General features: G+C 45.0%; 13 protein-coding genes across 16 annotated transcripts; 7 read left to right on the top strand and 6 right to left on the bottom strand.

The window, feature by feature from the left end:
• Window positions 1-10,642: 10,642 nt before the first annotated feature.
• src (v-src avian sarcoma (Schmidt-Ruppin A-2) viral oncogene homolog) lies at window positions 10,643-21,841 on the top strand. Of its 2 annotated transcripts, XM_053424955.1 has the most exons (11): window positions 10,643-10,898; window positions 10,977-11,076; window positions 13,871-13,969; window positions 14,937-15,040; window positions 17,025-17,174; window positions 17,283-17,438; window positions 18,349-18,528; window positions 18,731-18,807; window positions 18,935-19,088; window positions 19,430-19,561; window positions 19,673-21,841. In XM_053424955.1, the coding sequence occupies exons 1-11, from the start codon at window positions 10,646-10,648 to the stop codon at window positions 19,879-19,881; spliced, it is 1,614 nt and encodes a 537-aa protein (XP_053280930.1). In that variant the 5' UTR covers window positions 10,643-10,645; the 3' UTR covers window positions 19,882-21,841. The 2 variants fall into 2 exon arrangements, with proteins under 2 accessions (XP_053280930.1, XP_053280929.1); XM_053424954.1 differs by having other exon boundaries at window positions 17,025-17,438.
• Window positions 21,842-22,754: 913 nt separating this feature from the next.
• mical1 (microtubule associated monooxygenase, calponin and LIM domain containing 1) lies at window positions 22,755-42,493 on the top strand. Of its 2 annotated transcripts, none has more exons than XM_053424856.1 (24): window positions 22,755-22,938; window positions 26,598-26,888; window positions 27,815-28,022; window positions 28,464-28,571; window positions 28,706-28,801; window positions 29,697-29,852; window positions 30,352-30,452; window positions 30,610-30,867; window positions 32,007-32,122; window positions 33,341-33,467; window positions 33,909-33,987; window positions 34,074-34,221; window positions 34,957-35,159; window positions 36,455-36,561; window positions 36,799-36,861; window positions 36,988-37,273; window positions 37,729-37,790; window positions 38,255-39,032; window positions 39,109-39,224; window positions 39,317-39,424; window positions 39,553-39,646; window positions 39,953-40,046; window positions 40,310-40,383; window positions 41,323-42,493. In XM_053424856.1, the coding sequence occupies exons 2-24, from the start codon at window positions 26,631-26,633 to the stop codon at window positions 41,517-41,519; spliced, it is 3,837 nt and encodes a 1,278-aa protein (XP_053280831.1). In that variant the 5' UTR covers window positions 22,755-22,938; window positions 26,598-26,630; the 3' UTR covers window positions 41,520-42,493. The 2 variants fall into 2 exon arrangements, with proteins under 2 accessions (XP_053280831.1, XP_053280830.1); XM_053424855.1 differs by having other exon boundaries at window positions 38,252-39,032.
• Window positions 42,494-45,176: 2,683 nt separating this feature from the next.
• Window positions 45,177-54,790, top strand: camk1gb (calcium/calmodulin-dependent protein kinase IGb). Its single transcript, XM_053424900.1, has 12 exons — window positions 45,177-45,306; window positions 46,695-46,800; window positions 50,295-50,420; window positions 50,499-50,573; window positions 50,660-50,798; window positions 52,219-52,342; window positions 52,430-52,505; window positions 52,997-53,109; window positions 53,212-53,290; window positions 53,955-54,042; window positions 54,306-54,643; window positions 54,733-54,790. The coding sequence occupies exons 1-12, from the start codon at window positions 45,177-45,179 to the stop codon at window positions 54,788-54,790; spliced, it is 1,452 nt and encodes a 483-aa protein (XP_053280875.1).
• Window positions 54,791-58,053: 3,263 nt separating this feature from the next.
• Window positions 58,054-58,790, top strand: g0s2 (G0/G1 switch 2). The gene is made up of 2 exons (XM_053424943.1): window positions 58,054-58,229; window positions 58,351-58,790. Exon 2 carries the CDS (start codon window positions 58,371-58,373, stop codon window positions 58,722-58,724), a length of 354 nt encoding a protein of 117 aa, XP_053280918.1. The 5' UTR covers window positions 58,054-58,229; window positions 58,351-58,370; the 3' UTR covers window positions 58,725-58,790.
• Window positions 58,791-59,921: 1,131 nt separating this feature from the next.
• On the top strand, window positions 59,922-63,610 carry taf8 (TAF8 RNA polymerase II, TATA box binding protein (TBP)-associated factor). Its single transcript, XM_053424928.1, has 8 exons — window positions 59,922-60,101; window positions 60,899-61,061; window positions 61,758-61,856; window positions 61,944-62,006; window positions 62,126-62,250; window positions 62,363-62,510; window positions 62,594-62,736; window positions 63,171-63,610. Exons 1-8 carry the CDS (start codon window positions 60,054-60,056, stop codon window positions 63,309-63,311), a joined length of 930 nt encoding a protein of 309 aa, XP_053280903.1. The 5' UTR covers window positions 59,922-60,053; the 3' UTR covers window positions 63,312-63,610.
• On the bottom strand, window positions 63,556-65,585 carry LOC128442482 (protein pitchfork). Its single transcript, XM_053424953.1, has 5 exons — window positions 65,334-65,585; window positions 64,551-64,649; window positions 64,196-64,329; window positions 64,011-64,128; window positions 63,556-63,781 (listed from the first exon to the last, which is right to left on the bottom strand). Exons 1-5 carry the CDS (start codon window positions 65,484-65,486, stop codon window positions 63,716-63,718), a joined length of 570 nt encoding a protein of 189 aa, XP_053280928.1. The 5' UTR covers window positions 65,487-65,585; the 3' UTR covers window positions 63,556-63,715.
• A 122-nt stretch (window positions 65,586-65,707) lies between these two features.
• LOC128442440 (V-type proton ATPase subunit S1) lies at window positions 65,708-70,901 on the bottom strand. Its single transcript, XM_053424899.1, has 10 exons — window positions 70,761-70,901; window positions 69,938-70,058; window positions 69,135-69,209; window positions 68,859-69,052; window positions 68,713-68,750; window positions 68,528-68,613; window positions 68,217-68,443; window positions 68,070-68,105; window positions 67,092-67,329; window positions 65,708-66,826 (listed from the first exon to the last, which is right to left on the bottom strand). Exons 1-10 carry the CDS (start codon window positions 70,880-70,882, stop codon window positions 66,614-66,616), a joined length of 1,350 nt encoding a protein of 449 aa, XP_053280874.1. The 5' UTR covers window positions 70,883-70,901; the 3' UTR covers window positions 65,708-66,613.
• A 1,814-nt stretch (window positions 70,902-72,715) lies between these two features.
• gdi1 (GDP dissociation inhibitor 1) lies at window positions 72,716-81,873 on the top strand. 2 transcript variants are annotated; one of them, XM_053424886.1, is made up of 11 exons: window positions 72,720-73,179; window positions 75,754-75,861; window positions 76,027-76,126; window positions 76,639-76,773; window positions 76,894-77,092; window positions 77,226-77,357; window positions 77,764-77,863; window positions 77,981-78,152; window positions 78,322-78,466; window positions 78,581-78,635; window positions 79,482-81,873. In XM_053424886.1, the coding sequence occupies exons 1-11, from the start codon at window positions 73,135-73,137 to the stop codon at window positions 79,632-79,634; spliced, it is 1,344 nt and encodes a 447-aa protein (XP_053280861.1). In that variant the 5' UTR covers window positions 72,720-73,134; the 3' UTR covers window positions 79,635-81,873. The 2 variants fall into 2 exon arrangements, with proteins under 2 accessions (XP_053280860.1, XP_053280861.1); XM_053424885.1 differs by having other exon boundaries at window positions 72,716-73,179; window positions 78,322-78,635.
• On the bottom strand, window positions 81,631-93,722 carry itih6 (inter-alpha-trypsin inhibitor heavy chain family member 6). The gene is made up of 17 exons (XM_053424857.1): window positions 93,507-93,722; window positions 92,798-92,833; window positions 91,136-91,290; window positions 88,921-89,031; window positions 88,580-88,827; window positions 87,776-87,948; window positions 87,572-87,688; window positions 87,293-87,464; window positions 85,607-87,187; window positions 85,468-85,500; window positions 85,077-85,094; window positions 84,719-84,766; window positions 84,582-84,611; window positions 84,389-84,433; window positions 84,178-84,291; window positions 83,356-83,730; window positions 81,631-82,534 (listed from the first exon to the last, which is right to left on the bottom strand). Exons 1-17 carry the CDS (start codon window positions 93,618-93,620, stop codon window positions 82,296-82,298), a joined length of 3,609 nt encoding a protein of 1,202 aa, XP_053280832.1. The 5' UTR covers window positions 93,621-93,722; the 3' UTR covers window positions 81,631-82,295.
• A 1,890-nt stretch (window positions 93,723-95,612) lies between these two features.
• Window positions 95,613-104,221, bottom strand: pfkfb1 (6-phosphofructo-2-kinase/fructose-2,6-biphosphatase 1). The gene is made up of 14 exons (XM_053424909.1): window positions 104,170-104,221; window positions 99,986-100,111; window positions 99,801-99,897; window positions 99,628-99,694; window positions 98,976-99,050; window positions 98,762-98,818; window positions 98,537-98,658; window positions 98,246-98,453; window positions 98,016-98,162; window positions 96,575-96,679; window positions 96,367-96,496; window positions 96,218-96,280; window positions 96,069-96,133; window positions 95,613-95,672 (listed from the first exon to the last, which is right to left on the bottom strand). The coding sequence occupies exons 1-14, from the start codon at window positions 104,219-104,221 to the stop codon at window positions 95,613-95,615; spliced, it is 1,374 nt and encodes a 457-aa protein (XP_053280884.1).
• Window positions 104,222-105,687: 1,466 nt separating this feature from the next.
• Window positions 105,688-109,854, top strand: LOC128442427 (UDP-glucuronosyltransferase 2C1). Its single transcript, XM_053424883.1, has 2 exons — window positions 105,688-106,069; window positions 107,624-109,854. Exon 2 carries the CDS (start codon window positions 107,626-107,628, stop codon window positions 109,234-109,236), a length of 1,611 nt encoding a protein of 536 aa, XP_053280858.1. The 5' UTR covers window positions 105,688-106,069; window positions 107,624-107,625; the 3' UTR covers window positions 109,237-109,854.
• Window positions 109,855-111,268: 1,414 nt separating this feature from the next.
• Window positions 111,269-112,458, bottom strand: LOC128442459 (P2Y purinoceptor 1-like). The gene has a single exon (XM_053424923.1). The coding sequence runs from the start codon at window positions 112,338-112,340 to the stop codon at window positions 111,393-111,395; it is 948 nt and encodes a 315-aa protein (XP_053280898.1). The 5' UTR covers window positions 112,341-112,458; the 3' UTR covers window positions 111,269-111,392.
• Window positions 112,459-112,967: 509 nt separating this feature from the next.
• On the bottom strand, window positions 112,968-114,973 carry LOC128442461 (P2Y purinoceptor 1-like). The gene has a single exon (XM_053424925.1). It carries the CDS (start codon window positions 114,858-114,860, stop codon window positions 113,913-113,915), a length of 948 nt encoding a protein of 315 aa, XP_053280900.1. The 5' UTR covers window positions 114,861-114,973; the 3' UTR covers window positions 112,968-113,912.
• Between the last annotated feature and the right edge of the window lie 1,431 nt (window positions 114,974-116,404).

Genomic DNA, 116,404 nt, shown 5'->3' with positions numbered 1-116,404 from the left:
CCAATCTGTTATGGAAATGTCCTGGCAGGGAGCTGTTATGTTTTTTGATGATGAAGCGTGACACATTTTGATCTGTTAAAATTTAATACCTAACTCTGCTGGTGCCTCTATCTGCTGCTCTTATTTGTCTATCTGGGAGGAAGCCGGAGCCCGACACCGATGTGGAATCTGCACATGGAGGCCACGCTCTTCCTCTTTGAGTGAGGATGTAAGATTTTCCTTGACACACTTTCTTATTGTGTTAAATCCTCTGTTGTTGTTTGAGGGACATCTGATAATCAGCTGCAGCATATGACGCTCAGTGTGCATTTCACTTTGCGTTGACGATAAACACAATCTGTTCCAGAGCCTTTTCAAGAGCACGAGCTGCCACAGTGTGTTGTGTGTTTGTGTGTGTGTGTGTGTTTGTGCGACCTTGACTTGGTTTTCTTGTTCTTACATCGTGTGGCTACTTTGAGGCTGCGTTCCCTTTCTGGTGGGAATGTGTCGGGCTGTGTCTCGAGGCACCTGAACGTCCCGGGCCGACGGTGTCTCTACCTGCTCCCTGCACATTCCTGCTCAGGGCTGTGTGAGCAGGAGAGGAGTTGGAACTCGCCTTAACCTCCACTCTGCATTCCTCAGCCATGACTCGGCTCAGTCGCACTGTTGCAACAAAAACCTGGGAATGCCACAATACACACTCACACACACACACACACACACGCACGCACACCTGGTTCCCTTTCTCACATTGGAACATGTTGTATGTTCAGTGTCGCGCTGCTCAACTGCTTCACGTGGCCTCAGGTTCTCCAGTTTCTTTAGAAATGAATTCTCTGTTTACTCTGAACTTACAGCAAAAGAACAAATAAGCCAGAACCTGTTGGTTTGCATGTCTCTCTCTGTGGGCCGCAGTCCAAACACAGGCAGCCTAGGTTAATTGGAGACTGTAAATTTATGTGAATTGTGTCTACACGACGGCCTGAGGAGCTGCTGACCTGTCCAGGCCCTGCCTCTTGCACAACCCCTCGTGGGGGAACTATAAGCAGTACAGATCACTGCTGGTTAACAACTGGATATTTGAAAAGCAAAAGAACTCAAGGAATCTCTTTGCTGCAGCCGAACACACTTGAGTTCTCTCAGGAAAGTTTAACACTCTTCAAACCAAAGCTCGTTGGAACTCAAGTTTGAGTCGTTCTTTTCATCTGATGTTATTTATTTAGATTTTTGCATGAGCTTCTGAACAACTCTTCCTTTTTTGTCTTTTCTTACCAAAATATTAGAACTATGCAGTACTACTTCCCGTGGTGCAGTATTGCCCCGAGTATTCTCCAGAGTTTACTGCGCTGCCTTTGTACAGATAAGTACAGTACACAGTGTGTGTGACACCTGCAGGAACAGCTTGCATCAACTGTCAGGGATTTCATTTACTGCACCGCTGCAGATTAAACCACCACTCGCTCCCTGAACATTGTGTTATTCTGAAATTAATTCCTTTGAACTGCTTTATTTATTTATAAAGCAGAGGGTGGGCTGCAACGTTTGACCTATCAAGTGTCTCTGTTTTATTTAATTTGCAGAACTGCTCCTCCGTTCATTAGATACTGAACACATACTGTGTATATGTTCCCTGTGGGTCAGGCCTCAGATGTCAGAGCTGCATGGATTTCTCCCGCTGCCTGGCTCTGCTCTGCTGATGAGGAGGTAAACGGTGAAAGCCCTGAAGGCCACTGAGGCACGAGGCCCATGGGAATCTGTGTGGGCTCGTGCAGATCAGGGTCTATGAAACGTGATGAGAAGAGGTGAACTGACGGGTCGGCCATCACGCCACTACGGAAGCAATAAAACGTGGGTCTTTTGTTTGGTAGCGTTACCGATCAAATATTCCTCGTGTCGGATGCTCCTCACAGAAGAGAGGGAGACGACCGGCTTGGAAACGATCCTCCTCCTCCTCCTCCTCCTCCTCACGTGACCCCGTGGCTGACACATCAGAGGAAGTGAAATCCTCTATTTCCACCGTTTCCCCTCTGGAAATCTCCTGAAAGGATTGGAGGAAGGAATGGGGGATAGAGGGGAGGATAGAGGGGAGGATAGAGCGAGTGTGGGGGGGTAAGACTTGGAGGGAATGGAGACTGGGGGGGGGGGGGGGGGGGGGTAGCCCAAGCTCTTGAGGATTATCTTTTTTCTTCTGCCTTCTCCCTCCATCTCTCGCCCCGCTCTCCCTCTTTCCCATTTCTTATTTGAACACATGACCACAGCTCATCAGTCCCAGTTGAACATAATGACCATATTTAGATGAGAGCAGCCGAGCCGGGGTTCAGAGAGCGAGAGAGAGAAGGATGTGAGGCTGGCGTCGCGGTGAAGCCCAGAAGCAACACAACATAAGTCAGTGGAGCAGACCCCCCCCCCCCCCCCCCCCCAACACAGTAGAAAACCATTCTGTCTATTCTTGGTACTTAAGGCAGCACAGAGGAACAACACGTGGATTCTCACACTATCCTCACGATCCGGTGAACACCAGTGGGTCCCTGTGCCGCAGCCACAGCACTGTGCATTCCTCAGATGCCTCAAATCTCCGTCCTACAGGAGGAGACATAGCTGCTGCTGCTGCTGCTGCTGCTGCTGCTGCTGCTGCTTGACGTGTGTCTGTGTCCGTCTCAGGGACAAGGAACAGCTGGGAGACTCTGGGACCATAAAACAGAGCATGTGTTCCAACACAAGGTTCGTTTCATCACCATCGGTTGATGCAGCGTTTGACATCACGCTCTCTCTCTCCTCCTTTTTAACATAAATCGGTAAAAAAGTTTAATTATGCAACAGTGAGGTTAGTGTCCCCGATCCAGGAAGGCTACTCGAAGGTCCCAGTTAAACACGGTTGTTTTCCACTTCTACATCACAGCCTGTACGTAAACATGGACGACGTGTCTCCACTTGCTCCCACTATCCAGAAGTGAAACCAAAATATCCCGTATACAACCGCTGGCCCCTTGAGTCACTGACACGGTTAGACTCTGACCTGGGTGCAGTGTGGCAGTCGGGGGATGGAGCCTCGTGGTGAGGTGTCACACCGACACACGTGCTAAACCAATCACATCGTGACGTTAGGGGAAGATTAAGATCTGAACCAGCATCAGTGTGATGAGACCTAACACTGAAGAAACAACCTTTGGAAATGATTTAAAGTGTATTTGGACTTTATTAGTTTGGTCCATGTCCTATCTGCTAACATGGAGGAGGCAGGTTTATGACCTGTGCTTCATGTCATGTCCACGTCCACTTTCATATACAATCCATATTCTACAAGAACATAGATTCTATAAAGGTATAAAGAAATTATAAATTCTAGGCCGACTAGATAGTCCCAATTCGAAGGCTCTTACGAATGTGTCCTTCCCCCCCCGGGCAATGGAGCCCCCCCCCGGATGGATCAATCCCAGCCCAACATATCCCATGATTCATTGTGCTTGTGTGACTAACTGTTTGTCCTCGGCTGTTGGAGGATTCAGTGGACGTCTGTCCTCCATCAAGACACAGCTCTTAACTCCTCGTGTTGAAGAAGGTGAAAAGATAAATCTGGGATCTTCTAGTTTCTCTGGATCTGCTCCACATGTCCTGGGTTCTGAGCTCCAGGCTCCTTCGTGGGAAAGGCTTCAGTCGTTTCTGAGTAATCCTGCTGACTAACACACACCAATGAAAACCTCCCTGATGGAGGCAATGATTGTGTGACTCAGTCACCGACACACAACTCACACACAACTACAGGTTCAGTCTTGCAGTCCGTGCTCTGACTTGGTTTCCACAGATATTTAGTTTGACAGGTCTGAGCTGTGTCAGTGTGGACGTGGGTATGACATGATGAGTTCCACAGAGACGTTGCTCCTACTGTTTAATCCCAGTTTAATCCCAGTGCTGCCGCTGGGCTCCAGTGTTTCCTTGTGGTTCTCTGAGGTAATGTTGGGGGGTGGAGCGGGTGGAGCTGGTTCCAGACCAGTGGAAGGTGGAGAGAAGATTCAGCTGCTGGAGATGAATCAAAATCACCTTCTCCAGATCTTTACGAGAGCTAGACGAGAAGATGGACACCAGTGTGTTGTCCTTCCTTTTAATAAACGGCTCCAGACAGCAGGTTATTGGTCGTTTCCCTAGTTTGTTCATCAGTCTTCTCTCACTCTAAAGAAAAACCTCTGATCTAAGAGTTTGTAGGACTCGAGCTTCCCGAGGTGACTCATCTGTTACGTGGCCACAGATCACTTCATCTCAAAAGGCCCAGATATGTTCTTGCTGAGCCTCAATCCCAAAATAATGTCATGTGTGTCCCTCTCAGATTAGGAACAGGGGATAACAGAAAATCCATGAACCTGCGCTCGGTGCCAGCCGTGTTTGTTGTTTGGAAGTGGACACGCACAAAAAAAAAAAAAAAAATCAAATTCCTCTCTAAGCGCCGGGTTTAAGACGGAGCGGCCAGCTGCTCAGCGCCGGGAGCCCGGAGAGAAGTGACATGATTCTACAGTCGGGTTGTAACACTGAGGCGCTGCTGGCAAACAAAAGGTGCTGTGAACACACTGCAGGTCGCTTTTTATAGCAGAAACACACACACAGACACACACACAGACACACACACACAGTGAAAGGGCTCATAGCCTCTGATCCTATTATAGACGCTGAAGCAGTGCAGGCTCCTGAGAGACGAGAGAACATGATGTTTTTTTGTGGGAGTCGTCCTGCAGGAGAACCGAAAAACATCATCATGGAAGGAATGTTTTTCCATTTCAGGTGATCTCACCTTCTCCCTCTCACCCCACCCCCCCCCCCCCCCCCCACCCTCCCCCGTCTCACATGTTTTCAGGAAGTGACAGACACAGAGCGGCCGAGGCCTCTGCTAATCTGGCCTTTTCCTTCATAAGATAGGCATCCAGAGTTTTGGCCAAGAACGTGTGTGTGTGTGTGTTCGTGTGTGTGTTCGTGTTCGTGTGTGTGTGTGTGTGTGTGCGACTATCTGTGCAGTTTGTTGGTTTGTGGAATGCTCGGAATCGGCTCCATGGCAACAGCCGGGCGCCGTGTATGTGTGTGTGTGTTTGAGTGTGTATGTATGTGCGGGTGTGTGTGTGTGCGGGTGTGTATGTGTGTGTGTGTTTGTGTGTGTGTGTGTGTGCAGAGTGGTAAATATTGACTTCAACACCTCCCCATCCCTGTGTCTGTCCACGACAGGAGCTCTGGAGAGTGTGGGGGGGGGGGGGGGACCGGTACACACGCTTTATCCAGGCCTCAGCAGAGTCCTGCCATCGGGGGGGCGTCTGTTTACCTTCATGGCTCCGAACACAGAGCAGCTCTCTGGGGTCGCAGCCCATCCACTGGAAACTGCTTCTACTCTGCTAGAGATCCAGATCCAGAGCTGCTAGAATGGAGAGGATGAAACGGGGGGGGGGGGGGGGTTGAGTTTGAAAACACACTATGACATGACCTCTCTGGAAGAAAACAACCTGCGTTAGCCTCGAGCATAACAACACAACACAGACAATCAGCTGCTGACCCTGTTGTCTTTGCTAACAGCTGTTGGGCTGTTGAACTGAACGATGTTACAATGCGACACGTGCACGCCCAGTGCTCGTGAGAGGTTGTGTGTTGTGTGTTTTCAGGTGTGTTAACATGAACAGGGGTTCAAACTGATACAGGGCCGAATCGCAGTGTCAGACCTGGATGCAACTTGACTCTTGAGTATTTTAATTTAAGGTGCTCTACGTAGAGGAAGTGCCAGCAGCTCTATGACGTCATCCCTGCTGTGTAACTTCTTCTCAGCTCGTTGTAATGATCAACCGACTGGTTAGAGGAAGAGGAAGTGGGGATGGAACCCTGAGCAGGCGCCAGTGACCTGTCTGTCGAAGAGGACTCGATAGAAGACGTCACTGACTTCATGAGGCCGAGTATCGAGTTACCTAATCAAACTGTGGGACTTAACGGTGAAATGTTCCCTGTGCTCTCGGTGGAGAGTACTTGTCCCACAGCAGAGGGATTTGTTGAGACAGGATTCAGACACGCGCAGCAGCAGCAGTGGTCCGACCGGTCGGCCCGGCCTCGTCACCGCAGCACCGGCTGGTTCTCAGGCCCCAGATGGGATGTCATCGCAGCGCAGGGAGAATACGATTAGAGAATAAACGATGATAATCTGGACAGAACAAGAGCAGCTGGATTATACTGCGACTGGCAGCCCCCCCCCCCCCCTCCCTGCAGTAATTACATAGAGAGCATTAACATGAAGGGATACATGCACCGGGCTCACGTCGGGATCACAAGCACTCACTCACACAGGCAGAGACACGTGCATGCATTGTAAACACACACACACACACATACACAAACACGCACACACACACACACTAACTTTCTGCTGTGCGACCTGAGCTAAATCAGTTGCTGTTGATTGTGAAACGCTGTTGGAACATTTGCACTATTCTGATTTTGACTACAAGCACAGCCCGTCCATTTATCCACAGACACACACAGACACACACACTCACACACACACACACACACACACACACACATGCCATTTTGAACATTTGTTGCCTGTTTACGTGAGAGCAATAAAAGCCGGATGTTATCTCCACCTGTTGGTCCCTCAGCTGAATGAAAGAGGGTTTGCAGACCTTTTGGGACTAAAGCCCTACTGTAACACTCAATATAGAATGTACTGTATATTCTGTTCAGTACACATTAATAAAGAAGCTGCAGATGACAATACATTGACAGAATATATTAACTAATATAAAAATGTATATAAAGCCGCTATTTTTGGTGTATAAGATGTATTTAGCCGTCTCTGATTGAATTTCTTATTTGGATCTGCACCAAATTACACACCGTCCACAAGTTTTCCGATTATTTTAAGAGAAATCAACTAAATTCAAAAGTGATGACAAATTTTCTGGATCCATCCCACTGATCTGGATCCGTACCCAAAAAAATGCAATGGCCCATAACTCATCTTTCCACTAAGTTTCCTGGTAATCCATCCAGTAGATCAAATGTAATTCTGCAAATAAAAACTCTTAATAACCAGGGATTAGAGCTTCTTGATGGAGTTGTGTGTCTCAGGAATCAGGTCAAATCTGGGCTGAACTGGTACAACGTGTTTCCAGCTCATCTCCTCAGGTGGCGTCCCAGAAATCATCCTCCAGACTAATCCCACGTCTCCTGCACTGTGATTATTCAACATTCATCTCATGTGCGTTGACAGAGAGGAAAACTCTGTCGTTGTGTTATCACACCTCGCTCATGTGACGCAAACACACAAGTGTTAACACAACGGCCTCATTGTTTTTAGCGATGATTGCATTACAGCCACAGCTTAATTGTGACCTTTAATCTGCAGCCTGAGGCGTTCACAGACCCCGGGTCAGAGTGACGGTGGAGTGTCAGGACGTGTGTGTTGTTGGACTACAGGCCCACAGCAGCGAGCGGGGGGGGGGGGGGGCATGCGAGTCGTAACTCGCCCGCTCACACAGCAGAGGTTCACCGGCTCCCTCACTGTTACTGTGGGTTTTAGCTTCAGCCTCGTTCTGGGGAATCTCTGATTAACCCGGCACACAGGAACATCTGAGGCCGGCTGGTTCCGGTTTGATGTTCAGCGCCCGTTTGATCCTTGAGCCCAAAAGACGAGAAGAGATTATAATATATTATATTTCTTTAAATGAGCCGCAGCACAGAAGAGTTCATTACCAAGCCGGTGGAAATGGAGCTGTGACGTGATCCCGGCTCCTTTCTGTTGTTTCTCTTCAGGGGTTGTGATCGTTTTCTTTTCCACGTTAAACGCACAAAGCAGAGCACACAGGGACGAGCAGCTTCCTGTGGGGCGAGGACACAACACCGGCTGCAAAGTTAAAAGACTATTCCCATTTACCAAAGGCCCAGGAGACTTATAGGATTTGGAATTCATTGCTAGATCTTATGCATAATTAAGCAGACCCCCCCACCCAACCCCCCACCCACCTACCCAGCCACACCCCCGCCTCGCTGAGGGATTTCCAGGCAGCTCGTTACAGTACCTCAGTGCTACTGGGCCAGAATCATGCTCTCATTATCACTAGCCTCTGCAGATGATACACAAACACACACACACAGACACACACAGGCAGGATTCCACTTTCACTCCTGCATTGCATGACAGTGTTTTTTGGCTTCTTGACTTGATTTCCATATTTCCTACTGGCTGTTGGAGCTGAAGCACGCGAGGAGCTGGCAGCCGGCGGAGCCACAGGCCACTGGTTTGTCTGGTTGGTTCCCGCCTGCTGGGAGCCGACACAAGATGTCTTTGTTGGAAAGTGAGTGTGAAGGAAAAAGAACAGAGTCTGTTTCATGTTCGCTCGGCTCTGTCTCTGCTCTCCTCCTCTCCGGGACTTTTCAGAGTAAAGTATCAGGACCAATCCAGATGTGAGACACCACCCGGCCCTCTCGTGGCCCACATCTGGCAAACAGGAGCACACACATGACAGGGAGACTGTCCGGGACAAATCTGGGACAAAACAATATCGCTATGTTTGGAATTCAAACGTGTAAAATGGTGAATCATGTCTCACACAAACAGCTTCTGTGTGTTCTGTCCTCCTCATGCATTATTTAATCTGTTATCTCACTGAGGCCTCCTCCCTTTAAGTGAGAGCATTATCTGTGTGGATTACGGGGGGAGCAGCTTTGAGAGAGAGAGAGAGAGAGAGAGAGTGTGCGGAGGACGAGCCATCCATCATCTTTGTGTGTGTGTGTTAACCTGCACTGGTGCACTTACTGGGATGCGACCCCCTTTTAAGCAGACGTGCCCCGAGGGGAGATATGGACTGTGTGCGTGCGTCCCCATTGACCCCTCTTCACTTCCTCCCCCTCCTCCCCCTCCCCCCCACACTCACTCGCTCATGATGCCAACCATGTGAACCCTCGTGTCACTTCCCCCCCCACTTGATCCCTCGCTGCTTTGAACATCGGTGAAGAACTGAGGCTTTATCCCCAAAAAATGTCAAGAACCAGTGACAGCGCCCGGTGCGTTCTTTCCGAAGTGTGCTCCACCTTGTGCCGCACATTCTCCACCACATGTCACCTCACTGCACCAGCTGTGATCCCGCCTGTGTGTTGTAGCTCGTCTCTTATTGAGGATCTTTGACTCTTGTGATTGACACGGGGCCTCCAGGCGCCGCCCCGACCGGACAGTTTTCAGTAAATTAGCATTTCCAGCGGACTCCCTGTGGCTCGATCTCACCCCGATGATAGCACCGGGCCGGACTCCCTAAAGGATCCTCGGCTTAGTGTAATGATTCTGCTGCACTAAGCCGTGATTAGAGCTACTTCTCGAGCCTGAGCAGGTTGGGAAGCTGCAGAAATCAAGAGGCCACAACAATCCGAAGCTGCCCTCTTCACCTCGGCCTGTTCTCATCAGGCCTGGTGGTTGATCGCTCCACGAGGATCATGGGAGTGGAGCAGCAGATGCCAGATAGAGCCGCAATTAACGATTCATTATCAGTTCATCCACTGGTTGTTTCTGACCGATGAAGTCTCTGGGTTTTGGAATTATCCCCCGACTGCTGCTCTGTGGAGCTTTCACCATCTTGCCTTGTTTAGATTTTGAAGTTGAAGGTTTTCGTTCTCTCTCTCGTGTTTCTATGCGTTGCTCAAGAGGTTATGTTTTTTTTTATTGGTTATTAAACAGGTTTAACTACTTGACGGAGTACAATGAAACTTGGGAGAAGGATGCAGTTTCTGAATTTTTTTAATATTTTTATATGAGTCTGTAGCAGGAAGCTGATCCAAGAATGATGTGTTCTTTTCATTTATGTGTATTTCTTATGGGTCCTGCTGAGGCGTGTTCAAGAGACTGATATTAATGAGTGTGTGATATTTATGAGATTCCAGGATCAATTAATGCATCGAGGATAATCAGCGCCCCCTGGGGGGAGGTGCTTGTTCTCCGAGTGCCTTTGTAGTTCAGCAAACGTTTCCTAATGCGTTCAACACAACAACCTGCTCCCTCGCCCCCATGTGGTCAAAGCAAGCAATCAAAGCAGCTTTAATAGATTATTGTTTATTTTATTAAAGGTTGCATCTCCACAGATTTGTTATTATTTTCCAAATGTCATATTTTGAGAAGTTTGGCTAAATGACAGTGTTCAGTTCCTGACTAGAGACTGAAGGGATGCTGGTTGTGAACTGGGTTTGGTTCGAAGCTTCACGGCACTTAACCCATCTTTAAATGAGCGATGTGAATAAAGACAGAAGAACGACTGACACCACAGAATGCTTAGACATTTCATTTCTCTGCCTGTGCATCTGTGTCTGACATGTGTGTGTCTGTGTGTGTGTCTGTGTGTGTGTGTGTGTGCGCTCTGCTGGTGGCAGCGTGGTGAAGCTGATCTCATGTTTGTGTTGAAACCAAAGAGCGGCAGCTGCTCCGGGTCTTTGGGCTCGTTTGGCTTCATGTGGTCGACTCTGTGTCTCCGTGGATTTGGAGCCTCGGTCTCCAGCCCGTCTCTGGTTTCTGCATCTGGCATGTGGCAGCCGGGGGAATCTTTCCAGAGAGTGTATTCTAATAAAATGACATAAGTAAAACAAGTCTATTTGATGTCAATGAGGTCATTTATTGATTATGTCTTCTTTTCTGTCTCTGTCCTCGATTCCACAGGCCTTGGCCATGGGGGGATCCAAGAGTAAGCCCAAGTCTTCAGGCCTTCGGCCCCACAGCCTCGATGGCAACCTCAACTGTGGAGGAGGGGCCGGTGGCCACCACTCCAGCTCCAATCAGCCGTCCCTGGCACCAAACCGTGGCCCCGCGATGGACGGAGGTCTCAGCGGCAATCCGTCTCTGGTCAACCCGGCAGAGATGGCCCTGTTCGGTGGAGTGGACAACAACAGCTCAACGGCTCCCAACAGAATCACACTGGCAGGTTCGCTTGGTTTGTTGTTAGAACTCATTGCTCAGCACGTGTGGTCGGCAGGTCTCTGATTCCCTCTTCCTCCTCCAGGGGGCGTGACGACCTTCGTGGCGTTGTACGACTACGAGTCTCGGACGGCCTCGGATCTGTCGTTCAAGAAGGGCGAGCGTCTCCAGATCGTCAACAACACGTAAGGAACTGAAACCATCTCACATTCCCTCCGGATGACTCCCCCGCCGTTTGTCTCACACTCATGGAAACACAAACAAATTAGCTCAATATCACTTTTTCCTACACACACACACACACACACACACATATACACTGTGTGAATGACAGAGAGTTACTACCAGTGGTGGAGTAAGTACTAAAAGTAAGTAGTTGTAAGTACTTGCTGAGTGTATCCTATTCCCTAATGTAACACTCAGATGTAGTATTAAGTGTTTCCACTGTATATTCTTTTTAGTATAAGTGTAGTTCAGACTCTTTCAGTCTCAGTGGTTCCTCTTTCTAATCCAGTTTAGATGTTTCTTTACTTTTAGAAAACACACTGCATTGTAGAAATGTACTGGAGTAAAAGTAAAAAAGTACCTGAAAATAAATCTACTTAAGTGAAGTACAAATACATGAAATATGTACTTAAGTACAGTTACCAAGTAAAGGAACTTTTCAGGTCACTACACAAAGTTAAAGAACAAATAAATAGACATTTGGCTTTTATGATTGAGCATAAGTACTTGTTTTAACATATACTTGGAAGTATTTAAAATAAAAGTACTTGCTGAGTTCATTACCTGTGGTACCACTGCTGCCGGGGGCGGAGTCTACTGTTACCTGCTCGCTCTGATTGGATCAGTGGATCAATTCCCCTCTTGTCACTGATTACTTTAAACAATATATAAAACATGTAACATGTACGTGTGTCTCAATGCTTTTCAAAAGATGTAAAGTAAGATAGGAAAGTACAGATATCTGCAAATATGTGTAGTGGAGTGAAAGGGGAAAGTACCTGGGAAGTAAAACGAGTTCAGTAAAGTACAGTTGAATAATAAAAGTACATGATTACAGTAGAGGTGATGTGTTCCACTCCACCACAGACGACCTCACTCTCTGTCTGTCCTGCTGTCTGAACCACTGCTGCCTGAACACGGCTCAGCTCAGCTTCTCTCTGTTTCCTGCTTCATTCACAAAACGCTTCCCTGAGACAGTTCACGTCTCGCTGCTCCGTCTCCCCTCAGCAGGTCCAGTTCACCGCGGCACCACCGGCCCTCCACAAACAAACCAAACCCAGTTCTGCTTGTTTAGCTCAGTGAATCGATGGCGGTGCAGTGGAGCGTGTGATGTGGTGCTGCACCCTGAGAGCCGCCCGCCCACTAACAAACTACTGACCTAGAAGGCAGCGGAGAACAATAGTGGATTATCACTGCATCTGGCCCCTCGGGCCCCTCAGGCCCAAGACCTGGATCCTTATTGGGTCACGTGAACCTAGAGTCCAGGAACAGCTCTGATTAGTTAGCAGGTTGTCACAGTTCTGATTGGTCCAGTTGAATGTAGGAATAAAGCCGTGCGCAGTGACCTGATTGGCTTTTGTTATGATAATATCGTGTCTCCAGCTATTTACCTCATTACACTCCCTCCCCTGTAGAGCCCGAGCAATGTAGAGTGTGGGGGCCGGAACCGAGAGGGAGTAGAAATATTTCTGATACCGTCAATATCTGCTAATGTATTTTGTAATATATTAAAAACAAATCAAGATATATACTTTTTAATTGAGAAGCAAAAATCTCTAAAAGCGCCATCTAGTGTCCAATCGTACACGGTGGGATTATACCACATTAAAATAAACTAACAAATTTCAGATTCCCGAAATATCAGCTGATATATAGTTTGATATATTAAAAACGATTTTCAATTAGTCTTAAGATGCCACTATTATTATATTATTGTCAAGACAAATAAATTTGATTCAGGCTTGAGATCAAGTTTAACCATAAACTTCATTACAAACAACTATAATTTACAAGAAAACACAAATACAACAAAACATAGAACCTGAATTAAGAAAATACATTTTAGTATAAGGAAGACATTTGTCAAAGGATGATAAATGTCGCGAGGCCATTATCACTAATAAAAAAAAGTTTCCACTGCGATCAGAGTTAAAACATTGAAATGCATACATCAGGATTGTGTGACTCTGTGTGCTGTTGTGTGACTGCTCACAACTTGCTCTCTGTATTAACCACCTTCTCTTTCACCACTTCCCCCTCATCTTCTTCCTCTTTTTCCATTTCTCCGTCACAAACCGTTAATTTCAGGAGGAAGGTGAACTGCAGGTTTGTGAAGCTCCTCTTTGTGAATGTGCTGCTTGTGTGTGTGTGTGTGTGTCTGTGTGTGTGTGTCTGTGCTGTGTCACCTGAAGCATTTACCTGTGCACTGTAATACCACTTCACTAGAGAGAGAGGCACACATCCACTGTAACTCTGCCCCCGGCCCCATTATCCAGTAGTGCAGTGGGGGGGGGGCTGGTTGGGAGCCCTGCAGCGCTGCAATCGATTCAGGTCGACTCCCCTTAAAACAAATAACAAACTTTACTCTCAGAAGAAAACTCTCAGTGCTGCACAGCTGCATCAGCCCCCCCCCCCCCGGTCTCATACCCACATGAATGTGTGTCTGTGTATAATTACAAAATCTGTTTTCCAACACTTGGGCTCATATTTATCAAGCTTCTCCGGGAGCCGCGACTCCAGTTGAGTTATTGTACTGGTTTCGCTCACAAACACAAAGTGGCTGTTTACTGGTTTGCGTCACTCACTGGGAGACTCTTGATAAACACCGGCCCTGAGAAACTGGTGAGCACCGTGTTAATTTGTGTTTGAGGCGCGTGTATATGTGTATATGTGTGTGTGTGTGTGTGTGTGTGTGTGTGTGTCTGTGTGTGACGAGCCTCGCTGAAGCTGTGTGTTGTCGTCTCATGGTTGCAGGGAAGGCGACTGGTGGCTGGCGCGCTCCCTGACCACGGGAGAGAGCGGCTACATCCCCAGCAATTACGTGGCTCCGTCCGACTCCATCCAGGCAGAAGAGTAAAGCCCTTCATTTACTTTCTCCCTGACTCTGTCACTTTCATCTGTTTTTCACCGAGTGCATGAGGGAATTAACGCTGCTGGATTCTGGGGAATTTTTCCTTTTGTCTCTATGTGAATTTGAAATGAACTCTTTGAAGGAACACTTATGTCCTGATTGCTTTCTTGCTGAGAGTTAGAACACACCCATACTGTTTTACTTTTATCTCCTGTCTAATAACACGCCTGATAACATGCATCATGTATCAGAAGAACATTAAATATAGATCTTTAGCCACAGGGCCGTTGAAACTCCCTAATAAAAACATTCTAACATATATTTGTTTTAATCAACACAAAACCTGAAGTAAAAAAATGACAATTTGAGGTTTAGCAATCGAATACCCTATATATTATAATAATAATAGTTATATTAATGCAATTAAAGACTAATAACATTAAAAAAATCATAGTCTTGAAATTACCAATGTCCTCACAGCGCCCCCTAGTGTCCGGTCATACATGTACATGCCAGACTAAGATATCAACCTCCTGCCTTGTAGCATCAAGTTTCACTGTCTGAGTTTCAGCAAGAAAGCAAAGTACTGCACAGTATTTTTCTCAAAAGCTGAAGTATTCCCTGTCATGTTCTGTACTGCTGTGTACTTCTCTCTGCTTGTGGAGCTCTGATCTCTACACAGTCGCCTGCTTTCAAACTCACAGACTAACTGTTTTTATGACTCGTGTCCGTTTCTCACTGTTTCCTGCTGCTGCCGCAGTCACCTCAGACTCACTCTCGAGTCCAGGTAAGCAGCTGCCGATCTGCAGGCCTATGATCTGCACGTGAATTGGCTTCAGACTGAATTTCACCGGCTCACCACCTCTCTTCTTCACTTCCTCTCTGTCACCTCCTCCTCCTGCCCTCGTCTTCATCTTCACTCCTTCACCATCCCGCTTCCCGCGTGTGTCCCATGTTTTTTTTTACCAGGTGGTACTTTGGCAAAATCACCCGCCGCGACTCGGAGCGCCTGCTGCTGAGTCTGGAGAACCGGAGAGGGACCTTCCTGGTGAGAGAGAGCGAGACCACCAAAGGTGAGAGAGGAGACCCTGAGACCAAGTTCTGAACAAACTCTGTGTTGGTCCTCGAAGGCACTGGTTTGAATCGCTGCTTCACATCTGGATTCTGTCTGTGTGGGGTTTGCATATTCCCCATGTCCAGATGTTCTGGTTTCATCCAACATCCAGAGACACTTTGTATTTCACATATGAAGAACACAGCAGGAGAAGTCAGACGCATTCACGACAACAGGAAAATGTCTGAGGAGTTCAGATTAATTGTAGAGCAGCAGGAGGCAGACGATGAAGTTTCAATTCCAATCACTTGTTTTTGTTTTCATTACATCAACGCCGGTGTCAGGCTAAATCACAGAAAGCTCTAAAATCGTAACATCTTCATCAGCTCATTCTACATGTACGACTCCTCTTCCTCATCCTGGGATATTTGAATTCTTTAAGTTTTTTAGTTTGTGTCTGTGGTGAATTTTCAAGACCTTATCCAGAGTTTTAACGAAGGAACCTGCAGGAAAAGTCTCTTCAAAATTTCGTTCATTATGTGAATGTTTGCCAGAAATTCTGACTTTATAAAAAGATTTTTTCTTCTAAATAATTTAAATATTGCAACAAAACTCAGGAATCATATTGCAGAATCTATATTTTAACAGGATGTGAGGAGTGTTATGACTTTTGACATTTTCTCTCAATAACTCATGAGGGTTCTTTTAAAAAATGCTCTTTGAAAATTCTGTTTGTCTTTAAAACATAAAAATGTGTTTGTCATGGTGAAACCTCTCCGGACCTGGAGGAGCTGAGATTCACTCTGATCCACTCAAGAACATTTTGTCCTGGAAACGTGTAACAAAAGAAAAAATACACTTTATTTAAACAGCTCCTGCTCCCAATGTTTTTTTTTAGATATTATATATTAAATATTGAGATCTCAACATGAAGCACAGTTTGAATTCCCTGACACGTCTCAGTAAAGATTCACCGAGGAGAAGACCCCTGCTGTTCAGTGTCGGTCCCACTGAGTCGTGAAGAAACAGGAAGGTTGGATGTTCTGCTCCTGAGAATACTGCGGAAAAAACACAGTCCACGTGGGATTCACTGGCTCTGTGTGTGTGTGTCTGTGTGTGTGTCTGTGTGTGTGTGTGATGTACGTCCAAGTGCACGTTACATGACTCCGAGGAGATGTTGTGTTTAACCTCTGCACGGACCCACACAAAGGGACAAGGTGCAGCCTGATGCAGGGAAACGCAGGAGGTGGGTGAGGAGGTGGGTGAGGAGGAGAGGTGCTGGCAGGGTGAGGCAGACAGAATTAGGTCAGTGTGGATCTGAGGCTGAACAACCACAGGCCAAATCACCCAGTTCAAACATTAAGAGGGGGGGGGGGGGGGTTGACTCCACTTGACTGACGCCTCCCCCTGGTGGCGTGACGGGCAAATCGTCCTGAAGACATTCTCTCTCTGTATCCAGGCCACTGGTTTTTTAACATGATTTCATTTCCCTCTGTGATGGAAACCAGTGGATCTCGAGCTTCTGCACGTCACAGACCCTGGAACTGATTCATTTAAACCCTGGACCCTCGTCTAACCAGATGTTAACTGTAGGTTGTTTTATTTTTCCATTGTTAGGAGCAAAAGACTCAAACATTCTGTCTAATGGAGGAAACTAATGGTATAATAAATGATTCCTCTTCTCCCAGGGTCCCTCTCTGGGACAGGTGGGGGTCCCTGGTCTCCACTTTGAGGGTTTTAGAAGGTGGGGGGGCCACCGTAATAAAACAACCTTTTACTCTCACATTCTCAAACCTACAATCAATTAAGAGTCTTCAATTAACCTGCATGTTGTTGGACTGTGGGAGGAAGCTGGACAAAAAACAACACAAACATGGGAAGAACATGCAAACTCCACACAACTGAATCGAGATTTGAACAAAGAACACGATTTTTCTTTTGTGACACTAAAACCATAACTTTCATCCAGGCCACATGATAACTCTGCTGTGACCCCCCCCCAGGCGCCTTCTGTCTGTCTGTGCTGGACTATGATAACACCAAAGGGCTGAACGTGAAGCACTACAAGATCCGGAAGCTGGACAGCGGCGGCTACTACATCACGTCCCGCACGCAGTTCAGCAACCTGCAGCAGCTCGTCAACCACTACCGCAGTGAGTCCCCCACACGCGTGTCCCTCCGGCTGTCAGAGGACATCTTCTCATGTTGTCGTGTTCCTGTTATCTTAACCGTCCCCCCCGTCCTCTTCTCGTGTCCCCCAGAGCACGCTGACGGGCTGTGTCACAGTCTGTCGGACATCTGTCCCGTGCTGAAGCCTCAGACTCAGGGACTGGCCAAGGACGCCTGGGAGATCCCCAGGGACTCGCTCCGTCTCGACCTGAAGCTGGGACAGGGCTGCTTCGGAGAGGTGTGGATGGGTGAGTGTCTTTCTGTCTCCAGCTGGACGAGGGACCTGTTCCTCCTCCTGAGGCTCAAAACACAAGATGTGCTCTTTAAAAGTATTACTGTTTAAAGTGAAGAGGTTTTTTTTTTTATTATTCTTTGCCAAACTGTTAAATTCCTCAATTCTTCACTATAGTAATCTATAGAATATTAACATGGAGCCAATGTGTTATTAATTTAGTTTTGCGTGCATTACTTTATGTTAAAGGTTAATTAACTCAGTCAGGGAGGTTTTGTATTCGTCTGTGTTTGTTTGTTTGTTTGTTTGTTTGATTACACAAAAACAATAGATTCGGTTTTAATGATATTTTGTTTGTGGTGGAACTTGACTCATGGAAAAGCCCATTGCATCACTGTCGAGGCCCAGAACGATTTGCTTTTAACAAATTTATAAAACACCAAAGAGGGAAGGAAACAGCTTCTGAACAGTTTCATATAAAACTCTGAAATATTTCATCACAATAAAATGTGAAGGTTATTTTTTGTACCTCTGTCAAGGAGGTTGTGTATATTGCATTTCCATGAAACTCTTTGGAAGGGTGGAAAATGAGTCGAGGAACAAGTTGGTGCAGATCCTGGATCAGGGGATGGATCCAGGAGTTTTCCTTTCACTTTCCTTCACGTTGATTGCAGACACAGCAGAAACACACTGTGACTCTGAAAGATATCAGATAAGAGAGAACAAATTAATTACCACTGGTGTTTCCTGTAAGAGCCTGCTCTATAATTTAGTGCTGGGGATCTTCTCCACTTTCTTTAACCACACAGCGAGATGTGGGCGTTGACCTCGGTGAAGGAATGCCCCCCCGCTGATCCCTCCTCTATTGTCTGAAGTGTCACACTCATCACTGAAGACTCTGTTTTTGTTTTTCTTGTTCTCCTCAGGGACGTGGAACGGCACGACGCGTGTGGCCATCAAGACCCTGAAGACCGGCACCATGTCCCCGGAGGCGTTCCTGGAGGAGGCTCAGGTCATGAAGAAGCTGAGGCACGAGAAGCTGGTGCAGCTCTACGCCGTCGTGTCGGAGGAGCCCATCTACATCGTCACCGAGTACATGGTGCAAGGTGAGCGTCGGCCAAACCTCCGTGGTGGAGAAGTGAGAGGAAGACGACACGTGCAGAGATCAACCTGCTCCGTGGAGGTTTACCAGAGATACTGAGAAACCTGAACGACTGGAATGATTTGTCTGTGTCACTCAGGCCGAGCTGTTCAATGCCTGGAAAGATATTTGAGAAATGTACCAACACATGAAACCTTTGATTACAGGCAGCTTACTGGATTTCCTGAAGGGCGACATGGGTAAGATGCTCCGCCTCCCCCAGCTGGTGGACATGGCCTCACAGGTCAGTAGCAGAAATATAAAAATGCACCACAGCATAACGTGAATCCGCTATAAACATGTGTCGTCATTAAAGTCCTCCTCTTCCTCCTCCTTCTCCTCCTCCTCCTCCTCCTCCTCCTCCTCCTCAGATCGCTTCGGGGATGGCGTACGTGGAGAGGATGAACTACGTGCACAGAGACCTCCGAGCTGCCAACATCCTGGTGGGAGATAACCTGGTTTGCAAAGTGGCCGACTTCGGTCTGGCTCGCCTCATTGAAGACAATGAGTACACCGCCAGGCAAGGTAAGACCACAAGGGGGCGCTATGGAGCTTATAGAGTTTGTTTTAGTTACACATAAATGCAGCACAGTGGTTTGTGGCCATTTGTCGAATTAAGAATTAAGTGTGTGAGTTTGTGTGTGTGTAGTCCAGGTATAACTCGTGTTGTTGAGGGATAGATATTCATGATATTGGAATAAATATATGTAATTTTGTGTAACAGAAGCAAATATGCTAATCTCCACTGGAGCAGCTTGTTTATTGACCTCAGGAAACTTTATGATTAATCCGGTAAAGTTGACGTTTTGTTTGTCTCGGCTTCAATGATTGAATCTTAACCTGCTGGTGAACTCGTCCTCTCTCAGGCGCCAAGTTTCCCATCAAGTGGACGGCCCCGGAGGCGGCGCTCTACGGCCGCTTCACCATCAAATCTGACGTCTGGTCGTTTGGCGTCCTGCTGACAGAGCTGGCCACCAAAGGCCGAGTGCCCTACCCAGGCAAGGAGAACTTCTCTTCTCTCTCAGGCTGTCAGAGGAATCATTCTATATAAACAATCACACGGTTCCCACTGTGACTGAGTGTTTCCCTCTGCCCCCCCCCCCCCTCAGGGATGGTGAACCGGGAGGTGCTGGACCAGGTGGAGCGTGGCTACCGGATGCCGTGCCCGGCCGAGTGCCCCGAGTCCATGCACGAGCTGATGCTGACCTGCTGGAGGAAAGAGGCGGAGGAGCGGCCCACCTTCGAGTACCTGCAGGGCTTCCTGGAGGATTACTTCACCTCCACGGAGCCGCAGTACCAGCCGGGGGAGAACCTGTAGCCGGGCCCAACACGGATGCGTGCATGTGTTATGCATGTGCAAGACCGAGCATGTGCATCTGCTTTGGAGTGCATGGACAAGTACTGTATGTGTGTGTGTGTGTGTGTCTGCGTGTGCGTGTGTGTGCGTGTGTGTGTGTGTGTGCAGAAAGCCGACAGACGTCAGGGAACAATCTATCAAACAATCAGCATCGTTCACTTCCTGCATCGCCACACGTCACCTACAGGGGGGGCTGTTTTCAAAGGAAGGGACTCAACTGTGGTATTATTTAGATTTTTCTCATGCAGTGCATTGTTTGTCAATCAACTCTATACAACCGAGCAGCTCCTTCTACCTTCTCCTGTGTGTGTGAGTTGATGATCACCTGAACCTGACTGATGTTGTAGTTTCACCGGTTTGAACACTGGGAGTGGCGGCGGCCCGAGAGACTGGGAGACGGGGAGACGGGCCAGTGTCCTACTGGGAGCTCCACTACAGGATCACTTTACGGGAGGAGTTAGAGCTGTCGTCTTCCAGTTTGCCACTTTGGGAAGTTTCGGGACGTACATTAGATTTCCAGGATATTTTTTGATAATGTTGTTGTTGGAGATCCTCGACTGCTGTGAGACTCTGGCCGGGGCGAACGAGCCAATCGGGTGAATTCTTCCTGTCGTGACCGACACCAAGACGAGGCCGAGGCTGCGTCTCTATTTTCTAAACGTGACTTTTGCTACTGATCACAAAGAGTTTTTTTTTTTTGTGCCAATGAGAATCTCTTTTGTACTAATTGTATTTTACTACTCTGAACATTTCTTGCAACGGAAATTCTGGGACATGTCCTGCAGGAAGTCCACGGCACCGACCGGCTCTCCAGCGTGGTTCCATTTTGTTTTTTCATCGAGGATTGAAATTAAAACTTCTTTCACTTCTTTCTGAATATGAAGATTTGCAGTCGTACACTGGAGATACATGTTGTTTATGTTTCTGGTCGTAACTTCCTCCAGCCTGCAGGGACAGAACCACCTCTGACCACAGACAACATGTAAAGCATAATGAATTGGCCTCTTGAAACTTAAATGTAAATATCTATTTTCTTTTTTTGTGTATATATATCACCTTATAATTTATTCCTTTGGAAATAACCCAGTTTATTTTTGTTTTTGCTGTAAACATTATCGTTCCTGGTACTTTTATGGGTTGAATAACATCTGACGGTACAGATATGAGATGAATATATATTCTAGAAAAACTTTACAGGTATGTTTTTCAGTGCATGTATTTCTGTAAACTTATCTGGGTTGTACATTTTGAACTTGACCATTTTCCACGATTGCACCTTTCTTGAAGAAAAATCACTTCTTTTTTTTTTTTGCCAGAATCCCGATCGTCTACCAGCACTAATCTTTCCCATGATGCAATTCACTCCTCCGATGTTTACACGCTGATAATCTTCAAATCACGTCGGCGTTGCTGCAGCGTTTCTGTCTGTGCACCTGATCGATTGTGTGTGTGTGTGTGTGTGTGTGCGTATGCGTGTGTGTGCGTCGCTTCCAACCTCTGTACTTCCATGGGTCAAACGTTATGATTTAATAAAGCACTTCTGCTGACGATGTAATAACTTCAGATTACGTGTCGAGTGGCAGGAGCTTGGTCTCTGTGTCGTGTGGTTGCATTTATCTGCATGGGTGTGGTCAGGCCGTCTGGTGTCCTGCAGGTCAAAAGGTCACGACGTGTGTGTGTGTGTGTGTGTCTGCAGCCGTGCTCACAAAGCCAAGGACATTCTCCTGCCGGGTTTCCGTGGGTCTTCTTCTTTCTGGCTATGCATATATTTTTAAAAATCTGTGATATTACTATATAAATATATATAAACTCTTTTTCTACTGTATTCTCTGGGAGTTTTCAGATTAAAAGCTCCTCAGTAAATCTTACCGAATACTGTGGAAATTTGAAACGGCTGTTTGAATAAATTTGTATATTACCAGATGTTTCCTTGTTTTTTGAGTTGATGAATCCAGTTCCAGTAACAAGGGAAGTTTTACTGTTTGGTTTACTGTGTCTGTTTATGTGATAAATCAATAAGACTGATCAAAGTTCAAAACCAGATCTAGTCACACCTTCATTCATTTCACCTTATCAGTTATAAAATCATATTGGGAATAACGAGATGTTATTTCACACTTTCAGTATCTTCACTGACCAAAATCCACAATCAGCGTAAAATCCACAGACAAATATGATTTTATTGTTTTTTTTATGTTGAACGTAAATTATCAGGAGATTTCATCATAACATCACATGATCATGTGACATTTCAATATCCCTGCATTTCAAGAACCTCTGTTTGACTCTACTGGTTATTTAAAAAGTATATATAACAATATATCTTAATCATAAGACTAATATATACTCATATATTTGCGAAGTGAAATCATTTACTCAAGTTAAACTAGAAATATCACCATCGTTCCAAAGTATAATACTCTGAACAAAAGTTGAGTAAAAGTACTCGTCATGACTTCAGCAAAATCTTTCTTCACCATGTAACATTTACTTATTAAAAACAAATTAGTTTTTGCTGGGATATGAATTAAATGATCAATAATAAATAAAAATAATAAGAATAGGAGTAACAATCATAACAAGTAACAGTGTTTATTGTACAAATTATTAGATTATTATTATATTGTATTACATTATTAAATTCCTTAAAATATTAAAATAAAGTATTAGTTGTACTCCAGCCCTCATGATGATGCCCCAGGACAGTAAAACCACACACACAGACACACACACACACACACACACACACACACACACACACAGACTCACGCACACACAGACACACGCGCACACACACACGTACGCACACACCTGCCCTCCCCTCGTCACGTGCTCTCGCGCTTCGCGTTAGACCAGAACATACCGGAAGCAGCTGATCGCTCTTCTCGCGTGCCGCCGACACGCAGGTGAACCAGCGCGCGGCTCTTCTCACCTGTAAACACAGGAGGACACACAACATGGACCCGGTACCGGCGGGAGCCCAGTGAACCCCCCCACCTCCCATCAGACCCACGTGAGGTAAAGTCTCTCAGATTCTGCTCGTGTGTCCGCGTGTCTTCTCTCACACTCTGGTGTCGGGCTTCACTTTGTGTGTTGAAGTGTGTTGTGGTCTCAGTTCCCGCCGTTTGTTAAATACACAAATATATGAGGTCCTTGTTTCTCTTCGTCCCTATATGTGTCGTGTGTGTGTGTGTGTCTCTCTGTGTGTGTGTGTGTGTGTGTGTGTGTGTGTGTCTCGGTGTGTGTGTGTCTCGGTGTGTGTGTGTCTCGGTGTGTGTGTGTCTCGGTGTGTGTGTGTGTGTGTGTGCTCCTGGTCACAGCAGATCAGCACCACATCTTCCTCCTCATTTCTCATTTCACCCCCCATCTCTGTGTGTGTGTGTGTGTGTGTGTGTGTGTCTGTGTGTGTCTGTGTGTGTGTGTCTCTGTGTGTGTGTATGTGTGTGTGTTTGTCCCTGTGTGTCCACAAACCCCCTCTGGCTGGAGATCGGTGTTTGGATCCAGACTCACTTCTCACTTGTGTAGTAACGAGTTGGGGTCAATCCCCTTTGATCCAGCGGCTCTGAGGCAAAGCGGGTCGATTCCACTGTGAGTCCCGGTGGTTTGTGTCTGATCCTGTGCAACACATTCCTGCTGCGACTCGCCTGCCCCTGCTCATCCTCCTCACAATTGCTTAACAGCAGTCAGATGATGTTGACTGTGTGTGTGTGTGTGTGTTTGTGTACCTTTGCATCTGAGCAGTACGACCATCTTGTTTCAACCACTGGAGACTAGTTTGTACTTTCTGAGGGGGGGTGGGGGTTGTGTGTCTTTCAAGCTGGTTGACACAGTTGATATAGCACAGAGTATAAATACATCACAGTACAAATACAGCAGCTTCCTTCAGAGTGAGATGAAAGTGTTGTGTGATCGTCGGAGGTATTTTTAGTTTCTCAGTTGGCAGGTTGTGTTCACACGACTCGTCACACTTGATAAACGTTTGCTTTTACTTTCACCCTGAATCCAAGTTTGGATTTATGATTTCAGTGATGGGACAAATGACTTAAATCATTATATAAAATGACTCAGTACAGACAAACCTCTGCAGAGACCAAACAATTCCTTAAATTCAAAAGAACAGTTTCCTAAATAACAAGATCTCTCACTTATTCTCTGGGGAATCTGGGAAAATGTCAAAAAAGCTAAATGTCAGCTTGGCAGAGGTTACATATCTTCATCTGGCACAAAATATGTCATATTTCCTCGATTACACTGCTAAAAGTACTTCATACTCATCAAACCTGTTTCTAACCTTCCTGGATCCAGGTTCTTTTACACATTCCTTGTAGAGTTTCAGGTTTATAGATCTATTTTTAACATAGTGGCTGAAAAGGAAGAAGTCTATAAAAACATTAAAATCTGCTAGAATCAGAAAAACTTTATTGATCCTCAGGGTCTCGTTACAGTTGCTCCTGCCAAGAATAGAAATGTATACAGACCAAGACAATATCAATATATCACTCAGTTAAACTAGTTAAAGGTTCAGTGTGTAGAATTTAGTGCCATCTAGTGGTGAAGTGTTATGTTGCAGCTGAACACCCGTCACCCCAAAAATGTGCGATAATGCAACTATGAATTATAGATGGTTTGTATTTATATGACCTTTTCTAGTCTTGTTGTTGACTGAACACTTTACTGTAACTTCAGCCGTTTTTGTGTAATTCTCCGAACAAATAAACCGTCAGGGGTGAAAACATAACGTTGTGGGAGGAGCTAGTTATCTGACTTTTTATATTTCTCTCTTTCAGCTCGTTAGAAATGTTCAAAGATGGATAACGTTCACCCGAGTTTCAGCGTTCACATCAGAGCTGTTGTGTCAGGTCGTTAACGTTTGGGTCTCAAATAAACCTCCTGACTCGTTGCATATGGATTTATGGATTTAGGTTAGAATTTAAATAATTAGGAATCACACACACAACAGGATGAAGAGCAGTAAACTGGAGGAGAGTGAATATCTACAGACAACGGTGGCTTGGTAAATGTGAGGGAGGAATGCTGGTCTTCATAACAGTTTCAATGCAGTTTCCATCATGTACACGCAAACACACACACACACACACACACACACACACGCACAGACACACACAAGCAGAGTCATGTAAACACACGTTGCAGCGGCCTGCGACTGTAATCATAGCCTGCGTCTCAGGTGGAGGGCTGAACGCTGCAGAATGAGCAGCTGCGGTTAGTGTTGTCAGTTCATCAGGAAGTGATGTGCCAGTTTGTTACAGGAAACGTCAGCTACGCCACAAAACAGACACACACACTTCACAATGATGCAACGTGTGAATGTGACAGCGTTTCTTATGCTGCAGCCACTGGCATTTTCACCATGATAAAGTTATATCATGGTGAAAATGCAGCGTGAGACTAAAGACTGAGACTGAAGTCACTTGACATTTGGACATGTGTGTGTCTTTGTGTGTGCTTGTGTGTGTGTGTGTGTGCTATAGGAGTGGTGCTTTAAACAGACCTATCATTGTTGTGATGTTGATTTAAAAGATTAGTCTTTAAATGGTCACTAACACACACGAGCGTTAGAGCAGTTTGACTGTGGATTTACAAGAATCTGTCTTTTCTTCCCCTGGTGACAGGTAAAGGTTCTTGGGTACATTTTAAGGAAATTTGTATGTACCTGTACTTTCTACTCCACTGCATTTTTACAATCATCAAATTTAATTTATTTGTATAATCTATATTCACAAATCCCAGATTGCCTCATAGGGCTTAACGAGGTGCGACATACTCGGATCTTAACCCTCAGCAAGAGTTTTACTTTTTGACATAAATATATATATTTATCCATTTGTTTATTTATAAGTTTATTTAATTAATAGACCAAAACAAACACAAATAAAATACAACACAAAATCTGCAGAAAATGAGCAGAAAGAAGAATGTAAATATTAAAGTAATCGGCGAGAATCTGGTCCAATCATCCAATCAGAGAGGTCGGGAGACATTAGACCCCGCCTCCTGCAGCAGCAGCAGCATCAAAGGTGAAGAAAATATACAAATGAATTGTTATTAGCAGCCATTGTTCACTATTTCTAATGTTTTGAAGATGAATCGATCATGAACCCAATATTTGTCTCTGTCTAAATGACACATGAGGGTTCAACACATTAATCATCAGCTGTCTGCACACACATTTTTCTACAAGATATTTTTATAAATAATTGGTCAAACGTCTCAATCAAACCAGCCAATCAGATTGTTTTGTGTTTGAAGTGAAACTCGACAGTTATCTCAGCCCCGACATGTGGAAGAAGTTTCTCCCTGTCGGTTTCAGCCATGTGTTTTCATATTTCTGTCTGAGGCTAACGACAGGAACACATCCCGAGGCCGTGCGTGAGGATGACACATCGGCTGTGGGCGGGCGGTTCACTCGTAAAGGGGAAAAGATAAGAGGAGCCACAGAGAGCACAAGGGGGAAGTGGGTAATGACTCAGACGACCAGGTGACCTGAAGTCTTAAACTATACATCAGGACTATAATTAGAGAACATGAGGATGAGATTTACCACAGCACAGTAGGGAGAAGACTCACAGGGCTGGACCACCTCTATACATGAAACCAACACGAGCAACAAGGAGTTTTAAATCTCTAATACTATGATTTAACCTCCTCTTCCTCAGTTCACGTACAAACCCCACCTCTCCTCCTCCACCATGGCGAGCCAGGACCCTGTCAACCCTTCACATGCTGCGTTCGACCTCTTCGTCCAGGCCCCGACCTGCAAGGACGTGAAGCATCAGTTTGCTGAGCTCTGCAAGCAGCTGGACGTCAACCCCAGAGAGTTCAGGACCTTCTACATCAAGGTGAAGGAGAGGCTGAACTACTGGAGGGCCAAGGCTCTGTGGACAAAGCTGGACAAGAGGGCGTCTCACGCAGATTACCAGCAAGGAAAGGCCTGCACCAAAAACAAGGTAAACACACGAGGAGGAATTCAACCTTTACTTGTTGCCTTTTTGGTTAGAAAATATTTGATCTTGTTATTTTCATGATAATTTGATTCATAGAACCAGTTATGGTGAGATTATGTGTGAGAAAGTAAACATACAATACGTACACAGGGAAATCTACAAATCTAAATAGATTAAAATAATATATTCAGTGTCACCAGGCCGCACATTGAAATGCACAGATAGAAATTAGTATCCCTCAGTCAAACTAGTTAAACCTGATTTGAGTTTTCTGAAATGAGTCACTGAAAACAGTCTGCACTTCTTATGAGAGCACATTTAAATCCACTAGACCCGGACTTTTATTTGCATCAGCTCAAAGTTGAACAAACCCGTTGATACCAGAGAAGCTCGGAGATAATTCTCTTAAAATCAATGAAGGTGTTGAAAAATGCAGATGTTCAAAGGAAGTAAAGAAACATGTTGGATCTGCTCCCTGATGTGGATTTGCACCAACCTTTCAGAAGCTCTTCTCTGACGTAGACCACCTCCTTCCTCCGAGTTTCACAGAAATCCGTCGTGTAGTTTCTGCATAAACCTGCAAATAACAAACTAACACAGATCAAACATTAACTCCTCAGCGAAGGAATCATTAACTGTGAAGGGCAAATGAATCTGTTTTTTGGTTTTGTTGCTGCTGATCAGATTTAGTCGTCATTAATATGAATTTTCAACATTTTTAAATTATCACCAATTTGCCTTCGGAGGATGTTACAGCGTTAATTAGTTTCACTGTCACTCTATTTGGCCTTGAGGGCTGTTTTTAGAAACCTGAGTCATCCCCCGGCTCCAGGCTCTCCTCTCTCTCGTTGCCCTGCAGGAGGATATAAAAAAAACGTTTTCCCATTTCTCCCACTGGCATCGTTTCACGTCCTCCTCCTCTCCCCCAGTGTCTGGTGTTGGGCGCCGGGCCATGCGGGCTGAGGACGGCCATCGAGCTGGCCCTGCTCGGCGCTCAGGTGGTGGTGCTGGAGAAGAGAGAGTCGTTCACCAGGAACAACGTTCTCCACCTGTGGCCCTACACCATCTGCGACCTCCGCGGCCTCGGAGCCAAGAAGTTCTATGGCAAATTCTGCACCGGCTCCCTGGATCACATCAGTGCGTGAATAACGACTGTTCTGTTCTGTTCTGTTCTGTCAGCCGGCTCCGGTGCTGCTCAGAGAAACGAGCGTTTGATCCATTAGCTGATTAATCCGGAAAATCTGTCTCCAACTTTTCTGCAACTTCTTTTTTGAATGTCATCTTGTACGTGTCTGATGGAGGCAGCGGATTTTAGAGAACGAGGAATGTGTCTGGCATGTCAAATAGTTTGACAGTGTATGAAATTTATCTTTATTAACACTTTATTGCATTAACATGATCCCTCCTCTTTTGGGCCGAATTTGGGCTTTAAAGTCTTGGTACATGTGTGAAAACATGATTTCACCTATTCTAATGCAAACAAATGATGAGAATCAAAATCATTTTAACGTGTTGATGAATAGTTTTCTCTGTTTTCTTCGACACTTTTCCAATTTGAACATTCACGTGTGTTTTCAGGCATCCGTCAGCTGCAGTTGGTTCTATTGAAAGTGTCCCTGCTGCTCGGGGTGGAGGTGCACACGGGAGTGGAGTTCCAGGGCCTGATTGAGCCCTCAGGGGAAAACGGTACCCCACATTTCCTCGTTGTGCTCAGGACATCATCATCATCATCATCATCAGTTGTTGTTTGTGTGGAAAGCTCTGACATGTTGTTATAAAACCTGCTGAGGAGACATTAAAGTTCTTTGTGTTCCCGACAGGCTGGATGGCCGAGCTGCAGCCGGCGGCTCATCCTGCTGCATCCTTCCAGTTCGACGTCTTCATCTCTGCAGGAGGAGGAAGATTTGTCCCCGATGGTGAGACAAACAAAAAGAATGTCTCAATATCTTCGGTTCTCGCTTTGGCAACCGGAGCATTCAGCTGTGGTTCCAATACCAATACCTGAAATGCCTGTGATGCTTTGGGCAGGGCATTGGCAAGTACACAGATCTAAATACAGATCTGACTTCCTGGAATTCACTTTGTCTCCACCGCCCTAAATCAAAATGATCAGGTTGTTCAAGCTGAGTCAGGCGGAAAAGTAAGAGCAAAGTAAAGAAGAGGAAAACACGGCTAAACAATCAGAGCAGTAGAAAGAAGAGAAACTCATTTTTAAATAGTCAGTAGTTTCAAAATGACTCTGTGAACCAGGTGACTTCAACAGAATAAGTCTGGAGACGTTTGAGTTTTTTTGTCGTTATTTACAGGTTGATTTGAAAAGTGAAGTACGCAATGGAAATATTCAAGTGAAGTATAAGTACCTTAGCAGCGTCAGAAATTGCTCCGATACTGCTAAAGTTATTAAAACAGCGATCTGATCTTTATCTGCAGTTTTTTCTCCAGAAATCATTTCTTCTTTGTGGCAGTGACATTGTGCTTCCACGTACATGAACTGTTTTTAGAGCAGCGAAGAAGAGGAAGTGTTTTCCGGCAGTGTAACAAACGTCAAAGTGTCATGCTAGAGAATCCCATGACTAAAATGGTGACAGGTTCCATATGCATGACTTCAGTTTAACTCTTCCCACAGAGTTGGTAGTATAAAAGTGTTCAAATAAGTTTGTAATGGAATCCGATTGGTTCTCGGTATGAGCAGAAACACAGCGTCCAGGTATCGGGTTGAGAAAATGATATCAAATCATCTCCAGGAACTTCCTCCTAACGGATCTTATCAATAAAGAGTTTTCTCTCTGTCCTCTTTCCCCAAACTCTCAGGTTTCAAACATAAGGAGCTGAGAGGAAAGCTCGCCATCGGCATCACGGCCAACTTCATCAACAGGAACACGGCGGCCGAGGCCCACGTGGCGGAGATCAGCGGCGTGGCCCGAATCTACAACCAGAAGTTCTTCCAGGATCTGCTCACAGAGACGGGTAAGAGTCCACATCTGTAACATCTGCAGTCGTGTTGAGCGGAAGAGGACAAGTTGAAATCATCCGTTTTTAATACCACAGCTTGTAAGTGAAACATGAATTATGATGCAGAGTCACTGAACCATAACATTTTCTATCAGGAATACGAGTGCTGCCTTTTGCAATTTCATTTTCGCCGGACACGAGCCTCCAGGCAGGAAATGAGTGTTCACACTGTTGGGGGGGCGGGGGGGGTGGGGGGCAGCAACACGGCTGTTAATCTGTGTTCAAATCCTCGGTTCATTTCCTGTGACAGCAACAACCCATGATCTACCGACTCGAGTGCAGCCTCATTTTGAAATAACTCCACAGGAATCACATCTCAGCTTTATATGACCCTGATCATTTGAATGAGAGTCCAACCTGCAACCCATCATAGAACCAGTAAAACCAGTAGATTAATATAAACAAACAGGCCCCAGTCTCCTCACCCTCGGCTCTTCTCCGTTTCCCATTCCAGGTATCGATCTGGAGAATATTGTCTACTACAAAGACGACACCCACTACTTCGTGATGACTGCCAAGAAGAAGAGCCTGCTGAAGCAGGGGGTCATCAAGCAGGTGAGAACAGCCCATCCATTACCAGGGGGAAGCTCTCATTGGCTCCAGCTGCTTCACTCTTATATAGAGAAGGAAACAAACTCGATGGATGGATCGGCCACTCAGGCGCTCGGAGGTGAAGACAAACAGCCAATCAGCTCCTCCTGTGTCTCTGCAGGACTCCGGTGACGCCGAGGAGCTTCTGGCTCCGGCCAACGTGGACAGCGAGGCTCTGAACCGCTACGCCCACGACGCGGCCCACTTCTCCACCGGCGGCCTACTGCCCGACCTCCAGTTCGCCAAGAACCCGAACGGCGAGCCGGACGTGGCCATGTTCGACTTCACCTGCATGCACCGCGCCGAGAACGCCTCCCTGGTCAGGGAGAGGAGGGGCAGGAAGCTGCTGATGGGGCTGGTGGGAGACTGTCTGGTGGAGGTAGGGGGAGACGTTCTTCTTCTAATGTTGAGTTCCTCTCGTCCTGTGTTGATGCTGCTTCTGATTTATTCCTCGTTATTAGTGAGTCGTCCTAAAACACTTCTACAATCCACTGTCACTTTTTATTGTTTGTGTGCTGGACATTGTGTGCAGAGCTTTTTAGAAACAGTCTATGTTGCAGAGTAAAGTTAAAAAACGATGTGTTCATCCCACCTGGTTCATCAGCAATGGAGAGTTTACGTACTTTATTATTTCACGTGTGTGGTTTATATATAAGTTTGACTGATTTCCCGATCGGGAGTTATTTTATCCAAACATCGCTTGTCGGCTGATTCAGAGTCTGAAAAGCAACCGACAACCAAACAGCTTTTGAAAGATAAAAGTTCTGTTTTGCAGCAACAAAATGAACATTGTGATTTTATCTGAAGACAAATTGCCAAACAGGAAGTGGTTCTATGAATGTGGCGGGTCAGTCCATCTGTATCTGTGTCGATATGATGAACTAGACTTTAGGAGAGGCGTTGGACTAGTGGCAGAAACCTGGACTATGGGCAGAAAAGGTCTCTGGTTCGACTCCACAGAGAGAAACAACAAAAAGACGAACCTGGATTGATCTGTCCAAAAATCCAAGAGGATTCTCCCTATCCTGTCTAGTGCCCCTGAGCAAGGCACCTTACTCCCCCAACATCTGCTCCCCGGGCGCCGTACATGGTCGCTCACTGCTCTGTGTGTCCTGCACCAGAGGCTAAATTTCCCTACCTGCATGAGTGAGCCTGTGTTTGGGACTAATGAATGCATCTTAATCTTAATCTCTACAAATGATCTGATGGCGTTTCGAGCCGGTGGTTTCCCCCGGGTGGTCGACCCCGGCTGTAGTTCATCTGAGGACCTACGAGAGTCACTGCTCGCCTGTTAATTCAAACTTTATTAATATCGAGCGTATCTGTGTCCAAATTGAACCAAACTCGACACTGAAACACTTTGTGGAATTATTAGGTAGATGCGATACTGTGCTAAATTGGATATAATGGCCCCGATATAGATTTTCTCTCAGCTCGAGTCCCTGCTGCTCCACTTAACTGTGAGATCGTCTTAATGTGAGCTCCTGCCCTCTGGTCTCTCTCTCTCTCTCTCTGCAGCCGTTCTGGCCTCTGGGAACCGGCATCGCTCGGGGCTTCATGGCTTCTTTCGACACCGCCTGGATGGTGAGGAGCTGGGGGATGGGAGTCCCACACCTCAAGGTCCTGGCTGAGCGGTGAGCAAGTTTCACTCGGCTGTGCACAATGTGGACGGATCAGATTTCCTGAGGAACACGGCAGGTTTCATGACGCAGCTGCAGCTTCTTTCTTCACTGCTGCTTTGTTTCTCACCAGCTACACTGACTCTCTGCTAACACAGGAAATCAATCCACTGGTCTTTGTCTCATTTTGTGCAATGAAGCATTCAGAACCAGATATTTTACTTCTGTTTTATGGTGTTATCTTATTTATATGGAGCTGTTTGTTACTTTGCTCTGAGGAAGTTGCTCATACTTAATATACTTTACATACGTACTTAAAAAAGAAGTGAAAGTATTCTCATCAGTTCTCTGTACAGTGAAATTCACATGTTCTATTATTAGTACTGGGTTTGGCTAGTTAGTTAAACTGAAAGAAGGATTCTGACTGAGAATCTATTTTAAGGTTTTTTTTTGCAGATAAACTAAAGTCAATGATTTGAATACAAAACCACAAATACATTTAGGTAGTTTTTAATTATGTTATGCATCGTAGTTATTACTGTCTCCATGTGTTGTAGTTCTTTCTCAAACATACGCTTTAATAAAACTACAAACGAGACCAACATGGAGCTGATAACTGATCATTTATCTCAGTTCATCTTTAAAATGCTTAAATTTAACCTGTAACCTGCACAAACACAGTTTTTATGGGTTTTCTTGAAACCTATTAAAATAAAGTGTCTCTGTGGATCTCATCAGCAACAGCCCCCCCCCATCCTGAGAGAATTAATATGATTAATAGTTGTTTTGGTTGCACGGCCGTTAAAAGGATTTCAGCTCCTTGATGAGATTTGAATTCTGGCGACTGCAAAACAAATGTTTGACACTTAAAAACAGGAACATAAAGATGATATAAAATGTATAAATAGCGGTATCACAAATGTACACAATGTAACATAAGCATATAGATGAATTTCACGATAAGAGCTACATGTAAGGAAGAATGTACAATGTATTATTGATATATACATACGTGTAAAATGACATTTCCATTGAAAATAGTGCAATAGTGAGTCGTTTTAAGACCTGAAAAAACATTTTAGCATTTATTTGACGTTCTGAGTGGTGTGAAAGAATCTGACATATAACACAAAGTTTAATAAGTTATCATTTATTTAGCTCCAGTCAGTTTTATGTCAGTTCTCTGTGTCTGTCTCTAACCTCCTGTTTCTCATTCCTTTGATGACTGTGCAGAGAAAGCATTTACCAGCTCCTGTCTCAGACCACACCTGAGAACACCAGTAAAAACTACGCTGGGTACAGCATCAACCCCAAAACCCGTTACCAGAGGATCAACCTGTCCTCCATCCACACCGGCCAGGTCAGCACCGTCCTCCGCTCTGCAGATGAGACACGATCTCATAAAAGCAAAGCACGGCTCAGACCTCGGCCTCCTTATGAAACCACATTTAGATTCTCTTGATCCAGTTTTTTATTTGGATCTGCACCAATTTCACACACTCGTGATATATGCCAGGTTTACTTTGTTGGTTTTAATCAAGATCCATGATTCATATTTTGAGAAAGAAATTAAAATGTAATTTGAAAGTGAAAATCCTGGAGCGGCCTCAAACTTATACAGCTAAAAACATTTCCTCCATTTAAACAGACAGGGATTCATCACTTCTTGGCCTTTTTATATAATTTCCAAATATGACAATAAACGACTTTTATGTGACTTATAAAATCCTGCTGTGTGTTTATTGAACTCTGAGCTTGTGTCTCTGAACATATTGTCTAATCTACTTCTCACTGAATTCAGGTGCAGCACCTTTACGACGTGGATAAATCCCAACCGTCCAGCAAGAAGCAGAAGGACAAGGCTTCTTTCATGCGTCACGGTCAGCTGCTCGTCTTTGGTCTTTACTCATATTATCAGTGAGTAAAAAAGTCTCATTGATAATCTGTGTTTTTCTATCTTGTTCAGATTCGATCCGTGGTTTTGAGGAGTTATTGAAGTGGTGCCAGACTCACACAGCTGGTTACGAGCACGTGATGGTGAACGATTTCTCTCAGTCCTGGAGGTCGGGCCTGGCTCTGTGCGCCCTCATCCACCACTTCAGACCCCAGCTCATGTGAGTCGCTGCCCCCCGACGCGAGCGGACGGCTCCACCGATGACACACGGCGCCGTCCCGTGGGATTTTGGGCCCAATATGTTTATATACTTTTAAATAATTGCTATTTCTTCTCTTTAACTTTGAAGTTTATTCTGTGCTTTATTTCTTGAGCCTATAACCAGAAATAGCAAATGAGCAAATTGACTTCTGACTTATTCACAATCCAGTAAAAGAAAAAAAAAACAGAACTAAAAGATAAACGCAAACATAACAACATTGGTTTTAAGTGTCTTTTGTTTAAGAAGGGCACGTATGGGTCCGTTATCATTAGTTTGTATAAATATAATATATCTATATCAAAATCCTTTATTTACTCCCCTTGGAAATAGATCAAAGTGTCATCAGACGTTCTCACAATGTTAAAGAAAGTGAAAATAAAGTTCCTGGCTCCACCCCCTCATCTAAGTCTGCACCAATAATTAACGACTTCCTTTCCAACAAGTAGTTTTTGTGTAATCCTCGTTAGAACCTGCTGGACGGGTGAATACCTCCTCGGTGGAGGTTATAAGTTCACGTGCGTTTTCCATTGTCTTCTAAATCCTCCACTAAAAACATTTGCTCTCACACGTTGAAACCATTCTTCTGTTTTCTATGTTGAGTTCCCTCTCACAGGTTTGGCCTGGATGTTGATATTCATCGAGGTGTCACAGTCTGAATCACATCATAACCACTTCCCTCTATTTCCTCCTCAGTGACGTGAGCTCCCTGGACGAGTCCGGCGCCGCTCACAACAACCAGCTGGCCTTCGGCATCCTGGAGAGGGAGCTGGGCATCCCCCCCGTCATGTCGGCCAGTGACTTCGCCAACAGCGGTCAGATAGACAAGCTGTCCATGGTGCTGTACCTCACGCAGGTGCAGGACGCCTTCACCGTGCTGGCCAAGGATAAAACTCTGGGTATGTGTGATGAAAACAATCATTTCCTCCTTTTTCTCTTGATCCTGCGGTTTCCAAAATGCTCTTCAGGCAACGTGCTACGTGATTGGTGCGTATGAAATTTGGTCCAACTTTATTGAGCGCTCCAAAACCCCACTGTGTCACGGGACCTGAAAGCATCGCAGCAGTGGTTTCCCTACAGCTGCAGCTCGGGACTGTGACGACTTAACTCTTCCCTGATTGGCTGAAAGATTCATAATCGTTTATTAGCTTTTTATTCTTAAGTTTTCTCATCCGTCATAAACCAAACTTTCTGCTTTGCCACGATCTTAAAAACGACTGAGCTCTGAACCTGGAGCCTCCAGCTTCAAATGAAAACTCCCTGATAAGGAGAAGGTACAGTCGCCTTTTTAACAAGGGTTCTGATAACTGTATTAATAATCAACCAAACAATTCATTAACTAATTAAAACTATTTTAATGTCATTAATTAAAGGTTCTGAAGCATCGATAACTTACATAACTGGGTTGCTAGGACACTGCGTGGCATTAACACCACCTTTAAAGATGTCAGGTGTCCTCCCACTGAAGAGAGCAAATCACTGCTGTCTCTTTAAGAGCCCGTTACCCAGAATGCATTGGAGTTAAGTGGCCAGTGTGCACAGATCCAGCCTCTGCTGGTGGAGCTGCTCTCCTGCACCACGGCAGAGCAGACAGCCAGTCACCGAGCTGCTCCGGGGCTGATGGAGCTGCTCTCTCTCATTCGGCTCACCCTGCACCCGAGGACCATTTGCTCTCGGCTCGTTGCAGCAGAGGTATTTCTTCACCCGCAGGCTTTGAGGCGTGAGGAGTGTGTGCAGCGTAAATTAGCATGCCGGGGGGTTGGGGGGTTGGAGGTGGGGGGGGGCAGTGAATGAGCTGAAGTGGGTGTGATGCACTGAACGCTGTGTGATGCTCTGCTGCTCTGCCTGGGATCCGCTGACTGACGTGCAGGCAGGAGGGAGCTGTCCGCCTCCTGTTACCTTATCTGACTGGGTGGAGGAGTGGGAGCGCTGGTCAGAGCAGCAGCTGACGAGCCTTCATGTGGTTTCAGCCCAGTTCAGCTCCTGCTGCTGTGATGCTGCAGAAAATACAAATACCAGGGATTATTTACACGTGTGTCACCGACAGGGAAAGGTGAAGCTGGAAGATGCAATTAGAATATTTGCACAGCTGTAAGTAGGCCAGTGCTGGTGTTCACACGCCTGCAGGATCTCTGTCTGTCTACTTTAATGTTGAGATGAAACTGAATCTGATGTGAGTGACATTCTGTTTCAGACCCGGCTCGCTTCCTGCCGCCTGCCAAGACGCTGAGTCTCTCCCGGACGCAGACGGCCGTCTTCTTCCTGAGCAAGCTGAAGCACAACTCTCTGCAAAGACGCAAGGTACGCCCAGCGGGAGCGGGGGGGGGGGGTCACTGTTTGCTCAGAGTAATGAGAAAGATATAAAGATATTTGTTCCAACACTGAGGCACGGCGGCTGGAGGTCACGTCTGGGGCCTCGGGCTGAGTTCTCCAGCCTCCGGCGACTCGCCTGCCCGTTCGGGTTCCTGACTCTTCACCAGATATGAAACATAATCAGGTCATTAGATGGTAAATAGAGCTTCTGATTGTTCTCTGCAGGAGAAGCTGGCAACAGACAAACCAGCAGGAGCGAGCGACACAACGATGGAAGATGAGGACAGAGTGAGTTTTGTTCTGCTGCTCAGATTCAGAATTCGCAGATTCTCACTCCCACTTCTTCTCTTCTCATTTTTTGCTAATTCTGTTAATGCTGAGTTTAATTTCCGGCCTTGTGATCTTTTCCCATAGACGTTGGTTCCTGCTGTGTCCCCTGAGCTCAGTCCCACTCCTGCTCCTTCTCCCACGCCTGCTCCTGCTCCCACGCCTGCTCCTGCTGCTGCTCCTGCTCCCGCTCTCGAGCCGTGTGCCGGTGGTTCGATGCCGAACAGCGACGGCTGCTACTTCTGCGGTCAAAGGGTTTACGTGGTGGAGCGCATCAGTGCTGAGGGCAAGTTCTTCCACCGGAGCTGCTTCACCTGCCACCAGTGCAGCATCACACTGCGACTGGGCGGGTACACCTTCGACCAGGCTACAGGTAGAGACTCAACCCAACAACCATTCAGTCTGTTCCCCCCCCCCCCCCCCCCCCCAACTCTCTCAGTGTCTGTGTTTGGTCTAATCTCCTGCAGCCGCTTGTTTCACAATCTATTCGCCCTCGATTGAAACACCTGTCCTTTCAAAATGTTATTAATATTAAACGTCCTTGGGCCTTCATCTGTTCACATGACAAGTGAGAAGCTGGTAAATGAACAGTTTTCCTGATTCTTACTCAGATGAAAAATCACTTGTATTCCTTGTATTTCTAAGTGTCCTCTCAAAGCCAGAATAATTTGTTCCGACCCCCTTTTTATTTATTTATATTTGCGCAATTAATAATTTGAGACCCTTTTTTAAGTGAGTTCCCATTTAGACCAACACGAGATTAATCATTTAAGAAAAACTTCAGAATGCCTTGCCTCTGACTTGTTGACGTGTTGTCCGTCCCCTCAGGGAGGTTCTACTGCGAGCTGCACTCTGAGGATCTGGTGAACGGGGCTGAACCATCTCGTCAGGTGGGTCACCGGGGGGGAAGCCGTCCTGCTGCCGGCTCCAGACTGTGTGTTGACTCCTCGATGCTCGTGTTACACAATCTTCTGTTGCACGATATGTCGTCCTTCTGCTGCCTGGTCCGGTGTCACAGGCCTGCGGGGGGGCGGGGGGGGGGGCACTCCATCACAGCAGCCGTGCATCGCTCTAATGAGACTGTGTTGCTTCAGAGCGTGTGTCGTCTGCAGAGGAGTTCATTTTACATTTTCATATTTTTGAAGATATCTTTTTCTACATCTTATTTAATCTCCTCCCTTAAGGATCTTGTTTTACTTCAGTGCCAAACACGACACAATTTCCCCTTTGAATCTGGGATATTTCTTTCATATTAATTTAATTTAACCAGAGGGTTTTATGTTCTAATGAGTCATTTAACAATCTTTATCAAGAATTCATTGATTGAATGTCTTTGTGCTGTTTTTCCCAGCAGGACAGCCAAGCAGTGGACAAAGGGACGACTGATGAGAACGGTCTTTCCAGTGATGATTACACACTGTCTCCATCGGACGAGGAGTTCGAACACACGTTGGACTGTGGCCCCTCCTCCCCTGCAGAGTCCAACCTCTGTGACGGGCTGGAGGGGCGTGGATCCAAAGGAGATTCCAGAGAAGCTCCTTCAGATCCTCCTCCTCCTGAAGCCCCGGTAGCAGCTCCCGCCGAGGAGCCCAGCGCGCCCGTCCCCAAGCCCCGCCTCTCTCGGCAGCCCAGCCCTCAGTCCTCCCCTCCAGTAGCCAAACCTCGCACAATCCACCTCATCAACCCCTCGGCCACAGAGACTCCCTCACCTGCGACGCCCACCAAGGAGATCTCCAAGGCGAAGCCCGACTCCCGACCCAAGCAGTCGCTGCGGAAGCTGCAGCTCACCAACGAGGAGAAAAGCCTCCTGGTGAATCTTCAAAGCTTCAGCGTCGACTCAGACTCCGAGACCCCCGGAGGCTCCTCCTCCTGCTCCTCTTCCTCGGCGACGGCGGGAGGTCCGAGCCCCCCCAAACCCGGGGGCCTGGACGGGCAGGAGGAGGAGGGCTACTGGAGCAGCAGCACCACGGGGCACATGAGGGAGAAGAGGAATCGCCGCTGCTTCAAGAGGAAAGAGTTGCCGAGCGGCCAGACCAGAGAACGATCGAAGTTCTCCCCCTGGAACCTCTCGTCCCCGAGGATCAGCAGAGACACGCGGCTCAGTGTCCACGTCAATCGTCCAGGGAGAGTGGGTGAGTTGAGGAATGAAGAGAAATTGAGTTCTTGAGTCACTCTGGGTTCATCGTTACATCTTCTGTTGTGTTTCAGAAACGACATTCAGACACGTGCACAGCGCCTCGGAGGAGGGAGCCGATGAAGATGAAGACGAGGACGACGAGGACGACATGTTTGAACGAGATGACATCGACCTGTACGACGAGAAGGTAAGAAGAAGAAGAGGAATGGATCTGATGTTGTAGTCTCACGTCTTACAGCTGTTCCCCTCAGAACATGAACTCATCACCTTCTGTTCCAGACGCTGCCGTCGGACCCCGTCCAGGCCGAGAAGATGGAGTTCATGAAGATGAGGACGCTGGAGCGACGAGCCAAGACCAGTGAATTACAGCGATTGCGTAATGCACAGGTCAGTGTGAATTACAGCCACACACACACACACACACACACACACACACACACTGTAAACTCTGTAAATCGAGTGAACATCTTTGCTCGAGTGCTTTTCTGACTCTGTCTGGTTCTTGCTGGTTGAAGTCGATCCAGAGGCGACTGGAGGAGATCGAGGTGACCTTCAAGGATCTGGAGGATAAAGGTGTCGTGCTGGAGAGGACTCTGAGAGGAGAGGCTGGTGAGAACCTCACGTTAACAAAACATTCACTATTTCTAACTCCTCATGTTATAAAGAGCCTTGTTTATTTATGTTTAGGGACTTTTAAAATGTTTTCCTTTATGAGCCGAACAGTTTAAACAGATTTGAACCAGATGTTGTGTTTCCTGCAGCCAGGAGACATCAACTACTGCAGTTTATTGCAGCTGTGTCACATTTTAAAACCTCCTGCATCATTTCAGTCACACGCATGGAAGCACTTTGGTTCCTGTTAAACACACTGAAGACTGAACTGTGCTGCTCCTGTTGTTTCTCCTCCTCCTCCAGGCAGCAGCGACTCCCCCGACATGATCGAGCACTGGATCCAACTCGTCCACGAGAAGAACGCGCTGGTGTCTGAGGAGTCCGACCTCATGGTGGCGTGAGTGACTCACTTGTAAACAGTTGGTGCACAGTGAACTCCTGTCTCCTCAACACTGGGGAACACAACACGGCTTTTGTGTGCGTGGCAGAAGTGGCCCGGCCGCCAGAACGTCCATAACATCAGACCTCCGCCTCATCACACACTGTGTTGTCTGTTCTCAGCCGGTGTTCAGACTGTATTTTGCTGCACATCCTTTTGCGATGACTTGCTTCTGTCGCCAAGTTGTCGTGACTCAGCCGACGTTTGTGTTTCTCTCCCAGGTCTCGACAGCTGGAGCTGGAGGACAAGCAGAGCATGCTGGAGCTGGAGCTCAGGAAGTTCATGGAGCTGAACGGTGTGTGTGGTTTTTCTGTGCGCTCATGAAAACACGAGTTGTTAACGCCTGTTGAAGAGACCTTTTGATTCTGCTGCAGCCACAGAGCTGAATACGGTCATTGTGCAAGTTAACATCACTGAACAGAACATGATCTTTGTCCAGGGTGTAATATACAAGAACCATTTTATTACCAGCATCAGACATTCTTCTCTTAAAGTATCGAGTACAGAGTAACACTGGCTCCTGCAGGGAGTGTTGCATTATGGGAGGTTTGTAGCCTAAACGTCCTGAGGATTGTGCATTTCCTCGAGTCTATTTATAGTCAGGTCAGGTTCACATTCAAAACATTATTCAGATGCTCGTGTGTGTATTCAGATCCTTGTGGGTCATTAAATCCTTAATTGTAAAGTTAATGTGAAGCTTCTGAGTCCAAACCCAGTCAGTGATTTCCAGTTACTGTCTCTCAAGCACCAAACTCCCTCATTGTGATTAAATCAAGTTCCAAACCTCACTGGAGGAACTGAAGAAACCCCCCCCACTTGATTTGATTAACTCACGCTGGTTTAGCCTCGTATCAACTGTCGGGCCCTTAAATTCAATCAAGCTGCATCTCACTGCACAAACTCATTGATAAATATGTTTCCGTGGATTGATTCTCTGAGATCTCACGACGTAACGATAGAGGAACAAACCTCCTGGATCAGCACCAGCAGTTAATCGGTTGTTTCCCGACCCGTATCGCCTCCTAACACCTGGTTCACTCTCACTCTCTGTGCAGCAGATTGTCAGTAATCCTGCTACACAACAGACAAACAAACACAAACACATGTGGAGCTGATGAAGCTGAGGGGAGCTACAGATTCAGGAGACCCCCTTCCTGTTGTTTTTACATCAGCTATTATTATAGATGTGTTGGTTATTGCTGCTTCAATGTGTGTACTTGTGTTTGTCCGGCAGACAAGACGCAGGAGCAGGAGGTGGAGGAGGAGCGGGTCCTCCAGCAGATGATCGAGGTGGTGGACATGAGGGACTCGCTGGTCTCCTTCCTGGAGGAGAAGAGGCTGAAGGAGATGAGCGAGGAGCAGGAGGCCTTCTCCATCATGGAGGCCAGACGGCACTCCAAGGCAGGAGCTCAGGTTCACTGGGCATCATAAGACTCCTCCCCCACCCACCAACACACACACACACTGACACACACACACACTCGTGCACATGCAGCATGGACCTGTATGTTCACAGAAGCAGACGCTCTCTAATCTGCTGACTTGAAACCTTGAGACTGAACTTTTTTGCAAAGCCAAAGAAGCTGCAGAGTCAGAATCCGACCACAGGCGCTTCCACGGCGGTGAGGACTCACATCTCCCGGCTGAACGGGAACACTCCGGCCCCTAGGGGGAGACACAACCCTGGAGATCTGAGGAGTCCACACACACACAGCTCTGGGGCGGCAGCGTCACAGGATGTTTAGTGTCTGCACAACAACCTCCAGGCAGCAGATCACGTGACCCGGCCTCGGACCTGTTCTGTAACACAGGGTCACTGTGGGTTTTACAGAGTTTGATAGTACTGTTGTACACCCAGATGTAATATAAAGTACATATCATACTTCTATTATTATTTGGTATATTGAATAGAAATACGATTAGAGTTTAAAAAGTTATAAGAGTTTAAATATTAGAATTATTGCAGTAAAATCCAGTTATTTCATTATTTTAGTTTCTTATTTTGAAGGTTTCTGGATTGTGTAGCACTTCCTGCTGTTCGCCACATCCTCCCCTGATCACAGGTCACACTCAGGGGTCAAGGGTCACGGCCTCTGGGGTCAGAGTCGGGGTTCCACAGATGGATTTGCACACTCTGCTGTTTTATTTTTTATTCTTTTGTAGGTGGAAGTGAGTTTTACAAACACAGGCGGATGCTCGGTGAACGTTAAGGAGACGAAACTGGTTCATCTATTTATAAATTTATCATCTGCAGGTGTTTCTCCTCGTGAGCCGGCAGAACGACCACGATGGAGACACACAGCAGTTTGGTGATGGTTCAGAAGGAGCCTTATGGATTTATGGCTCGGCTGCCATTTTGTTGCCGCAGCACTTCACATTATAACAAATAAAGATCCTGCACTTTGCTGTTTTTAGTTTTCTTGTCTCTGATCATACGTTGAAGTCCTCTGGTGTGAACAGAGTGGATGTGTTGAATAACCTGGTTCCTGCAGGACGGATGTTTATCTAGTTAAAAGTATATAAAAGTGTATAATCATCAGAGGTGGAAGAAATATTCAGATTAACTTCATACTTTCCCAACATCCCCTTATGAAACCATATTTACATCCAGTAGAAGTGGATTTTTATTTGGATCTGCACCAGTTCACTCGGTCCTGTAAACATTTCTGTTTTATTTCATTAAATCACTGAATTATCCTCAAAACAAAAATACACTATTCACCAGCTCCTTGAAAGAAGTGACAGTAAAACAAATTTTCTACTTTTGATATTTAGAGAACATTCTGCTCACATTACTTATGAATTATTCACCTTGTTGTGGAATATTATAACATTGTGTTTCTACTTTCTTACCTCCACCGAGGAGATTGTGTTTTTCTTTTTGTTCACAAAAACAAATTGACAGATTACCATTGGGTACTTTGGTGAAGGGGAACTGACAATTATGTATGTGTGTGAAATACTAAGTGATTTTCTAGGTATATATCACGTTTTCCACGAGTTTAGGTGTTTGTGTGTGTGTGTGTGTTTGTGTTTTAATACAGACGCATTTCAGTCCATTTACAGAAGTTAAAGGAAAGATGTGCGTCAGGTTATTTTGTCTTTTAGGCGTTTCTCAATCATATCACACTTTAATAGACAGTGATATAAAAATTGAATCCATATTGTTTCTGTCATTGATGAAGCAGTTTTGTGTGTTGGTGTCAAACCCTGTGTGATGTACAGTTGCTCTGAGGCGGCAACACAACAGCAAATAGGTGAACAAAAGAAAAACAACAAAATACAAAACACTTGCACAATGCATCTGTCCAATCAGGGGCGAGCTTTATAGAAAACAAGCGTTTAGTTCTTTCAGTGCCACAAACTCATACAGGGGGTCATAGAGGAGAAGCCTCATAATAACGGTGACTTATAACATTTAAATAATTAATCCCAGGTGTATAGAACTGCATTGGTTTTTATGTAATTTGGAATATTTAGGTAAAAGCCTGAAGCAACTGTGATTGTAGCTGGCAGGATTTCTGACCCGGTGACGGTGCTGCTCTTGTGCAGGTTAACATCCATCCTGTTGTCCCCCCCCCCGACACCTTCTCTCCTGATTGGAGAAAAGTCTTCAGCTCGTTCTGGTTCTTAAAGAAAATTACTCCACAAATGGGAAATAACCATGACCACCCGTTGAACCTGTAACCATGACAACATGATGAGAAGGTCTTCACAGGGTCGGCGGGGGGGGAAGGGGGGGGGGGGTGTTATCGGCCTCGAGGACGAGTCTGCAGCTGGATCTGAAATCTCTCTGGAGATTATTTGCACGGCACAAGCAGGTTTGGTTTGTGTTCGGTAAACACAGGAACAAAGGAGGCCGCCTGTGTCATGGTGACCTTTGTGTGTGTGTCTGTGTGTGTGTGTGTTTGTGTGTCTGTGTGTGTCTGTGTGTGTCAGCATGTGGCAGGTGACATGATTACCAGATGCAGATTAATACATAAGCCTGTTAAATGTCCCCTCTGAAGACCACAGTGCTCACTGCTGCAGGTTTATACAGGACCACGCTGCAGTGTTGGACACATCAGTGTGTGTGACCACTAACCAGAAGGTCGGTGGTTCGATCTCCAGCTCCTCCACTCCACTGTCTTCCTCAGTGCCCTTGGGCAAGATACTGAACCCTCAATCGTTTGCTGTCAGAAGCCAGTGTATGACTGATGTGCATAAAAATATGTTTTTTTCAGAACAAACGTTTGGGTTTCCAGGTTGAGAATAAATAAAAACAACACAGTGTACAAATATACATACATGGAAATATACAAATGTACCAATATAAAAGCATAGAAATTTGAGGTTGCAATGTTGTACATATACTTACTTTCAGTGCTTCATTATTAAATACGTTACACCTGCATTTGATTGTTAGTTTGCAGTATTACTCAAAAACAACTGAATCGATTTCCCTTTAGTTTTGTGGAGGACCCCAGCAGGGGCGTATCCAAGGGCTAAGCCGGGGGGGCACAGTCCCAACTTGAAGCATTATTGGCCCCTGAAGGGCCTGTGACCTGTCAATAAACAAATTAATAAATCAATAATTATGACAATTTGTGAGGAATTATTTCCCCAAGCTTTTTGAAGATATATCTAATGATGTGTGGCTTTGCTCACATGTATACAGCTAACAGTAAACTGACTGAATCAGGAATCATGGACAAACAATTGGCCCCTCTGTGTAAATCGTGGCCCCTGACATAGAAACATCATAGATCCGCCTCTGGACCTGGAGGAACACAGCAGCTTTTCTTTATTGATTCACTTTGTTTAATATTGTGATTTTCAGAGTGTGTGCAGTTTGGTGCAGAGCCAAATTAAAAGTCAATGTGCTTCTATCTGTGCTGAGGAGCGCGCCCAATCTACTGTGCGCGTACACGTGCACGCACTGGCTCGTGGATGTTATTGTTTCGCTGGAGGAGCAGGACCCACACTTCACTTTCTCCTGATGAACCTGCAGCGCGTGCAGAGAGGAGCGATGCAGCAGCAGCCTGAGGTGGATCCTCTCAGGGAGCACCTGTGAGAGCCCCCCCCCCCCCCCCCCCGCCTCTTCTCTCCATGGATGTTATCTCCGACCTGACGACAGGTGTTAGTCGGGTCCCAGACGCAGTAATCCGTGCAGACCAGGGCGAGCTTTGCGCAGGAGAGTCAGAGCAGCCGAGCTCCTGCAGCAGTGCACAGAGTCCAGGTGAGTCCCATCACATCCCATTCCACCCCATCACATCCCAGCACATCCCATCCCATCCCACCAGTGAAGCAGCATCTGCTCCATCAGGGGAACCACCTGTATCTGGAGGAACTAGAACCGTTTGCAGAGTTGCATCTTTTGAGGATTTGAGTTTTTCTTTTGTTCCTGCTGAGCAGCAGAGCAGCTTCATTTGTATTCTGAGGGGAACCTTGTGATTCCCTGTGTTCAGTGACGCTGGCTCAGTGGTTCCAGTCTGAGTCTGAGTCTCTGACCAGCCGACTGTTTTTTGCCGCAGAGTGAGATCTGATGCTGCAGCCGACTTGTGGCACGAGAGGTGTTGTTATTAGACTTGTTGTCCTCTGTGCATTAACCTGCAGCTACAAGGGGGGGAGAGCAGGAGGTGTTACTGTTCATGTGACGCCTAAAAGTCTCTGCATTGAAATCGGGATCAGTGACGTGCACCATGTTGTTTGTGCTTTAATCTCCATGAGAATGTGGTTGATCCTCTTCTCCAACGCATGTGATGATGTGAGAGCATCAGAGCTCATCACTGTGTGGGTAGACTGATCTAGAATCAGGCATTAATATGTAGATGTCCTGTTTGACATGTGGATCCATGCAGGAGCTGCACAACTAGAGCTTCTACCTCCCTCTGTTATCCACAGATTTATTGGCTTTTGCTTTAATGCTCAACAAGTGCCTCAGTTCTCTGGCTGTTCAGGTTTCCCTCCCCTGCGACCTGTTGCAGGTTCGAGTCCCTGCTTCTCCTCCTCCTCCTCCTCCTGCTCCTCCTCCTCCTCCTCCAGCAGCGAGAGCCGTGACCAGGTCAGGCCTCCATGTGAAGAGAGCCACTAATCCATTATATAAGAGAAAAGAAGGCAGGAAACTGAAGAGGATAACCTGTTTGTTTAAAGTGCTCCTAATCCTCCTGTGTACCTGCTGCTCTGGGATCAGTCATTAGATAAGTTCTCTTATCCTCAAACAGCACAGGTTCATTATTTAACCTCACATCAGAACTCTGTGTTATTAATATTGCTGAACTTTTAATCTGTAACATTTTGGACCAGGCAGTGCAGAGAAATTCCAATGCACAGATTCTTCTTGCTCCCCCCCCCCCCCCCTTATTCATGCCCAGCAGTGTCATCCAGTGTGTTCAGAGCCTGACGCTGCCGTCCCCCCCCCCCCCCCCGTGAGTCAGGTTCCAGATCAGATTAGAGCTCCAACAAAGATCTGCTGCGTCCTCCTGGAGACGCCTGCTGTCTCACGACTCGTCTGTAATCCCAGAGGACGTTCTGTCCCCGAGGAAGAGGACGTCTGGATATTAATCTGCAGGATTTTCATAGAGAATCATTCTTGTGCCTTTTTCTCTGTCTCCTCGCGTGTGAAAGAAGCCCCCCCGCCAGCAGACATGGGGCGCCAGGAGGGCGACTACGTGTGGAAGAAGAACACCGAGAACATCCAGGACGTGTTTGACATCATGGACGAGTTGGGCACGTAAGTAAATCTCACTCAGATTCAAGATGATGATGATTATGATCCAGAAATCATAACGTTTAACGAGCTGAGGTTTATTGAATCAACAGGAGAATTTAATGTTTTTCCTTTAGCCATTGAACGAGCTCTGTAAACACTTTTATTTGTGATACTTTATTCTTAAAATGTGATTGTGCACATATGTTTACAGTTGCACACATACATGTCCAACATATCATACATGTTGCATATTTAGACATCAGATAAACACTGACGTTACTCTTCAGGGCTGAATTCTATATTAATTCTATATTTAATCCATATTCAGATTCTATAAATGATTCTTTCCATTTCTACCACACTGTTCACATCTGCCTTCCAGTTGTTGATTGAAGGTAAAACAGGTTTGGACCAGTTCCTTGTTACATGTTTTATTGCTGCATATTGATAAAACCTCAAATAAAAACTTTATAGTTCAGAGACCAGTTTAATTTGAAGTATTTTCACGACAGAACTTGTGATTGATATGTTTCCAGTAAAGGAGAGAACACGAGTTCTCCTCACACTCGGCCTGGTCGGAGGATCCAGGCTCTCAACGTGCTGTTTGAGTTTCGGGACAGATTACTGCTTTGATAGGATTGACACGAGGAATCCTTCTTTACCGAAGTCTTAGACAACAAGATGACCCCCCCCCCCCCCCCCCCCCCCCCCCGATGGCACCAGGCTGTGCAGTCAGTTCAGGAGTTCATTCACAAAATAAGAAAGATCTTTGTGAATTCTACTCACTAATAAATATAAATAAATTACAAATCTGCTGAGAAAGATAATCCGTTAAGTACTTCTTTCATGATCTGAGTCTTAATCTATTTAATTTTTAAGATTAAACTGAAAGTTATGGTTCTAACTTTTCACTTGTATGGATTTGCTGCTTCTCTTTGTATAATAGACAAATTAATGAATCAGTGAATTAAGAAAGAGCAGTTCATTGGCTAATTTGCTAATCCAGTCACACTGTTTATATTCTGTTTACACTATATTTATCTCATCTTATTATGTCTGGTCTTTACAGCCCTTATGAACTAATGTGTGCATATTTTGGAACACATGTCTGTATACCACACACACACACACACACACACACACACACACAAACACACACACACACACACACACACTCCCCTGTGCTGGCCTGGTTTGTGTGGGCTCAGCGTTAATCAGCAGCAGGTCCTGCAGCTTGAGGCCGGTGGATCAGAGGCGGCTGGTAAATAAAGGTGTGAGCGGATCCAGTGCTGTGACATCAGCTGTGTGTTGTTGGGCAAAACAGTGCGAGCTGAGGGCGGAGGAGGAGGAGGAGGAGGAGGAGGAGGAAAACATCCGCTGCAGAATACAGAACCAGTTAATAACGTCTCGTCTGCAGCAAAGAACCTCGACGTCCAATCAAACACTGAGGCTCCTCAGGAAGTCACATTGAAATGCACTAGATCCACATTTTCATCTGGATCTGCAACAAACTGCTTAGAAATCATTAGATCTGTTGTGGTCTGATATTGTTATTGTATTTTTTAAATCATTTTAATTATGATCATGGTGATTGGTGACGTTGGGTCACATGTCACGTGCACCTTTGGTGTAGTGGAGAGACAGTGGGGGACAAATTTGTTGTTTACTTTGTTAGATGCTGTGATTATTTAGCTAATTGTTGAATTAAAAAATATGTCGAGCTTTTATTTGTTTTTTCATTAGTAAAGTCGTCTTTTTGACGTTTTCAAAATCAAATCTCTTAGTTCGCAAGTCAGAGAAAGCCACTCAGATGTTATTGTTTATTGCTTGAAGTTGCAACACATTCATATCAGTCCCCTAAACATTTATTTCATCAAGATGCATGAATTATTCTTTGAAGAATCAAGGACAATGTTGACAAACGCCCCGACAGGCGATGTTAAAGAAGGAGCCTCCTGATCCGGATCAACCCGACATGTAAGATGGTTTCCTGAAGGACTGAAGACGTCTTCCTGCCTCAGTCTGATGTCCTCTCGTCTCCTCTCGAAGGACTCCACAGTCACGACCCACAGCACTGAGCCGTTTCACTGGTTTCTTCCCTCTTCCTGTCTTCAGTCATCACAGAGTCTGGAGGGAGCGTGGGACAGAAACAGCTTTTCCCATTGGTCCTCATCACACACAGAGAAGACAACATCCTGATGTCTTCCTAGCAACAGGACGCAGCCTCCGAGCCCCTGAATGTCTCATGAGACCCGGAGACCTTTCCCTTCAGTCAACACTTTGCACATTTTTAATCTGAGAAGCACATCGAGCACTCGAGTTCACCCCAGGGCCGTCGGATCGGCTGATTGCTTTGTGTTTTGGAGCCTGATTGATAAATTTCCCCCGAGAGCCACAATGAGCTTCGTCAGCCGAGGACCAATCAGCTGAGAGACGGGATGTGAAGCAGCGTTTCATTGTTTGTGTGACGGGCAGCGACAACAACATCCTCATCATGTGACTCAGTCAATTGGCTACAAGGGAAATCTAACAGGAAGCAGTTATAGTTCACATCGGGGTTTAAAATAGATGAGACACAAGGCTGCTCGTGTTCATTCTCTCATCCCAGTAAAGATGACAACACAATCTGTCCTGTGAGAGCTTGTTGTTCCCGAGGATCACTGCTGCTGCTGCACACGCTCCGTCTCTGACCTCCACCCCCCCCCCCCCCCCCCCCACCACCCCCTCCACCCCCCCCAGCCCTCAGCCGCCCGGCGTGTCCGTTACATCAGGGATAAGACGTCTAATCCTCCCGCTAGGACAACTATTCCCAGACAGCTCTGAGGAAGGCATGCACACACGGGGCAGCACAGTGATAAGTCACTGACATGTGAACAGTTAAACCTCAGAGATCTTCATTACGTCTTAATTGAGCCCCAGATTTTTGTTGTGTTCGTTTTTACTTATGAAACATTTCCAGGAAGTTTCCATTTCTGTGCGATGCAATTAGGCAAAATCCTAATAAATCAATAAAATCGCACAGATCGGAAAAAGAGCATTTCATTGTTGATGTTTTATTGTTTAAGTATAATTTAAACCTTTATTGATTGGACAGCCTGTGAAAGGAGGAGAGGGAACTGCAGCTGGAGTCAGATCTGCTGAGGACTGAGCCTCAGTTCATGTTGTGAGCCACCGGGGGCTCCAGTTAAAATATGTTTATTTGAACATTATAAAGTTTGAGACATCAAACACCTTTATTTCCTCTTGTCTGTTTTCACAGATCCGTTTTATATCTGGTTTGTTTAAATCTACACCAAACACAAGGTGTATAAATGACAGTTTGAGGTTTTGAGTTGACTCAGGACTTTTTTTATTTGAGCATTTTGTGATTTTTGTGCAGATCCAGATGTTTCATTGGTTCATTTGTCATATGAAATGTAGAAGTGAAGCTGAGAGTCGACCCATCCAGAGGCCCGGTGTGTTTTCAAAGTGTCACCTTGTCCTGATGGAGTGTGTGTCTGTGTGTTGATGAACAGAGGAGCCTTCTCCGAGGTCTACATGGTGAAGGAGAAGAAGACGGGGAAGATGTTTGCCATGAAGTGTGTGAAGAAGAACCAGAAGCAGGACCTGAATCTGGAGAACGAGATCGCCGTGTTGAGAAGGTGAAGCTTCATCTCTCGTTTCTTATTCTCTCTCTCGTCCGATCTGCTTCTTACTCAAAGTCTCGTTTCCTCAAACAGAATCAAACATGACAACGTGGTGGGGATGGAGGATTTCTACGAGAGTCAGACTCACTTCTATCTCATCATGGAGCTGTGAGTTCTCCAGATGTTAAAGATCACGTTAACTAAAGGATTTTTAAGAAAGACAGATTGTAACAGCAGGTGTTTGTTGGTTCCAGCGTTTCAGGCGGTGAGCTCTTCGACCGTATCCTGGACCGGGGGGTGTACTCGGAGAAGGACGCCAGCCGGGTCATCCAGCAGGTGCTGCAGGCCGTCAGCTACCTGCACCAGAACGCCGTGGTGCACCGGGACCTCAAGGTACAAACCTGGAATCATGCAAATAGGAATGTTTATACTGGAGGAGCTGAACTGTTGGTTGGTTAAATTGATCACAAGCATTTTTCAGGATAGATATATGTTTCTCCAGGTTTCAACAAGTTACATTTCAGACTTTTAAAGACCATAATTAATGAGTATGAATCCAATATCAATGAAGGAATATAAAGAGTCATGAACTTGATATGATTAAGACCTACTTAACACATTTAAGACTTAGTACTTAACATATTAACATATTTAAGACCTTTTAAGGCCCCAGATTTAGATTATTAAATTTGTGACCATGGAAACTCTGGTATATACATTTCAGGTTTACTTGATCTATTTAAAAATATATTTTTACCTCTTTATATATAATTTGAGGGTCACGTGATCTCTTCTATCTCACACTTTTCTAATTTGTATTCTTAAAGAAACAGTTTGAAACTCTCTCTTGCTGAGAGTTGCACCAGAACTCGTATCTGAGGATTCAGGTTGTTTATCTGAGCACAAGTGACTGGAAACAGGTCGACATGTCCACCGGTAACACAACACACCTGCCGGCCCGTGTGTGTCTGAGCAGTGACGTCACATCTTGTTTGTTTTGCGTCTCTGCTGAGAGCAGTCGTGTCCTCAGGCGTTCTGGTGTCAGGGCGTCCGTCTGTCCCACTGCTGTCATCGAGATATCTCAGAGACACCTCCAGGGGATTTATTCAAATCATACACAAATGTTTCACTTCATCCTAAAGATGAACTGCTGAGGTTTTGGTGGTCAAAGGTCAAAGGTCACTGTGACTTTACAAAGTACATGCTTTTCGCCCTAATCCAAGAATGAATGCGCAAATAGTTGGATAAACTAATGTAGTGATGTCATTATTTATCCGAAAGGTCATAGGTCAGCTCCCCTGGGGCATCACAATGATCTGCACAAACACTGAGGATCAGAAGATGAAGATAATCTGTACAAACACGAGGTTCAACTGAAGTTCAACAGGGATTATTTATCGGTCTGGAGCTGTGACTGTCTGGATTCTGTTTCCTTTGCACTGAGCCAAGAAACTGTTTTTTCTGGCTATAGTTTCAAATTTACCATAAACGAGTTCAGCTAATCTTCTTGTCTAACTCTTGGCAAGAGAAATCACAATAAATCTGGAACTATCCCCGTAAGTTTATGGTTATTAATTCGCCCATAAACATTTATCTTGAATCGCAGAAGAAGCTTCTTTGATGGATTTGACACTTTTCATCCAAAGTGAATGAGAACGTGTCTCAGGAGATGAGATGTTCCTCATGAGGATGAGATGTTCCTCATGAGGATGAGATGTTCTTCATTGAGGATGAGATGTTCCTCATGAGGATGAGATGTTCCTCATGAGGAGCAGCAGGTGAACGGCTCTGCTCTGTGTTTGTTCCCCTGCAGCCGGAGAACATCCTCTTCTACAGCCCGGAGGAGAACTCCAAGGTCATGATCAGCGACTTCGGCCTCTCGAAGATGGTGGACAACGACATCATGTCCACCGCCTGTGGAACTCCGGGATACGTAGGTGAGGAGCTCTCGTGAGTGACGAGTGCTGGTGGGTCAGAGAAGATCAGTTTGGACAGGATGTAATATTCATAACTGTCGGTTTCAGCTCCAGAGGTTCTGGCACAGAAGCCGTACAGTAAGGCTGTGGACTGCTGGTCCATCGGAGTCATCACCTACATCCTGTAAGTTTAAACCACTGTTACTTTACATGTCAGATCTCATTTCCCTATTCTAAATAGACATAAATACAAATTGTTGTTGATAAATATATACATATAAACATATACAGTATATAAAAAGACAAAGGTGCTATTATGAAAATACTAAAAAAGACACACACATTTACACATCTATATATTAAGAGATAAAACAGACAAAGAACAATAGAACACACGTAAAAAAAAATAGTTTCCCAGCCCTCCTCATATTAGTAATTATGATAATAATAATAAAAAATAAAGATAGGAAGAAGATAGATAAAGAAAACAAGTGTATCCATTTTAATTTGGGACATCAAGTGAGTATTTACTCCAAAGTTGATCCTGACACAACCTGCACACAGAATAATGAGGCTGTGACTGACACACACTGTTACACACACTGCTACACACAACTTATTGTAGAATATTTGATATGTCCCTGTATTAATAAACTGCTGATCTCATCCCTGCAGACTCTGTGGATATCCTCCTTTCTACGAAGAGAGCGAGACGCGACTCTTCTCTAAGATCATGAAGGCTCAGTACGAGTTCGACTCGCCCTTCTGGGACGACATCTCGGAATCTGGTAAAGCTGCAGAAGGTTGAGACTTTTTGTGTTGTTGTGTGTCGCCACAGACACACAGACACACACTCTCTGTTCTAAACTCCATCATCTCTCTCTCTGCAGCTAAAGACTTCATCCGCAACATGATGCAGAAGAATCCCAGCATGCGCTTCAGCACGGACCAGGCCCTCAGGCATCCCTGGTGAGTGTCACAGCCTCCAGGATTATAGTCATTATAATGATAATAAACTTTATTCATATCAAAACACAGTAACTGTTTCTAGACTTTACAAGATCACAATGACAACAATTGAAGGCAAACAAAGGGAAACAGTTAAAAAGAGATTTAAAGTTCTCACAGTTACACAGGTAAAGAAATAAAATGTTACGTTTGAGAAAAGAGTTAAAACAAGATCAGATTATGATATTATAAAATTATTAAAAAAGACAGTAAGAACCGAACCAGGAGAAAAATGGGAGCACTGTGGAATGATGAGTACGGTGCAAATAAAATCTAAAAATCTATTTACTGGCAGCCAATGAAGAGAATCTAAAATCAGTGTAATGCGCCAGAAATAAATATAAATAATTGATTAATTCCCATGGTACAGTTATTTATCTTGAGCAGTTACTTCCTGTTTGATGCATTTTCACAGTAAAAGTTTCCATAGACGCTTTTCATTTCTTTGAAGTTATAAAAACCTTGAATCTTGAATAATTAGAGAGCTTTGCTTTAACCATGTAGATCATGCTCCTTAGATTTATTATAGTTTATTGACACTTTGACTCCAGGTGATAAAACATGAGGGAACAAGTTCCATCTCAGGATTAAATCTAACGTCCTGCTCCTTCCTCTCTTTCTCCAGGATCATCGGAAAGACGGCTCGCAGCCAGGACATCTACTATTCAGTCAGCGTTCAGATCCAGAAGAACTTCGCCAAGTCCAAGTGGAAGGTCGGTCCTCCTTGATTTCTTGACCTCGATGTGGTAAACTCATTTAGCAGCTGCAGTTTATAGCAGATTAATCGTGAGCCGTCCTTAATCCTTCCTGATTAAGGACGGTTTAATAAGATATTGTTCTGTAATCAAGGCCATTGAGTGAAGATCGAGGGCTGAAAGTCCACTTCAGTGTTCCGGAGTTAACAATGTGAGGTCTTCAGGTTGAGGAAGTCGTCTCACGTCTCCATGTCTCCATGTCTCCATGTCTCCGTCCACAGCAAGCCTTCAACGCGGCCGTGGCCATCAACCACATGAAGAAGCTGCAGCAGGCCCACTCCGAGCAGCTGGTGAGACGTCCCAGCATCCCCGACATCAAGGTCGTCGACTTGTCCTCCCCGACCGTCCACAAGCGTCTCGACCCGGACAAGCTGGACCCAGAGGCCAGTGGGGGGGCCCAGGGGACGAGTCTCATCCCTCTGCCCGCGAGCCTCATCGAACCCAAGAGCCACTACCAGACCCTGAAGACCACTCAGAGCCAGGGCCCCGCCCACCACGCTCCGGCCATATCCGAGCAGGGGAAGCACGTGTACCACTCGGAGCCCGCCAACCTCAACGGGTTCGTCCCGGCTGCAGCGGCCCAGTTCTGACCATGTGACCGAGGGGGGGGACGGATCGGTGACACCAACTCTCTGCTTTGCTTTTCAGATTCTGTCCGAACCGAAGTGGAAAGACGGTGCAGACCGGAGTGTGCTCGGTCATGTGAAGGCTGCGTGGAGTTTACGCGGAAAAAAAGCATTTTACTCGGTAGGGGCAAGTATTTTAATACTAATCTATGAATTACACATAAAAATATAGATGCACACCACATCCTTCCACCATGTTTTTATGTATACTCGCTTAAAAACAAACAAACAAACAATCAGGGCTGAAAACACAAGTTAGCTACTAAAGGAAACGTGAGATCCCTGTTAGCGTTCTGTTCCAGCTTGTTACCGAACACTCTCTCACTCCGGGTGTGTTTGCTGCCCCCTGCAGGTCAGTGTTGCCGTGCTTACCCAGCATGCAGCTGTTTTGCGTTGGCAGCTCCCCCCCCCACCCGGTACTGCGAGCAAGAGGTTCCTCTGCCGGACCCGGGCAGGTCTGCGAGTTCCACACGGGCTGAGGGACATTTCCTTTTTCGGAATGAGTGCCAATGAAGCTTCCCGACACACAACCACACACACGTACACACACACACACACACACACACACACTCTTTGATTGACAGGGTAGGCTTCAGTTCAGCAGTATTCAGAGGACTGACCCTCGTAGACGGGGACGAGACGAGCTGCTCCTCTTGGACGTCCGTCCCGCTGACCCTGAAGCAGTCGCTGACCTCAGATGTCTCACAGACTGATTTCTAAAACCCTGACTCCAGATCAGGTTGATTTTAAATCGCCAGCAGCACTTTGTCGTCCAGCTTTTGTAGAATCGTGAAATACGTGTCGTCTGAAAAAGAAGATTCACGACGGATTTTTTTCCCACCGGGCTTCATCGTGTTCTAAGCTTCGACCCGGAAGCCGACCGGCTCCTGGAAGTAGAATATTTAAAACAAACATAATGCATGATTACTTCTTCAGATAATAATCCACTGTTGTAAAGATGTGCTGTGTTTTACTTTTTTTAAGTTTTTTTCTTTTGTGTTTAAAAATAGAAAGTTACGATCAAAAGCCAACGAACTGATAAAAGAATATAAAGAGATGATCGATGTTCAAACTGACGAAATGTTAACGAGTCCCGTTTGACTTCCGTCCACCTGATAGAACACAGAACCTGCTGATGTGCGTCTCTGTACCAGACGCTCACTTCCTGTACCAGACGCTCACTTCCTGTACCAGACGTTCACTTCCTGTACCAGACGCTCACTTCCTGTACCAGACGTTCACTTCCTGTACCAGACGCTCACTTCCTGTACCAGACGTTCACTTCCTGTACCAGACGTTCACTTCCTGTACCAGACGCTCACTTCCTGTACCAGACGCTCACTTCCTGTACCAGACGCTCACTTCCTGTACCAGACGTTCACTTCTTGTACCAGACGCTCACTTCCTGTACCAGACGTTCACTTCCTGTACCAGACGCTCACTTCCTGTACCAGACGCTCACTTCCTGTACCAGATGTTCACTTCCTGTACCAGACGCTCACTTCCTGTACGTGCTTCATTCAGACTCTGCAGCCGTGTAGCTTTGTATCGATCCATCTAGTGAGAAGTGGATTCCTGTGCGCTCAACAATAAAGTTTATGCAGAACTTTCGCTTCCATTTTATTATTTCCACTTTATTTCTGCATTTTATTGTCTTGACTCTTTCACGTCTCATGGAGAAATAAGACCAAGACTCCTGATAAATATATAAATAACTTATTATTTTGTGATGTTCGTGATAATTTGGTTGTCAATGATAATTGTTGGAGCAGGATTGTGTCCAACGTTCTTTGTTGCCAAAGAGCAGTGATGTTAAAATTGAATAAATAGAATAAAGGTGAATCTGATAATATGTTCAATACAAGACTTTATTATTATTCTCTTTGAGTCTATTTTCTTTTTTGTTGTTGTTTGAGTATTTTATGTTTTATTTATTATTTTATCATCATTTTACAACAGACAGTAATAACAACTCAGAACAAGTATTACAAATCTACAGACTGAACTTTCAGACAAAACCAGCATATTTATGTCGAATCACAATGAAAATCTAAGCGATTATGACTTATTTATTTTTTGTTTTCTTGTGAAACTTTATTTTTCAGAGGAGGAATAAAATGGAACTGACTCTTTGTTCCTGATTTTGTGACCCGACCGTGTTTCTCTAATTAAACCGACCTCCGAGCCAATTATCCGGCCTCAGTAGATTAGATAACAGGATTAGTTAAAGCAGTGTATTTAGAGCAGCAGGTAAATTACACTAAGCTCAGAGGTACACGTCCTCACATTTCAGCTTTCACCAAAAACATGTGAGACATGAAGCTGGATATTCTCACTGATAATCTGAATATAAATTTTCAGGGTCATATCTTGATCTGCAGTTTATTAACGCTCATGTGGAAACAATGAAAAACGTCTCTTTCAAACAATTTCCTCACGATCAGCTTTTAAATGACAGAAAAGTATTACGTGTACTTTAACGTGTACTTTTACACAAACAAATCCCTGCGTGTCCTCGGCCCTCGCTCCTGTTTTCACATCTACACCCATGTTAAACCCTTCCTCCGCCCCCCCCCCCCCACCCCCCACATGGCTCCCTTGATGAAGGCCGGAGTGCAGACAGAACGTCCATTCAGGGTGAGGAACCCGGAGATGTGGGGCAAAGGTCCCCAAACAAACTCCACCTCCTCCCAGCAGCGTAACTGGGGGGAACTCGGCGGTGATGGTTGAGGAACCGCTCGGCTCCAGATGTGACTCATCGGTTGTTTTGAATTCAGCCACATTTCATCACGACGGAGCAAAAGTTCACCCGTGGACTTGGAGAGGATTTATTTGGTTCTGGTCCCTCGTCTGGGTTTTTTCCTGCAATGTTTATTTGTGTTGTTTTGTCCGATTTTCCAGCGACCTGGAGTCGTCTCGTGATGTTGTCGTTTTTCTGTCTCTGTGTGTGACAAAGATCAGACGGATTTCACAACTCGCTCGTCTGAGCTCAACTCCCCCGGCTGCTGCAGCGAGGGAACGAGGTCAAAGGGCAGAGGGCTTCAGACACACACTCACTCACACACACACACACACACACACACACACACACACACACACAGACACACACCATGACTTCAGGGGACGTTACAGGGACTCACAATGATGCCCTAACCTTGACCTTGACCCTAAACCTGACTGATGTCTGGATTTACATTATAGGAACTTGCATTTTGTCCACATTAGGAGAACAAGTCCCCACAACAGGAGTAACACCTGCACCTCATGATGTTTAACGTGCAGAAACAAGCAGGATTTAAGTGTCTGTATTATTTATTCATCCGTCTTCTACACTCACGAAGACCTCATTTCCCAAACGGGCGGTTGCAGCACAAGTGGCCTCATGAATATTCATTTTGTCTCCACTGTGGGAGTTGACCTGACTCCACTGGTGCTTAAATGGCCCAGTTCGCCTGTTGTCTCTCTGCCTGGGAATTCCCGTTCAGACCGAACACTGAGGAACTCGCTGCGTCCTTCAAAGTGAGTATCTGCCTGTGACACATTTCAATTCATCCACTTTGTTTGTGAGATAATCAGCAACTCTCGGTTAATTCGGTTTAAACTAAATACCTGCATTCAATCTCTGTCTTTCCATCAACAGACCAAACAAGTTGCACAAATATGCAAACCATCGGTGAGATCATCCCATTCGCTAAGGAGGTGCTGAACCAGAGGCCCAACTGGGGCATGCTGAAGATCTACACGCTGGGCTCCACCCTGGCGATGCTGGGAGTGGTGGGTGCACTGGTGGAGACGGTGCTGCTGCCGTTTGCGGAGCAGGAGCCGGCAGAGGACGCACCGGTGGAGCTGGTGAAGGAGAAGAGGGAGGACAGGGAGGTGTGGAAGTCACACACCACCTTTCTTTGCCTGGAAGTGGTGGATGTGCTGGAGACGGTGGTGTTGGAGGCCCGGGTCAAACACCTGGTGTCTCAGCCTCCTGCTTATATGATTCATAAAGAAACTCTGGTCTACTGATGTGAAGAGACACTGAATTTAGGACGTTTGATCTCCGGCTGGTGAATAAATCATCGTGTTAAACTGGTTCTTCTCTTCTGATTCTTTTATTTAGATTTGGTCGATGATGTATATAGTTCAGAAAAAAACTGGTTCAATAGAATCAGGAACGTAAAGATGTGATGAGTGTGATGGCAAAACATATAATGTGTGTGATTTAATTAATTTTACACTTTAACACATTCAGGTTGTATTTTTAAAATAGACATTTATAAATTATTGGGAATATAGGGCTCAAACTAATGCTAATTCAAATATGATGAATTTTTTTGGTTGATCGATTGATTATTTAAACTATAAACATACAATTATATTGTAAATGTGTTTTTTTCCAACCAACAGACCAAATTAAGTTTCTTAACTTTTGAACAGAACTTGAAACAGGAAACACTCATAAATAATCAGATGGAACTAAGAGATGTTTAAAACAATAACTGAAATTAATCATAGAAATAGCTGCGTCTAATTTTCTGTCTATCGAGTTATTGATTAGAAAAATCCTCGGTCTAGTTTGAAAGGAAACACGTATTCCACACGATGATGGTTGAACATGAACTTTAGAAGACATTTATGTAAACGTACATTTGACCGAAGCTTATTTGAGTCATTTTAACTTAGTAAACTAAAGTTACCCTTGTGGTCAGTGCACGTTATTAATCATTATTAATAATAAATATTATTTGGTGTTTATAATGAACTGAATTTAATTCCCTTTTATTTTAGTTCATACATTTTTTACCATGGATTTTTATGAAGCACTTTTAACCTTGGTAGATCAGTGTTATACAAATTAAGTAATTATAATAAGTTTATCTGCACATACAGATCTAATATTCCTCTGATTGTGGGCTGTAGTTTATGTCCAACAGGACCCAGAATAACACAAGAAGTGGAAGTTAAAGTAATGAGGTCAAAAAGTTGAGGTGGTATAAAAAAACTTGTTTTATGTGAAATGAAAGATGAGGTGATAAAATTTCAAATAACTAATTAATAATTTTTATCTGATGTGATTGAAGCAGCTGTGAAATGATGAAAACTGTATTTCATCATTTTCATCCTCCAGAGCACAATACTTCCATAAGTGTAATTCTACATTCGAACACTAGGGGGCGGGGGCGAACGCGCTGCTGCAATGACCACATCCGGTCCTGTGACGGAAGCGACGTCACAGGGCCGCGCCGTGTTTACTATCGGCGGCTGAAAAGCGTCGTTGGTAAAAAACAAAAATAATAAAGTCGCATTCGCAGTGAAATCAAATAATTTGACCAGTTGGACGTGGGATAAGTAAAGATGGCGGATCCCGCGGTGGTGGCGGGAGGTGCTCTGAGCACAAGCGGGGTAAGAGACGCGCTGGAGCCGCTGTTAGCAGCCGAGTGTGTGCGGGGTTAGCGCGTAAAGCTAAACGTCACAGTCAACTGCGTGTTAGTTAGCAGGGAGCTAAGATAACCAACAAGGTGTTAAGATAACCAGCAGCGAGTCACAGTAACCAGCAGTTAGTTATAATAACCAGCATTGAGCCAAGATAACTAGCAGGGAGTTACAGTAACCAGCAAGTTGTTAAAATAACCAGCAGCTAGTTAAGATAACCATCAAGGTGTTAAGATAACCAGCAGTGAGTTAATATAACCAGCAGGGAGTTACAGTAACCAGCAAGGTGTTAAGATAACCAGCAGCTAGTTAAGATAACCAGCAGTGAGTTACTATAACCAGCATGGAGTTACAGTAACCAGCAGATAGTTATAATAACCAGCAGCTAGTTAAGATAACCAGCAAGATGTTAAGATAACCAGCAGTTAGTTGAGATAACCAGCAGGGAGTTAAGATAACCCGCAGTTAACCAGAGGTGAGTTTTAATAAACAGCAGTTAGTAACAATAAGCAGCAGCTAGTTAAGATGAACAGAAGTTAGTTTAAATAACCAATAGATCAACATGGTGATATTGGTTATATTTACAACCAGGATAATAACTTTATATTTTGAGGGCAGAGAATGTTGCACCTTGTTTTTATCTCTATGAGTCAAACTGTGATTTGTGAATATGATACAAACAAAATTGTGTTGATTGATTTATTTGGAATAATTTGAGCTCAGTGTTGTGTTGGTTACCTTCACGTTGTGTTTCCTTGTGTGCTCAGCGTGGGGGGGGCAGCAGTAAAGCAGCTTCCAGCCCTGCAGAGAACTACCAGCTGGCCCGACGGCGCACCCTGCAGGTGGTGGTCAGCGCCCTCCTGACCGAGTGCGGCTTCGAGAGCGCGGAGAAGGCGGCGGTGGAGACGCTCACTGAGATGATGCAGAGCTGTGAGTCTGAATCTGAAGTGATGCTCTTTAGACACCGAGGATTTACCACGACTGTTTCCCTGAGAGCTGCGTGTTTGAATGTTTGTGTGGATCAAAATGAACTGACCTCGTGAAACGTTAACTGGAAGTTTCTGTTCCACTCTCTCATGTCTTCATGTCTGTCAACGTGGGGCTGATGCACCATTTCCATGCACTTTAATTTGAATTCAGTAGTAGGCCTGTTGTCAGTGCTAGTAGCAGTTAGCAGGACGCTACCAAACACTACTGCTCTATAACTTCTCTAATTTTTAGATATTGCCGTGGCAGAAACTGAGGAATAATGTTAAATCTTATGAAGAGAAAAGACGGAGCCGTTCACTGAGAAACTCATAAAAGGTTCTTGATCAGTATTTCGGTGTCTTAACTACAGAGTTCAGTTGTCAATAAAAACATAATATCAGTAATCACTACTAGAGGAAACTTAATAATAGCTGCAAACCTGTTGAGTTACTGGAGAACACGTCTTAACCTTAATAGAAACTTGCCCTCTGCTGTAAATATAACCTTTTAATGTTTGTGGACACTAATAAAATATTCTATTGTATTTGTTGATGATGTTTTGAACTCATCCTTTATGATGCATCCACATCTAAAATATGTTTCCTGTTCATAAGCAGAAGCTTTTCTCAGACTCTGTGTTTTGTCCCTTGTTCGCAGATATCAGTGAAATCGGTCGCTGTGCTAAATCTCACTGTGAACACACGGCCAGGAGCGTCCCCACCCTGTCGGACACGGTGGTCACACTCATTGAAATGGGTGAGTCCCTGAGGAGTCGGATGGATCACAGATTGCTGACATGGTGAAATATCAATGAGGTCACTTCCTCTGTTTGTGTCACTGCAGGTTTCAATGTGGACACGCTGCCGGTTTATGCTAAACGCTCACAGAGGATGGTGATAACTGCTCGTAAGTCTGCGCTGTTCTCTCCGCTAGTTATTCAAATTGGCTTTAATATAATAACTGAAGCAAAGTAGTTCTTGTCTTGTTCTTGTTCAGCCGTGACAATTTCCTTTCTCTTATCTCAGCTCCAGTGACGAACCACCCTGTGACTCCCAGAGCTCTGTCAGCCGGACAGAAACGCACACACCCGGCTCACATCCCCAGTCACTTCCCAGAGTTCCCCGACCCTCACACGTACATCAAAACACCGGTGAGTCAAAGCTTTATAGAGCACGTTGTCAGTCCTTGTGTCAGTTGTTGCATCAAACCTCGTTTTGTGTGGCAGATCAAGTTGAGAAAGTCTTTTGTGTGTCTTTCTGCAGACGTTCAGAGAGCCTGTGTCAGATTACCAGGTGGTGAGAGAGAAGGCAGCGACTCAGAGGAGAGACGTGGAGCGAGCGCTCACACGCTTCATGGCCAAGACGGGAGAAACTCAGAGCCTCTTCAAAGACGACATCACTGCCTTCCCATGTGAGCGACTGACCAGTTTCTATTCTGCCATCAAACGCACGTTGTTCTCCGATGAGTTCTAATCTCCGTGACTGTGTTACCAGTGATCGCAGCGCGGCCCAGCACCATCCCATATCTCAGCGCCCTCCTGCCGTCTGAGCTGGAGCTGCAGACTCTGGAGGAGACGGACTCGTCGGAGCAGGACGACCAGACGGACAGCGAGAACCAAACAGGACACAACATCAGTGTAAGGGTCACAGCTCCTGTTTCCTTCCTTAGATATTATCTTCCTTATGTTATTTTTTCATGTGTCTAGATGGGTGAGACATTTAAGTGGAAAAGTGTCTTAGGCGACTTCCACTCTACTGTTTTATTTAGAAAACACACCACTCTGCAGTGTTAAAGCTGCTGAAACAGAGACGTCTGAAAACTTTGGAGCTGTGTTCAAATCAAGACGTGTGGAAGTGTGTGAGCTGCAGTGACTTCCACTTGTTTCTGTTTAAATAACATATAATCTGCCAGCTGGTGAGTTTTAGAGTCTTCATACCAACTCAAGATGATCCCCCTGTGGGCTCGAGCTCCAGGTTTCATGCCCAGACATGAGTGATATCACTGTTCTCATCCAACCCCGAGTGTGAACTGCTCTGTGATGATTGCTCTTTCTCCGTCTCCCTCGTTCAGGACGATCCCGGAGCCGACAAGGAGAACTCTCTGCTTCCTCCCGGTGCCATCGTTCCCTCGGCAAAGGTCACAGAGGACAACGTGATCGACAACCCGTACCTCCGCCCGGTGAAGAAACCCAAACTGAGGCGGAAGAAATGAGTCTGGACCCAACTGAGCCAACGGACTCACATTTGCCACAGTGCCCGGTGCTGTCAGCGGTCCGGTCAGGGACAGAACCGCCCCGGTGCCGGGACCAGCGGCTGCTTTTCCTCAGCGCTGGGACGAGAACCGCTGTAGACTTTGGCAAACTGACTTCTATTGACTTGTTTATTTGTGTTTACAGTCATTTTTTTCAGGAGGAACTCACTTTGTGTATAATTTGTTTGTAAGCGGCTTCGTTGTGTAAAATACAAACACAGGAATTCTGTCATTTTGTGAATAAAAGAGAAATAAGTTTCTTTCTTTCTTTTTAATTCTGAGATAAAAACTTTACTTCACGTCGATTTTACTCAGATTTTATTGCCGTTATTCATTATGTCAGAATCTGTTTTCATCCATCAGAGTTAAAAGTACAAACTCAGGTAGGCCACCCTGCTCCTCTGCTTCAGCAAAGCCTTCTCACTGAGTAACTGAAAGACAGAGAACAAGAGTGATAAGGTTTCATAACAAATTACATTATGATTTGACTCCAAGAAACAATTCCTATTTAAATACTGTTGTTTCATCTTTCATTCTCTGAAGACCTGCTTCCTCCTCAGAGACTTAGAACTCTTGATAAGGATTTTGTGGACGATGGCTGTTCTGCTCTGTAAGTCCGGAGCAGAGAGGCTCCTGCTCACATTCTCCCAGTTCACCCACCTTCACCCTGACGGACTTCTTTTCCAGCGGCGGCAGTCGGGACCAGTCTGGACGTCCGAAGCACATGGGCCAGCTCACCTTCCTGTTTGTCCCTGCGTCCGGCTTGTAGGTCCCTGGCCTGCAGAACAAAACAGCACCTGTCAGCTCGGTTCAGCCTCTGGTCCACTGTGTCGCTCTGTTCTTACCCCGGACTGCCCTCTGCTGCACATGCCGGGGGTTTGAATCTCTCTGCGTTGGAGTTGAAAGGTGATTTTCCAGGTGGGACGATGGTGGACTGGCTGTGATCCTGCTGGTAGTGCTGTGGTGAGGGCGTCACAGTCTGGAGAGAGAGAGATCAGAACTGTTAGTGATAAGTGGAAAAAAACTTCAAAACCTGACCCAGTTTGAAGACTTCTATTGAACCTAAACTCTCAGACTTCTAAATTGAACTTCATATGTACAAATCAGGAGTAGAACCAATGTCCCTCTCTCAGATCCTGGACCCGTGTTGAACTACATGTTCTGATGGATGCAGGAGCTTTGGGAACATGTTCCCTGTACCTTGCCAGCAGGTGGAAAGCGTGCTGCGGTCCTCGCAGACACAATATATCCTTTGTTACTCTCTGGTCTCATCTGCAAGTCGTGATATATGGTGCCAAACTGGGAGCAAGATGGAAATGATGGTTTTAATACATGGATATAATGAGCTCAGTTCTGTGGAGCCTCTGAAGTCCCAGAAGATGATGTTTAGATCTTGGTCCCACAAAATATCATCTCTTGAGACTTCAGGGACAAAGCAAAGATAAATAAATCATACTTTGAAGCACATCGATCTCTGCATCATCATTTTAACACATTACATATAATATAAATACACAAAAGACAAACTACATCATTGTAGCTTCGACAATACCACAACACTTTATTTACAACAAGGTTAAATTCAAGAGGAAATGGCAAAGGAAGTCGTTGGAAAGGGATCAGTCGCAAAGGCTCATGGGAAGTGTAGTTCATTCACTCTCAAATAATTAGATGCAGAAACTATGTAACTTATATAAATCCTATGACTGTTTTTATGAATTGATTTTTAATTGTTGCTCGTTTTTAATTGTTTGTTGCTGATTGTGAATGTTTCTTGTTCTCAGGCCTCTTATTAAATAAATCCTGATCTCACTGTGACTGATTCAATAAAGATTAAATAAAAAATAAATAGTATATTCACAGCCTTGTACCTTTGACATGTATTAATCAAATGAATGAGAAAAAGTGACCAAACATTCTGCAGAACCACGAGTGTAAAAACAACATGCTAACTACATGCAGGGAACATGCGAGGAGACGAACCTCATGGTTGACGTAGCAGCCAGGGCCGAGGTGTGGCGCCCCCTGTCGGTGCATCACGTTTCCCAGTCGGTCCGGAGCATAATGGAGGGGGAAGAGCTTCCTCTCCTGCCCGCTGCAGAAAGCTGCTGATCCCTGAGCACGAGCCACATTCATCCCGCAGCAGCAGCGTGTAGCCGAGAGAGCGACAAAGAACCGACAGAGTTAACACAAAGTTACACACTCATCCGGTTGTGTGTCCTGCACAACGCTGCTGCTGGTGTTGTGACGTGTAGCCAAGGTGACCGAGCTGGGGCGTATGAATAATGCAAATTGTGTTAACATGTAAATACACAATCACAACATTCAGTTACAAAAAACATGGAAAGATTCATTCATATGTTTGAGAAGTTTTATTGTAATTTTCTTCCAAATTAACTTTGAAGAATATTTAAAATAATCAAACTAGCCCGACATGAAACTTAACGATTGGTTTACAATTGATAGATTCTCTTTATTTGCAGGTGAAGACATTTGGACAGTAGTTTATGCATTTGACAAAAAGCAGAACTCAGGCACCGTTGTTAAATTAATCAATGGCCCTGAAGCAAAGAGTCAACTTAAAGGGCAGCGAAGGCACATTAAGTATTTTCAATATAAATAATTCAGCTGTCGATAAAACGTGGGATTGCTGTGGTGCAGGTCTGTGATTCAACCACGAGTGAAAACAGAACTAAACCCAAGAGAAGGAACTTTCTGCACTTTCACCAGGGGCCGTTTCCAAACAGCCACATTCAGGAATTTCACACATTTCACAAACACATTATATACACACACACACACACACAGGCACTTCTTTCCTTACCAGGAGTCTTTGAATTACTCTGGAGTCAGAAAGAATAAAGACACAAGTAAGAATTGAGGTGTGGAAAGTTCCTACAGCTTCCAGGAGAAGACATTCCTGTTGGCACTCGCTGGTTAAGAGTGCAAATTGTTTTAATCATTAGGGAGAATATTCATATCTATGGCACGAAAACAACATTTAGCACTCGCACTCTAAATTAGCTCATGAGGCGAAACGGGTGAATCTGTTTGGCACTTGTACATCGTAGGGAAATAAAGTGGAATAGGCACAAACACATCGGAGGAAGGAAATCTAAAGGAGAGGAGGTCAGGAGGAGGAGATCTGCCTGACAAGCACCTTCAAAGTAAAAGGCTCCACACGTACAAAAGCTAAATCACACAGATTGACTCTCAAAGGTCAGGAGGCACTGAAGGCTGAGGAGTGTGTGAAGAGGAGGTCTTCAGTCCGACTGAGGCACTGAGATCGATGGACCTTTGGGGTCGTCGAATCGATCCATGGTGGTCAGCTGCATGATCATGTGCAGGCCGTACACGAAGATGAGCAGCATGAGCAGCGAGGTCAGCAGCCCCATCCAAATCCCCGCCGTGAAGAAGCCGGCACAGTCGCTGGCGTAGGAGAAGTTCGTCCCGTTGGCCAATCTGAAGCCCTGAATCTGTAGAAACACAGTTAACACGCAGTTAGAACATGAGGCCCTGCTGCGGTGCAGGGTTCAGAGGAGAGAGAGAGGAGAGAGAGGAGAGAGAGGAGAGGAGAGAGAGGTGAGAGAGGAGAGAGAGGTGAGAGAGGAGAGAGAGGTGAGAGAGGTGAGAGAGGAGAGAGAGGTGAGAGAGGAGAGAGAGGAGAGAGAGGTGAGAGAGGAGAGAGAGGAGAGAGAGGAGAGAGAGGAGAGAGAGGAGGATGCAGCGGGACACTCGTACCTGGAAGTCAATAAAGTTGAGCCTCCACTCGGACGTGTCCTTGTCGGTGCTGTTCAGGACGAGCAGAGCGCCCTTGGAGTTGCTGACGGACTGGCAGTGGAAGGAATACTCTGCCGGGGCGTAGATGCCGCGGCCCCCGGTGAAAGACGCGGTCGAGGCGTTGGCTTGCAGCTGCACCGAGTCCAGGGTGAACCAGTTCCGTCCGGACACGGGATAGAACCGCTGACTCATGGCAAATCTGGGGATGAACAAAGTGATGTTCAGTGTATTAACAGCGTGTTATTGTATAAGGCAGGTGTTCATACCTGGATTCTGAACAAATAGGACAATGAGGATGTAGGAACAGGAGAGTCAGATCTAAACAGTGCTGTCAGGACCAGGAGAGGCCACAGCATGTGTCACCACTCAAGGAAGCTTCAGACGTTCAGTGAATCTCCTGATATTATCCGGAGAAGCTGAATAACGTCTAAAGGATTCAAGCACGTTGACTAAGTTTCTCAAAATCGGAGACAAACAAAAATAACACAACTGTCTCATGATGAAAAGGAGGAGTCACACACGTAGAGGACAAAGATGTCGACTTGAAAAGGAAACGAGATTTGAGGTTTGTTGTCGATTTGGGTCGAGGCCGAGGTTGATGTGTTTTAAATAAAGCAACACGTGATCTCTTTGCAGTGGAATTGATTTGTTACGTCTCATCTTCTGCCACACGGCCCCGGCCCCTGACCTGAGAGCTGCTGTGGTTCTTCTGCTGCTGTGAACACGTCTGACTCGGACACTTTCCTGCTGAGTTCTTCATATGTGAAAGGAAAACTTGAAGAAACCGTTGTCCAGACATTTTTCTAGAGACCATGTCTGAAAACAGCTCGAGTGTAGCGCTGTCTAAAGACGACAACACACCTGCCAGACCCACTAAAACTCACTTATTATCACTTCATACCTTAATTAATCTGTAAAATCTGCACTTTATCCTCTTACCTTAGCTCAAAGCCTCTTGGATAACTCAGGACAAGCCTGAAAAGAGAGAACAACACATTTAAAATGATTTCTTTCCTTTAAATAACACAAAAAACTTGAAGTTTTCTTGTGAGTATAGTTTGACTAGATGCCGACAGGGGACCTTACAGTGAGTGAGTGGTGTTACACATGGATCTGTCCAGGGAGGGCGTCTGTGCAGCGAGGTCGATCCAGTCTCCGCTGCTCGAGAGGCTCACGCTCAGGTTCTGGGCCCACAGCATGATGCAGGGGTTTCCAGACACATTGAACATGATGGGCGCTTTGACATCAGCCTCAGCTGTTGCGAGCAAGGAGCGGCCCACGGACTGGTCCGACACAGACGCCTCTGAAATGACCTGCAGAGACATGTTTAAGATCTTTGAGTCGTCATGTTTATATCTATATAAAGAGAGAGACTAGTTCTGGTGTGATGATCTCACTCGTGACGGCTGCAGTCCCGTGTAGATCGCCGTGTACGGAACATCTTTGGCTTTCACGGCACTAAGAACATTTCCGATGACCTCATCTGTTGGAAGAGAAATGCACTTGAGTCACATGTTGCATGATTAACATGATATGGTGCTTTACATGTAACTCTATGAAATCCTTTAACATGTATCCTCACCATTGTCGTGCAGCACTTCCTTGCAGGACTTGTGGGATCTGTTAAACAATAACAAAGGTTTATTTTCTTCACGTCTAATGGTAGAAACAGAAGAAATAGATCGAATGATACCAGCATTCCCTGATAAACAGAAACTGAAGCCTCACCCGGTACAATAAGGAAGATTGATAAGCAGGAGGTTGTTGACCGACGTGTTGATGGTGAGATGCGACAGAGTCTCTGGATCCACGAGCACCGGAGACACGCCGAGTGTTTCCTGGAACAGAGCCGGGAAGGAAGAGGAGCCCGTCCACTCTAAGGCCGGAACCGTGATCGACGAGGCCGACGACTGAAGAGCCGCCTGGAGAAGAGCGAGTGGAAAGAATCATGGTCCTGAATCACCTCACTCAGGATCAAAGTGTGGATATGGTTCAAACACCTACCTCCAAGTTGTGAAAGACACTATCCTGCTTGTTTCCAAACACGCCACCGAAGATCGTGAAGTCATCTTTACTCAACTGAACACAAATAAACACAAACATCACAACTCAAAACACGTCTGTTTAGATCAGTCTAATAAACACAATATCTCATCTGTCCCTCATTAATCTGATGTTTATCTCTGGTTCTACTTTGTCACTCTTGATGAACTGTTACTGTCTCAGCCTCTTAAGCTGATTTACTTTATTATTCCTAGGTTATATTTGTTGTATTGACAAGTGTTTGTGTCTCCAAATCCAATTTAAACACGTGTAAGTTTATGATATATAAAAGGTGTCATTGGGGGTCTTGAAATGTGCAGTGAAATAAAATCTACTATTTTAATTTTTATTAATAAAAACAACTGTAAATAAAACAGCATCTAGTGAAAACTGCACATGAAGCTGCTCCTGTGAATCTGTCTGGAACCGGAACGTCCACAGAGAGAAGACACCCGAGCCGTGGATGTGTTTTAGAGGAAGTGTGAAATGGGAAGTCACATCAAACCTCATAGTCACACCCGAATGAGAGGACTTTACACAGAGTGACCACTAATGACACGTGACTGCACAGATTTCCACAACTTCACAGATCCAAGGACAAACTCTCCAACAAGTTAAATCTATGAAAATCCCAGAGAAGCTTTGACTGTACAGGTTTTAAAAACTGCTCCACTCTTTTCCCCCACTGGGCTCCAGTGTGTTTGGTGACAGGCCGGTTGTCTGCCACAGAGCAGGAGTTTGGTTTCCACGTGTCGGGCACTGACCTTGTCCTGAAGGAAGAGCAGCACGGTGTGAGGGCCAGAGCCCAACGCAGCCGCGAGGTAGACGGTCAGCTGGTCGTTGGATGTGATGTGACCGGCTGCAGGCGAGGCCAGTGGTGGAAGACTGGGAACATAAAGACAGATTCATAAATATCATAAAGTTGAACCTCCTGTTAAAGAGTCTTTTCCTCCTCACCCATGTACAGGTTTATAAACAGCTTGATCATACACGTATCAGCCATGTTCCTCTGTTACTGTCAATCTAAGACAAATAATCCTGACAGGTCTTCTTTACACTTGAATTTGACCCTGAGACACATTTCAGATATTGTGTAAACTTTTTATCAAGACTAATTATTTAAGATCTTAAATAAGGACGCGACAAGAGGAGGATAATAAACTACATCTCAATCTTCCTTTCCTCTTTGTAAGAATTAAATTGTCTTCACATTATATTTGATTCTATTGGGGAATCTCATTTAGATTTAACACAGATTTTCTGGACGAAACATTCACAAGTAAATAAAAACAAACAAAAACTACTTTTACCAGAATCAGGACAGACATGAAATCACAAAGATCACAGATTTCAGCTGATTCCATGTAAAAAGTGAATTTAAAGGCTTTGAACTGAGTTTTAATAACATTAGTAAAACTATAAAGCTTCACTGCATCATTAAATATCATATTTCTTTCTCTTTCTCTTCAGGCTGTGAAGTTTTCTCTGAGGTGGGCCAGCTAGCAGGGGTTAGCCTTAGCATTAGCATTAGCACTAGCAGCCTGACCGCCTCTCCTCCGTGACAGCATCAGATAGTAAAGTGTTCACCTGTCGCTGGACCACAGCAGCAGCGGCACCTGAGCGGAGCCGCTCCCCGAGGACAAGCAGCCGAGGAGCAGGAGGAGAAACGTCGCCAGTCGCACTTCACTCGAGCAGCTCGCCGCGGCCATGTTTGTTCAGCGTTTCCGCAAGAAGAAGCTGAGAGGATCACGTGACTCGCACCAGCTGACTGTCATGTGCCAGAGAGAGAGAGAGAGAGAGAGAGAGAGAGAGAGAGAGAGAGAGAGAGAGAGAGAGAGAGAGAGAGAGAGAGAGAGGAACACTTCCTGCTCTGTCACTACTCCAGTACACTACTCTGTGTAACGGAGTACTCTTACTTCGAGTACTGTGCAGGTACTCAGGGACACAGATCAGAACCTGGGATGTGATCACGTGACACATCCACTGGAATAAACCGAAAAATGAAACGTAAACATTCATTACTTTTAAGAGTTTATTTTTCTTATGTTATTTCCTTCACTTTACATAGTTTCACCCATTTGTATCTATATATAAAATGGTTTATATCATACACACATGTTGTACATGTCATATTGAACACTCTTATGAATTTATAATATATATACACACAAATTCATTTCTATACCATACCTGAATATACACTTATAACTATCTATATATGCATATATATATATATATATACCTCTATTTGAATAGCTCCTCATGCACAGATACAGTTTATATCCTTTTTATATAATTGTTAGTCTTCAATGATCAACCGCCTGATGCCTGAATCTAATTGATTTACTGCCTTTTTATTAAATGTAGAAAAAACATCTGACAAAAGGCAAATGTTTAATACTGTGTAAAAACACTGTGTTTCTCTTCAGTGATATATAAACAGTCAACACAAATGTTGGTCAACAAATATTAGGACTTAGTTTTACGCGTTCTGTATCAAATCTGTAGTCAATCTGTCCGTATGGTGAATTAAAGAGTTTTTTTTTTTTAGTTCTTTATTTCAAACATATCAAAAATATATAATAAGCAAGTAAGAAAAAGAACCAGCAAACCAGTGAAGTTTAACAGCATATGTTCAAAATAAATAAATCTTCTCAACAAATCAAGCTGAAAGAGAATTTTCAACATGGCAACTCAAAGTCTGTTCTTATTGCTGGTTTAGAAATGTTCCTCTACTCATATTTACACTATTTCCAACAGAAAATAACTTTTTGCCAGTTGGCGTCATCATCATCAAATGACCCTGGGCCACTAGACTTTACTTTATAACATTTCCACAGTGAAAGCTGTACATATATTGATTTTTTAAAATATTTTGTATTTTTTTTTAAATTTTTGTATTCTCATTCTGACCTTCCTGCTGCTGTAACCACTGGACCACCCCAGTGTGTGGATCAATATAAAGTTTTATATCTTATCTCATTTTATCTGATCTCATCCCCTCTATTCTCATCTAATCTTATATAATCTTATTTGATCTCTTCTCATTTTATCTTATCTAATGAGGTATAAGTAAATTGTGCATTAAAGCAGATAAGTGCTGAGTCACTGTCATGTTATAAACATGTGAACAGATGCTGACTGATCCATAAACAGACATGTGATGTGGGATGAACTTTGCTCTGAGTGACAGGTTCACCTGGCAGCTGTCCATGGTGCTGACACACACATTCGGCTTTAAACCACCACCTGCACCCCCACAACTCATGTATGACACCCCACACACACACGATAACATACACACAACCACACGCGTGCACAAAAACCACATGTGAAGTTTTTAACGTGTTGTAATGTAAGGGGGGGGGGGGGGGGGGGGGGTTAGTGAGTGAAAGCTGCTCCCATCCACACAGCTGGGGCGGCGGAGGGATACCACCGCCGGCATCCAAGAAAAACGCTGCGCCTACAACTGAAAAGGAAGGAGAGAAAAAGGAAATAGAGAAACACACAAGTTCAGTTTTTTTAACTCAAAAGTGCAAACGTGAAACCGATCGCGTGCGTGTGATCCTCCGGTGGCTGCAGCTCAGGGCGCCGGGTCCCGTTACGCGCACGCTTCCCCCCTGTTTGAGTCCATTGTGTGGCAACATGGGGAGAGAGAGCTGGAGGATGCGCACTAGCTCCCGACGCGCAACCACATTGTTCTAGAGCGCTCCACGATCAGGGCCATCTTTGGTCGTCCTCGCCGGTGACAGTGTGGACACTTTACTCCCTCGGCTCTTCACCGCCGTGCGATCCAACGAGCAGCACTGACCTCGGAAGGAGCCGTTTGAAGACGCTCGGCCGTGCGGAGACAGAAGAGCCAGATCCCCGGTCGGTGGACTCAGTGGCATCGCCTCCTTCGACACCCTTCATTTCTGCAGGCGTAAAGAGGGCGAGACGGGAGAGGCGCTGCTGAGACAACATGGATGAGGAATATGATGTGATCGTTCTGGGCACCGGGCTCACGGTGAGTAGCTCGGGTTGAAAAGCAGCAGATTGGTGCTGGGGGGGGGATGATGGTGTTTTTTTATTATAATTTGTGGAGACCTGCAGACTCTCCCCATGCGCCAGGAGAGAAATCCTCCTGCATCCCTGTGCGTCTGTGACAGCAGGACGAAAACCTGATAAGAGATCTGCTCCCTGCGGTTAAACACACATCTCAACCCGATTGTGAGGAAAACGATGCGTGAGGAGGTTTTATTTGATTTCGTGTGGTTTGATTGGGATCCGTGCGGCCGGGTCTGGGTGGTGCTACACCCTGTCTCATCTTCTAGGCGTAACCCCAGTGTGTCATGGTCCTGTGTGCACAGACAGGCCTTCATCCTGAGGTTGGCGCAGGCCTGAGCTCGGGTTTGCTCCTCATCACTCCCATCACACCCAGTGCGGCAGCAGCAACACAACCGCACACATCCTCCCGAGTCGTCCCGACACGGATCCGGGGCTTCTGCTGCTACACACGCGACATTTTGGGAGTTTTCTAAACGGCATCAAACACACACTTCTCTCAGCGCAGTGTCACGATCACACGTTTTAAAATCATCGATGACATCACCCTCACGTTGTTCTGGAAAATGTAGATGATTATTATAATGTGTTATTATTATTATTATTATAACAGTACATAACAGATTCATGGGTGAAAGGATCCAGTCGCGCATGCGCACACCGCTCCCAATGTCCTCCTGTCAAACACTCCTAACTTGCCTTTACTCTCAGCCTCAGTTAATATGTAACACAGCGTTGTAATCTCATTAAAGGTGTAATATGTAACTTTCTCACATAAAAATGTCTTTAAAACAACAAAACCTTTTTGTATTTTTACTACTGTCCCAGAAACGGATGTGGGCCACTCCAGGCAATGATGTGGCACTTCTGGTATTCTTATGGCCAGTTCAAAATGGATGTGAGCCTATGGTCCACTTGTAAAATAGCAAATGTGGCCCAAATATTCTCAAAGCAAACCTGGTACTTCTTTGTCAAACCTGCAGACCTGTGGTAAATGGTGAATTAGATATTACAAAACTAATTTAGGCCACCTTTGGTTGACTTGTGGTATTGCTATGCTATTACCTGTGGTCCAGATCTGGCAAACAGGAGTGGCCGGGTGCCATTATTCAAATCTGGGCCGAAACAGTTTTGCCTTGTTGTTCTGCAGTATTCGTTCTTAAGCCGTCTTGTTTGAAACAGGCTGTTTATTTGGCCGGTGGTGACGCTGGTGGCAGTTTTATTTCTGAAGCTGTAAAAGTGACCTGGAGTAATTGAGCCGCGCCGAATAAAGAGACCTGCTGCTGGACTCAGTCCTCTGTACCCCGAGGCTGCTCAGCGTTTTATTAAAACTTTATTGATATTGAACGTATCAAATGTCCAAATTGCACTAGTTTAGACATTGCACCTCCTTAGGCCCTAAACATTACATATTACATAAAAGTGACATACATACAATACAGACAGAGAGAGACAGACAGACAGACAGACAGACAGACAGACAGGAAGGCAGGCAGGCAGGCAGGCAGACAGAGACAGACAGACAGACAGACAGACAGACAGACAGACAGACAGACAGACAGACAGGCAGGCAGACAGACAGTCAGGCAGGCAGGCAGGCAGGCAGGCAGGCAGACAGACAGACAGACAGACAGACAGACTGGGCTGTGGAGCCACAGACCTCTACTGACAATTCAACACTCAATAAAAACTCCTGAATGATTTACCCTGAATGAATCCTCACCCGGAGAAACCTGTGAAGAATACAACTCCCATGATGCCAAGCAACTCTGCAGTGTCACTAAACTCCGCCTTTTTTGTCATTGATTTGATTGACAGACCCCCTCGCAGCAAATTGTCAGTTTAACATCCTTTCTTGGGCGATTCCATCACATCCCATCACAAGCTCTCAGTCAGGAGGTCAATGCACACAGCATCGATGACGCAATGGGATGCAATTGATTGAACCACATCCAGAAGGGGCTGTGGTTCCCATAAGACCACATCCTTTTAGGGAACAGGGATGTGTCTCCGCCCACTCAGGCGACGCCCCCTGGATGTATGTATTCGCAGGACATATGAATCGTAGAAATTGCATTTAGAAGCTGTGTTTGTCCGTGGAAATTACAAAAGGCTAATTGGTTTGTCAAGCGTCAGATGATTTGTCGGAAACATAACAGAACCCAGTCTGTGTGGTTTGGAGTATTAATGGAGGCACAGTGAGAGCATCGCTGACTCGCACTGGAAATAATCAACATTTCATTTAGTCTTTACAAAACGGAGCCGATGAACATGTTAGTTTGCTTTTGAAGCAGATATGTGAAATCTCTAACGCCTGTTTTCCAGTTTTATAGTTTTATACTCTCAAGGACAAAATACTAGAAACACCAAAGACGTCAATGTGTTCAAACACCAGATCCCTGCAGTAAATCAGATCTTACATTAAAGTCACAATTTAAAATAAAGCTGTTTCATGCCGGTGTTGATTTGTCTGTGTGATCAAATTGATGCTATATCACTTATATTGATGTTTTATATTCCATCTTGTTTTACGCAGGAATGTATTCTGTCTGGGATCATGTCTGTGAACGGGAAGAAGGTTCTGCACATGGACAGGAACCCGTACTACGGTGGGGAGAGCTCTTCCATCACCCCCCTGGAGGAGGTAAAGGGCTCCTGGGATCCATAAAACCAATCAATATCGTTTTATGTCCCTCAGTATGTCTCATTTTACATCCAGTGCCATCAGCTGCTCCTTTTACAGGCTTCATTCATCCTTAAAGGCTCCAGAGCCTGTGAGCTTCATGGATTTTCTCCTCCCTGTCCTCAGGTGTACAAGCGCTTCAGTCTCCCGGAGAGCCCGCCGGAGTCCATGGGCCGAGGAAGAGACTGGAACGTGGACCTCATCCCCAAGTTCCTCATGGCCAATGGTCAGTCCCATCACGTTCTCTATATGGAGGGAATATTCAGATCAGGTCCTAGTTTAGGGACTTTTAGATCCATTGGTTTCTCATTTGACGAAATAAGACGTTCCTAGAGAAACCGTGCGGCACAAAAGTATTGTTGTTTGTCACGGAATGTTAAAGATGAACAAATAACTAATTAAAGCCAAACTTACCGGGAAAAAATTACATATAGCCGCGTGAAAAGAACTTCGTGAAATGACAGAAATCCTTTAACGTCTATTTTGACTTTTTAGTCTGGCTCATGTCCTATCTACTAACATGGAGGAGGCAAGATTTATGATTTATACAGTAGTCAGCCACTAGGGGGCGATCAAGATGATTTGGCTTCACTTTTCGGGAGCTAGCATGTCGGCCATCTTTGTTTACGGTCTCTTTCTTAAAACAGCCAAGGGGGAATGTTTGTTTATAGTAAGTTTGTGGTGGATACTGAGATGGATATTGTGTGTGTGTGTGTGTGTGTGTGTGTGTGTTTGCAGGTCAGCTTGTGAAGATGTTGCTTTACACAGAAGTGACACGGTACCTCGACTTCAAAGTCGTGGAGGGAAGCTTCGTCTACAAAGGAGGGAAGATCTACAAGGTGCCGTCCACTGAGACCGAGGCGCTAGCTTCAAGTAAGCCGCTCGAATGTTTCCCGTCTCCAGTCGTAAGCAGAGAGTTGAAGGGCGGTTAGATCTCGGCTCAGAGGTCGCGGTGGAATCTCTACATAAAAGAACCTTTGTTTGAACTTTCAGACCTGATGGGGATGTTCGAGAAGCGACGGTTCCGTAAGTTCTTGGTCTTTGTGGCCAATTTCGACGAGAACGACCCCAAGACCTTTGAGGGCGTTGACCCCAAAACCACCACGATGAAGGACGTTTACAAGAAGTTTGACCTCGGCCAGGACGTCATCGACTTCACCGGCCACGCCCTGGCCCTCTACAGGACAGATGAGTAAGTGCAGCAAAGCAAACCACAGTTATTCATAAGCTCATAACAACAGTTTGATAGCTTCTTCTTCTTCTCTTTCTTGATAACAAGGAGCTTTTGCAATTTCAACAACTTCCCTTTTTCTCTTCTCTACCAGTTATCTCGAGGTTCCGTGTCTGGAGACGATCAATCGTATCAAGCTGTACAGTGAGTCACTGGCACGATATGGGAAGAGCCCCTACCTCTACCCCCTGTACGGGCTGGGAGAGCTGCCGCAGGGATTCGCCAGGTATTTGGATTATTTCATATCATAATGTATATAAGGGCATTAGGGCATATTGAGGAATACAGAGATTTCAGCTGATTTCATAACTTCACAGAAATAAAATTGTATTATAAAAACACAAACTTGTAGAACCCTTCTCACAATATTACAACTATCTTACTGGAGATTTGGGGAATAAAGATTAGATAGAGTCAATTTTTTTAGAATTTTACGAGTTTTATCTCAATTTACGAATTTATTCTCATAATATTACAGATTCTGATTCTTGTCAAATTACATCTTTGTTCCCCAAATCTCCAAATTAGTTTTCTTCAACATGGCCCTGATACTGGGTTGTAGTTTTTAATAGTAAATAGAGAGAAATTGATTTCACGTGACTTCACAAATCCTCTTTGCTGGTCATGTGTAGGTTGAGTGCGATCTATGGAGGAACCTACATGCTGAACAAACCAGTGGATGAGATCGTGATGGAAGACGGACACGTGGTTGGAGTGAAGTCCGAGGGCGAGGTACAGCCGCGCTGATTGATTCTTAATCATAATGCTAATTGAATCGTTCCATAACAGACAGAATTGAAACACACACGGTCAGTTAATTAACACGTTTCTGTCTCCTTCACGCTGCAGGTGGCTCGTTGTAAGCAGCTGATCTGTGACCCCAGCTACATCCCGGACCGCGTCCGTAAGGCAGGTCAGGTGATCCGCGTGATCTGCGTCCTCAGCCATCCCATCAAAACCACCAATGACGCCAACTCCTGCCAGATCATCATCCCCCAGAATCAGGTCAACCGCAACTCAGGTAAGGGTCGGCGTCGCGTGTCGGCAAATACGGGAAACAAGGGGATTTATAGAGGGAAGTTCTTAGAGCAGTTTACACAGATTCCCTTCCTAAGTGGTGTTTCTCTGTTATCTTCCAAATGAAAACGTCTGATTGGACTTTCTCCTCCTCCCCCTCGTCTGCTCTCCAGACATCTACGTGTGCATGATCTCCTATGCTCACAACGTGGCCGCCCAGGGCAAGTACATCGCCATCGTCAGCACCACAGTGGAAACCAGTGACCCCGAGGCGGAGATCGAACCGGCCCTGGAGCTGCTGGAGCCCATCGACCAAAAGTCAGTCCCACTTCTTTCCCAACATTCAGCTTCTCATTTAGGATTTAACAAACGAAACACGATGAAGCTGTTTGAAAGCTGTGTGTGTTTAAAGGAGATGTTTTCTCTGGACAGGTTTGTGGCGATCAGTGACCTCTATGAGCCCACGGACGATGGCACTGAGAGTCAGGTAAGACTGTTTCCAGTAGAAAGGGGTTTTCACATATAGACCTTGATCTGTGAAAGCTGAGAGGTTCAAACCACATCGTGTCACACATGCATTCCTGAAGCTGTGGATCCAATTATTTCCTGAGAAAAACCATGTCAACAACATGATACCTTTAAATTTTTCACCATGAAATGTCCTAATTATATTTCATCCTTATTTTGCACAAGTTTAAATTCAGCATTATTAGTTAAATATGTGCTAAATAAGAATGAAGACAAATCTGAAGTTCTTGTTTCATTTTCACGACTCATTAGAGCCGAAGGTTTTTACAGATCTCTTTTTATCGGATCGATCCCCAAAGAAATCAATTCTTCTCCTGTTTCGTAGCAATAAAAGTCAGACTTTGAATAATATATGAACAAGCCTCAGAATAAAGACGAAGGTTTGATGAGAGAAAAGTCAAATTTAAAGATACTAATTAAGATCCAAGGACACAAACAAAGTGAAGTAAAATAAACTCCAAAATGTGTATTTTTCATCTTTTCTTTCCCCTAATCTGACAAAATCGCCCAAAACCTGAAATTCACCAAATAAACGTTATTTCTTTACACATCTCTATCTACTTAAGTTGAATTATTTCACTCATTTAACTTTTAAATGTTTATACAGATTTATCCTTTTTATTTCTTTTACCTCTTTCAACCTCTTCACTCTTTTTGTCGTGCTAGTTTTAATCTCTTAACATAATTTATAACATAAAAATGTAGTCTCTCTCTGTACCTTGGATCTACCTCTTTGTATAAAACATGCTCCATGTCTCGATCTGTCCCCGGCTGAGTCTCTGTCTCGCTCTGTCCTCGTCCCCAGGTCTTCGCCTCGAGGACCTACGACGCCACCACCCACTTCGAGACGACCTGCAACGACATCAAGGACATCTACAAGCGCATGACCGGCAGCGACTTTGACTTTGAGAACATGAAACGCAAACAGAACGACGTGTTCGGGGAGGATGAGCAGTGAGCGGGTAGAGGGGCTCCCGAGAGGAGGCGGGGCCTGGGGAGGGGAGACGGGGGGGCGAAACAGGCGGCGGAAGGGGTGTGTCTAAATCCTGGGTGACCGGGGGGGAGGTAAAATGTGGGAAGAGGGCGTGTCCCTGGGCTCCGCCTGCACTTCGCCGTCTGCCTCCTCTTCCTGACGTCCCTCTCTCTCTCTCTCTCGACACAAACACATAAATGCTCACGTACACACACACACACACACACACACACACAAGTTGTTCAAATACTCACACTCTGTATCTCCGTCACTGAAAAGCAGGGTTGATAAGGTCTTTCATTCCATCGTAGCATTTACAGTATACTCATGTCTTAACTATTATCATTAGAGGTGGATTTATTACTCGTTGTCGGCCATTTTCAAAGCGCTCGCCGCGGCGGAGGAGGAGGAGGGGGCGTGTCCGAACGGCGAGTGCTGACACGACGGGGGCGGGGCGATGGCTTAGCGTAGAATCCTCTGGGAGGGGGGAGGGGGGGGGGAGGGGGGGGTCACCTCCAGTGGACGTGCATGCATCTTTTACACACGGTAGTATTGTACATAGACCCGGACGACACTGCGGTTTGAAGGCTGGACCATTCCACGCATCGCTCCTGTCAACCCTGCTTCCACTTCTCTCTCTCTCTCTCGGTCTGTTACCTGTGTTCCTTCAGTAGACGCCCCCCCCCCCCCCCCCCCCAGGTCACATCTGTCCATCGGGCAAAGAAAAACAAAAAACAAGACAAAAAAAAAATCGTGATGAAGAGTTAAATATAAATGGGCTGTTGTGTCACATGATAGTTCTCTCACTCTGCAATGCTGTTGTGTTTCCCTGTGCTCGCAGGCAAGCTAACCGGTTGGCTACTAACTTTCCACACCCCCCCCCCCCCCCCGGAAAAAAAAACACACAAAAAAAAACAACCTGTTCCTTTTGCTTCTCTGTGTTGTGTAATGTCAACTTTTTTGAATTTGAATAGTTTACATTCTAACACCTTAAATTATTGAAGAGTTTGTTTTATTTCTATATATTTGGTGCACGTTTCACTGGCTGAAGTTATGAAGTTTACAGAGCTGAGGTTGGACGAGGAGGATTTAGGATCTGGAACGAGTGGTTATGATGAATTGTTGAGATGCGGAGAAGAGGAAGAAGAAGAAGAAGAAGAATGTGTGTGGAGGATGTTTCCGATTGGACGAGGGCGAAGACTGAAATTTCAGCTCATACTTGTAGTGAAAGCACCAGATTGTGTCTTGGTTGTTTCAACCCTTATGTGTGTCATTGAGTCGAGTCGTTCCCCCGACAGAAAAGTGTTGTTGTGAATTCGAGGGAAAAGATTGAATCTCCCTAAAATCTTTAAAAGACATTATAGGAAAAGGTTTGAAGCCTCAGTTAACAAGCTCCGACCTTTTCCTGTAAAAACAACACAGCATCGGTTCCATCCCAGTTCATCCAGCACCCCCGACCCCTCAGCATCCCCACACCCAGCTGACGTGTTCCCGGGTTATCGACGTGTCTTATTGTTATGATCTATTTATTTAAACGTCACTGATATATATATCTCTCGAGAGGTTTCTTGTCGAATGCACGTGCTCCGCTGTTAAAATGCATTTTTCAAAGTGACGCACACCGACATCACCTGTCCCCCCCCCCCCCCCCCCCTGTTTTGTTATTTGCTGTGTTTTCACGTGTTATGTTTACCTTTGATTATTGATCATTCCAGCGTGGCATCATCATTTACTGTGGTTATTAGCATTCCTAACAAACAGGTTTGGATGGAAGGATAAGCAGCAACAGCCGGAACCTACACAGCTGTGTTCTCACGACAGTTACACAACGTGCGTCACTGAAATCTGTGTGTTTGCTCCGTTACTGGATAGAAGCTGGAACACTGTTTACTCTCAGATAGATTTTAAGCCCCTCCCCCCTTCCCGGGCCCTTCCACTGTCCTCTCTCTCTGATTTTTATTTATTGAAAACAAACGCCTCATGTGTGGTTGTACTTGTTTTAATTTTCCATCCGATTCGGCCTCTGAAAACCACTATTGACAATAACATCCCTTGAAATTGACTAAAAGAAAAGAGTTCAGGCTGAGTAGTAGAAAAACTGACTGTCCTTTGTTTGATCACTAGTACGTGAAACAATGCCTAATGTCTTGTGTAACAATTAAAATGAATTAAACTATGAATGAAATGATAGAAAAATAAAAAAAGCACATGGCAAACCTGGAAATACCCTGATTTTGTTTTGTGTAACCTTCATTGTTGTCTACACACACACACAAACAATAGTATTTTATATACACAGTTTTAAAAAGACGAGCTTGGATATTCCTTCATCGGTGAAATATAAGAATAATCTGATAAATATCTTCAGGAGTTATGAACAGAGTGGATGTGCGAGGCGTTGGGACGTGTTGTGGTCGCCACGCGCTCAGCAGAACATTGAGTCAGACACACACAACACAAAAGATTCATTCAGTCCTTCTCCAGCTCCACGTCCTCTTCACTCTTTCCTCTGTCCACCCTCGTCTTCCTCTCATTCCACCTGCTGCTCACAGAATCATCAGAGCCTTTGTCACTTTGTCCTCGTGCTGCTCATCTTCATCCTTTGTCCATTCAACCGTGCCGAGGTGGGAGCTGCCTCAGCCGGAATCAAACATGATCCACCACGTAGCTCTCGTACGGGTGGCCCAGCAGTCTGTGGACCTCGGCCTTGGGCACCACCCAGCACTTGCCCTGGTGGCGTCTCCGCACCGAGTCCTTCAGCGTCTTGTCCTGCAGGGTGACCGGCACGTGGTCCGATCCCCACCTCAGGAGGCCTCGGGCGGACGCTCCGACCTCCACACGACCTTTCACCCCCGTGACGCTCAGGTCAGCATGTTGAAACTGGCCTGAGTGCAGATAGAGGAGCAGGATGTATATTCACACTGTACTTAAATGTGAATGTGACACTTTCATGATACTTTACACGACTTCCAGGCAAAATACTGAACTTTTTACTGTTACTTATATTAAGACCCAACCTGTTCTACTTGTACTGGTGGTAGAAGTACTCAGATCCTTCAGTGAAGTACCAATACAACAATGTAAACATACAAACCTTGCATTTTAAGTCATACACAAGTAAAAGTATTAACAGCAAATTGTGCTTCGAGTATCATATAGTATCAATTGTTAATTAATGTTTGTATTTTATAATAATTAAACATAGGATAAACTGAATTATAACTAGTATTTCTTGTTGTTACAATTATTAATAATCAGAATATAATTTTCCTGAACTGAGGGTAAGAATTATATTTATCAAAGGATAAATATAGAAGGTAGATTTGTATCTAGTTGAAGAGGAATTTTTGGGGAATAAATATAATGAAGATTAAAAAAAATAGGTCACAAACAAAAGCAAAACTGAGTTGTAATTATTTTAATTATGTTTAAAAACTTATAGTGGATCATAAATAAATTAATTCTGTGTATAGAGGTCAGGTTGAAAAAGCTGCTTCAGCCTTCACCATATGGTTTACATCTAAATTATATATATTTGTTTAATCTATTTCTTTTGTTCCCCATTGCTTTGTTGTTTTGTCCAAAATTTGTTGTGGGAAAAATACAAGAGATAAATAAAGAAATGACAGTTTAGCAGTTCTACTAAAAGTGTCCCTAATAATCTATAATGTTTATTATGATTTGGAGCTCTACAGTGTTTAATTACCCAGAAGCCCTTGGGTTGAGGCGGACAGCCCTCGTCCGTCTGTGATGTAGAAACCCAGGTGAGCCATCTGAAGGTAACTGGGATGCTTGTAGTGGTGGAACAGGACCAGGAATCGAACATCCCGGGCCAGCTCGATCCGGCAGCTCTGGTGCTTGTCCACAGCGACCGCCACGCCCTGCCTCAGCACCGAGCCCTGCTGATTGATGGGCAGGAGGTCCCGCCCCTCTCCTTCCACCACCACCGCGTCCAGTGACACCGTGACCAGGATCCCACCGGCGGCCGAGGAGATGGTGAGGCGGTCGAAGTAGGTCCGGGTCCGGTCCTCGGAGCCGTGTTTGGAGGGAGCCCCGATCAGGTGACCGTCCACTATGATCCCTGAGGAGGAAGGAGAAGACATGTTCATAACAGTGATAAGTTATAAATAATGAATATTGGGTCAGTGTGTGTTGTAAACCTGCTTGTTTGTAATGTTGTGTTCTTTTTGTATGGTTTGTGTGCGGAGATTTTTATAAACAGTCTATGGAGCAGAGTGAACTTTGTGTTCATCCTACCTGGTTTATCTGCAACCAAGATTTAAAATCAAGGTTTTCAATAAAAAAAAAAGCAGAATTTGCTTAATTACTTTTCACATGTGTGGTTCACGAAGGAGTTTGAATGATTTACTGATTCTGTGTAATTTGTTCGTCAATCTTCAGACTCAACTTCACAACTTTTTATGTAAGCTCCATAATTCAGCTGGATATAAAGCAGTAAGGAGGTGACTCTGTGAATATTGAAATGAGATAAAACCCAGCGACTCAGCAGATTACTCCAGATGTTTACCTCTGTCTGGGTCCTCCAGCAGCCTGAGAACATCATCAGCTCTGCCGTCCACCGTGAAACACAAGTTCTGATGCAGCTTCGGCAGCTGGAGCACAAAATGTGGATCTCCATCGACTGCAACAGAAAAACAAAGTGGATCAGTTAACACGATCCACGAGTACCTTAAAAACATTCAGATCGTTTCTATCAGGATGAAATTGGAGCTGCTGACCTGAGGAGGAGAAGACCCTCACGGTGCTCAGCCTGGACGGAGGTTCTAAAAGCAGAAGACATTCAACTGAAGGACAGTCCTCCTCACTCCCAAGCACTGAAACCAATCACAGCACTAGACATGTAGTCATGTAGTCACATGTGTGTTTCTACATCGAACCCCGTCATGCAGCTGTAAACATGTGAACACTTACCGAAGGATCCCGTGTCGGCAGAATCGTCCCCTGAAAAAATGTCAGAAAATGTACTTGACCTGGATTGTGTTTCAGTTTTTGTTGTAATGTTTATGAAGCGGCTACAGAATGATATCTGATAAACATTTCAAACTTACAGGCGTCATAGTTGAGGTCGTAGTCGTAGTCGTAAGTAGCTTCGTAGTCTGGGAAGTTAAATTCAGGAAATAAGAGAAGTTTAGGAAACAATCTGCTTCTCAAGGAAATCGAATGAAATTGTTTTCACCAGCGTTTGTTTGTTTGTATGTTTATAAGATTACATAAAGAAACCAGAACACATTACCATGGAACTTAATGGAGGAAGCAGTTTGCTTCAGGACAGAACCCATTACATGATGGGACAGATCTTTTATTTCATCACTCACACATTTTGAAACTTATGAAAATAATCAGCCACATTTGGGAAACTGATATCTATGAGTGAGATTGAATTTTGAGATTTTTTGTGATACTCACCTTTCACAAGGTCAATATCTATTTAATGGGAAAGAGATAGAACATCAGATTATTGACGATTCAGGTTCAAAAGTCCGATTAAATTTGCTGAATCCCTGTATGAGAATTAAAATGCTTTAGATGAGTATAAGTAATATTTAAACAGGTGTTAAATATATTTTATTTAGTGATTGAAATCTTCTGACCCTTAAAATATCTAAATCTCCAGCTTCGGTCGAAAAAACTTGTTTTCACTTAAGTGCCTTTTTTTAAATTACAGGTTTTTTCAGTATTGTCAGATTAGATTAGATTTAATTATCGTTGCTCTTTTTAACTGCTGCACTTGAATGCATCTTCACCAGAAAAATGAATCAATTAAAACCTCAGAATGAATAATGAGTAGAAACTTCACCTTTTCTCTGGATCTGGATGGAAGTGGAGACATCTTGTGGACAGATTTAAAAGCACATTCAGTTCTGCAGTATGCATTTTTCATACATTCCAGACAGAGACATGAAGATTTGCAGATTAGACAGAAGAATAAAACCTACCCAGAAGCCCGGCTGCCTCCCACAGCCGGGGCCCGTCGGTCACACCGGGCATGGGAGCGAAGGTGGCTGACACCAGCGTGGCGAAGCTGATCTCTGGTTCACCGACTGCGTTCGTGTCGTTGTCTTCCACAGCCGGTGCCGGGGGGGGCGGCGAGGTGAGCGGAGACGACGGCTCAGGCAGGGAGGTGATGTTTCCAGGCTGAGGAACATCTGGAGCAGACGTGCTGCTGTTCTCCAGCTCTGTAGGGGGCGCTGTCACTTTGACAGGGGGTAGATCCGTCCTGGACGTGTTGGGCTGTGGGGTGAGGTGTCTCTCGGTCAGGGGCGCAGGGGCGCTTCGGACCGAGCTGAGCGGGGACGTGGTGGTGAAGGCCGGCGTGGAGGGGGTGGTGGTTTTCATGGCGGTGGGCTGGGGGGTGCTGGAGAGTTTTCCGGGTGCAGGCGGTGCCGCTGTTCTCAGAGCACGAAGCAGAGGCGTGGAGATCTTCCCAGCAGGAGGAGGAGAGCCACTTCTGGAATCATTCTTTTTACCAGATAATGGTGCTGGGGCCGTTTTAACGGAACTGGGAACTGAGGTCGTGGTGGTTTTCCTGGACGAGGTTCTCGCTGTAGTAGAAGTTGTGGATGAGCTTTTCCTATTCGGAGGCGGCTGAGGAGAATCTGGTCTGGTTCTGCTCGGTCTGGAGTTCGACACTGAGCTGTGCTTCTTCACGGCGCCGTCAGCTGCTGGTTTGGTCGTAGCAGTCGTCGTCCCAGTTGTGGTTATAGTGGCTGCTGTGGTGGGCTTCACAGTGGTTGGAGTTGGAGCTGCTTCGTCTGCGTCGGGCTTAACTACAACCAAAGAGGTGACCGGCGTCACAAAGTTGTATTTGAGGGAGAGGTTCGTGGCCTTGTCGGCCAGGAGCCTCTGCGCCGCGGGGTCACTGGTGTTGAGTTTGGCCAGTAGCAGCTCTTTGATGGTGTAATACGCCCAGAGACGCTGCACAAAGCTGGAGACGCCTTCCAAAGCCCCCGGACACTCCAGAGAACCGGCGCTCTCGTTCCCCTTCGCCTGAGAGACCGACACATCGTTCTCCATGTTGACTCGTTGCTTTGAATCAGTGGCCGACATCGACACCTGGAAGTCTCTCACCCCTGGTTTAACTCTCCCGGCCACGACCAACTCAGAGCCCTGGAAGTAGTTGGGGAACATGGAGCGCGTGATGTCAAACGCCTGATCGTCCAGGTAGGACAGCTGGATGTCCGACAGCAGAGGGCTGGCCACCTCATCGTAGAAGCCCTTCAGCTGCAGAGCCGCGTCCGCCTCCTCGTACACCATCCTGGCCACGCCCCGGTTGTCCAGCGCCAAGCGCTTCAGGAGGAGGAGGTCTGCGTCGTCGCCAAAGGCCAGACCGAACAGGGAGGCCGAGCCCAGGGCCTTCTTGGCGTTACTGAGGATGGTGTCACCAGCTGTTACTCCGATGGTGGCCTCCCCGTCGGTGAGGAAAATGACCAGAGGGACGCGGCGAGACGTGTCCTGGTTGGAGGACGGAGGATTGACGAGCTGGGCCGCTGAGAGCAGAGCTGCGTTGATGTTGGTCCCTGAAGAAGAGATGGAAACGACGGGAAACCAGTTTTAAAGCTGGAGACCAACCACAGAACAAGAAAGAAGAAACACAACCTCAGAGACATCACAGCCTGACTCACATCCTTCAGCGATGATCCTCTTCACAAACTCTCTGGCGTCTCGCACATTCTGCCGAGTCGCCCTCACCGTCCGTCCTGTCCTCCACGTGTGGACCTTGTCTGAGAAGGTGATGATGTTGAAGTGGTCTCCCTCTCTCAGGTCTGCCAGGATGGTGCTCATGGCCTGTTTGGTCTACTGACAGAAAGCATCACTATTGAAGACAGGATATTGTCTTACTGTTTCCTCATCTGCAGATCTAGGGCAGGTCTAGGGCTCTAGAGGGCGTTTGTCCACTTTACCTGTTTTATTTTGGTGCCTATCATTGAGCCGCTGACATCTATGACAAATATAACATCCTTAGGAACCACAGGAAGCCCCCTGGGTGCAAAGTAATGCACAAAGTAGCCATCATACACCTGAGGGGAAATGGTAAAGCGTATTATTAGTCAGCACCACAAACACACACTGTGACTGTGAACATGCCGATTTGAATGACCTCTGACCTGGACGTCACCTAGGACGTCTCTGAGGTCCACGTCGTACTGGACGATGAAGTCTGCGTCCAGGCCCCCGGGGGAGATGCTGCTCTGCTGCTGCAGCGTCGGGCTGAAGCGAACCCGAGCGCAGCCGGAGCTCTGCTCCACCTGGGTGGAGGCCGGGGCGTCGCCGGCTTCACCTGAGGGACCAGGGGGTTCATTCATGAGGCAACTCTGTGTGTTAGTAAAGATCTAAAACCTTTTGGATAGAAGACCATTTACTGTCTCTCCAAGAGAAGTTAGAGATTGATGCAGGTCAGGTTAGTTCAGCTTGAGGTCTGTAGGTCACTGACTCTGATAATCCATCGGTTCTCTAGAGGCGGTGGACTAGTGGCAGAAACTTGGACTATGGGCAGAAAAGGTCTCTGGTTCGACTCCACGGAGAAACAACAAAAAGACAAACCTGGATTGATCTGTCCAAAAAATACGATTCTCCCTACCCTGTCTAGTGCCCCTGAGCAAGGAACCTTACTCCCCCAACATCTGCTCCCCGGGCACCGTACATGGCTGCTCACTGCTCTGTGTGTCCTGCACCAGATGGTTAAAAGCAGAGGTTACATTTCCCTACCTGCATGAGTGTGTCTGTGCATGTGTTTGGGACTAATAAATGCATCTTAATCTTCTCGGATCTTTACTCTATTCTCCATTTCTCATTTAGTTTTTTATTCTCTGTGTAACTCTTTTCATTTGCTTTTGGTTTGTCTTACGATGCTCGTTTTAATTACTCCTCTCCTCCGTGTCCTCGTTTGCAGAGACTGAGTCAGATTCTACCTGTCGCCGTGTTGGAGAGCAGCCGGCTCGTCTTGAGGGGAAGGACTTTGATGAAGCTGATGCCCGTCCGCTCCGTTATGCCCACGTCCAGCGTCAGGTTCTGAACGAGCTGCCCGGGCCTCAGACCCAAACTGAGCTCGTAGCGGCCGAGCCGTCGAGGCAGCAGCTCCTCGTAGGACAGAGAGAAGGACATGTGAGCTCCTGACGGGACGCTCACGGCCACGCGGAACTTCTCAATCTCCCGCTCTCTGGAACACAAGGAACATTTTCAAAATTCAAAACCTGAAAAGTGAAACCCAGTTGTATTTTCACTCTGCAGGTTTAAAACGAACTGGACTGACTTGGTAGCAACGAGTCCTGCCGTCTTTCCCTGCTTCTTAGCAGCGTCGTATATTTTCCTGGCGGCCGCTCTTTCCTTCACCTGGGCCACGTACACCTTGCCGTCGGAGGTGCTGATGGGAGAAAGGAAAGAGGAAGAAGAAACAGTTCTCTGTGTGACTCACAGTGGACGGATTCTGTTTCAGTCAGAAACACGCCTGGCCCGCGTGGAGTTGTTGAGCTCGATGACTTTATTTTTTTTATCCTTGTGTTTCCACGTCCGTCACAAAGCTGCTTCACAAACACGTCACGTTTAAAAGGCGGCGACGGGGTCATGAGGAGGTCGAGTGGAAAAGAGTCATTTCCCTCTGAAAACAGCAGTAATGAAGAGAGAGAGCGAGCGAGAGAGAGAGAGAGAGAGAGAGGGAGAGAGAGAGAGAGAGAGAGAGAGAGAGAGAGAGATCTCGCCTGCTACACCCAGTGAAATCCCAACCAAAACCAATGCTCCCAATGGGATCAAACTCAACCCCCGGTGACCGCTCACGTCATGTGACAAGGTGCTAAATTAAGGTCAGGGCCTTTGAACAAATACATCCAAAGAGAAAAAACACCGGGGGCTGAGTTAAATAAACCCACGGGCTTGAGGCCGGCTCCTGTGGAGACGCAGCAGAAAGGAATGAGAGGGAAGCAGTGGAAAGTGGAGGCGCTTGTATTTATATGTGCGCCTGTTTGAGGGGGGGGGGGGGGGAGGCCAGCCGAGCTTCAGTGACCGACACACAGAACACAGACGTCTCAGTTCCAGACCCAGATATGCCAAAGAACTTCCCCCCCCACCCCCACCCCCAACCCCCTCTGGATATTTGGTGATGTGCAGGCGGATGGAAATAAGTCAGAGAAAGAGAGAAGTGACAGATTAAGGCGGCAAAAAGCTGCACAAGTTCCAGGCTCACATGGAAGATCTACATGCATGCACCCTACAAGAGATGCAGGCGTGTGTGTGTGTGCGTGTTTGTGTGTGTGTGTGTGTGCGTGCGTGTGTGAGTGTGTACAGCGTATCTGAACTGGCGTGGTGCCTCTGTAAACCAAGTTGGGGAGAAAAGGGGGATTAGGCAAACTGTCATTTTCTCTATTAAATACCTGACTTGCATTGACAAAGCCTGGTATTCACCCCCCCCCCCCCCCCCGACCTGCTCCAGCTCCAGGTTCTGCTCGGCCCCGCAATGTTGACTTATTTGTGTTGTTTATATTTAGCATTTTTAAAGGCGGGCGGCTCCTGACTCTCTTTTATGCGTCTGCTCCAGGTCCTTACATAATTCCTCTGAAGTTTTATTTCTGGATTCTGACCGTCAATAAGAAAACAAGCTTCACTTGTTCCAGCTTCTGCAGCTTATCACAGAGAAATATTATTTCTATGACATTTCTCTGCCAGCGTCAACACGCAGTGGGTGTGGACCTGTCGCCATGATGATCGTTTTACAGTGTAGGTAGAGATCAGAGGTTCAGAAGAAAGATGCACAAACCGATCATAAATAAATAACAAGGATAAACTTTATGTATAGAGCACCTTTAAAACATGGTGCTATACTGGTTAAAAAGGACAAATATTACGCAACATGAGGATACAGTTAAAAAGCATCAATAACATCTCAAAAGCAAGTTAAACAAAGATAAACAAGATTGAATAAAACCTTATAAAATGATTAAAACAGTCAGTAAGATCAGAAGAAGCAGAAAGCACATTAAGAACTTTTTAATGCGGCAATAAAATCGTATATAAATCAATTCTGAAAACAACTGGAAGCCAATAAAGAGATTAGAGTAATATTCTCTGGTCTAGTAGATGTGATGAAGAGTCTGGCTGCTGCGTTTATGAAAAGCTGAGGCAGGTGAACAGAGAGAATTGCAATAATCCAAAAGAGAGGAAACAGCATGAAGGATAATCTCTAGATTACTTCTCCGAGCTGCAGAAATCACAGCCGAACAACTGACATGATTATTTTATTCAGGGTCAAAGGTGACCTTTTACATTTGTACCTGACGCTCAGGGACAGAGAACCCAGGTGCATGAAGGTACAGTGCACGTGTCAGGGCCGAGAGTCATAACCTCTGTCTCCTCAATATTAATCTGCAAGAAGCTTTATTTCACATCCAGGAAACAGTCCCTGAGAGAAAGAAGAGGAAGAGGAGAAAGCAGTGATGAAGAGACCCTGCAGGTCACAGTGAGGAGGACCGACTCACATGCTGAAGTTGGAGATGAACGCAGCCGAGGGCAGGTCCACCTCGAACGCAGCCTCCTTGAGGACGGGGAGCTGGTTCCACACTGAGCTCTGGACCGTGGTCACGGCGTACCGGGACGCCACGGAACACCGGACGTGGAAGTCCGTCACCTGCAGCTGGAACACGACAGGAAGTGGATCCAGGGACAAATCAGTTACAGGGGGCATCGGGCATCGCTTATGACTGGTCGGCATTATTTGGTCAAACTTAAGGATCCATTGAGTTCATAATTCTGCAGCCACAACAATAATAAATAAACAGTTTTTTTTCTCAGCTCGGTCGAGGATGTGAACGTCCTTGGAAGACGACAGCGGAGAGAGAGACGTCTTCAGAGTCTGACAGATAAACACGGACGCTGAGTGAAACCCACTGTCTCAGATCATAAACCTCACACTCACTCTTTTGCTCCCCCCCCCCACAGTATCACAGCTTGTGTTGCAGCACTCAGTACAAAGCAGGTCCCTGCCAGGTGTTTACACGGGTCACTCTGGCGCCGGCTGAGAGCGACCAGGCCACAGGACGGCAGGACGGGCAGAGGTCGGAGAGCCACATCAGCTCGCTGGTGGGTTCTACCACAAAGACTGAATTACTGTACGTTCTCAGGGAGCCGCTTCCCAGCAGAGGTGGAAGGGAACCGAGTGGAAACCACATGCAGCAGCTGATGGGAGCCTGAGAGGAGCTGGAGGCCGACGCCCCGTCTGAGACGCTGGTTGTGTTGTTCACGATGTCAAAGGTCAACACCAGGTTCAAAGTCTGTGACTTCACTGAGATGCTCGACCCTTTTTTCCACCTGCACGTGTGAATTAATTCACCAACTCGATAGAAGCAGGAATCTTTGAGTTTATAGCCGACAAGTCATTGCGTAAATATTTTGCAGACTATTTTTTCTTTGCTGTGATTGTGAAATTGCTTTGGCTCAACTCCTGCTGTTTTTTTTTAATCTGTTGTAAACAGTATTTAAATCTGACTCGAGCTGAAGGACTTCCAAAGACAATATACTGGGAACCATTAAGTGAAGAGTTACATGAGCCATCTAGATGTAGTACTGAGATGTACTTTTAGTAGTAACGTGAGTACTTTTTAAAACACATGTACAATATTATTACAGTGTGTAACAATCGAAAAACTTATTTTACAGTTCAGTATAAAATCTAATGAATATTATAAGCATAAAAAACAACCTATAAATCTATAAAAATATGTATAGTTACAGTGGTAAAGGCCAAATGTTTTGTTCCAGAGCAAAAATATTTGTATTTTCTTTCATTTCTATTTTTATTATCAGTTTTTATCCTATTTTAAACTTGAATATGTTCTTTTGTTTACCTCCTTCTGACAACCTGATGCTTAATAAGTGAATTTCCGCATCATGAGATCATTAAAATGTCTTTTATCTCATCTCATCGTATTGTAGTGTTGTTGTTTCGTATCTCATCCATTTTATGTCATCTTAATAAGAATAATACTGTGCCCTGTAGTTATTAGTTATAGGTGCTGGTACCGGAACAGAAAGGTGTTACCCTCTTGTTCTATTTAACATTTAGTTCCGTTTCCCTGTAAACACTGAATAATTATACAATAACAACTTCATTTTTCTAAATCATAGAAAGTACACAGACTTACCACTGGTTTTGCTGGTTTGCTTTGACGTTTCACTCTCTGCAAAAGAAACAAGGCAACAAGTCAGCGATGGTTGGTTTTATAAAATGTTTGATAATTGCTTTAATAGAAGCTGAAAACACTCATATGGTGCTTATAAACGTTCTGTGCAGGAATACGGTGGAAATCCAGTTTTTTAAAGTAATCTCCACAATCTGAGTGTATGAGGGTTGGGTCCAGTTTCTGGGTCACAGCGTCTGAATCAAAGCCATTCATGAATGGAGGGGAAGTGGAACTGGAAATAAATGCTTTCACTGTACACAGGGCCAGAGTCGGTGCACGGCTCGGCCTCCAAATGTTCATTCTGCACACAAGTCACTGTTGTGTCAAAACATTACCACATATCCTGCTCATTGCCCGGAATTTAACATAAACAAATAAGTTTAAGAGTGGAAACCCTTTATAGGGGGACCTGCACATCATATAACTCACTCCAGAAAAATAGTGTGTGTAAAAGTTGTGCGAGTGTGAGTCATTGCACTAGTTGTGTTCCAGCTCTAAAAGCTCAGTTTAGGACACGTGCACTTCTTGGGACATGATCTCTAACTACAGATTTACAGTTATACCAGTTAACTCCACCTGAAACATGTATATTTCACATCTAGATTACATAAATGCTGGGATTGTGAAAGTTATCCTTCACCGACGAAATGAAAATGAAACAAATCCTCACCTGTAAACGGATATTTGCTCCGAGGTGAGCTTCATATTCCTCCGACAATCCTCCCTGCACGTAAAAAGTGAAGAGAACCAAAAAGCACCAGATGATCACGTTGATCACGTCCATGACGACTCAGATTCCAGACTCCAGGACGCAGGAGAATGTCCCAGTGGAGTGAAGCAGCTCATTCAGCAGGACGCGGTGCTCACACCTCACATCTTACACTCTGAGGGGCAGTCTCCCCCCCCCCCCCCCCCCCCTCCCTCACCTCAGCACAGGTTAAACTGTCTCACTGCAGCGACAATAACAAGAAATAAAAGGAGATGTTGTGATATGACACCCACAACCACAAGAAACTATAAAAAAAAAAAGGTAAGAAGAAAGGAGTTCAGTCAGAGAGAAGCGTGAGTCCCTCTGGAGAAGCTGCTTCCTGCAGCTCGACTTCACGCACACGTTCCAAAGCTGGAAACTTCACAGGCTGTTGCCACCGAGGTTTCATGAGGAAAGAAGGATTATTAACCCCTGCTCGGCCACGTGAGGAGGAAACTACCAGCACCTCCTCCTCCTCCTCTCCACTCTGCAGCAGCGGTGGAGGAAGGACTCAAACATCCTAATCAAGTCAATGGACAAATAAATTGACTAAATTGTACTAAAAGAATCACATTTGCTTCTCTCCTGAGGTCTTGCTTTGAAATATTCTTGAAGTGATACTGCACTTAAATGTGTTTTTAAACTGTAAACTAAATCATATGACTTTTCTTTGATGAAAAACATTATTGTTGGTGTTTAAATCATATTTGCTACCACATTTATTTCAAAAAAATCTTAATTTACGGGTTGAACATGGATCGAGTCGACCGTTTGGGACGTCTCTGTGAAAAAGTTGGGGGGGACTGTTGCATTGTGGGAAAGAGTCAGAAAGTGTGGACATCTGATGTGTTGACTCATTAATTGAGATTCTACTGTTGTATGTGTTTTGTCTTTTTTATTATATTAACGGACTCTGTACATAAATTGTGATATTTTCTGCATTTCTAATTGATGTCAGTTAGTTTCTTTTCTTCGCTGGACTTTGAAAATAAAAGATGATGTACTTATTAAAACTTGTATATTTTTTCTAGCAGTTTTCCCGGCAGCAGAACAAGGAAAGAGAGAAATGACCAATAAACTTTCTAAACTCTTCTGCATGACTTGTGTTCTTTATTTGATTGCACCTGCGTGGTAACAACAACAAAGGAAGCAGTGCATGGTGTCGTGGAGCAGGCGACTCGTTCTCCACCTCATTTATTTACATTCTTTTATTCACATTCACACATTTTGGCGTCTCGTCCACTTCACCACACAAACAATGAGATTTGTGTCGGTGCTGTCCATGGTGCTGATACTCAACCCTGATAATCAGAAACATGTAGTGTCTCCACATCTGGACACAACAGTGACACATGTGCTAAGTCCCAGGTTATCAAAGGTCTCTAAGCTCCGCCTCCTCTCAGGCGTTTTGTAAACATCGTGACACACTTTTAAAAAATGTTGAGAAACTCGAGTTAGAAAAAGACACAGGAACGATTCACGGGCAAAAACAGAATCTACAGCTGCAGGTGATGATCTGATCAGAGGAGAAAATGCTGTGTCACCGTATCGGTGTTAATCCATGACCGTTCATGTGTTTGCTGGTGTAAACAGGAATCACTGGAATAAGAAGCTCATCTCCTTCACATGTGAACAGTTGTATTATTTAAAAAACTGTACAGCAGCTGTTAGCGAAGACGATAGGGTCAGTAACACTTGGTGTTGATTCTTCATGATGCCAGATCTGTTCTCACGAGAAGGGGGTCAGGTGATAGGATGTTGTAGAATCAAGGATTCGACTTTGTTGTCCTCTTAAAGACCCGATCAACAAACAGACGTCTGTGTTTCTGTCTCTCCAGACTGAAATGAAAATGCAGTGTATGGACGTAGCTTGAGTCTTGTTTCTACCATCTTTTCTTCTTCTTGTGCTTTGAAGGCCCCCCCCCCCCACCACCACACTTTCTACTGTCACACCATCAGCCTTTAACTGGAGTGCGTCTCTGTTGTGTTGTGTGAATCAGTTGCAGCAACATCCGGTTTCACACGCTTCTATATGTGATCGGGAACCGTCTGCAGAGCTTCCTCTGGGTCTCTGTCGGTGTCCACGTTCTGCAAAGTTACAGACAAAACCACTGACGGGTCATTCAATACCAGACTGTGGAGCTGTTGCTGAACAGCGACCCCTAGGGGCCACATGGGGTAATTACAGGACATGAGAATTTTTCCTTCATCAGGTTGAACAATATTTTCATCTGCATCTTTGACATGTCAACGTAAAAAATCTAACAAAACACAAATCTGCAAACGTACTCAGTCAAGACAAAGTGCGGAATTGAACAACGGTCTAGAATATGACTTTTTTTGTTAACTTTCTCAGGGTTTGTGGTTTCTCCCCGTTTCTTGTTTTGTTTGTCTGTTTATCCGTTTGTCGGCAGGAACATGTAAACACCACAGACACAGTTGGTTTGAGAAGCTAAGAATCTGAAATGACTCGAGGAAACGTACCACCGGCTTCTCTCTGTGTGTGTTGACGGCCTCGATGTTGAGGAAGAAGGACTCGACCTTGCACCCTGTGATGGAAGAGAGGAACCAGACAGTCAGGGAAAGATTAACGGTGAGCGGAGCGGCCACACACTCAACAGGCCACAACCTACCGTAGGCTATGGGTGTGAGTTTGAGCACCGTGTGAAGGGGGCATCTCAGATAAGGCAGCCCATCTTCACAGGGAGGGGAAAGAAAACACTTAGGGGGGTTCAAACAAAACGTCACACGGTGTGAAACGTGGAAGTCGGGTTCTCTGTACCTGCAGGTTTGTCTAAGAAGTAAGCCAACAGGCAGCGCATTATAGCCTGGTGACAGACCACCAGGACGTTCTCCTGCCGCTCCAGCTCCATGATGACCGGCTCCAGACGATGGACGATGTCCTCGTAGGACTGGAGCAGAGACAAAATGATTAAACATTCCACAACCTGAGGTCGGTAAGACTTCATCAGCCAGACTCTGCCACTCACTTCACCCTTAGGGTAACGGTAACGATACTTGTCCTGGTCTCTCATGGCAAACTCCTCTGGGAAGTTCTCCTGGATCTCCTCGTAGGTGAGCTCCTCACATACGCCCTTGATGAGGAAAATCACAATGAGTCACTGCATCTACCTATCCATCTATCTATCTATCTATCTATCTATCTATCTATTTATGTATCTATCTATCAATGTATGTATGTATGTATGTATGTATGTATGTATGTATGTATGTATGTATGTATGTATCTATCTATCTATCTATCTATCTATCTATCTATCTATCTATCTATCTATCTATCTATCTATCTATCTATCTATCTATTTATGTATCTATCTATCAATGTATGTATGTATGTATGTATGTATGTATGTATGTATGTATGTATGTATGTATCTATCTATCTATCTATCTATCTATCTATCTATCTATCTGTATCTATCTATCTATCTATCTATCTATCTATCCATCTATCTATCTATTTATGTATCTATCCATCTATCAATGTATGTATATGTATGTATGTATGTATGTATCTATATATCTATATATCTATCTATCTATCTATCTATCTATCTATCTATATATCTATCTATCTATCTATCTATCTATCTATCTATTTATGTATCTATCTATCAATGTATGTATGTATGTATGTATGTATGTATGTATGTATGTATGTATCTATCTATCTATCTATCTATCTATCTATCTATCTGTATCTATCTATCTGTATCTATCTATCTATCTATCTATCTATCTATCTATCTATCTATCTATCTATCTATCTATCTATCTATCTATCTATTTATGTATCTATCTATCAATGTATGTATGTATGTATGTATGTATGTATGTATGTATGTATGTATGTATCTATCTATCTATCTATCTATCTATCTATCTATCTATCTATCTATCTATTTATGTATCTATCTATCTATCAATGTATTATGTATGTATGTATCTATCTATCTATCTATCTATCTCTCTATCTATCTATCTATCTATCTATCTATCTATCTATCTATCTATCTATCTATCTATCTGTATCTATCTATCTATCTATCTATCTATCTATCTATCCATCTATCTATCTATTTATGTATCTATCCATCTATCAATGTATGTATATGTATGTATGTATGTATGTATCTATCTATCTATCTATCTATCTATCTATCTATCTATCTATATATCTATCTATCTATCTATCTACCCATCTAACCACCTACCTTCCCACCTACCCTACCTACCTACCTACCTACCTACCTACCTACCTACCTAGATTAGGATTGGGAAATCTACCTGGATAATGTAAACTCAAAAGTCACTAAAATCTAGAACATAGGTCCACTTATTTTTAAACATTTTAATGAAGAACTTTATCCTATTGAATCTTCAATCGTCTGAAGAACGTTATAAACTCACGGCGTCGATCTCATTGAGAGCCTTCCACTGTTCATACTGGACCCCCAGAGCCTCTGCCGTCTGGATGGTCCTCTTCATGTGGCTCGTCCACACCTTCAGGTCCCTGATGTTCTGACTCCTGATGAAGGTTGCCAGGGAGGTGGCATACTGGAGGAGATGAAGAGGAGATGAACATGAAGCCACAGAGGTCGTATTTCCTTTTAACGTCCGCTCTTATCTTGCTTCTTTACCTTGTGTCCTCTGGGCGAGAGGCCCGAGTCCCCCCCGATGCGACCCAGCAGGTTGAGTTCACTCTCTCCGTGGCGACTCAGATAGATGGACCTCGGCGTGACGTGGATGTTCATGAGGTAGTAGACGATCCTGCTCTGAATGTGGTCCTGGACCCGGTTCACCAGGTATCTGCTGCCCACGTCGAAGATCTTGATGTAGGAGAGCTTCCTGCTCAAAGTCATGGAATTTGGGGAAAGTTAACTTTAGAAATGAATTCACCAGATAGGAAATGAAACCAGTACGGTCAGTACCTGTCTTTCTCGTCGTCTATCGACATGTAGCTGGCTCTGTAGCACTCGATGCGCTGGATGAAGTCTTCCTTGGCTTCATCTATGTCACGATCCACGTAATCTGGACTCCCAAACTTTACTTGCTGTAAAGTAAAAATTTAAAAGTTTAACTGAAATCACTACGTCCCACTTCTAGTATTATAATGGTAAAAACACCATATCAGAAGATGTGAAGGTGCACGTTACCTTGATATTCTCTGCAATGATCTCTGGGTCATCACAGATTGATTCCACAAAGAAAACCTGCACAACAATTCATTCAACCAGTGAGATGTAGAGTTACTGGGAGGCAGGTGAGCTTTTTGGACCGATACTAAGTGGAACCAATCTTCAGATCAAACTGTTGGTAAGAAAACAAACCAGTATATATTTCCTGTGTCACTTCCACACCTTTACTTGCCTTGTAGCCTTTTTCCTTCGCAAAACACAGAATGCTGGTCCTCCTCTCCCTGGTGGTGTTGGTGGCATCAAACACCTGCAGGTCAAACGTGCTGTCAATAACACATCCAGGCAATATTTGGATATGAAGCACATTCAAAATGTTATGTTTTTAACACATTTTAATACAATGTCATGCAATTTATCATGAGGTTTGTTGTTTAATTTAATGTATTTAAAACATTTTACAATGCTCTTATTGGACACAAATCATGATTTCTTCCCTCACTTTCAATTTTGACTCCTGACAATAAAACAGATTTTACACAAATTCATAAATAACCTGTGGCGCCATTATTGTTTTTATTTTCTTCTATCAATTAATAATTGTTTTTGTTTTGTAAATCTGTGTTTTCATCTATTAGAATAACAGGATTCTGCAGAAACATGTTGAAATGCATCGTATGCTTCCGAAAACTCAGCCAGAAAACATTCTCCTGTCTTAAATCAAGCTTTAATCTTAACCATAATGATTTAGTAAAGTCAGAGGATTTGCAGGAGACACAGTTTTGAGGCTGGAATATCTTTTCATACTTTATCTTTAATCTTTCCCATGCGATAACTAATTGTTGAATTGTAATTGGAGGGACAGTCTTAGTTGTCCTCTGACTTACGGCCACTTGTCCCTGTTCCTTGGTGAAGTAGACGGTGACGTCTTTGAGGGCGGACGTTGCACAGGCCCTGACGGAGAGGTGAAACTTGTGAGGACACAATGTGAGGAAATACTGAGGAGGACAAAACAGATTTAACACTCAGCGACTCATCAGAGCATCTGTGTCGTCCGTACTTGCGGATCCTCATGGCCTCCTCGTTGTCCGGTTTGAAGAACTCAAAGTTCTTGTAGATCTTGACGGCCTCTCTTCGGTACTGGCCGACGTTAAACACTGACGGGAGAGAAGAAGATTAAATCTGCCCTGTGTCTCATGTTCTGTTATTTGTCCGTTACGTCAGGATGTCTTTTTGAACGCTGACTTTTTGTAGGAACTCCGATCCAGTTGAGGTAGCGGGTGAGCTTCTTGGAAATGTACGTCTTCCCTCTGGCAGGAAGACCCACCATCACGATCATCGTGGGAGAGTTACAGAACTGAGGCACCGAGGCTGAGAAGAAAACACACAGACACACAAACATGACACAAAAGCGACAGGAGTCTCAAACACTTATCAGCCACGTGTGTGTGTTTGTGTTATATGTGTTCATATGTAGTCTGGGTAGTCGTACTGATATATAAGGTCAACAAACATGATGTTGTACGTGTCACACACCAACAACCACAGCCACAGCTAGCAGATAGCGAATTAGAGACAAGCTCTTCGCCATTCACCACAACTTGTATTTACGATAGTGTACGTATCCTACCTGTAGGGGGTGCTACAGTACAGCCGAGCGTGAATCGTGCATGGTGTCGCTTTAAAGGCCCGAATAAGTTAATAATTGTTATTGCAAATCTAAATGTTATTGTGTCCGTCACCATCAAATCAACGTTGACGTAAGAAAGATGTTGCTGCACATTGAAGTGACAGAAGAGCATCAGCTGGGTTCGACTGATCAAATGCAAACGAGGTAAACAACTCTCTGATGCTCTGTGTGTGTGCGTGTGTGTGTGTGTGTGAGTGTGTGGGTGTGTGTGTTGCTGCCAAGGTAATCTTCATTAAGGGAGAATGGAAGAGCTCCGTGGTGCAGCTCTAATGTCTGCAAACCAGGGAGCCTCTGTACTGAGGCTTATCTGTCTGCCAGCCTCTGGCAGCGTGCCATGACACAGAAAACTGTCTGAGCAACAAGAGAAACACAAAAAGAAGACACATAAATACGTTACAGCAATGACATCATCATTTGCAAACAGTCGATACACCTTCGAGGGAGTGAGAAGAAAAGTTTTACCGACTAGATGCTCCACCTCCTCAGGTAGAAGTTGGCGTGCGGCGCCATATGGTCGACAAAACAAAACGCTCCCAATCTCAAAGTGTGTTTAAACTGTCAGGATCTTCCCTGCAGGTCGGTGCAATTCAGCTCAGCTCCACACAACAAGGCCCCAACTACAACTTCACAGTTATCTAAAGTGGAAAATGAACTGAAAGAGCCTCTTCTGAGATAAATCTAAATCTCATATACTTACACACAAATCTCAAACCTGTGTTTCTCACCCAGTCACGACTCTGGTGTTTCCTGCTTGTCTGTCATTTATAGAGCATACGGCAGGATCACTTGCCAGATAACAAAAGTACCCGGATGACCCGTGCGTGTCTATACATGGACGGGGAGAGGGTCAGACTCCAGGCTGTTCCAATATGAATGGAATATGCCGCGTCAGCAAAATGCTGAAAGGCCCACGGCAGACAGAGCACAGAGAGCCAGCTCGGACCTGGTCTGGTCCTGTCTGGCTACCGCTGACCCCTCTCTGTCTCAGACTGTCCGTCCCCTGACTGGACTGGACTGGTCCGGGCCCAGTGCAGAACACACACCTCTGACTTGTAACACCACCTTCGATCTGCGGGAACCAGAGTTCAGTGAAAACAGAGTAGAGGCTTCTAATCTGCATGTCACTGCACTTACATCCCCTCCTGCGGTTCAGGCTGCAGCCCATCCCCGGCACCCAGATTTTGAGCAGAGGAGTCTGGGTGAGCGTCTGCTGCTCGGCGGACGCATTAATGGTGAGAGCCATGAGGCCTGCAGAGCGCCGGGCGGAGGAGTGGAGCTACCAAAGCCCTGCGATGTGTGTGCTTCACTGCACACTACATACTGCAGGTCAGCTGACTGCAGCAAAGGAGAGGTACTTGGTAGGCAGAAGGAGGAGGAAGAGGGGGAGGAGGAGGAGGAGGAGGAGGAGGAGGAGGAGGAGGATCTGAGGCCTCGCTGCATGTCTGCCTCTCAAAGGAGAGCAGCTGCCAAAATCTCTGGAGTGATGTCACCCAGCAGGGAATCCTCCCAATCCAGCTAACTGTGCATCCACTGGTTTGGAGTCAGATGTGCAGAGTCCTGTGAGACCAGTGAAGAGCTGGGGGGAGCTCAGATGAGCCCAGTTTGTTTATCAGACTGAGGGAGATTCTTTCTCACCACCAGAGGGCAGTTAAAACCTGACATTTGAAAATCTATCACTGATACTGATTTTAAAAAACAACGTTATCCTGACAACAGAGCTCATATTGTCTCGTGGAAACACCGGAACAAAAGTCTGTTTGGGGTTTTAATCCCTGTCGGCTTGTGATGTGGGATGATTGTAATTTTCAATCTTTGCTGTGAGGCCCCTTTGTGCAGCAAGTCCTGTATGAAAAGTACTGTACAAACAAAGTTTATTATTATTATTCTCATTGTTCTATTGTGCGGTGGATCAGCGTATTGTCAACTCCAGGCTGGCAGTTCGATCCCTTTTTCCCCCTTTCTGCAAGTGTCTCTGGATACTGAGCCTGAACTCATGTTATGAGTTATGAGTCTGAAATGAAACTTAACCAACAAACTAAATAACAAACTTGTAACTACACAAAAATGACAGTTACTCTTGACGTGGCAATTCTGCAAATTCCAATATGACAACGAGGAACGAGACACAAACCTCTGACAGTGTTGTCACACATTAATGCTCAGAGCGCGATCTGAAGCGTTTCTTTCTCTTTACATATTTAGCTCCTTCCTCTCCTGATTCAATCAGGCCGAGATTCATTCAGTGGGACAGGATATGATCAAGGTAACAGGGTATATACAGATTCAATCCTGATCAATCAAAGGGGAAATTAACACGATTACAATGTGCCTGATCAATATGTTAAGTTTCCCTCACACTCTTCTTCATGCATGTTATTTATCCAGTTTTAAATAATACCATGTTAAGATGCTTTGTGCGTTTAGAGACTGTGTTTGTTATAAGTTCAGTTAATCAGCCGTCGGGTCCCTTCACTGACGCTCGTCATTAGAGTTAAGAGTTATTATCTCTGAATTATCTTTATATCTCTGGTTTTATCAACTTCTCTCAATAGTTGACCCTACATAGCTGGACTGGGTTGATGTCTAAACTCAGTGGATGGTTTTGTGTTGCCATTTAAAACTGTTTTTAAATATTTCATCATAGTTTGTGTTCAGACCCAAATTGACCCTCAGAGACAATAAAGTCTTCTCATTCTCAGAAACAGGAAAAGAAAGTTCATTTAAAAGAGTAAAACATTTAAACAGATGTGTTCTGTGAATAAAGTGTCATCGTTTGGAACAGAGAATTACTTCCAGACACACATCAGTTCTCTGAGTTGACTACAAAGCTCCTTAAATATCATATGTCAACAAAACATAATAAAAATCTTTTCCAAGAAATGAAAAAGTTGGAAATCGTAAACCCTGTATCCGGGAGTCAGATGCCAGACGTTTCAATCAGGAAACATCATCGTGCAGCTTCGGCCGATGTTCAAAGTCTATGAAGCAGTTTCTCTTTGTTCTTTGTTTCCTGTTTCTGAAGAAAGGAGTTCAGCATGTCCTCCCAAACCACGGCCTGGAGTCGGTCCTCACACACACACACTCACAAACACACACACACACACTCACATGTTTGTACTTCTGTCTTAGTGAGGACACTAAACCTAACCCTAACCCTAAACTAACCCTAACCCTAACCCTCGAGGTAATGCATTCCCACACCCTTACCCTCACCTTAACCATCCAAACTAGATGCTTAACCATTACTCTAACCCAACCCTAACCCAACCCAAATCCTAAACCAAGTCCTGACCCTGAAACCGCCCATTGAAAAGTCAGGACTGGTCAAAATGTCCTCACTTTCCAAAAATATCCTCCATCTGTAGGGTCTATATGTCTAAAATGGTTCTCACAAAGATATACATTACACAGCGTGCAGGCTCTCAAAGGGGACATCTTCCTCTGGTGAACATGTGCTTGTTTGTTAACTTTAGACGAGTTGTAAGTGAGATTGTCCTTCAAAGCAAAATAAACAATCAAGTCCATGAAATAACAGGAAAAGACAGCTGTTCTCTTAACTTCAAATTTCTTCTTGTGCAATTTCCCTCAACGTGGAAACAGCGTCACTGCTGCTTGACTCATTTCTGACAACCAGCAGCCTGTTGTTACTCTCCCTGTCAGGATGAATACATCTATGCACATGTGTTAGTAGACGCTTCACCGCCGGTTGTGTGTCTCACGCTCTCTGCAGGAACCTCACCTGTGCTGTTACACCTGTGGAGCCTCATGTGTTCCAGCTGGGGAAGCTCCATTCTGTGCTACGCTCCCATGAAGCCGGCAGCAGAGCCGCACAAACCAGGATGAACAGGACTGATGCTCTCCTGAGAGAAACTAGACCCTTAATGCCACAGGATTCTCCACCCACCCCCACCCGGCCCTGCAAGTCGTCTCTTTTCCACGCACAGGGACATATGATAGCAGCTCCCAGGGCTTGGCCTTTACTGTTTGCCAGGGCCGGAGTTCACGACGCACACATATGGTGAGTGAGCAGCCGCACTCGGAGGGCGCAGCACGACAAGTGCAAAGGTCGCTGAGGAGCACTTTGTTGTTGCTCGGGTTGCAAGAGGAGGCCTCAACAACATTTATACCAGCACTCACCAATCACTCATCCCACAGGTCGGCTGCACACTCCTCCACAAAGAGAGAGGGAACGCATGAAACAATCAAATGATGATGAACAACTTTATTTATTATTACAGTCAAGTACTGAACCATCACGGTCGTTTAAATAATCCGACTGGACGATTCACCGGATAAATCGAATCCAAAGTACTAGCCACTTGTAGGTCTTGACTTTGTGAAGTGTTTAAAATAAACAAGTGATGACACTTCTGCCTATCATGCTGCTGCAAATCAGAAGTCAGATTCCAGAGTGAACACACATGAAGTATTCAGATTCAGTTTGATTAGTAAAAAGGTTTTATAGTGTTGAGCTACAGGAGGACTCTCTCCAAACCGTGAATTGTGTTGACACATCTACTACAGAGTTGAACCAGTAAATTACAAGTGAAGCTAATTATAAACTTGTATATGATTCACCTCCGTCAGTAAAACACGACGTTTCTGCTGCCGGCAGCTGTGGTTTGTAAAATCCAGTCCAGTCTGTGAGTTCGTCGGTTTGGCCGTTCTCCAGACGGAAGAAGAGGAATCTCTTCACGTGACCTTTCCTCCTTTCCTCTGCTGTAACACTGACGGACCCATTATGTTTAAAAAAAGACTCAAGCAGCAGAACTGTTGCATAACAACAGAAGCATATAACAGAACCATTGTGTGTTATGTTCCAGCAACGTGAAATCTGAAAGGTTTGAAATAACCTTTTTACAAATAGATGATACAGAAGGACTCTACACAGACACGGGGGTGCAGTGGAAAAGGGCAGTGGAGAAGTTCACGCCCCAGTTGGTTCAGGGTCTCTCTCTGATGAGTTTACATACGTTCTCCCAGTGTCAGTGGGTTTGTGTCTATAAATCATCTGCAGCCCGCTCACACTCCTCCAAAGGAAAAGCAGTAGATTGAAGGAAGGATGAAAACACATTTCATAAGCTTGTGTGTCTACTCCAATCAGTATTACACATTTCAGACAAGCAAAAGCATTGTTGAAAGTAGAAAGCTTCTCTTCCTGTCACAGTTTATCAGTAGCATCTCTATGCGGCCCCGGATATGAAAGGGGGACGGGGGGAGAACTATTCTAACAAATATGAAATTCCTTTACATCCGCCGAGTTATCAAACCTAACAGTTATTCAGAAGAACATAGACCACCTTTATCTCATGAATTATTAAAGCGTTGCACATATGTTCCTGCTTCAACACAATTGTTTTTATCATTTCCGTGAAAATCCCCAAAGTGGATGAAATCGGCACCAGATGTCTTCGGCTGAAGCAAAACAAAACCGCGGCCACAGGAACAAATCTGGGCGGAGGGTTTTTCAGGAGGGGGCACCGGGCTTCTGAGAACAGCAGCAGAGGACTGGGCCGATTCAGGGACATGCAGGGTTATACATTCACTTCTTTAAACAGTGCTGTCGCATGATAAGGTCAAACACTGGATTCTCCTTGGTTCAGCCGACGAGTCGCAGTGTGAGGCTACAGAGGGCGGAGGTAAGAATTGATTTTCACTCACAAACCTGTTTTCAAAGCGTCTGGGGACAATGTGGTTTTGTTTAATGTGCAGATGATTCATCACACCACAGTTTTCTTTATTTAAACGGGTCGGAGACGCCTGTTGCTTCATACTCTGCATCTGCATCTGCATCAAGCTGCTGCTGAAGACACAGCCTCACAAACCACAAGCTTTCACGCCCCGTGTTTTGTTTGTCTTGACATGTGTCCTCCCTGCAGCTCAGATGAACGTTGTTTTTTTCCTGTGAACTGAGGTTTTGATAACGGCTGCTGCTCTTAATTCCATTTCATGATGTGATGATTTATCAGGCAGAAAATCCCCCACAGAGTTTGTCTCATAAACATTTCAGGTTCCAGATGATTCTGCTAACATGAGTATTTACACTTATTACATATAATAAGTATTATGGGCACAAGGACTTTGACTGGAGATTACTTCACTGTGACTTGAGACTCTGTTCAAAGAGCGAAAAGTAGCGGACCAGTCAAATTTAGAGAAAACAAAGCCTCATGTCTTCTGTGATCTGGAGACAAAGGACAGCTTCCAGAACTACCCCCCCCCCCCCTCCTCCCCCCATGGTGCTTCCTCTTCACATCTTGGTGTTAAACCTGCCCCTAGACACAACTTTCAACCACTATTGGTCACTGTGTGCCCTATGACCTTGAGTTCACCAGGTCAATAAAAGCCCAGTTCCCCCTCTCTCCCTTCTCTTTTCTACTCACTTCTCCGGGGGAAGACGTGGTTGTCTCTCTCTCTACTCACACTGGAGGACACGTGAGTGTCTCTCGTGCTCACCCAACCAGGGAGACCTTTTCCCTGGCCGAGCTCTTCTGACCTCCGAGCAGGCCTACCAGGAGCAGACTGCATGAACTGGTAACACAACTCGGCTACTTACACTGGGCCGTGCACAGGACTGTTTAATTCTATTCATGTAGTGTCTTTTAAGGATGATTTGTGTGATATTTTGGAATTAAGTTATTTGAAAATCTAATGTTAGTTCTTCTTTTAATACATTCTCTGACCTCAGACACAAACATCTCCTCAAACTTAACACATACATGTTATACTCACATACACATGTTTATAGTATGTGCACTTAGTTAGTTTGTGTGTTTTTATGATAAATGTTTTTCTTTAACACAAATGTTGTCTACATGAATGTTTCATAAGTGTGTATTTTTTTAATGGAAATTAAAGACAAAGTTGGCTACTTTTCCATTACATCACTCGAAACTTGCTCATATTAAATAATATTTTTGGTGATATTTAAGTTTAATAACCTACTATATATTTTCATATTTTATATATATTTTATATCAGAATGGATTGTGGGTATTAAACATGGTGTGTGTGTTCTTAATCAGGAGATTGAGTTGTGTCTTGTCAGTGGGAATTAAATCCTGTAAAAGGAGCTGTAGTTGTGTTGATTTTCTCTCGCTCATTAAAACATAATGGAGATAAAATGCAGATTCTTTCTGTTGCATGTATAAGCTGCAGATGTTTCTTCATCGGGTTCTGTCTTTCTTCTGCAGCGATGGAGTCCCATCGAGCTCTGGCGTTCGTCTTACTGTTTTCAGCGACTCTGGCCTCCTGCTGTGATGGCGGCAAAGTGCTGGTCTACCCCGTGGATGGGAGCCACTGGCTGAACATGAAAATCCTGGTGGAGGCGCTGCACTCTCAGGGCCATCAAATCACGGTGCTGCGCTCCACCACCAGCTGGTACGTCGCCGAGATCTCCCCCCATTACAGATCCATCACCATCCACCAGGAGCAGGCCCAGAACCTGGAGAGCCAGTCCTTCATGACCTCTTTCCTGAAGAAGTCGCTCGACATCCGCCGACAGCAGGGCTCTCCGTGGGCGTTCGTGGAGTTTTACAGGAACCTTTTCGAGATGATGAGGGAGAACCAGCATACTGTGGCGAAACTGGTTGTCAGCATCTTTGAGAATAAGACGCTGATGCAGGAACTGAGGGAAACTGGATACGACCTCTGTCTGACAGACCCGGCGTTTCCCGCCGGCGTGCTGGTGGCACATCACCTCCACCTTCCCCTGGTTTTGAACGTGCGCTGGCTATTCAATGGCGAGGCTCACTTTTCTGTTGCTCCTTCTCCTTTGTCCTACGTCCCCCAGTTGTTTACTCACAGCTCAGACTCTATGAACTTTTTTCAAAGAACCCAGAATATAATCTATCACAGCATACTGGTGTACATGTACCACTACGTCTCAAATCCGCCTTACCAGGCTGTTTGTGATAAATATTTCGGAAAGGACGTCAACGTCATGTCTCTCATCCAGGGAGCAGATCTGTGGCTAATGCGAGTGGACTTCACATTCGAGTTCCCCCGGCCCACTATGCCCAATGTGGTCTACATCGGCGGCTTCCAGGGAAAACCCCCCAAGCCTCTTCCGACAGATTTGGAAGAATTTGTGCAGAGCTCTGGTGAACACGGGGTGGTCGTCATGACCCTGGGGACCCTGCTGAACGACCTCGGCCCCGAGATATCGGAGATCATCGCCTCAGCGTTCGCCAACCTCCCGCAGAAGGTGGTGTGGAGACACACCGGGAAAAGGCCGGTCACACTTGGGAACAACACCATGCTGGTGAAGTGGCTGCCTCAAAATGACATACTCGGTCACGCAAAGACCAAGGTGTTTGTCACGCACGGCGGCACCAACGGGATCTACGAGGCCATCTACCAAAGCGTCCCCATCCTGGGCATCCCCCTCATCTTCGATCAGTACGACAACATGGTGCGTCTGAGGGCGCGGGGAGTAGCTGAGATCGTTGAGGTGACAACTATGGATGTGGAGTCCCTGACAAGTACCCTGAGGAACATCGTAGACCCGGAGAAGCCGTACAAACAGAACATGGTCAAACTGTCCCAGCTGCACCGCGACAAACCAATGAAGCCCTTAGACAGCGCCGTCTTCTGGATGGAGTTCGTCATGAGGCACGGGGGGGCAGCTCATCTGCGCACAGAGTCATACAAGCTGCCTTGGTATTCGTACTATTGTCTCGATGTGATGGCAGTGATTGCGGCGTTCGGCCTGATGGTCATTGCATCAGTCTGGGTTTCCTGTAGATATCTCATCAGACGCTTCATATGGACCAAGACGTCCTCATCCAAGTCAAAGAGGGAATAGAGGAGGGGTTTGCTTTGTGAGGTCACCTTGACCTTTGACCTTTAACCACCATAAATCGAATGAGTTCAACCATGAATCCAAGAATAATTGCACCAAATTTGGGGAAATTACTTTGCGTTCAAGGGAATGGGACGGTTGGGACGAATGGGAGGAATGGGACGGACAACCTGAAAACACAATACCTCCGGTCTCTGGCTATTGCCGGCGCGGAGGCATAATTGTTTGTTGCGCCAGACGGGAAAATGTCAATCACCTGTGATGGTTCAGACTTTGACTTTGGTTTTAGATTGTTGTTTCTGTAGAAGTTGCTTATTCACCTGTTTGCTTGATTTATTATTTAATTTTAATAGAATTATATCGATCAATTGCAAATGTTTTGAGTTTTGTCTTGTCATAGGGAGTTTTGTTGTCCTTTCCAGTGCCCAACTATCATTTCTGCTGATAAAATAAGTCTTCACCGGAGAGAGAAGAAACCGACACAGTGCAGTTTACTGGTTTCCTCTGTGGTTCATATCTGAGCAGCCACACTAACTGTAGTTATGAGTGCACCCAGTTCTCTGTGCCAGTATCTTCAGGTTTTTCTTCCTCAAAAAATAAAGCTGCTTTAACTTTCAGAAATGTTTGCGTGATTTCTCTGATGCTTGTATGGTCTTTGCTCAATCAGAATCTTGTTGTCTTGCAGAGTTTGTCTCGGGCCTGACTTCAAACTCTGTCCTTTAGCGGCCAGATCGACCACAGCTACTACGATTTCAACAGAACAAGAGATATTACTCATTCTGTCTCCTGAGCACAGGTTTGGACAAATGCTTCCCCTGCAGATTGGCTGGCGCATGAGAAGTCGTACATGTAGGAATGTGTCTGTGCGGTCAAACATTACACCTCCTTGTCACTTACACTCCTCCTCAACGTGGGAGTAAACAGAAACATAAACCTTCTTTCTCCTATCTCAACACTGGGCCTGTTTACATTCACCTTATTATATTTGATTCTAAGGAGGCAGACGACAGAATCCTTCCTCTGTTCTACGTGATAGAAACTGGGTCAGAACTACACGACCCACGAATGACTCTCTTGGATAATAGTGAAAATGAATATCCAGCTCCTCAACAGGATGAATCATCTCCTCGTCAATGGCTCATCCTTCTGCCAAGTTTTGTGGATATCACTTCTGTAGTTTTTGCAACAAACAGCGAAGGGTGAAAACGTAACGTCCTCTTTGAAGGTAGCAAATCTTGACTAATTGTTTTAGTTTGTTTAAGGCTCCTCTTGTCGAAACAGTTTCATCATATAAAAAGTACAGGTGCAGAATTGGAGTCATGTTAGAATGCAGACATTCGAGTGATGAAGATGCTGCCACACGTTTATATTGGAAGGTAAGAGTCGCCCTCTGGTGGCAGAGGCCAGCTAAGTTATTTCCCCTTCACCAACTCCAGATGAACTGAAAGAGGAACAGGGTCAAACCTCTTCATGCGATGTGTAATGTGTCGCCCACACATGTTTATACGTACGTGTGGTCGAGTTGAATGAGGAAACATGAATAGAAAAAAGAAAAAAAAACTCTACAGGGAAAGTTTAGAGAAATTATCTCAGAGTTTCTGTTTCCACCTTTCACCTAGTCGACTTTCGAGAAATCATCAGTGGGGATTTTGAACAATTGTCAAATCAATAAGGAGAATGTTTTATTTCCTCGAACCAGACTTAATCTAAATTATGACCATTTCACAGGCAGAAAGAAATCATTAAATTTGGAAATGCAAATGTTTGATGGACCAAATTTGAGTGTAAATACTGACTTAAATCCGCAGTTGTCCTTTTATAGTCTTAACAATACAAATGCGTCCTGACCTGAACAAAGTGCACGGCTTTGATGTTCAAGCAGAAAAAGTTTTTTTTATGTGAAACTCATCTACAATCTGCATCCTGTAAAAACACATTCAGTCAACTTCCCCTTTTTTAAAACTAGAATACATCTGCAACCGCAACACATGCTCCAAACTCTCCGCAAACCTCCACTAGAATAAAGCAGAGACAGTCGGAGCTGACATTTTATTTTTTAGCGTGTTACCAGCAATGTGAAACACAGATTAAAAAGGGAATATGTTACAGTGGGTAGCTCAATCCAGTCAAATACAGATGATGCAATTGTTGATCTTCATTCACACCGTAGAAACCGTGGTGGTGAACGGGCGCATGATGACTCGACGAGCAGATGTCAAAACTGAGCCGGAGTCTTTACTTGTGTTGAGGTAAACCAGAGGGTTGAGGGCGCTGTTCAGACACACCAGCCCCCGACCTATCTGATGGGCGATGTAAACTCCGTTGGACCACCTGTGACAGCTCCCGTGTTTGCTCAGAACTCTTGACCAGAGATTTAGGTTCTTGAACAGGTGATAGGGGATGTAACACACAGAGAAGAGAAGGATCAAAATGAACAGCAACCTCAGGCTCCTTCGCTTCAGATCCTTGTCCACGTTGTTTTTGGAGCAAAGTATGATAATCATATGTCCATAGCAGCCCAGCGTGATGAGGAGTGGGATACAAAACCCAGTCAGGGTCCTCCCCAGGCTGTACTTCAGGTAATCCTCCACAGATGCGCTGTGTGTGGTCTCGTAGCATTTCTCAGTTTGGTTTCCAGACGTCTTGATGTAGAACACGTCTGGAAGACTCTGGGCAGCCACCAGCAGCCACACGAGGACTGAGATGTTCACAGAATGAGTGACAGTGATTCTTCCCAACACTTTCATCGGGTGAACAATAGCCAGGTACCTGTACACGCTGATGCAGGTAAGGAATCCGATGCTGCCGTAGAGGTTCAGGTTGAAGCAGAATCTCGTTATCTTGCAGAATGTAGTTCCAAAGATCCACACATTCCCCTTGAAGTAGTAATCCACCAGAAACGGCAGCGTGAGCAGATACAAAACATCTGCAAGTCCCAGGTTGAGAACAAACACGTTGACGCTACCCAGTTTCTTCCAGTTCTGCCGCAAAGACTTCAACCCCCATGTGTTAGCAACCAGGCCGACGATGAAGACCAAGATTAAAACAGGAGGCAGGAATCTGCCGGTGAAATCAAAGTTGACAATAATACAAGAGGTTTTGTTCATGATCTTCTGAGCTGCAGTTCTTCCTCCTCGTGAATGTGATCGTCTCTTCTGGTTTCACATCTCAGATCTCGGCACACTTTATTCAAGTTCCTGCACGTTTTTTGATTCAGGAAACTACGTCAATGACGTGGTGCTGGTGCCAGGAGCAGGGCCTGACACAGAAAGGAAGTGATGCAATGATGGTTAAACCAAAAACAAGTTTTAACATTTTAAAACAGATTGATCCTATTTATTTATTCTACCTGTTAATATTTTATGATTTAAACTTTGATTAAACTTTGAGCCCATGTTGTTTTTAATGTCCCTATGCAGCACATTAACTCTGTGGAAGGGGCTTCATAAATAAAGCTGCCTTGCTCAATGTCAGAGGTCAGATGTTAAAGCCTATGTGAGAACAACACAATGTGAGAACAACACAAGAGAAGCTGGGGGTGGGGGGAGTTATCTAATATAAACTATTACTGGACATCAGTCAGACTTCATGTCCAACAGATGTCAGGTCCAACAAGGTCTTTTATGAAAATAGTTATATTAGTAGTTATCTAATAGTTATCTAGTTTTAAATTTGGTTTCATTTTCATGTGGAATCAGCTCGTTACAGCAGAAGGGGAAGTAAAACGTTTGGAAAAAGGCTTTTCAGACTTTAATGTGTGACTTCAGTAAGGAAATGAAAAACATCAATTTAGAATAATAACAATCATCAGGAAGACAAATGTAGGACCTTTGTAAAATATTTACATTATTACCTATACATAAAAAGTACAGAATTATTTACAGCAAAACAGTAAAATAAAGAAAGTGCAATATCATCTGACAACGCACACACACGCACACACACACACACATACACACACACACTTTCAAAGCTGCATTGGTCGAGCCAGTAAACAAGATCTGTCAACAGAGAGGCTGGAGTCATTCTGCAGGATTTCTATCTAACAAATACTCATTTTTAATTCATTTTAATTTGTTACTTGAGACGTCGTCGCCTTATAGCAAAGTCAATACATCTTTAAAAACATCTTCATGACCAAAGTAGCATCGAGATCAATGTCCTCGACTCATAGTTTAGGTTTTTCTGGATAGAAAAACACGATACAATTATTGAGACTTAATCGGACCGAATATATGAAACTTACTGCTTCAGTCCTGATGTTTCCAGTTGTGAAACATCAGGAGAATCAGAGTCAATTTTCTACTTTAAGGAAAAGTCAAATGTACTTTTATCTCATTTTACTTCAAACTTTGAGTTCATGATCAGGCCCCTTGAATTAAAAGGTTGCAGTTCCCTCTGAGGAGCTTTGTATCAGTGCACTGATGTGTCTTTCAAAACAATCTCAAAAAAACATTTAGAACCTTTAACTTCTACTTTCTGGGTTATGGACTTTTTGCAGCTGTTTTATAAAATGACGCAGCGTCAGGTCTGGGGAGTGATGGAGCTCAGTCACAGTCCAGCACATCAGCTGCAAAAGCTCATATTTAAGCTGCTTTAGCTCTCGACTCTTCCAGCCTCAACGCCACGTCACAACCGCCTCCGACCCAGCTCCAGATGATGCAATTGTTGATCTTCATTCACACCGTAGAAACCGTGGTGGTGAACGGGCGCATGATGACTCGACGAGCAGATGTCAAAACTGAGCCGGAGTCTTTACGTGCGTAGAAGTAAACCAGAGGGTTGAGGGCGCTGTTCAGACACACCAGCCCACGGCCTATCTGATGGCCGATGTAAACTCCATTGGACCACCTGTGACAGTTCCCGTGTTTGCTCAGAACTCTTGACCAGAGATTTAGGTTCTTGAACAGGTGATAGGGGATGTAGCACACAGAGAAGAGAAGGATCAAAATAAACATCAACCTCAGGCTCCTTCGCTTCAGATCCTTGTCGACGTTGTTTTTTGAGCAAAGTGTGATAATCATATGTCCGTAGCAGCCCAGCGTGATGAGGAGTGGGATACAAAACCCAGTCAAGGTCCTACCCAGGCTGTAGTTCAGGTAATCCTCCACAAATGTGTCGTGTGTGGTTTCGTAGCATTTCTCAGTTTGGTTTCCAGACGTCTTGATGTAGAACACGTCTGGAAGACTCTGGGCAGCCACCAGCAGCCACACGAGGACTGAGATGTTCACAGAATGAGTGACAGTGATTCTTCCCAACACTTTCATCGGGTGAACAATAGCCAGGTACCTGTACACGCTGATGCAGGTAAGGAATCCGATGCTGCCGTAGAGGTTCAGGTTGAAGCAGAATCTCGTTATCTTGCAGAATGTAGCTCCAAAGATCCACACATTCCCCTTGAAGTAGTAAACCACCAGAAACGGCAGCGTGAGCAGATACAAAACATCTGCAAGTCCCAGGTTGAGAACAAACACGTTGACGCTACCCAGTTTCTTCCAGTTCTGCCGCAAAGACTTCAACCCCCATGTGTTAGCAACCAGGCCAACGATGAAGACCAAGATTAAAACAGGAGGCAGGAATTTGCCGGTGAAATCAAAGCTGAAAAGAATACAAAAGGTTTTGTTCATGATCTTCTGAGCTGCAGTTCTTCCTCCTCGTGAAGGTGGTCGTCTCTTCTGGTTTCACATCTCAGGTCTCTGCACACTTTATTCAAGTTCCTGCACTTACTTTGATTCAGGAAACTACATCAATGACGTGGTGCTGCTGCCGGAAGCAGGGACTGACCCACACACAGGAAGTGGTGCAGTGATGGTTAAAACTGTTTCTTCGGCTGGTAACAGGCAGCAGGTGCTCAAAAGATGGACTCAAAAAAAAAATCTCCTTCAACTTAGTTTAACATTTTTAAACAGATTAATTCTTTTTATTTTATCTATTATTGTTGTATTATTTAAACTTTGCTTTAAACTCTGCGATCCGATTTTAAATTCTTTTGACTTTGTGCCCGAGTTGTTTTTAAGGTCCCTGTGCAGCACATTAACTATGTGGAAGGGGCTTCATAAATAAAGCTGCCTTGCCCAATGTGAGGTCATATGTTAAAGCCTATGTGAGAACAACACAAAATAAGCTGGGGGGCGGGGGGGGGGGGGGGGGTTATCTAATATAAACTATTACATATTGAATCAGTTCATTACAGGAGGAAGAAGGAAGTGAGATGTTTGGAAAAAGGCTTTTCAGACTTTAATGTGTGACTTCAGTAAGGAAAAGAAAAAGATCAATTTAGAATAGTAACAATCATCAGGAAGACAAATGTAGGATCTTTGTAAAATATTGACATTATTAACTATACATAAAATGGACAGAATTATTTACAGAAACACATTCAAATAAGGAAAGTGCATAATCATCTGACAGCGCACACACACATACACACACAAACACACACACACTCGAGCACGCACACAAACACAGAGGCACAAAGTTGCATTGGTCGAGTCAGAAAACAAGATCTGTCAACACACAGGCTGGAGTCATTCTGCAGGATTTCTATCTAACAAATACTCATTTTTAATTCATTCATTTGTTACTTGAGACGTCGTTGCCTTATAGCAAAGTTAATACGTCTTTAAAAACATCTTCATGACCAAAGTAGCATCGAGGTCAATGTCCTCGATTCATAGTTTAGGTTTTTCTAGGTTGAAAAAACACGATACAATTATTGAGACTCGATCGGCCCAAATATATGAAACTTATTGCTTCAGTCCTAATGTTTCCAGCTGTGAAACATCAGGAGAATCAGAGTCAATTTTCCACTTTAAGAAAAAGTAAAATGTACTTTTATCTCATGTTACAAAACATCTGCAAGTCCCAGGTTGAGAACAAACACGTTGACGCTACCCAGTTTCTTCCAGTTCTCCCACAAAGACTTCAACCCCCATGTGTTAGCAACCAGGCCGACGATGAGACCAAGATTAAAACAGGAGGCAGGAATCTGCCGGTGAAATCCAAGTTGACATGAGGACAAGAGGTATTGTTCATGTTCTTGTGAGCTGCAGTTCTTCCTCCTCGTGAATGTGATCGTCTCTTCTGGTTTCACATCTCAGATCTCGGCACACTGTATTTTTCTTCCTGCACGTACTTTGATTCAGGAAACTACGTCAATGACGTAGCGCTG

This window comes from Pleuronectes platessa, chromosome 6, assembly GCF_947347685.1.
Source record: "Pleuronectes platessa chromosome 6, fPlePla1.1, whole genome shotgun sequence".
In the NCBI taxonomy this organism is placed as follows: domain Eukaryota; kingdom Metazoa; phylum Chordata; class Actinopteri; order Pleuronectiformes; family Pleuronectidae; genus Pleuronectes; species Pleuronectes platessa.
The sequence above is the reverse complement of the archived record's forward strand: the minus strand, read 5'-3'. Positions and strand labels throughout refer to the sequence as shown.

Excerpts from the sequence above, each read along its gene's own strand:
- pfkfb1 (XM_053424909.1), bottom strand. The coding sequence starts at position 104,221 with ATGGAGCTTCCCCAGCTGGAACACATGAGGCTCCACAGGTGTAACAGC. Across the intron at positions 98,819-98,975 it reads CGAAGGAAAAAGGCTACAAG|GTTTTCTTTGTGGAATCAAT; the intron begins GCAAGTAAAGGT and ends ATTGTTGTGCAG. Across the intron at positions 98,454-98,536 it reads ATAGACGACGAGAAAGACAG|GAAGCTCTCCTACATCAAGA; the intron begins GTACTGACCGTA and ends GACTTTGAGCAG.
- camk1gb (XM_053424900.1), top strand. The coding sequence starts at position 45,177 with ATGGATGTTATCTCCGACCTGACGACAGGTGTTAGTCGGGTCCCAGAC. Across the intron at positions 45,307-46,694 it reads CAGCAGTGCACAGAGTCCAG|AAGCCCCCCCGCCAGCAGAC; the intron begins GTGAGTCCCATC and ends CGCGTGTGAAAG. Across the intron at positions 54,644-54,732 it reads GAGCCCGCCAACCTCAACGG|ATTCTGTCCGAACCGAAGTG; the intron begins GTTCGTCCCGGC and ends TTTGCTTTTCAG.
- g0s2 (XM_053424943.1), top strand. The coding sequence starts at position 58,371 with ATGCAAACCATCGGTGAGATCATCCCATTCGCTAAGGAGGTGCTGAAC.
- LOC128442427 (XM_053424883.1), top strand. The coding sequence starts at position 107,626 with ATGGAGTCCCATCGAGCTCTGGCGTTCGTCTTACTGTTTTCAGCGACT.
- LOC128442459 (XM_053424923.1), bottom strand. The coding sequence starts at position 112,340 with ATGAACAAAACCTCTTGTATTATTGTCAACTTTGATTTCACCGGCAGA.
- itih6 (XM_053424857.1), bottom strand. The coding sequence starts at position 93,620 with ATGGACGTGATCAACGTGATCATCTGGTGCTTTTTGGTTCTCTTCACT. Across the intron at positions 87,949-88,579 it reads GCTCTCCAACACGGCGACAG|GTGAAGCCGGCGACGCCCCG; the intron begins GTAGAATCTGAC and ends CTGGTCCCTCAG. Across the intron at positions 84,612-84,718 it reads CGACCTCAACTATGACGCCT|GGGACGATTCTGCCGACACG; the intron begins GTAAGTTTGAAA and ends ACATTTTTTCAG.
- LOC128442482 (XM_053424953.1), bottom strand. The coding sequence starts at position 65,486 with ATGAATGTGGCTCGTGCTCAGGGATCAGCAGCTTTCTGCAGCGGGCAG. Across the intron at positions 64,330-64,550 it reads GCTTTCCACCTGCTGGCAAG|ACTGTGACGCCCTCACCACA; the intron begins GTACAGGGAACA and ends CTCTCTCTCCAG. Across the intron at positions 63,782-64,010 it reads AGAAGTCCGTCAGGGTGAAG|TTACTCAGTGAGAAGGCTTT; the intron begins GTGGGTGAACTG and ends TCTGTCTTTCAG.
- mical1 (XM_053424855.1), top strand. The coding sequence starts at position 26,631 with ATGGCGAGCCAGGACCCTGTCAACCCTTCACATGCTGCGTTCGACCTC. Across the intron at positions 26,889-27,814 it reads AGGCCTGCACCAAAAACAAG|TGTCTGGTGTTGGGCGCCGG; the intron begins GTAAACACACGA and ends CCTCTCCCCCAG. Across the intron at positions 37,791-38,251 it reads GGGCTGAACCATCTCGTCAG|CAGGACAGCCAAGCAGTGGA; the intron begins GTGGGTCACCGG and ends TGTTTTTCCCAG.
- LOC128442440 (XM_053424899.1), bottom strand. The coding sequence starts at position 70,882 with ATGGCCGCGGCGAGCTGCTCGAGTGAAGTGCGACTGGCGACGTTTCTC. Across the intron at positions 69,053-69,134 it reads GTGTCTTTCACAACTTGGAG|GCGGCTCTTCAGTCGTCGGC; the intron begins GTAGGTGTTTGA and ends GCTCTTCTCCAG. Across the intron at positions 68,106-68,216 it reads TGTAACACCACTCACTCACT|GCTTGTCCTGAGTTATCCAA; the intron begins GTAAGGTCCCCT and ends CTCTCTTTTCAG.
- taf8 (XM_053424928.1), top strand. The coding sequence starts at position 60,054 with ATGGCGGATCCCGCGGTGGTGGCGGGAGGTGCTCTGAGCACAAGCGGG. Across the intron at positions 60,102-60,898 it reads GTGCTCTGAGCACAAGCGGG|CGTGGGGGGGGCAGCAGTAA; the intron begins GTAAGAGACGCG and ends TTGTGTGCTCAG. Across the intron at positions 62,737-63,170 it reads AAACAGGACACAACATCAGT|GACGATCCCGGAGCCGACAA; the intron begins GTAAGGGTCACA and ends TCCCTCGTTCAG.
- src (XM_053424954.1), top strand. The coding sequence starts at position 10,646 with ATGGGGGGATCCAAGAGTAAGCCCAAGTCTTCAGGCCTTCGGCCCCAC. Across the intron at positions 13,970-14,936 it reads GACTCCATCCAGGCAGAAGA|GTGGTACTTTGGCAAAATCA; the intron begins GTAAAGCCCTTC and ends TTTTTTTACCAG. Across the intron at positions 15,041-17,024 it reads AGAGAGCGAGACCACCAAAG|GCGCCTTCTGTCTGTCTGTG; the intron begins GTGAGAGAGGAG and ends ACCCCCCCCCAG.
- gdi1 (XM_053424885.1), top strand. The coding sequence starts at position 73,135 with ATGGATGAGGAATATGATGTGATCGTTCTGGGCACCGGGCTCACG. Across the intron at positions 75,862-76,026 it reads CCATCACCCCCCTGGAGGAG|GTGTACAAGCGCTTCAGTCT; the intron begins GTAAAGGGCTCC and ends CCCTGTCCTCAG. Across the intron at positions 78,153-78,321 it reads TCAGGTCAACCGCAACTCAG|ACATCTACGTGTGCATGATC; the intron begins GTAAGGGTCGGC and ends TCTGCTCTCCAG.
- LOC128442461 (XM_053424925.1), bottom strand. The coding sequence starts at position 114,860 with ATGAACAAAACCTTTTGTATTCTTTTCAGCTTTGATTTCACCGGCAAA.